The sequence below is a fragment of the Strigops habroptila genome, chromosome 8, assembly GCF_004027225.2.
Source record: "Strigops habroptila isolate Jane chromosome 8, bStrHab1.2.pri, whole genome shotgun sequence".
Lineage (NCBI taxonomy): Eukaryota > Metazoa > Chordata > Aves > Psittaciformes > Psittacidae > Strigops > Strigops habroptila.
Genome location: NC_044284.2, coordinates 17,832,154 through 17,947,963, shown reverse-complemented (window position 1 = coordinate 17,947,963; position 115,810 = coordinate 17,832,154). Strand labels below are relative to the sequence as shown.

The window sequence follows — 115,810 nt, the reverse complement described above, 5'->3', positions numbered from 1 at the left end:
AGGTGAACCCTCAGGAGCCTGCAGAGAGCAATCCATCCATCCACCCATCCATCCCTCCCTCCCTCCCTTCCTCTCTCCCTCCCAGTACTCAGCATGTGGTGACCACAGTCTTATGGCTGGTCTAACATCGTCTCTTGCACTCATGTCATGCTCCTAAGGTCTGAGGGATGAAGCCCTTACCCAACAGCAGCAATACAAACTTGAATTCCAGTCAACGCAAGCACACTTTGGTACAAACCTTTATTATCTCACACCTCCTTGCCACAGCTGTCACTGAAATAACCGACATTCATATTTCACAGGTACCATAAAAAGTTACAAAGTGAAAAATATGCTCTGTAGTTCACAAAGTAAAATTACTGAGGATTGACTGTGTGTAAACAAAATTTGGCAGAGAGATGTTCACCCTCAAAGGAACACGCAGTGTCACCTTGAGCACATTGGGGAGGCAGTGTTTGCATGGCACAGAGGCAGAGCACCTAGGTTGCTCATAGAGGACTGGCTTCCCTGGGATTGCCTGTGTCACCAGAAGGCACAAAGAGAAACAAAGGACAAAGCAGGCCCAGGTGAGCGTGGACATCCCACCAGAAATCTGAGCACTACCTGATTCTTCTCATCACAGCTGGGGAGGGGGCATCACCATTCCTACTAGCCGCTTGGTCAAGCGTGCTTTGTCGAGCATGAGCTCCAGCTGAAGGCTGTGTTGATGCTTACTCTAACAACCATGGGAAGCCTCCCTGTGGCTGCAGCAGCGGCAGGACCGATGCCTGCACTGGCCACAACAGGTCTACAGCTTGCAGGGTTCTGGCCTTTAGGCTCAGTATTGCAGGGCTGTTTCACAAATCCACATGCTAACACAGAGGTAAGTATTTTTGATGACACCATGCCCATCAGGTTGAGAGACATACTCTATTTTAAAACAGTCCTAGGTACACTAAATAATTTGTTAATAAAACGTAGTTTGGAAGGACCACCATAAGCAATGTGAAGCAGTTATTGAGCAAAAAGACACATTTAAGTAGCTTAGAGATTTTGGTTTCTTTTTTTCCTCCATCTTCCTATGTTACAAAGGAATGAAAGTATCAGTAGTCACAGTAACACAATCCCTACTTGTTTCCACCTATGCCAGTTACAGACGGTACTCAGCACCCACAGATACTTTTCTCACCGAATTCACAGGTAAGCCTGTTTGTAGGGTACCCTCTGGACCAGATGCTGCCCCAAAATCAGTATCCACATATTTCCGTAGAAGTTTTGGCTAATCTGATCAACAACAACCCATTGTTACTTCCCATCCTGAACCCAACACTAATGCTTTAAAATTTACATCCTGAGCTTCTATATCATCAAGGTAATGGGAAAAGAGCAGACTGAGAATGAGAGGAAATATCTCATTAGAGCAGATGATCTAGGAGACAACAGTGACACAGACTCCAAATTCTTCTGTCATAAATAATCAGCACTACTACTGCTGGGGCAGGCAGCACAAAAACAAACCCAAAGAACATTGCACACAGACTGGCTGAGGAAAAATGACTACTCAGGACTGTACTACAGTCCTCAGGACTCTAGAGATCTCTTCCCAGGTTTCAAACCTGCCGTGTTCGACCTCCTCAGACACATGCCTTTCCAAAAACTAAAACAACCCTGATCTTTAGCCCATGTTAAACATGCACAGTCACAGTGCAGCACAGCTTTCTACATCTATCAGTGGGGAAGAAAGAGGCATATATATCAAGTACACCTTCCTTGGTGAAGTTTTAGAACTAGACTGAACAAACTGGGCTCCCCTTCCTTCTGTCGCAGGGCCTGGGATACGATCCTTTCTAATGTGCACAAGATCTAAAGTTTATACAATTCCCCCACTAGGCTCCTCAGTCTCCACTTCTCCTGTCCTGTGCCTGACATCTCCTCTGAGGCAACTACCAAACAACGCTGCATCATCTTCCAAACCGGCAACCCAAAGCACAGCTTGTCCAAAAGTGTCACATCATTCAGGGCTTCCCACCACCCAGCATATACCTGCACACAGAAAACTCAACACACTGTTCTCCAGACAGAGGTTTGCTCTGCTCTGTAACCTGGACAAAGCACTTTTGCCTATACCCCATTCAGGGCAGAAAGCTCCTATTTATTCTTGAATTCACGTGTAAATGGCTTGTAATAGCCATCTGCTGAAAACGTACACCTTCATTTCTATGGAAGAGCGGCAGCATTTTCTGATATTCCAAGAACAACCTGATGTCACATTTGATACATGTTGGTAAAGTCTCTCAACTTCTAATCAAAGACTTGTCGGGTTTATACTTCTGTCATGCTGGGGCAATTTCCTCTGCTCAAGCAATGGTTAGGTACCATGGTGGCAATAACATCTGTGTAGAGTCTCTCACTAGCATTTCTGGTACAGACAAACCTAAAAGGACAACTCAAAACAGTACTGGGTTCAAGGCTCACACCCTAAGGATTTCCCCCCCCCCCCCAAGAGTAAGATAAAAATCAATAAATCATCTAATAATCCCTTCTTAAAATTATTCCTTACACAAGGATAATTACAGATTGCAAAATACAGATTGCAAGAAAGACATCTTTCAGCATACACTGTTTTTTCCATGGGATTTGGAATCACAAATCGTAACGTGCTACTCGAAGATGAGAGACTTATGCTCAGGGATCCCATAGGTTCTTTTGTGTTCTTCAAATAACTTTCTTAGTTTCTGTAGATACAATGCATGTAGCTGTTCAATCTCTTCAGTGGTAGGGTTCAAGTTCTGTTTTACAGGGATGGGGCTTCCCACTGTAAATCAAACACAACAGTAGCATTAGCTTCAGTGACGTCTCTTTTCAAGTAGAGCTGCTCTCTCCTGTAACAGCTCCACCACAGCTCCCACTGAGGTGGCAGAATCACAGCGTGATCCTCTTGCCCCCGGGCCTGATCCTGCCTTTCACAAACCTGAGTCCTGGGTCTGGTTCTCCACTTCTTTTTGCTCAAGTTCAGATAAAATTCATTTTAAAATCCCATCATTTCGAGTTGGCAGCAAAAGAGTAAATCAGAAGGGGGTTAATATCTAACTTGAAGGAGCAGTTTACATTTCAACATACAATCCCATGGGCTATGTGCTTGCTGTCTTGCAATCAGGGTAGTACTCCACAAGTTTAAAACAATATTTTAAAAAACGTACCTTCTCACCATCTTCTGTTCTGATCTGAATAGTAAAGGTATCCAATGTGAGGGACATACCTAAGAGGAGAGTGGTGCCCTCAACCACACAGCCACATCAACGGGACTGAAGGAAATACAGATTATCTTCCAATTTATTCAAAATGGGTATTGCTGCACCGGTGCCGGAACTGTTGTTGGCTACCTCAGCCTAGGGAGCAAGAGCACGTAAAACCCCCAAACCCTGTAAGGTGCCTCTGAACCATCCACTGCCCACAGATACAATTCCAAACAAAATGTTCTCCAGGCAGTGCACAAAGCCTATTCCTGCTCTGCTGGTGTGAGAGCAAGAGGCAGCATGGGAGGTTAATTCCGTGGAAGTCCAAAGGGCAGCCTCCTCCTTCACAAAAAGCCTGCTATATGCTAAGAGAAGCTTCCCGTGATCTCAGTGTTCCTTGTGTTGTTCAATCACTACAGATTTTGACAGCTGTTCTTGCACTGAGAGCTTAATAGACCCAACTGAGATTACAGAGGAAGTCTGCAGAAAAGCAAAGAGAGTCAAAAGCACCCTCCCCACAGGAGCTTTTACAAAGGCATCTGAAAATCCCTTTCAACAGATGTTGCCACTTCAGATTGGATGGTGTTGACTAAAGGGAAGTCTAGCCAGAACCACAAAGGGGCTGATTCTGCACTTTCCTCCTGCAGCTTCAGCTGCCAACAGCTCTCGGGCCCTACAGGGTGCTGAAATTCAGACTCTACGTGGCAAGGGGTGGGAACCCAGCCCTGGATTGAGCAATACCTTAGGGGGTGTGATATCAATATACATTCAATACAAGATTCCCAGAAGCATGACTGGAAACACCAAACCACCCCCGAGCCCTTCTGCAGCAGTCTCTTCTTCTGAGAGTGGAGATTTGTGGAATTGGAAATGACACTCATCTCTCTAATTTTCTGTGTGGCTTTAAGCAACCTGCTTGATTTGATATGCTAGAGTTAATTCTATTTCTGAAAAGCAGTAATAATTTTCTGGAAAATCAAGAATACTTCACTTGTGAAGCCCAAAACACTCAGACTTCACAAACTTTGGTTTTGCTGAATTGCATCTCCTTGTTTTAGGAACCAGGGCTTCTGAACCAGCAGGAAGCTCACTAATACCTGGCCACGTAGTCAGCATGGCTAACTGGCTTGGGTAGAGTTCAGCGTGACTCTGCAGCTTTCAGGAGCTGAGCTAACACTTTCAAAGCCATGCTGAGCCACACTGAGACCCTCCACCCCACCCCAAGGAATGCAGGGACATGGTGATAGCATTCAAACATGAGGGAACAGAAACACGAAAGGTAAGACGTTTCATGAGATCATACAACAAGTTCTGCTGCAAGACTGTGGTCTCACTGATTTGTAGCACTCCAGTGCTCTAGCCACAGGCCACCTCCTCACTGGAGGTGGAGCCCTTACAGTAAATATTACAATGATGAAGATTTGCCTCAAAAGACATTTTAAGCTTCAGAACAGCCTTAATGTCACCAGCCCAAGGAAATGTTGCAGAATATACAAACCTCTTCTAAACTGCGTGTTGACATGGCACGCATGCTCTCTATTAAATATGAATGGATCCTTCCACTGGGATAAAACCAAAAGGGAAGGAAACACCCTAGGGAGCTGCAATGCCAACGAAGCAGCAGCCTGCTGAAGGGCTGTGACAAAGCTGCTGCAAGGTGCCCTCTCCCTTCCCTCCTCTTTCTGTTCCCTTGTCCCAGTGAGCACTGGGTCGGGCTGCACCAGCTCCTTCCAGCAGGCTTGCATCAGCCGAGATACCCAACTGCTGCTTCTCTGCACGGCTAAGAAATGAAGGTGCTGGGCATCTTACAAAACCAACTGCAACACCCAGAATCTGCAGTGACAGATTCTACAGAGCTGTGGCAGCCCTCTGGTACAGACCGGACAACCCTTGGGTTTCTTCGAGGATTGCTGAGGATAGAAGCCTGTGAATGATGATTAAGATTTGGCCTGGGACAGAAAGGGGAAAGGGAGAAAAGAATCCCCCTTTTAATTGGGGAAGAGTAGGAATTAAAAAGAAAAAACTTATTTTAAACCTCACATACTTGTTTTAGATGCATAACAACCAGTTGCTTCCATTAGATTTATAAGTTTACACAGATATTAGTAGCACACTTTTGCATTTCTAAACATTTGAAAAAGCATTAGAAAAGGCACAGGAAACTTACCAACAGTATGAATAGGTTGTCTGTAAGGTATTAAGCCAAAACTGTATTGAAATATTCCCCTAGCATGAAATAGTGGTAAAGCAAATCCCATTATCTTTTGCAACTTCTCCTGTACATTTCTGAGCCATGAACCTTTGGGGTTTGCAACTTGCTTGAATAGTTCGTTTTCACCAAAGGAAAACACTGGGACCAGATGAGCCCTGTAAAACAAAGAACACACTGAAAACCTCACTTCAGCCTGCACTTGCACTGCGTTTCACGTCAGCAGCGTGGAAATGGTTTCACAATAACCAGCACAGAAAACTTCAGCAGCTCCAGATTTCATCAAGCATTCAACTGAGGATTCTGATATGCACCTGCTTTTTGGCTGCCTTGGCTGTTTTGGGGTTTAAAAAAAAAGAAGTGATTGGCATGCAACTAGCTTTTGGGCAGTATTTAGCTGGTTAGTACTCATCGCAGCTTGTTATGACTGTTCATAATCATAAAAACGAATAATTGTATATATCATAAGTATGATCTTATCCATCACTATTTCAGCAAGTCCACCCTTGTTCCACTGCATTTTCTCCCTTGGCAAGCACAGCAGCCTCACTGCTAACCTTATAATGCTCCCAGCTGGGTGGCATCAAAACCAGATCTTGGCTTTCCTCTGCCTTTTGACCAGAGCAATGAATGCACTTGATTTCAGCACAAAAACCATGATAAAACCCAGACATCCTTACAGGCATGGGTGCAATGCCAAATTCCTCTGCCGTCCAATTCCTAGTGAAATCCTGCTTCCGCCAGACTTCTTCGAAAACACCATCCATTACATCTGGTAATCCATTATTACCAGAGGTCAAATCCTACCCACAGAAATTATACTAACTCACTTTGGCTCCTGCATAGCCTAATGAAGTCTCATTCAGTTCATGAACTGGCTTGGGATGAAAGGCTCCTGGAAAAACTACTTAGGCCGATGGAATCAGTGCAGTTTTCTCCAATAGGAAAAACTACTGCTACATTTAAAAACATGACAGCAGTAGGCTTTTTGATTAATGCTTAGTTTCATTATTATTCTAGAGAGTTTAAAGAAAATAGAGCAGGGTAATCCTAAGAAATCTCTGAAATATACAGAGGTGGTTTATTTGCTTTACTCCAGTCTTAGCTCCATTCAGCCCATACTATCTTTGAGAAAAAGCTTACTGTAAAATATCAGCATTGCTATAATACTGTCAGGATGAATTACTGGAGCGCTCTGAACACCTGAGGAGGATGCACTGGCGTCAGAGCTGGCTGCAAAGTTCTGTGGACAATCAAAACTCACCTGTATGGGAAAAAAACCCCACCACTTCTACAGCTTCTCAAGCCCAAGGACTCCCATAGACTATCATTTCCACTCACTATTCTGACTCGTGGCTGCTCAAAGGTTCTTTCTCAAATAGAGCACATATCACCCAGCCACCTGTGAAGGAAATGTGGGAAAGACTGGTATCTACTATGGCTGTGTAAATGCTCCACTTTTACTACAACACTGAAGTCAAACAGCAATATCTTGTGGTGCAATAGCACCCTGAGTCTGTGGGATTTGTTTTAATCCAGTGAAGCCTTTTGCAAGATGCTAAGTAGGAGGTTGAGACAGAGAAATAAGTAACTTATGATTGTGAAACTAAAGGCAAGTTAGCTGATTCATGTTTGTTTCATGTCTTTATGATTTCTTCATATCAGATACCTATACTTCCTTGGATCAAAGTGTCTTTTCAACAAGCACAGAGGACTTTTGCTGGCATATTCAGACCACATTTGACAAGTTCCTAGCTGAGGAACCACAGCTTCTGTGTGCTGGCAGCACAGGAGCCAGGGCCAGAGCACAGGTCTCTCCACTTCCCCTTCCTCTCTTGGTATTTGATGCTGCAGATCACAAGCACCAGAAACATACGTAGGCACTGATGGCAAGTGGTTCTTCTCATCTGCATCCTGAAAACCTCCCTTACCCTTTCATTTCTGTGTGAGTTGGAAGCTTTTTTCACATTTTGTTAATTGTTAGAAACAAAATGTTAAAGCCAGAAGCAATTACTGGATGCAGAGTCTTTGGGCAAGAGCTCAGGACTGCCAAGAGTGCCGCAAATCTCTGTTAGTCATGCTGTCGCACAGCCCCACTGTATAGAAACAAAGTCAGGATTCCTACACTTCACGTAGGAGCAGTTTTTCTTGCTGGCCCTCAGACCCAGAGTGACTTGTAGCCTGGTGGTTAAGGTGACCATGTGTGAGGTGTATGTTTGAAGTCACTCAGGCAGAGACAGGTGTTATCACCCTGGTGGAGAGCTCTACACAAGCAAGCCTCTTTAAGAAAGAGAAGAGCCATCATGTGAAACAAAAAGACTTCATATAGAAAGAAGTGGGCCATTCCTGTGTTTTATAAGTCTCCTGACCTTCTTGTGTGTAGGGGATGCTTTTGAAATCAAGTCCATGAGAGGCACAGGTGTATCTAGTTTCTCAATTCCAATCAGTGTAGATGACAGATGAACACCAACCTTTGTAATCTGACACATCGGACATTTATGGGCACGCTATATAAAAAAAGGCACGTAAATATTCTTCTAAACTTTAAGGTTAAAAAATAAAAGCTATGGTAGTGTTTAGGATCCCACTGGATTAATGAGCAATTGAGCAGAAATTGAGGAAAGACTCATTTAGGCACTGAAGCCCTAATTTAAAGACACAAGTGTTATTTCTGGCTACAAATTAGACTAAAATGCTACTTTCTATCAGAGAACAGGTCCTTTATGAGACTTCTAGTGATGTGTCTAAGAAATCTTTGACACAGCAGTTTCCAGGAAAAAACGGACCTTAGCATTCTGTGTGAAAACAGAGAGCTCCTCAGTGACCACCTTTTTGCCAGTAAATAGCTTAAAAAACTCTTACCTATTTCTCAAAACTAATATTTTTTTTCTCATTGCTTCACATGTCAATATATAATCCTGGGAGCTGTTCAGAAAGCTTAGCAAGAACATGTCATCAGTTCCAATGTTTCTAGTATACAAGACATCTAGACCAGTCCAGAACAAACACAATAGCTTATACTGTGTAAATCACTCAAAAGATTCACAGTGTGTTAAGTTACACACTGATGGCTGTTTGATAGTAAAAAGTAAGCTAGTTTTTATTGAGATTTTCACCAAAAATTCCCCAGAAACTTACTTCTGCAAACAACTAACTTCAAAAGAAGGTCTTTGGAATAAAGGTGAAAACAAGTCTTCCTTGACCACAATTTTCAGTGATTTAATAAAACAGGACTTTATTTTTTTTATTCACTCAAAATGATAATAAAATTCTATCTTAACAATATAACAAATTTTCAGTTTACAAAACAGAAAACAGACTGACTGCTCCACTCAGCAATAACAGCCAAGATTTACTAATACAATTTCATAATTCTTACTCTTTGCTAGTGCAAAAACCAACTGAAACAAAACAAGATATGCTAGTAACACCTACTGCTTACAAATTATGACAGTCAAAGGGAGTTTGCAACACTCCCAGATTAGATCTAGGTGGACAGACTGGCTTCTATGCCAAACACCTGCAAGTTCTTAGACAAGTACCTTTTCAAAAATCTAATTATATGAGTCTATATAATATGAACTGTATGTAAGAATCAACCTGTATTCAAAGCATGCTTACTAAACCAGCCCAGATGGGAAAAACTTACCCATGTTTCAAGGCCATTTTAATAAAGCCCTTCCTCTTGAGGATGTTCAATGTTAAACTTCCGGGATGTGCATTCAGAGATTCCTCTGCTCCTCCGATCACAATGATGGATGCGTGGCCACCTTCCTTGTTATTCAGCACATATGAGACACTCTCCTTGGATGCAGAAACCATGCCTTCAGGAGCAAACATTGTAAGAGTGACCACTGGACCTTCATGTATAAGTACAGTGGAATTTAAGAAATATTTTTAAATATCTAAACGATATTTTGCAATTATTACAACACAGGACAGGGTTCAAAGACTTGGGTTCAACCTCCTTAATCTGCAACAGATTTGGTCTTACCCAAATCCTTTGATTTCACACTGATAAGCTAAATGCTGTTTGCCTATCACAGGAGGTTTAAGATCTTCAGGGAAAGAGCGTGCTCTTCCACCAACTTAGCTCCCCCTCAGAGAGGTTCTGTGGCCAAGAACACAGGAGTTGAATGGCAGCAGATAGTATCGAGAGGCAGCAGCTAAAGCCATGCAGCAGGTGCATATAAACACAAGCACAGAGGGTTTAACAGAATGAATAGAGGACTTGTTAACTCAAACACGGCTCTACAGTACCAAGCTGATCCCCTTCATTCTTTTCAAAGCTATAAAGCAGCAGCTCCATCTAAGGCAATGGCATGACAGTATCAGAAGCAGTAGAAAATGCTCACTTATACCATTCCCAACGACTGCACCAGCTCATTCTGTAGTAACCAGTACCTGCACTCATTAATCTATTTAGGCTATAATAGCAGAATAAGTGAAGCTTTCCTGGTACTCCTGCTGATCCTGATACTTCTCTGATCAGAGGCATACTTCCGTACAGGCCTTTAACATTGACTCAGACCTTGCTCTGAACTTGGTGCTTTGAAAGATACCCTTTCTAACAGACAGGCATTTAACTCCTCCAGAGTTCCTTTGTGCCCTAAGTTTTACTTCAAATGCTCAGAGCAGTATCATTTACCCAGAAGCCATGTTTAATTACATTGTGTTGAATTAATATACTCTAAATGACAATTTAGAGATCAAGTCTAGTTTACACTGTTGCTGTTTTTTACAGGGCTAGTATCAAAGCATGCTCTTTTGGATGCTATGCAAAGACTTCATGTCCTGTCACATGCTTGCTTTTTTTCCCTATTAGGGACATTAGTGTGGATTACGAAAATCTCACAAGAAAGGGAAGATGACTGTGATCTAGTTTTGACAGCGGGCCACCAAGAAGAACAGCTTGCTACTGGGGCAAGTTCAGACCTCAGTAAAAAGCTACTTCCACTTGCCATATATGTCTTCACAGTCACTGTGACTCTGAAACATGCAGTTGAGCTGAGAGTCACAAATAATGAGAGTCACACTCGTTCATCCATCGGTATGCATTTTCTCTGGAAGAGAAAGAAAGAGCCAGTCCTTCCCCAGGACAAATTTACCTCCCTTGCCAAAGCAGAGATGTCAGCCCACATGCTGGGCACTATTCCCCCCTCACTCAGACTGGAGCTCAGTAGTGCTGCAACAGCCTTTCCTGATCAGAACAACTGCAGCCTGACAGGCTTTGGAGACAGGGAGCAAAAGACTGGGAGAAGAAACAATGTGCTAGGAGCATGGCTTTTGCTACGTGGAAGATTTTGCAAGTGTTTTATGATTTGACCGATAACCTATGTTATACCAAAGGTCCCCTCTGGTTTATCAGCTACATACCTGTAAAGAAACGAGCTACAATGCTGACTACTTGTTAGCACGCTTTTTACTCATGTTATTTCTCATTTATCAGGTAAATATGTGTTCTTCTGGGTAGGATGTCAAACTGTAAAGCAGACTTCCAGGTTAGGCAATCCCTTAATTTCGCAAGCCTGAAAGAATCCCTTCAGAAATACATTTGCATGGGATGGCATTCTCTGGTATGTTGAAGTATAGATAGATACACAATTCTGGTATTAATCTGAACATCATCCTAGGCATGTTTCTACAAATTAAGTCATTGAATAGCTTATCTGAGATCACAGCGTCTATGCTGCAGTCAGGAGTAAGAGCTAGATCTCTGTTTCCCAGACCTAGTCTTGTGCACCACACCATATTTACTCAAATGCTCTAGTTTAATGAATTTAAGTAAAATAACTCCTGGGTTAAAAGTAACTAGGAGGGAACACTAGTCTTAATTTCATTACACATTCTTCTGTTCCCCAAATGTTATTGTTTGTTATTTTTATCTTTTATTACTGCAGTAGCAGTCATGAATATCACCCCTTTATGACAAATACTAAGAACAGAGACATAAGGTTCCTGTCTTTAGACATCTCCATTAAAATTACACAAACTTGCAATACGGGACCTCAGTCAGAAGTAGGTAATTAATATTTGTAATGAGTAGGATTTAAAACCTTCAGGTAAGAGACTATTCTCCATTTGTTTTACAAGTGTCTGTGCAATGATTAAGTAATGCTATAAATTAATATGCCATTCTCTCCTAGAATGCAGTACTGCTGTTCAAGGGAAAAACAGCAGGGGTTGGTTTTGGAGTTTTTTTCCAGAAAGAAAAAAAAAAAGCTCAGTGATACAATTTTGTTAAACTATTCATAAAGCCTTTCAAATTGTTTTGCAACAACAGTTTATCATAATGCAGATGTTTAATTTAGCACCAGTGCTGATCCTTCCGAAGTTAAATTACTTACCATTTATAGGTACAGTCATAGACCCTACATTTGAAGCAGAAGCTATAATACAGAACAACAGCTGAAACATTCTGCTTTTACCTACCAGCACTCATTACGTATTCTCTGAAGAAGGGACAGCCAAACCAGATGGGCATGATATGAAGATACGGAGTAAGCCCAGGAAATAAACTGCTGAAACTTGGACCAGTGCAAAAGTTTCCGAAGGCTCCAGCTACCAGGACTCCATGAGGGTGAAAGCCAAATAAGTAGTTGTGATTTGGATTCAGATCTGAAGTTTTTATGAGCTGAAAAATAGAGACAGTGTAGGACATAATACTTACCTCAGAAGGATTCTAAAAACCAAGTATGGAGATTGTACATTGACAGGACACAGGACTGATGACAATTCGTTTCCTTCTGAGCACTGTCTCATATTACAGGGGGACACAAGTTTAAAGAGATGTGTCTCAAGATATCATGCCTAAGATTTACTGTGCTGAGGGACTACTATCACCAAGTAGAAAATCAGCCCTTACCTCTTTTTGTCACTATGTTTTAAAAAGAAGTTAAGTTCACCCTGGAATAAGTATTAGAATTTTACCAAAGATGACTCTTAAATGTTTATCCACACTCATGGCTATTCAAGCTGTTTCTGTTACAATGCATACAGTTCTGTGAGGAACCTTTTACTCACTTGAATGGGAAAGTATTCCCTAAAATACTTCCAAACAGTCCAGCTCCTGACCCACTGCGACCGTCTGCCCCCTGTGCATGGTGTTTCCCAGTCAAGGTAGAGCCACAGCAGGTACAGAACAGCAAGAAACCAGAAGTTGCCCAGGATCAGGATCACGAAGAATCCACAGCAAAACTCTGCTACAAGAGGAAAAAACAAAAAGGAAACCACAGCAAGCATTAATCACACTGGTCTCCTTTTAAAACCTTGAATTCCCAGCCCTGGTATTTTTATTTCGAATGCTAGTCAAAATGCATACAAATTTAAGTTAGCTTATTCCACATTGTGTGAATGTTGTTGCACTGAGGGTGAAACACGTGCAAGTCTGTATTTCTCACTCTACTGCACAACTGGATAAATAAGCCTAAGATGATGGTTTACTTTAATAAAACAGAAGTACGAGCTGAGGACCAACACGGTTATCTTCTCCCCATGGTAAGAGTGAACACTATTGTTTGTTAGAGAGCATCTGCTTTACCTAAGGCAGAATAAAAGTAGACAGCAAGAGCCAACAAAGATGCAATGCTCCAGCAAGCAAGAAGGGAGGAGAGGTGAGGAAGGAAAGAGGGGAAAGCGGGACACAGCAAGTTCTCTTTTCTGAAGAGAGTGGTGTTGGACAATCATTTTCCCTTTGTGTTTCTTAACTTCTCTACCTATAAAATAGGGATGGTAGTTCCACTCCCTGTGAAAAGTGCTCTGTGAGTGGCCAAGGAGATGCACTAGACAAGGCCAAAACATTAAGATTTTCCACTTCAGCCTCTAAACACGTCACTGTAAGTGGAAGCTCACCACTGCTGTGGGATCACAACAGCAGTTTTATGAGTCCTGATACTTTCAGACTCAGGTTAATAAAGAATTACATCCTACTACAAAAACAATACATAGGAAGTGCACAATTCAAAGAGCCAGAAAAAGCTGTGGCTCAAACCCAAAACAATCACTCAGGGAAACTCCCTATGGAAACTTTATCTTTGTAGGACTTGCAGAATTCTGCATTGTTGCAGCAACTCAAGCAGCTATGGACGGAGTTGGCTGAAGCACAATAGAGCAGTACCTGCTGCTCTCCACCCTGCAGTACACCCTGCAGCAGCCTGCTCTTGCCTTGTGAACAAAACACATCAGGCTCACAGATCAGAGTAATTCAGCAGATGCCAAATTCCAGTTCTGCAAGGGAGGCAGGACTTTAGCACCATTTATTTATACAATGGCAAGCAAAACAGGACCCAGTCCTGACTGGAAGTCTCAACAGGCAGCGTTGTAAGAAACAGGCATTTTTCTGTGATATCTTACAAAGCAGTAGTACTTTGTGTGTCCCACAACTGACTGGCTTCTTTCTTGAGGGCAATATCCTGTTATGTCCTAAAAGGAGTTGCACCAGTGAAACATACCAAGCTAAATACATAAGTAAACAGAGTACACTAGAAAATCAGCAGGAGTACTTCAGGCAATAATTTGGTTAACATAATGTAAATATTACCTGAATGGAAAACTTTAAAATAAGCAGATAGACAAACAATAAAAAACACTCATCCTAGTGAAGATCAGCTTCATTTAACAGACATTACATGGGCATTGAAAACTCGCAGCAGATTTCCCATACCAAGCAGGTGTCGAGCTGCTGAAATTCAGAGCTTCACTTGGCCGTGTTTCCTCCAACCTGAATACTTATTTTTTCTGAACTCCAGCCAACTTGCCCTTGTGCCTAGTTTGACTGCGCCTTCAGAACAGGAATGGATATATTGTCATGGAGTGACTGAGAACTACTGCAGAATCCAGGAGCAGCCAGAGCAAGCAAAGCTGCTGGTTAGAGCGAGTAGGAGAGAAAGGGGTGAACATTCCTATTTCCAGCAAGAAATGAGCAGGAAAATCAGGAATTGCATTTGCTGCAAGGAAGGGAGAACCCAACAACCATAATCAGAACCAGAATTAGGATCAAATCTACTGTTTTGAAGGATACTCCATTCTTCAGTACCATCAGTACAGAACCTCATTGCTTCCTGCTTAAACAGGCAACCCTGGTCTTGCACAGAGAAGCGCATCTGTAAAGGCTTTAACAAAATACCACAGCTAACTGAGGCCCACAGACCTCCAAAGGGAGTGTGGAAAACTCCCAAAAGCTGCAACAAGTTCTGGGGAACACTGTTAATGCAGGATGAGTAGCACAGGTGAAAGATGACACTCAATTCCACTGCTCCAGAAGGAAAAGTCACTGGGAATCCCATACCAGCAACACTTCACAACAGGGCACAGAAATATTTTGAGAGAAAGTCATTACTGGTTCTTTGAAGAAGAGATGCTGAAACTATAGCAATTTCTAGGAACGTTAATCTGGACAGGATGCCAAAGTTCACAGTCCAAGTTTGAGTAAGTATAAGAAATTTTAATTGCCATAAATCAATTAATTTCAAGTTGTTATTAAAAAAAAAAAAAAGGTAAAAACTTATATTCCCTACCCTTCCTTTCAGAGGGGTTTTCAGCTCAGTGCAGAATCACATGGCTTTTTACTATCCATTTCCTAGCCAAATAGCTGAAAAATGCTTTGGATCAAAGCATCCTCACTGTGAGAGCTAATTGAAACAGCAGTGAGAAGTGCCAGATAGCAGTATTTAATATTATGCAGACAGACATACACGAGACCAACAAGCTCGCTGCTTTGCTTTAGCTAGAACACGTTCCTGCGTGCAGGTAAGGTATGGGGAAATAAGTGTGCTGCCAGCACTTCCTAAGGAGAGCTCAGCATCTTGAAGGACAAAGCTGATTTATTATTGCATTCGCAATAAGACATGCAAAGCAAATTCCTTTTACCATATCGTCTTATTATTTCAACACAATAAGAGCCTGAAAGGTGACTCAAAACCCATGAGCCTATTAAACACAAAACCAGTGTTTTCTCCTTCAGAGAATACAGTGAGTAAATAAATGGCAACTACTTTACCTAAATTCATAAGCAAATTCCAGGCAAAAGGCAAACAGCTTGGAATTCATCGCTATTATATAATTGCCTCCCTGGATGTAGTGTACAGTGTAAGCATAACTTTATTGCTTGAACTTGAATTTTCTTGAGCTTTGAAAATATTTCTATGGTGTATTGGAAGGGGATGGAGGCGAGGGAGGAAGGAAATATCAATTAAAAGACAAATCACTGCCATGGGACTTTGAACCAGTTTGCCTGCCAATATCGGCAAGCCCTTTTTCCTCCATTTTCCCATTCACAACATGCAGATACTCATCTGTTGCAAGAAATTGATGAAAAATATTATATACAGAGCTAGCTAGTAGCACTGGCAGCTATCCTGCCCAATGATGTTTGAACATCTGATACTTCACTCATTAAATAGGCCCTGAGTTCGCAGCTGTGGGCACCAAATTCAGAAAATAGTTAAATACCACAGAGATAGGAAGTAGAAAACCACCACATTGAGTGAGGAAATACAGGCGATCCTAGCAATTGGAAGCTCCAAATGCATTTGCAATTAGTAAGGAGTCATAAATGTTTGAGTAATATTTATTGTAAGGGCCACCAAATCTAAGATTGTCCACTAGAAGAAAAGCCTCCCATTACTCTCAGGGCAGGGTGCTTGTCTCAATCCAACCAGCACTACAGGCTCTCCATACCACCCCATAAAGCCATGCAAAGCACCTTGCACTAAGGCCTCCGAACTGCTCAACAGCTCATGGCAGGTCTGAACAACAAGCCAGCTCCTGCTGTTTCCCACATGCCCTTCGCAATGCTTTCTCTAAACTCATTGTGCTCTATGTCTTAAATGAGCTAGAGACTTTCAAAGTCCAGCAATGTGAACCTCATGCCACAAAGGATGTAATAAACAGGACATCCTTATCCCACTGGCATTCTAGGAAACACACAGGCGGAGATGTGATTTTTTAATGCTGTACTTCTCTGGGCTTTATGAGTACATGCCCATACCAATATACACAGCAAGGTGAAAAGCCGATTTCTTACATCCACAGCCATGGGGAAAGGGACAGGAATGAAAAATGACATATTCTACAACCACCACATTGATGTATCTACAACAGAACTGCCCTTGCATCGCCATTAGTCATCAGAGCAATGCCTCCAAGCTGGCTGCCTGAGGAATAGAACATTGGAGGGAACACATGAGGAGAACACATCTGCTCCTCTCTATTATCCATCAAGGTACCACTGATAAGTTGATTTTGGTATTAAAATATTCTTTTCCCTGCTCAGTGAATTCTTTAACCAGGGAAAATAAAGGAGGGAAAAGAAAAAAAAAATAAAATCAACCATTTCTGGAAATATTACAAATCGTAAAGAAAGGGATAGAAATATAAATGAAGTAACACATATGGCAAATAGACTCCCAACAGTCCCACCAAAGGAAGACCTGAGGCAACAGACAACCCCTGAGAGAAGGCAACCTGCCAAAACAACAGTAAGCGAGTTCATGCCTCTGCAGAGTACTCTCTGCAGCTTTTACACACAAAGGCTCTTTAAAAAGAGTCTTAGTGTTAGTACTATCCTGTTTAGAGCCAACTAGTCCATGCCATTCTGTCAATATACAGATTTCTGCCAGGACTACAGGAACTTGCTGTCACCTTTTACCCATGGCAGATATGCACTCCTCAGCAAAAAACAAGCTGAGAATTTATTTAAGCTAACTGGAAAATTGTTAAAGTCCACAGGAATTTGGTAGCCATCTCCAGGACCGATCAGGGTCGTAAGGAGGTCAGCATCTGTTGAATAAGTATCAGCCTCCTGTAGCGGAAGCCCTTTGTAAGTTTATTGGTCACAAGTGGGAGCCCCAGTCTCAAGGATATTTGAACATTCCTACCAAGGGAGATGCATTTCAACATTACCGTGATAACAAATACAAACCCTCAGATGCCACAGTTTGGAGGCTTGTTTACTATGGAATTTGGTTCCGATTCCCAAGCAAGCAGACCTTCCATTGGCAAGATACAAAGCATTAGGCACTATTGACCTGTAGATAGTGTGGTCCGGGAACAGTAAATCCCCAAGTTAGTGATTACCAAATCCCAAGACAGCATGCCAAATTTAGTCTATATATTTCCTGTTTCTTCTATTTCTCCTTAGGCATCCACCATCAGTTATGTTCACATACAGGTGGAGAAGCCAGGGCCTCTGGCTTGACACAGCACAGCTATTTTTCTGTTATTCTCAAGAGATACAAACAAACAGCGACATGGTTACATTCCGTCCCTAAGATGCAGGTAACAGAGGCAGCATTCCTAGAAATACTAGTCAGTCAAGCATCACTAAGTACCCTGTTATTCTCTGTGATCACACATCGGTCCCTACCATAGGCCAGCAATAAGCTTCAAGGATAGACGAATACGGACTGACAAAACAAGTAGCAATACCAGCCAGCTTGCTAGGAAAGGCTCATACAGCTTCACTGAGTTTTCTTGGGTATCAAGAAGGGTTTTTTTAAAAAGGAAGAATGAGACAATTTCAATTAGCCAGCCACAGCTGACGAATTGAACCTGCACCAGATAACAAAACATCATTATGTGTTTGGGGAAAAGGTTATTTTTTGCTTAGCGCATTACACTGACAACTGCTTTCTCAACACATAAGTCATTTATTATTCCAGCAGCAATATCTCATTCTGTGGCAAATGTTTCATCATTTCTATTCTGTTGGGGAAGCCAGATCCACAACTCAAAACTGTCTCCAGTCAAGTTCAATTACCAAAGTGCTTCATCCTACACACCACATACACATAAGTTTAATCACTAGGGAACAGGATATACTTTAATATACACCACTGTCTTTAGTATATTATTTTGTGGCTTCATGCATATTAAAGTACACCTTTTATTATGCACTGATTTTGTATCATTAAGTATTTTGCAAATAAACACAGGGGTGCATGCACAACAGTCACTTCTTAGGTCCCCAGTAAGGAGAAGACCAGCGCGCCACTGCTGGTCCTAGAAAGTGAGCCACAGAAGATGCACCATTCTCCCTTAACACCTTGTCTCAAAACTAAATCCTAGTACCCTTGCCAGAGAGTTAAGCTCATTCTCATTTCCATCTCTCATTGTCTGGACCAAGACGCTACCACTCTACCCAAGTTACCTAGTCCTGCATTTGATTTTGTACACACTCAAATTCCACTGTCCCTTTTCACATGACATGCACAGAAGTTAGCAGAGGAGAAGCTCACAGATTCACCTTCTAGCTTTGTTTTCTCCAAAATGCTGTCGTTTGATTTGTGTATATTAGAGAGGAAGAAAAACAAAAGGCTAAAGCACCTGCAAAGCAGCACTTAAACCAAACCTCATACCTCCTGCCGAGGTACTGTCACCTCCTGACACAAATGAACCTCACTCATGGATGTGCAGTACTGAGCTGCACAGCTCACCCCTGCAGCACGCCTACATACCAAAGAGAAATTGCTGCTCAATTACTGCAAGAGAAACAGAAATCCTACACTGGCTCCTAACAGGAGGATATCAAACATACTATTAACTGCAGCAAAATTAATTCAGTCAAAGTTCTTAAGGAAAATATTTCCAAGCTTAAACACAAAGATTTCATGCTAAACACCAGGTACATCCACTTCATTCACTGACGTTGACAACTTCTTTTATGTATACGTACCATGGAACTTAAGAGTAAAAACACGAGTGATGCAACCTCTTTGCTCTCGCCCCCAGTTGGTTCAGCAACACTTGGAGATTTCATTTCTCCAGGTGACTTTCTGCCCAGGGTTGGGCTATACAACAGCACAGATTGAGCACAAGCAGGTGTCAGCACACAGCTTCACAAGCATACATGACGTGGGTGCTGCGCTGGCTTGGAACAGGGACAAACCTGCCCTAGGACTGCCAGCCCCTGGCCAAGCTGGGGAATCTCTAGCAGCAGCAATTACAGGCACAAAACTACATCTATCAAAATGGTCTGTTTCAGCTTTTTTTCTAAAGCAGGTACTCTGAAACTGCAAAGCTTCATATATTTGCCATTTCAACAGTGAAACACTAGTGACTTGAAATTATGCTTCAGCCTGAAGCTGTTCTGTATTTCTGCTTAACATGGCAAGAAACATAATCATTTTAGCGTTTCCAATTTTTCATAGTTTTCGTTTTCTAGACTCCAAGCTGATACCAGTCATCTTTTAAAAGAGGGAACCCCACTTAAAATACTCTTCTTTTTCATGGAACTGTAACTATTTTAGCCTGCTGCACTTAGAGCACATAAGATAGAAAACCATATGGCAGTTTCAGCTGGCACACGATGGGAAACTGTTGGATGGGAATTTTCTCTCCTCTAATCCAGAAGCTCTTGGAGACAGATCACAGTATTTTGGAACTTATTTGTGCTTCTGGTGTCATGCCCCTACATAACAGAAGTGGATAACACTGCTACAATGAAAACTTGTCTTTTCTGCTTGGGGACGAATTTTGGCAGCTTGCAGTACAGAGCAGGGAAGCACAGGAACTTACACACAGAATTTTAAAGAGGTTCTTTTGTATGTAATGAAATTCTGTGCACATCTGTACAACTTTTTGGAGGCAGAGACATGTCTATTCTGCTTGTGCTCTACAGCAGAAGCAAAATATCTGTGGTGCAGACCCAACCCAAGCCAGTATGCTGTGTGAAGCAGCAGAACTTTCTTGCTTGTGCTGTGCTGCTGCAGCTGTTTGTTCAGCATTTGTTGACCAATCTGCTCTTTCTACAGGTGGTGATGAGACTCACAGCCTTCAACAAGCATTGCATATATGCATTTCAGTCCAACTTGCAAGTAGACTTTAGTCAAACAAGCAAGAGGGCATTTTCAGTCATCAATTCCATGGTCTCAGAAAACTACACAGCACTACAACACAGCAAGCCTGGAGAGCAAGGGACAAACACCAACACAATGTGGTTTTTACATCAAACTCAGCCACTCTTCAGGGTCTCAGCCAGGAAGATGAAATCAGCCCTTGATTTTCAGAGTCTTCAAGTCACACTATGGATTCTAAGTCGCAATAGACTCACATTCTCCTTACAGCTGAGTCTATGTGCCAAATCATGTTTCCACATGTCACTTCCCAGATTTAAAGGGCGTCATTAACCAATCCAGCCCTTGTCTTTCAGGGCACAAATTTTTAGAGTTATCTTATTTTATCTGTTAGTCCTATCTGTCCATTTTATTAAGCTATGTCTCCTCACCACGTACCTAGATGGACAACTTTAAGAACTAAGCCAGTACCCTATTTTTTCCACTGCTCTAAACAGAATCCTTGCATCTGTAATATGAATCATTACTTATCATATGGTGTTATCTGTGCATGTTTTCGCATGCAGATATTTTTACATAAGAAAGACTGAACCTACATAAGATCTTGCTTGGTATAAACTAGTTTCAGCCATATATCAACCCCCAAACAACACCTACCCCGCAATGAATTCACACAGGTTTTCACTTGTACTGGCGCACCACCCTGCATGATTTGAAAGTGTCGCTTTTGACTTCAAGAGCTTACAAATAAACAATGTTTCTGTATTTTGTCTATTCAGCAGACCAAAAAAAAAAAAAAAAGGCTGTAAAACAAAAACTCAATAGCAATCCAGACATCAGAAACCAACCCGTTTTCCACTTTAAGTCATTTAGGATTCAGCATCTGAATTTTCCTGGAGCTATGTGAAGCTTTCTGGCCAGACCACCCCAACTGTCCTATGACTGAAAGGGTACACCTACGAAATAACAAGGTCACCTTGGATAGCTCTGAAGATAAACATGCCCATGAAAGCACAAGCAGATGATTATTATTAGAATCAACTTGTCCACCAAAGTTCAAGCATTCTTGCAACAGACTTTTTCACGATCATGTGCACTCAACTATATCCAACATAACCAGCCATAGGACGCTTCCACATTGATTTTCCTTGACATTTACACCCAGGCAGTGCCAGCTGCAGAAGACAGCTGCCTTCTCCCTCTCAACCACAGCAAGAGTGGACTTTCTGCAGCCCAATCGCTTCTAGTAAGCACAGAAGGACACGATTTTCTGCAGCAGTGGTGTTAGCAACCAGGCCAGGACAAAAAATTATTTCCTTCCACTGCCAGTGAACTGCCACTGCATTATCATTAGACTGGAATAATGGTACATGCCAGGATGTAATTCAATAACAGAAAATTACATGCACCGGCTATTTACAATGTTGCCACAAACACGAACTCTTTAGAGTCCAAGCACATATAATTTAGAGGTAACAAAACAGCCAAGTGGTAAGGATAAATCTGTGAAGGTGCTTCATAGCCTCCATGCTTCCCTCACATACCCAAATCTTTTATGAGGCTAACGATTTAAAAATAAATATTCTGAAAGACACCAGAGCATTATCTGAATGATACTCTATTTTGCAGATATACAAGAAAGATACTCCTTTTCTCCTTTTAAGTCCTAAAGCACAAGTGATCATGAAGTGTTCCAGCATTTCCAGTAATGCACAGGTAGTCAGTTACCCTATACCTCAGAACAGTTTTGTGCACAGAGACTGTTCAATAACCACTTGCCAATTGACACAGTCTACGGATCTGGTCCCAGAGAGTTAAGGCTTAGTTTACCTTATCGCCTGACTCATTTTATCAAGTCCAAGGTACTAACTGCCCACAAATCTAGGGAAGTGGCTGCATTTTAGCTGTTGATCTTTGTGAGTTTTCATCACCTAATTAAATGAGAATTTTATTTGAACTACCGTATGTAATTTTACCATATCAGTAATGGAAACAGCATTAGTCACGTACCAGCCTTTATGCACACATTCAATAAGAAGTCGTTAGTTGTCAAAAACCTTAGTTGGAGTCCCAATGAGAAGATGTGGTCACTACCTTTTTAAGATCATATTCGAAAGAGAACGCATAGGAAGAAACAGACCCCCCCCCAAAAAGAGAAAAAGCCATCCAGAGTTTTCAGGGGGAGGAAACCCAAGTCCAGAAGTGCGATGCTCTCGCCCGCCCAGGGATAGCTCTCACGTAGGACCACAGGGTGACACAGACCGATGCCCACGGGTGGCGCTGGTTAAGGAAAAAGCCGATTCTTTCCCTTTTCTCTCTAGGGCAAGAAGGAGGAAGACTATGTTACCCAGCAGAAGGAAGGAGAAGATCCACTGCAGCACGGCGACTGTCTGGATCCTCCTCTTTAGGGGGACGTTGATGGGGGCAAACTCGACCTTCATGCTGACTGCGGGAGAGCAGCGCGGGGAGGCAGGGACCGGCCGGCTCCGGCTCCGGCTCCAGCCCGCCGCCGCGCCGCTCTGCCACCGGCAGCTACGGCCCCGGCTTGCAGCGCAGTGACGCGCCCCCTCCTACGGCCGGCGCTGCCCACGGCCGCCGCAGCGGGGCCCGGGCGCGGCCCCAGCAGGCGGGGACGAGAAGGCGGCCGCCCCAGCGCAGCCCGCCCAGAGCCCGACACGGCTTCTACAGCCGCAGCTCCAAGCCGCCGCACCTGCCCCCGGCTCAAATACACGGCACCGGGCGACAGGGGCGGAGGCTCCGCCGCTTTATTAGTGGCAGTTGTTCGGCTCAGGGCGGCCGTCGCCGCTCCTGCCTTGCCTCCCCTCGCAGCATACGTTCGCGCTTAAGGCTCTTAAGAATTAAAGCGCTTACGGAGGCTGACCAAGAGCTTACATCTCCCGCGGTGCGAGGGGTGAACCCCGCCGCTTCTAACCCACCCGGCCCGTAACCGGGGTGACAAAAACAAGCTCCACTATGATGAGAACCCAACCCAAAACGCGCCGTCCCGGCGGCGCCCATCGCCCCGGCGGCTCCCGGCCAGCGCGGGCGGACCCCACGCTGCCGACACCGGCCGCCCCACGCCAGCCGACGCCGCTGACAGGGCGCGGAGGCTCCCGGGCAACGGGATAGAGTCACCGCAGTAGCTGCCCGCCACGCTGCCGGGGCTCGGCGCGCTGCCCGCCTCCTCCCGGGGCGCGGGAGACGGGCGCACCGGCTCCACGGGAGCCCGGCCAGGCTGCCTGCTCACCGCCGCGCCGCGGAGCGAGGGGGCTGACGGGCGCGGGCCGGAGGAAGCGCGGGCGGCCTTCAGGCAGCGCGGCGGGAGGCGCGGTGCGGCGGGGGCCTGGTGGGCCGCGGCGCAGGCGCGGTGCGGGCGAGCGGCGTGCCACCATGCCCACTGTCAGCGTGAAGCGGGACCTGCTGTTCCAGGCGCTGGGCAGGACCTACAGTGAGTGGTGCGGGGCTGCGCGGGCCGCCCCACGCTGCCTCCCGGGCGGGCCGTGCCCGCGGCCCGCGGCGGCTGAAGCGTTGCGGGGATCCTCCGGTTGTGCTTCAGGAGGCGGCCACGGGCCTGCCTGGCGGCTCCCTCCGCTCACCGCGGCCGCTGGGCTGCGATCCGCTGAACAGCCTTCCGCCGGCTGCCCGCCCCGGGCCGGCCCGGACAAAGCCCTGAGGGGCGGCGAGGACGGGGCACTGCAGCCTCCCACTGACAGCACCGGTTTGCTCGGTGCTTACCCCGTGTCCACGGGGCTGAACTAACCCCCGAGGGAAGCCCGGGCTTCAGACACACAGTGGGTCTGTGTCGGGGTGCTCCCCAGCCGTCCGCTGTTGCCGAGGCCACGGCGTGCCGGGCAGAGCCGCGTGTGCTCCCTGGGCCCTTCAGCCTTTCTCCCAGGTGCGCGCTGCTGGAGGCCAGAGCACTCGGGAGAGCAGAACCGCGCGTGTCCGAATCGCGGTTTCGGGTTGGAGTTTCACTGTCTGTTTTGGGAACTGGTTAAATCAAAAAGAAGAGGGAAGAGATGGGAGCACGCAGAGCAAACAGTTAATACCATGCTTTCATTCAGTTCTTCTGCCCCAGCTCTTTAGACATGCGACTTAAGAACTATTTGGGTGAAAGACTGTCTGCGACATGCAGCAGTTTGTCTAGCCCACTCTGGAGTTGGTAGGCTCTTAAAATACATGGGTGCAAACCTCCACTTTCAGATCAGGGTTGTGTTACTCACATGCTGTAACACAGTTGATGCAACCTCTCTATGACAAGCTGACTGATTAAAAAAGTAGCTGCTGGCTGAAGGTGTCCTGTTCCTCCCTCCTGTTTTCATTATCTGTTCAGGCCAGAGTTATTCTGACAAACTTGGCTGCAGAGGTGGTAGTGAAGCTAGGTTCTAAGGTTCAGAAGCCCTTGCTGTGACTATAATGTGTTAATAAATGTAGTATGTGCTAAAGAAACTGTACTCAAATGCAAATGTAAGCAAAATTCTTCAAATTACAGTTAACTTTTTTCCCCCAAATAGCATCTGTTATCTCGTTTAAAAACATTCAAAACAAAGAAAAAAAAAAATAGTTTAGAAGTCTGAAGTCTGCTTATTCACCAAAATTCACCTTCTTTCTTCGCAGCTGACGAAGAATTTGATGAGCTTTGCTTTGAGTTTGGTTTGGAGCTTGATGAAATTGTGAGTAGCATTTTTTTTATTACTTTTTCAGTAGATGTAGTGTACTGACAGCATTTATATTTGCTAAGAGTTTGTACTGCATTATTTCCAGCATATTCCCTGGCACAGTGTTGGTGAATGCCCCCTAGCACGTACCAAAAGATGGCAGGCATATTGTTATACTTCATGGAGGTCAGCAGTTGGTGCCTCTTGGTCCTCAGTCTCTGGCCCCATTTTATTTAGCAGCATAAATATGGCCACAGACCATGTATGGAACGTATTTTACAAGATCTGTTTGGCTTTGTTTTGTATGCACTCTTCTGTGCAATATCCACAAAAATGTATTTGTCCTGGACATTGTTACCTAAGTTATAACTAGATTATATTTAAAGATTTGATTTGGATTCTGTACTTGTGAAAATTTGCTAGTCCTGTGAACTGTATCCATGTAAACCTTGTTCAAGTAGACCTGTTTGATTTTTCTTTTTAATTTTAATTAAATGATCTTTTAATGATGTTTATCAAAGGACATCTGAACATCATGTGTTATGCTTTATTTCAGAATAGGCTTGATATGACAAGTCATTTGCTGATCTATTGCCAAAAATAAGTTCTCAATTCTCTTTTGGGATCTGCTAGCCTGGAGACTGCTGCTTCTATAATCTCTTTGGTTAAAATACAAATTCTGATAGTGAATTTTTCTTTTGGTATACTGCATTACAGTCTCTGAATCTGAGAAATGTTTTGCATCATTTCTGGTATTTGGTGTGTCCATTCGCTCTATAAATCCAAATTACACTGTTAAACTTTCAATTTATGCAATTTTCCTACTATATTATCTCACTATAATACTCCTATCAATGTTAAGATATTTCATGTTAAAAACGCATTTTTGCTTAATTTCAGACATCTGAGAAAGACATTATAAGTAAAGAAAAAGGTGAAGACAAGGCAAAGGGTGCATCTGATACCGTTCTCTATAAAATTGATGTTCCTGCCAACCGTTATGATCTTCTTTGCCTCGAAGGGTTGGTCCGAGGACTGCAGGTCTTTAAAGAAAGGTAATGCAGAGTTGTGAGATCTTTGCGTGTTTTGTTATTTGTTTAAATACGATTCCATTTCTGATCAATAAACAAACTTGCCGTTTGCTTGGATTCTGAGTACGATCTCATGTAGATCAGATTTGTCAGATGTTCCTTTGGAGAAGCTCTGTTGTATATTTTTGAAAGACTAGACTAGAATGTTACTGGGATTTGGATCTGTTCTAAAAATTTTTCAACTGCTGTTCCATTTGGGACTCATCCTCTGTAAAGAACTGCAGAGGAACTTCCTTGTGATCCTCTGTAACAAATACCAAAACAAATCATTTAGTTCACTTTCCTGCTATGACTTAATCTTCTTGAGTCCCTCAAGTTCAGTAATCTGTTTACCATCCCATAGAAAACAAGGTTTAAACAGTTAGCTAATTTACATACTAGGAAATGTTATTAGGAAAGTTTCTACATAAAATTGTTGCTACATTTCTGTGAAGTTTCCTGCATTTGGGGAACATTCATTCTCTAAGTTACAGCCTTATTTCTGGTTTTATTCTAGGATAAATCTCCCTAGGTATGAAAAGATAATACCAGCTGAGGGTGAAGGTCAGAGGCTGATTATCACTGAAAAGGTAAAAGTGTTTACTGCACCCTTGTAAATTTATTGAGAGTTTCTGAACCATCAGGATAGGTATCAGTACCAGTTTAATGAGGGCAGTGAGGCTGGAAATCATATTTGCAGAGCAGAGCTGAAGAAATATAAGTGTATCTGCTCATTGGGATTTGTATTTCAGGAAGCTGAGTGGATGGAACAATAGGCAAATTATTTTTGGTGAATCTAGTAGCAGATCAAATCAAAGTTTCAGATGCTCATATTGCATCGACCTTCTGGGCCATTACACAGTATATTGGAAGCCTCCCTGAAGACCTGGAGTGGGTTGGTTGGTCTGTTTTTCCCTTTGGGATTCTAATGTCTTTCCATTAGATTTCCTTTCAATTACTGCTTTACAAAAGAGTATTTTAGATGAAAACTGCACATTTGATGATTTTTAGTTTTGTGTATTCTGTGTACTTGAAATTTATAATGTGTTGCTGTTGTAAATTGCAGACTGTCCAAGTCCGTCCTCATGCTGTAGCTGCAGTCCTTCGTAATATAACTTTTACCAAGGAACGTTATGATAGTTTCATTGACCTCCAAGAAAAACTACACCAAAATATTTGCAGGTTAGTGCTTAAAATTAGTGTATAGTGTCCATGTGTATGATTTTATCGTATGTTAAGACGACACATCCCTGTTGCAGGGAGGCGTTATGTTTATGTTTATATACATGCTAAGGAAAATATTTTATAACAGCTTTCTTGATCCTTCTTAATTTCCCTGTCTGTTTCCACCTGCTCTCAATATTTGTCAACATAAATAGCTGTTACGGCTCCTACAGCAGTTGAAAAAGAAGTGTTTTGCCACAGTCCCATTGGATTTGTCTTTGACTGTTGTGTTGTTACCGTTCACTGAAATGTTATTCATGAAAATAATTTTCAAGGCTTTTCACAATTGCCCTTCTACTTTTTCAGTAAGTTCTATGAGTGCACAGGAGTATATAGACTCATGAGATACTATCTCAAAGGAACTCCCGATATTACTAGTAAAATCATTATTTTGTCTTCTTTCTTTGTAGGAGAAGAGCATTAGTAGCAATAGGTACCCATGACTTGGACACCATCTCTGGTCCATTTACTTATACGGCTAAAGCACCTTCTGAAATTAAATTCAAGCCCTTGAATCAATCTCAGGAGTACACAGCTTCACAAATTATGGATCTCTATAGGGTAAGTGGGATTTTTTAGACTTGTTGCACTAAATGCACAAAGCTACATTTCCAAGGCTTAACGTCTCTCATATCTTTGTTATTAAGAGTTGTTCTTACAAATAAAAGTTATTTTCTGTAGCTTCATCCAGTGAACAGTCCAGATTTTGCTTATTCATGAGAAATGCATGGTAATACTTTGCTGTTCATGAAAGATACATTATGGTGTTTTGTGGCCAAGCACAATTCTTAGAATAGTGGGTTTTACATTAACCCTCTGATTTATCAACACAAAGACGCTCTGTAAAAGAGTTGTGTATTTATCTGTCTACACTGGTAAGATAGTCTACAAAGCTGACAAAAGTTTGGGGTAAATAATACCAAATTTTTTAAATGTTATGTTAATTTGGACAATTTACTTGGGGAAGATGTTAAATTATTTACGCAACTACATGTTAGGCAAGTGTAGCTATGTAAAACGCTCAAGTTAAGTCTGGCACTGCTCTTGACCTAGCATCCTGATGAAACCTGGTAAATGCTAGGAAAAGGTTTTATCAAGTCTAATTTTACAATGTTTACATGGGTCACAATGTCAGCATTTGAAAATGATGCTGTTATCACCATCGTTAAAATATACAGCCATTCTGGAGCACACGTACTGGTCATAGAGATAAATTCTTAAAAGATCTCTGACTAGGGGTGAGTAACAGAGCTAGGAAAGAAGGGTTATCAGAGAGACTAGAAGTAAACAATGCTTTTGGTACAGTATATACCTATGTCATTGGAACAGATGTAAATTTTTAATCAAATTTAAGCATAAATGTGTCAGTATTCAGCAATTTGTAATTGAAAGTTCTCTCTTTTCAAAGTTTTCTTGCTTCTGAGAGCAAACAGCTTTTGCTAGTCAAGTATCTAGCTCTGAACCCAATCCTTCCCTCTTTCAAAATTCCTGTTAATCTCTCAGCAAAGGACTGTAGCACTATGGATGTTCACAAGTGAGCTAACATGAAATTTAGGTTGTGCTTTGTTTTTCTAGACTGACAGCCACCTTCGGCACTATTTACACCTAATTGAAAACAAGCCACTTTATCCTGTCATTTATGACAGCAACGGTGTTGTTCTGTCCATGCCACCAATCATCAACGGTAAGATTACTTAAGACTAGTTTATACTGTCGCTGCTATTTTCTGTGTGAGTCAGTGTCTACCATAAACGTTGATGTGTAATAAGGATTAATCTGTTCTTTTAAAATTGTTTCACTTGTAATTTCATAGAGTCTTATTTCAGTTTAAATGCAGCCAAATTTTTTGCTCCCTCCCTAGGCTGCTGGTGTTCCTTTTTTCTCATCCTCATCAAGGGAGTGTAAAAGTCCCACTGCAAACCTCAGCATTTAGCTCTTCATACCCTTCTAGAACTCAAGAAAGGTTCCTTGTGACAGGAACCTTTGTTAAGAAAGCATTTTGTTTGCATGTGTAAACATTATTCATCAGACATTTAGCTAAAAGAAGCGTGTAAGAAATTATTTTGTAAACTGGCAACTGTAATAGACTGTACTCCATGTTATGTGGTTACAGTAGGGAACTTTTCACCTAGGTCTTAAGCCCAGTGTATTTATCCGCAGTGTGAACCAGTTCTTACGGCTTCTCCTGCTATCACAGAAGTCATTCCAGAAGACTTTAATGGCTTAAAAAGCATAAATTGGTCTATACTTTTTTACTGTTTCTAAACATAGTTTTCTTCTGAATGCAAAAGAAAATGTGGATGATTTTTGAGAACCATGGTTACTAAAGCAAATTAATAATATGGCAAGAATTACTCCTTTAACAAAGATATTTCAGTATACCTATATTTTTAAGTCAAGAATCAATAACTTTCCCTACACTGACCGATAAACTCTGCAGTGGTAATCCTTTTGGATGTATTTTTCCTAATCAACCTTATCCATATCTTAAACAGCCAACCCAAATCTTCTTAAAAGGCAGCTTAAACTCTGTGGCAGGGACTGGTAAGAACAACTGTTCTGAATGGAAGGTGATGTCAACCACTGTGTCTGATCCTTCTTTGTTAGGCTCATTCCATTGTTGGAGCGTTCCATGTATAAGGATTGCATACTTACATTTTACCAATTTAAAAGGTAGAGCTAAATTTAATACCTGTCTCTAAGTTTAAAGAACAGTATTTGAGAGAGGTTTCCAGGTTAAAGGTACTTTTTAAACAGATAATGAAATATAAACATCTCTACTGGCTTTTTGGATTATCTACAAGCACTTAAGTGAAAGGTTATATTTGTTTTGAAGTGAGTCCAGAAATGCTGAATACATTTCATCTGCAAAGAGGTACAGCACAACATCAAAGGGAAGGGCATACAAGATGTCTCAGTCTTAAGATCTTTAGTGCACTTAACTTTCAGTCTAACTGTGACCTAGTTTCTCAGGTAGGAAATGAAAACAGAAGCTGAATGACTTTGTCAGGGTCAAACAAAGGAAACAAGAATGTCCATGTGTATCCAAGAGTGTGCTTCCCTTTGCCTCCTGTGGGGTTCAGTGAAAGGTGAGAGGGACAAGGAGGTTAGATTTGGCATGATCTCATATAGTTCTAGGACTGTGTATGTCCATGCTATATGCTTACAAGCAATGAAATTCATTCAAGGTTTGCACTGCACATCTATACCTGACAGGCATTACGAAGCAGATTTCTGTATGGCTGCTCTAGATTGCTTGTGGCTTGCTAACAGAACCCCACTTCTGTAGGGAACCAAGTACCTGGGGGACTTTGCATCCAATTTGCAAGACAGATAGTTTAGGTGATGCTCCTTGCTTCTTCCACACGAGAAACAGCTTTGAGTGCATCAGTGATGTGCTTCAGTGACTCATGATTCCCATTAATCCTTATGACTCCCAATACAGACACAAAACAAATTCATGCCTAAAAGGAAGCCTTACTAGGACCTGAATCACTAATGTAGACAAACCCATAATGTATCAAGAGGCAGTGTCAAGAGATCTAGGTTATTCAGAGATGTATCTATGGATATTCATCAGTCTAAATCACTTTTTAAAAAACATTTAATTCCTATCCAAGGCTGCTTTCTTACACAAGTCACACATCAAATGCAGACGTGTTACTTAAAGCTAGGAAAGAACAGATGCTCTGGAAGTGCAGAACCAGTTTGCAACCAGCAGATGGCCACTAGTCTGCTAATTTGCTTTTTCAGCAGGATACTGAGATACCTGTAGATTTGTGTGTCTTTCAGTGTAAAGCATAACCTGGTCAGTGAGTCTGGTCTGTCTCTTTCCTCCTTTTGATTCATAAATTTAAAAATAAAAAGAGCTGCTATTCTGGTAAGAATTGTGAATGTTGGTGCAGTAGACAGTGGCTTTTTAAGCTGCAGAAGGTGACAATCGTCTTTCTGAATCACAAAAGGAGTCAGTATTAGTGTTGTTGCAAGAAAAGCAATAGCATTTTTTAACGTTTTGTTTTCTTTACATGTTTTAGGAGATCATACAAAAATAAGCGTAAACACCAAAAATGTGTTCATTGAATGTACAGGCACAGATATTACAAAGGTAAATTAATCTTTCTTGCTTTTGATATGCCATAATATTGTTGTTTTCCCTCTGGGTGGTAGGGCTCCAATACAAAGAGCTATGATAGCCAGGTGTTTACTTTATGGAGCCAGCCTCCCATTTCAAAAGGGCAGAATAAGTTGTAGGCCTGTGTGGAATTCCCTCAACACAGTTTGAGGCTTGCTCTACAGACGGTGGTGTATTTTCATTGCATTTTGGTTTTACTGTGTCTTGATATTGACGTTAAGTTTTCGGTTTGTATGAGAGAGGAACTCAAGTAAATTCAGGGCTTTTTTCACTGTTGAGCACTTTTTCTAAATCTGGAAGGCTTCAGAAAGAGTAAAATTCACTTAAGACTGTCTATTTTGCCAGAATACTCTTTGTAAAGAATCATTTTGTCTCCTACTGAAAATTTGGGCTGAGGAAAGGAAGACAACACTTTTTCTTCATAGTTATCTTTTTCAAGCAGGGATGCTGTGCAAATAATTGTCAAATGGAAGTCTTTCCATATGCAAATTCTGTAACTCAAAGCTGAAGCATGAAAGCCTAAGCAGTTATAATTGCCTGTTCTTGAATACAGGTTGTGCATTCATTGATAGTTTCCCTAAAGCATGTATCTTGACACCTAAGAGCAAAACCACTTTTAACTTACCCTACTACACAATGATATGTTAATGACACAAATAAATTAGCATGTTGGAGAGTGGCTTCTAAGCAAACTAATAAAGAACTGCTTCCTGCTACTGCTTGCCTTGATAGTAAAAATGGTGCTGTTCTGTTTACATGGAGGAAATTATACTGCGAGGCATCAAAAAAACAACCCTTGTAGATTGAGAAGTTGATTTGAATTTCATGATTATGTTCCATTACACTAAAAATCTTAAAATATTAACTGTGAAACAAAAGATAGTGCAGATGAGGTTATTTGATAATGTATTAAACAACACAGAGTCCTTCAGCCTCTACATTCTCACTTGAGCTTCAGTGAAATGTCTAATTAGACTGAAGGTTGGGAAGATGTAGTTCCATCTGGTATTAAAGACCCTGTGTATATTCATAATAGAATTTAGGAAAGATACATAAATGCTTCAGAACCTTGAAAACCAAAGATTTAAAGTTTTTGCACAACTGTCTCTGCAGCAAAATAAAAACATCTAGTATTCTAGACTGCTAGTATTTTGGTTGTTTAGTGATTAAATAGAATAGAATGAGAGAGTGTAGGACAAGACTTCCCCCCCCCCCCCATGTTTTTGTTAAGGTATTTTGTTTATTTTAACACAAGTAGATGACAGATTTCTATGTGATTATTTTGTAGGCAAAAATTGTTCTTGATATTATAGTCACGATGTTTAGTGAATATTGTGAGAAGCCTTTCAGGTGAGTATGAATTTCCAGTCAGAGAGACATTACATTTGGGCCATGTGTTAAAAACACGTTTACTTCTGTTTCTCTGTCTCTCGTAGTGTTGAAGCAGTAGAAGTCATTTATCCTAATGGGAAGACCCACATCTATCCGGTAAGCATAGGGATATGTATCTCAGTATCCTTACAGAAAGGATTTTGCTTACCCAAAGTCTGGTACTAGTGGCATTGTCTTCTTTTTCTTCAGAGGCAGTATATACTGATTCTGAGGTATAGTGTAGAAGCTCAGCTTGGCACTATCTGTATATTAGTGAGTCAGGGCCTTTTCTAGCCTCACAAAAAAACAACTCCCAACTCCAGCTTCCCCTTATCTATGAAACTCTTTCTGAAGCTCCACTAATTTATTGTAATGCTAAAAATACAGTACCACTGACATAGCCTGATACTCCAAAAAGAAGGGTAGGGTTTAAAGTTACAAGTGGCAACCACTGTTGTGGTTTAGCGTTCATGTGATAAGAACTTTTTCAGGAACAAGTAAAGATTTTAATCAAAAGTCATAATCTGTGTCTAAAGCCTTTAAAACCTATGTGTTCCAAATCAGGAGAAATGAATGCAGGAAGAGGTCCTTCAGCCTTAAGCCAGTGGACAACTGAAATCAGCCTCACCATAACTTACTTATCAGATTTGGAAGTTTTAATGCCCTTCAGTTAAAATAACCTTGTAATACTGGATTTTTCAGTCATCATATATTTGGAGTCTATACAGTGAAAGGTTTATAAGGGAAGATGTTGACTTTCAAGTGCAGGTTTGCTTGCATTCAGAGGCCCAGGCAGGCCTCTTAGCTGTAGTGGAGTCTTACTTTTTTGTTCTCTTAACAAGAATAAAGAAAACAATTCGTCCTGTTTCCTGAAAGTAGCTGAAGACAGAGTTCTGGTTGAGTTCATAAAAATCAGATGTATCAGGCAAGTACAAACTGCTTAAAGGGAAAGAAACTTATTTTTACTGAGAGTTATTCTAGTGGTATTTTAGCTTTTCTTTTAGCAATGTCAGCTTTAATCAACAGAAGGAAGATGCAGAATTCTGCCATAAACAAAGTGGCTTCCCTAGATAAAATAGAGAAAAAAAATCCCCAGAGTTTTAGATGCTGAGGTTTTTAAGGGTTTGTGTATCTAGAAGTTTAGAAACACCTAAGTAAATATATACAAAATAACTTCCTTAAATATATTGCAAACTTTCTATGTAAAATACCAGTAGATGTTTCCGTGCCCAGTACGGAAACGGAAAGTTTTCTTTCCTTTTCCTCCTAGAAGTCATTTGATCTGTAGTAGACCATGAGATCTCATGCATGACCATTCACTGCTTTAGGGCTTTGACTTAGGATCAACTGGTCACTAGAAACTTTCAACAACTCTGTTACTTGCATATATCAGAAATTAATCGGAAGTTTCAATAACAGGGATTTCATGCTGCATTCAACCTTCTAGCTTAACCAAGAACAGCTTTTGCATCGTATACTGTAATATTTTCAAGATTCCTGCCTTAAAATCAAGATATTTGCCTTAAAATATTCAGTTTAGCCTAGTATTCCACACTTGTCTGCTGTGGGTGTCATTTTATTAGCATAATTAGAAGAACCTAGATTACTAAGATGTCAAAATTGAATTCTCTTAGGTAGGAATGACAGGCATTGTGTATGCTGAAAAGCTGTGTCTTTCTTTTTAGGAACTGGCTTACAGAAAAGAGAAGGTGAAACCTGAACTCATTAACAAGAAAATAGGAATCAGGTGTGTTATTGCAAATGAAAACAGTTTTCCTTAATCATGGAAAAGGTACTAGAAAACATTGATTATTGCTTTGTTTTAAAATTATTTACACTGTGTGATTATTTATTTATTTTTATGAAAAATTCAGGGGTTATTTTGGGTAATTAGATCAACTCTGTAAGATTTGTTCCCTCTTTTTTCAAGGGAAGTGAATGATTCTTTATGGCCTTACAGAACTGTTACAAAGTAAAGAAAAATGACTGTCTCAAGAGTCAGAATCTGAGCTGGTTCTGATCAAATGCTAAGTCTGTGTACAGTCCACAAAGAACTTGGAGTTTTTCAGGCAGTGCAGCAGAAACATCGACATAGTGCAAGATCCATAAATTACTACTCTCTTGTTTTGTTTCAGTGAAACTCCATCAAGCCTTGCAAAGCTGCTGACTAGGATGTGTTTGAAGTCACACGTCATAGGGAATGGGAACAATATAGAGATTGAAATCCCTCCTACCAGAGCGGACATTATCCATGCATGTGATATCGTAGAAGATGCAGCAATAGCTTATGGTTATAACAACATTCAGATGGCTATTCCGAAAACGTACACCATAGCTAATCAAGTAAGATTGCCCCTTCAAATAAACGCTCTGTTGTCAGTAAATGACTAGTGCATGCCAGAAGGGCTTTGGGGAAAACAGAACCTAGGAATTAAATATTTTGACATGCTTTGCCTTGAGAAGTATTTACCATGGATAGGATACAAAACAGATGCCCCACTGATTTGAATAAGCCCAAGACCAGTGGTTGCTGGTACTTGAAAAAAGACAGGGTTTAAATAGGGAGCCCGTATTAAATCTCTAATTGGGAGATTCATTTCCTCAGGCAAGCCTAAAGGCAGCTGGCTGACGCTTTCATAAATTTTAAGTGCACAAGCATAGTACCTCCCTGGTGAATTCACCATAGTGTAACAGGCAAAATCACCTCGGGAAAGAATAGAAAATGTTTTTAGATGGAAGTTGAAAACTTTTTTGTTTCATTGTAGCTCCCCCTCAATAAGCTCACTGAACTTCTGAGACTGGACTTGGCAGCTGCTGGATTCACTGAAGCACTCACTTTTGCCCTGGTATATTACATTGAATTCATATTTTTCTTACTTGTATGTTGGAAGAGTGATGCAACCAAAACTTCAGAGGAATGTCTAAGGGTCTGAGGATATATTGTTGTATAGATATACCAGTATTTGTTACTATTTTGGCAGGTGATTGTTTGCTAGTCCTTTGGATTTACAGTATACTATTTTGTGAGTTTGTAGGTCAGAGAAATTGAATGCCACTGTTAATGTGGCATGTACTTCTAAGCATAGAGGCAAAATTAGCTGCTGAAGTACTGGTTTTAGTTTAACTTGATAGGATGAAGTTGTAAGACAGCAAGTCTCTCTCAAGACTTTGATCACCAGATGTGAAATGCATTATAGTTTGATAATCTGGAAAACAAACATAAAAATTTAATACTTTCTGGTGGATATTACAACAGTTTAGAGATTACCCTGTTTCTCATTGTCTCTTTTTAGTATTGTCACTTGCTAATGATTCCCTGCATTAGATACCAAGCTGATATGTAGCTACTCTAAGAGTTTATTTTAAAAATACTTGTAAAAAAGTTATATTGCACACTATGGGAACACAAATACCTCTGTAAATTTCACCAGAGGTATTTTTTTTCTGCATAGAGGAACAAATAAAAATATACTAAGTGTTGTTTGCCCTGGTTTCAGGTACTATTCATATTATTTCTTACAACCATGCCAGTAGTCTTTTACGAAGAATTAGGTAATTTACTCTGCAGCAGTATGTGCCACTCCAGTACCAACAGCTGGCATAATCTCTAATGCTGACATTTTGCAGCAAAATTGGTCAGTTGGAAACACCATCTTTGTCATGGCCACTTGTCCATACCTCTTTGCCATAGCTTTGAACTGGATCAGAGAATCTGATCTACTATTCAAAAATAATAATTAAAAAATAAAAAATAAAAGCAAGTACAGCCCTCCAAGTGTACATGGTATTAACTGTCCACACATGGAGACTGATATAGTCAGCTATTGAAAATACACCATACATTTTAGAAAATCCTTTCTGTTCAAAATCTGCTCAAAGCCTTTGCATTAAAGTGCAATTTGTGGACATTTTAGCATATGGGGAGCTACCATCACATATTGTATTAAAACCTCTCTGAAATTTCCCAACCTTTTCCTGAACTTAGAAGTTATTAGATGACCAGAAATACATGTTCCTGAAAGTACACAACCTTTTAAGAGATAGTTGTCTGATCACAGATTATTTTTTGATAACTTACTAACTAGTATCCAGTGATGCACACTCCCAAAACACTTCCACGCATTTGAAAAGTTCAGGGATTGCAACCAGAGTTGGTAATACAAATGGACTGAATGAAATGTTAACACCTCCAGATTTCATTGAGCTTCAAAAGAGAAGTTTGAACTAATTCTAACATCTGAAAAATATATTCATGTTTTAATATTTTGTTATTAACTCTTTTAAGTAACCAGGGCAATGATTGGTATTTCTTCCTGCAGTGCTAGTATTTAACAAAGATATTCAGACTACCTGCAGTAGTACAAGAGGAATGTTGGGGAAATAATATGTATAACATGGTCAAACTTTTCTATATTTTCCTTATTCATTAGTAAATATAATTAATTTTTTCAGCATTGAACAGGTGATAGGCTTGAAAACATTGAATATATCACATCTATATCATTACAACCAAGGACCTTTATGAACTGCAACAGCAGAATTCTGTAAGATCACACAGTATATCATGTTATCACATTACATATTTGCATTTGACGAAGTGAAACCCACAGTCTGCTGTATCACCAACACTTTATTAAAACACCAGTGTGAGGCCCCTGACTATGACAAATATAATTTATGCTACAACATTCTGTAGCCCAGCATTATGTGACAAACACTGCTTATGTACTTGTGCAGACAGTCTGTTTCTTGGTTTCAGCCCAAAATTATACTTGTAGTCAGCAACACTGCTTTTTGTGAGGAGCTACAATTTAGCCAAAATGCATTTAGTTAAATCACAGTAACATACTGTAGTTTAGATACACATCTGAAAACTGTTTAACAGTTTTCTCCTCCTAAGGTCAGCATTTGATTTTTTTTTTTTTTTTTTAATTCAATAATCCACTTTTTTAAAAATCATCTGCTCATTTTCCTCACATTTGGTCTATCAACCCACTTTTCGGAGTGCTGCCAGTGCAAAGGGAACACTTTTGGGAGACTGCAGTATACTAGCAAATCCTCAATTACATGCCTAGTCTGCTATTGGTTTCTTTAATACCTTAATAAAGCTATAAATTCTGGAAATCTGTAGTGTGGATCTTATCAGTAGCATCTGTTGTTTATGTGCACAGACATTGTCTGAGCCTGGCAAAGTGTGTATGTATTGGTTTACTCACCAGCTTAAAAATACACCCAAGAGAATAAGGGCTTCAAAAATACTCCAGTTCAAAAAATGGAAAACAACAATGAACTACGAGAATCCTCTACAGCTATTAAAACTGAAGGCTTGACAATAGGAACTGGTTTTTGTAGACAGTACTTTATTTTCTGTAAGTAGCCCCCAAGGGATTGTTTTCTTTGTGAGAAAGCTTGGGTAGCAGTCCCTTTACAAGTACTATTTTCAGAATAAAATACTTTAGTCACTGCAAGTCAGGAGGCGGAATTTGAGCCTCTGTTTGTAAAACAGATGACAGTGATCCATGACAGAAACTGAAGTAAACACTTGCTTTTTTCTTTTATTAAACTATCTTAATTTTGGTTAGTATTTAACGTTTGTATGTGATAAACCAGTTTGCTTACTTAGTCTTAAGACTGGGGCTTAATTTTTGTTATGAGTGGGTGTTGCACATGAAAGCATATATCATGGGGCCTCAGAGCAAGTGCTACAACTGCATTGTTCATTCTTGATATCAGGTTTCATTGCTGGCCTACTGTCTGTTTTAACTACTTGACTTTGGTGTATTTTGTCTCTTCCTCTCAGTGTTCGCAAGAAGACATTGCAGACAAACTTGGCATGGATATCTCTGCAACAAAAGCAGTGCGCATAGCAAACCCCAAAACTGCAGAATTTCAGGTGAGATAATGCAGGTTTTGAGTGCAGCGTTGTCACATATTCTGTATTTAAAGAGGAGAGAAAGAAACCAATAGGAAATAAAATTTATAAACCATAGAGCTACTTTCCATACATTAAGGAGGACATGAATATCTATGTGCTACACTTGCTAGCGTCATCTTCTGTTACTCCTTCACTAAGAAATATCTCATTTGGTGTGAAATACTATTAGCAGTAAAATATCTATGTGCTACATGGTCTCTATGACAGCATGTGGCAAAATTGAGCTATCTTACTACAGAAAATCCCAGATAATTGATCAGCTCCTGCATTTGGAAAAGTCATTCAATATAAATGGAACTATTAGACCTGGCAATCTCTAAACTTCAGGAGCTGTGAACATGAAATGTTTTTTTAAACTATTAACCATTATTATTCCTTTTTTAATTTTTAAAAGCTTAAAGAACAATACAGAATTAATACCCATTTCTAGATAATTTAATCTTTGCTAGAGCAAAGTTAGAGCTCAAGTACAGTATTGTCAACAATTCTGAAAATACCTAAAAGCATACCCGTAGTTTTTGTATTTCTTTTAGAAAGTGTTTGGGCTTTTTTTTAAAGATGCTTTCTTTAGTTTACAGGAAAGATAAATTTAGAGTCTTTTGTTTCTAACCTAAGAAATACAAAGGTAAACACTTTTTAGAAAGGTTTAGAAAAGTTTCAGCAGTCTGTGGGTATTAATGTTTTGTTGTTTGGTTTTGGTTTTTTTCCCCCCTCAAGATCTTCTTCGGGAAGTCTGATTTCTCCAAGCATCTAAGACACCTTTCTAGATCTTACCTCTAATACTAAAAGCAGTCTCCTGCTGCTTTGAGATTCAAGAACAGAATTTTGGGGTACCTTCATGTATTTTTTTGTTCTGTTTGGTACCACAAATAAGCAGTCATGCAAGACACTGTTGTAACCTTTTTAGACTGTTATCACCCGTTCACACACATCATTTTGGCATGGTGATTACAACTGAGTAACATAGAATGTACCACAAACAAACCACTGAGTGTGATAAAAAGAGAAATAGCAGCCCCTTTAGTCAGCTACAGTTTCAGATTCCTATTCTTCAAAGACCAGGCCTTTGCAGTGGCTGTGCTGCTAAGCAGTTGTATCATTGACTGAATATTACTTGTGGCAAAAACAGCCTCAATCTTTTAAAATCTGTTGGCCTCCCTGAAAATTGGGAAGGATTACTCTGTGATGCATTATAAACTTTCAGCTTTAGATGTTAACTGTAATGAGATTCTCAGGATGGCTTTTCTCCCACCCCTATCTCTGTCAGCAGCACAAGGGCAGGATGATGCCAGGGACACTCTTCCAGCTGAGTTTGCAGCTGGAACACTACATTGGTTAGGAAAAGTAGGATAAATCAACAGAAATGCTGCATGACCAATGATAAGATGTGACTGAGCATATGGTAACTTTTTACCTGCAGTCAAGCAGCAGTCACCCCCATTCCATTAAAATTTACTGAATCAGGCTCTTCGAGTTTGGAGGATGGGTCGGGCGGGAAGAGTGCACTTATAAAGAAGTGTTTGAATGGAAAATACTGGAAATACATGTGAATGGATCTGTAAGAACAGCGATATGATTGCCTCTTGCTTGGTTCTTTGCATATGTTTTCTATGTGTTTCTGGTTGTCCACATCTGCAGTCTGAATATATCTGTTTCTGTTTTATAAGTGCATATCTTATAGAATCATGGAATCAACAAGGTTGGAAAAGACCTTTAAGATCATTGAGCCCAACCATTACCCCAGGACTGTCAAGCCCACCACTAAACCATGTCACTAAGGGCAAACTGATCTCCCCTTATGGCTGCCCCTCATGATCTCCAATCACAGCCACCTCTCATCTGCCCTCTCATGGTACCCCACGCTATATAGCTGCAGCCCCTACCCCTCATGGCCGTCCCTGCGCTCCCCTCATGATCTTCCCTCATTATCTAAGTAACCTGTTACTTAGGTTTTGCCTATTTCATTGATACCCCGCAGTATCAGTATTTCAGATAGTGCTTAATATTTCAAAAATAACATATGGTATTTACCTTTTGCATAAATGAGATTAAATTTATGGGAATTTTTTGCTTTTCTTTCTGTATCTGTTTTTCTATCCTGCACTGCAGCTCAAGCATCTGTGAAATAATACTTGCACTTAAGCTCACATATATGCTCTTTCAGAAAATGCAGTATAAAGAACATGCAGACAATGTACATTTTCAGGTTTAATAATTCTAAAGCAAAGATGCTTAAACATAGGAAATAAGGGAAGTATTTGCACCTGACTACTTTTAAACTCTGACTACAAATGAGCAAAACAACAAGTTAAGAAAACTAACACTAGGTTTTTTGGAAGGTACTTCACTTGCAGCACCCATGTTTGTCCTGCAGGTGGCACGTACAACCCTCCTTCCTGGGCTACTGAAAACTATCGCTGCTAACCGAAAGATGCCCTTGCCTCTCAAGCTCTTTGAGATTTCTGACATCGTAGTGAAAGATCCTAATACAGGTAAGAGAAGTTTCCTCAAAATTTTTGATAATGGAAATATGTTTACATAACAGATGGTAATAGTAAGTAAATCTGTATTTCTTTAAAAATGTAATAAGCATTACATACTACATTGTTTGGGTTTTTCAAATTATGTGCACAGTGCAAGAGTTAAAAGATTGGCTTAACAGGCTAGATTTTAGAGTGGCTAGAGATACAGCTTCATTTTAGATGCTTTCTCAAACGTGCAAGTAGGTTAAGTTGCAAGTATTTTTAGGCATCTGAGTATCCCTTACATATCTGTTAAGAATACTGCAAGGATAAATGCAAGACAATTTTGCACCAAAAAAAGTAACTTGCTCTAAATTGCTTATGTTGATGCACCCATTTTGACTTGCTCTTAATCTTGTGCTTGTTTGTATTCTTATCAGGGATATAACTCATGAAAGAAACTATCTGCTGGTAGTGTTTTCAAGCAGCACAAATCTTGGAAAGTAGTAAATATCAAAGCCGTGCTGCTATTACAGTGCTGGAGCCTGCTTAAACTGCTGCAGTCTCAAAGGTGTGCAATGCTTTACCAATTGAAAAACAGTAGGTCTCAAGTCTAGGAATAGCAGGTTCTATCTGGAGAGCTGTAATTCAGAGGAAGATTTTGGGGTCATTGTGTCTCAACATGAATCCCTTTGCCACCATCTTTAAACAGGATTGCTTGTATTTGTTTTCCAAAATTATCTTCTGGAAAACTGACAACTTAGCACAGATACAGGATAAAGAATAGAGCGCGTCTGTATATAAAAATGTGTACATAAAAAGCTCAACAGTATTAAATTTCTCCTCTCATCTACAAAAGGTTTTCCTTATCTTTCCACTTCATCCAGCTATGCTAAGAAAGCGTGGCTGCCTTTAAATCGTTCTCTAACCTTAATTGTTTTATGTGAAACAAAGCAGCTAGTTCACTTTTCAAAAGCTTCAGTGAAATCCTTCTTGTCTTTTGGGGCCTCTTTGCACTGCTTTCACTGTACAGGAGCAATATTTCAAATTATCTTTTTTTAATCTGGAAAATGTATTGAAGTAAAATGAAAAAAATGGATTTTTAAATGTGAAAAAAGTTGTCATAATTTACTGATTAATTTCTTTCTATACAGTGTATTAAGGGAAAAGGAGTGCACAACCTACAGCTTTTGGGAGGAAGTGCTTGTACACTGAGTTACAACTCTGAATGAAGTTTTGCCTCAGTGAAAAAGGCTGACATTACTTTAAATTCAGCAGCAGGAATGGTTCTGTTGTTTCATTATCTGGTTTCAGATTTTAGTGGTTGTGTTTAAGGTATCTGGGATCTGCAAAACAAAGGTTTACATAAGGCATAAACATAGCAGCAAGTAAATTGCTTTGGTGATGAATTTAATTTGCAGATTGCTTTCTTTTTATTTATTTAAAGAAAAAAAGAGCCTTGCCAAGCAAAATAAGCAGTTTTAGCAAACCATGCAGATTAGGGGTTTTTATTAAATACAGACAGTTTGGTGGTGCAGCTTATTCCTAGTTGGGCATGCAGTTAGCTAGAATGCAAAAAAACTGGTACAGAATAGCATCAGCATTCTTCAGAACCAAAAGTTTATTTATTCTGGCTTTATAAAATTTGCAGGTTAAATTGTTACTTGTATTTCATGTGCGTTAGATGTAGCTTTTGGAAGCTTTCATTTATGTAGATGGCAGCTTAACAGTTTTATAAAGACTGATTTTGTAGTGTGCTTCATTTTGATGGGAATCATTGCAACAGATGAAAGATGAAGACTTCTGAGGCCTCAGCTTTGTACCCTGTGCTCTTGGGCAGCTCTCTCATGCATTGAGCACTTGCAGACTGTGAACAGTATCTGAAATTGTTTTTAATGCTGTGTTTAGAATAACTACTGTCTTTCCCGAATTTACTTTGAAAATTATACTTGCCTAATAAACAGTTTGAAAGGGGACGGGGGAAAGAAATAACTGGTAACTCCGCAAACCCTGAAAATTGTGGGGTTGTCCTCTCACATATGGAATGAGATTTCCTGCAGAAGGCTTATGTCATCAGACTGACTAATTTAATTTTATTGTTTCATGATTTTGGCATGCAGAATTTCCAATTAAAAATTTCAAAAGTGTAGGTCAAAAGAGTACTGACATTAACTGTATTTGAAATGGCATCCTGTAGTCATTCATGTGTGAATGAACCTAGCTCTTTTAAACACACTGGTTTTTATAAAATACCTTCTTACCCAGAGTATAACCAAGGTGAACTGAACATATTTCTTTTCAGACATATCTGGCAGAAAGGTTGGACATACTAAATCAGCAAAATGTGCACCAGATTTAATATAACTAAATGGAACCAAATCTGAGCAGAAGCTTTTCTTCTCGAGGCAGGAGGAAACGTGCTGATTTTGAGTATGTTACACAGCATTTGTGTAGTTAACTGGTAACACTAGATAGTCACTTCTAGTAGGATAGTTACACTAGTGCAGCATGTAAGTCATCGCTTTACACCACCAGTCCTAACTGAGAATACCCTTTCTCTCCCTTACAACAGCAAAAGAAATCACCTCTGACCAGTGATCTTGGAGAATCTGGCAAGCTTATGGTAGCACACATTTAGCACAACTTGCATCATTTCTGAGTACAGCTGCTGCCATATCTTGAAGCATTTTTCCAAACTGTCTGGAAGTGTTAGATACATGCAGATAACAGTTCAGGATTTTTGTGAGACTAAGACACAAGTTTAAATGAGCAGGTGCCCCCTTTCAGATCACCAAGACATTTTTTCTGAAGCATCTCTAATTTGAAAGTGGGCAGCGTACAACACAGCTTTATCTTCCTCTGTACTCTTTTGGCTCACATATTCCTAACCAGCTGTCCATCTTCTGGATTGTTTTTCAGCAGCATCCCCAGGAAGTGCTTTGAAGTCTCAGAAATACATCTGTATATATAATTTAGGTTGACATACTTGGCAGGCTCATTTAAAAAATAGAAATGCTTCATGGCATGACACAAGAGATCTCTTAAGTGAGTTATAAAGAACTGAAGCATTTCTAACATCCGCCAGCTTTTGCCTACAGTTCCTAATACTTACTTTTTGTCTTCCTATCGCCTGTAGTGCATGAACTTCTTGTGTTGTAACAGAACTCTGTAGAGGAGTAAGCTTTATAACATATCTTCTTTGAATGCTCAAAAACCCATCCTTTTCTTTACCAACGATTTTTATAGTTGACAACATGTTGTGTATATTTATTTCTGATGCTTCAGTTAAGAATAGGGATTTGAAGACACCACTGACTATCTGAATAATAATGAAATTTAAATTTAGATAGTTGTCACAAATTCTGCTACCATAACGACTCTGAGGAAAAATAAACCAAAATAAACCAAAACCAAACTTTCTACTGAATGTCTAGCCCAATTTCCCTTCCCAAAGATTTCTGCTTAGACCAGAAATCATGTGTTGTATTTATTGATATTTTCTCTGTAACCTTTACTTCTCTGTGTTGCCATTTTACCTTCAGGATTGGATTCTCCAACATTATTTAGCACTGTAATTTGTGTCTATGGCAGGGGGGTTGGAACTAGATCATCTTAAGGTCCTTTCCAACCCTAACTATTCTATGATTCTATGATTTTTATAATGACAGAAGAAAGATCCTGAGTGACAAAATGCAGACTTACTGCCACAGTAAGTTCAGCTTTCAGTGACTGATGAGAGAACTTGCAGCTGTATTGCCAAGCTGCTGCCCTAGAAGTTTTGAATTACTTTTGGCTCAAAAAGGCTGTGCTTTCATCTTTTGTGTAGGCTCTTGCTCCTGTTTTTGCAGTCCTTTTTAATCTGTATATTTCTAGTCACTTGGTAAATGTTTTCCTGTTTAGTTTTTGACAGATTTGTTGTTACTAAACGGTTGGTTGGGGCAAATAAACAAGATGTAAATTTAATTTAAATATAATCTCTAATTTCGCATATGGTAGATGTTAACAGTTCAGTAAACACTGAGTGCTAAGGTTTCTGCATGTATTTAAGCAGACACAAAGATCAGCTATGGCAGATCAGACCAAAGGCTTGTTTGGCCCAATAACCTGTCTAACACTAGTGAAAAGTGGCTGTCAAGGCAAAGACATGAGAGCAGCTACACATATACAATACTTCCAGAGCATTCCTCTGTTCTCTGGCCACAAGTAACTCAGTGACTTCCCAACTCAAACATGGCTCTTTTTCTACAGTAAGAAGTAATAGATTTATCTCCTATGAACTTCTTCTGCCTCCTCAGAGCTGTGTCAACTTCTAACATCCGCAAAATCCTGTGGGGAAGAAGTTTCATTACTTAACCCTATGCTGCCTGAAGAACGCACTTTTCCCCTTGTGTTGAGCTTGGCTCCTGTTGATTTTGATGTCCCTTATTTCTTGTGTTGAACACAGCAGCAAACAATTGATGCCTGTAGAGAAGAACTGTCTCTTGAGGTCTGAGGTGCTCAGTTCTGATGCTTATGTCCAGAACTATGTGGAAGTACAACTCAGAAGTTACTATCTGGATAGGGATCTTTAACCACACTCCTTCTATAAGTGGTATGCTGTGCACTGCTTTTTTCCTGGGAACGCTAAGTTCAGCTGTTTCATGACCAGAGGTCCAGACAGGCACAGTTGACTGTGTAAAGAACATAATACACCCTGGCATATACCAGTTTTTATGTGGCTTTCTTTTGGGTAATTTACAGAAAGAAATATGAAAGCCCTAGGCCTCCAGCCATGTCACATGGTGCTGCCCTACTCATTCATTCTTCATTTCTTCATTACTGAAGAAGTTCTTATTCCCGCTTTGCCCTCAAACATTACAAGTATTTATAGATCAGAAGGATTTTGGTGGGTTCTTTGGTGGGTTTTGTTTGTTGGGTTTTTTTTAAAGGAATGAAATTGCTGTCAGTAGAAACATTTCCACCCTATATCTAATCACTATTAAGTGGAAGAGAAAGAACATCCACCTAGACATGAGCAACTAGGAGACTACAGAAGCCAGAGGACTCTAAAGGAGAAACCTATGCAAAAAATCTGGCTGTAACTTGTTGCACTATATGTCAGTATTACAAAGCAGTGCCCTATAGAAGAAGACCGTTGACTCACAGTCCATGCTACATACATGCAAGCTATCCTAGCTCCAGCCTGATCATGTGTGCTGAATGACCTGGAGTGGTTGAAGCTATTCAGGTGCCCTTCTGGAACATCTGTCCTAGCTGAATTGCAGTTGAAAGAAGTCTGGTTTATATGCTGCGGGGTTGCTTTACAGTGTGAACAGAAGCACGGTAAGTGGGGGTGATCAGGAGATTTCCTTCAGAAGTGCAGCTCTGCTCCAAACTGAAATGCAATGTATACACTTAAGGGGCTTTCAAAGCATATGAATGTCTAGAAGACAGTCACATAAAGAGTCCTTCCGTGGTTTCAGCAAACTTTGTCCTTGTATACACCAACCTTGCTGAACACGTACTTTAACCTTGAGAAGGTAGAGACCTGAAGGCAATAAATGGCTTCACTACATTAATCATAATTTTGAATTTCACTGCTACAAATTGGCAGATGTGACAATAGATTTGTTACTCTATTCCTAGATTGTTCCTGTCAAAAAGTGAAAATGTTGAAGCCCACAATGACTAAAGCTTCGAAGTGGGGCACAGTAGTGCTAGAGAGCGTGTATTGCTAGAGAGATCGTGTAGTAGATACTAGTATAACAGCATCCTACTACGTAGTCATTTTGGAAGTTTAGAAAAGAAAAACCTATTTTGATGAAATCAATTATCTAAAAAAGCTTACACCAGGATTTTCAGCGTTTTGGCTTAAGGAATTGTCCAAAGTGGGAGTCACTTGTGTCTTGAGTTTGTGCAGTGTAGCACATTTTTCATAGTCACTTGGTTGTGGGGATGTCCAAGATGATCACAAAAAGCATCAGTTGTGATTTGAAAATCTGTGAGAATTCAGATCTTTTCATCGATCACCATGCTAACATTATTACTCATTTCAAGTTGTGGGCTAGTTGTTTTGTACTGACAGTTACTCTGCAGCTCAGTTCTATAAATATTTAGCTTTCCCACCAGCATTGCAAGTTTCTTAATGCTTACTGAGCATTTACATTTTGGCTAGTCTGTTTTTAATTTCTTTAACACTTAACTATATGCTTGGTAGCTGTCACTGTGAAGAAGACACTTGTAACAATGCTGTTTCCTATCCAAGGCATAGGATACCTTAAATCTTTATTTGCATTTCTGACTGTGAGAATCCAGTGGGTTAAAGAAATCCCACTGTTTCCTCAGATTATGAATGGTGTGTCAGAGAAGTCACTTTACATATTCATTTCTCCTTTCAGCCACACACTACAGCACAAGAAAACCGACAATGAAAAGTCATTGAAAGTGTGATAAAGATTCCCAGACAACATGATTGTTTTCTTCTTCTTCAGATGTAGGTGCAAGAAACTACAGGCATTTCTGTGCTGTTTATTACAACAAGAGCCCAGGGTTTGAAATTATCCATGGTTTGCTGGACAGGGTCATGCAGCTCCTTGAAGTTCCACCAAATGAAGAGAATGGCTACACCATCAAGGCAGCTGAAGGTAAGGAAGACAATACAGTGTACAGCAGAGGTTGTTCTGGAGATCAGATGTTCCCCTACCATCTGAGGTGAACTTTTGGTTGTTCTCAGCATCACGCTACTAAGGATTAATATTATTATATATGCTATCATACTGCAGTATGATGAAATGATAATGAAAAGGTATTAACTGCATTCATTGATTGTAAAATAGTATTGCTGTCTTTCTGTGAGCTATTCTGAGTAGTTTTATATAAATAGCGAGTTGACAGTTTAAGGAGACTTATAGTAAAGCATATGCCATGAGCTTCGTGGACTGTTTATAATGAATTAATCTCCTGACTGCAAGGGTAGGTAGGAATTCACTGAACTGATGAATATGCCAGCTACCCACTGTATTCTCTTTGGCTAACAGTGCCTGGAAAAGACAACTTCTTACACCTGATCTTTTAGTTTATAGCTTTGTCTATAGCTTTTATTCGTCCATACTTTTATTTATATATTCATATGAAGATATATACTTTATATATCTTTTTTTTTATAGACCTGCTGTCTTTGAGCCTGAACCTGCTACTTAGACAAGTAGTTGTGTAACAGCCCACTTCCTTCTCCATACAGCTACACATGAATTAAAAATGACATCCTTCAGTGCAAAATCTCCTCTGTGTATGTGCATATGCATGTAAGAGAGAAAGCAAGCAGGCTGACCCCATTACTTCATTCAGAGAGCATAGGTTGATGCAAGAGAGCAAGCATCAGCAACTAATCTATTCTATATATTCTATAACAAATGTAGTAAATACAATATAGAAAGGCAAGAAAAGCAGGGATAGCAGCTGTGATTCTGCTTACACATCATGCATTGGTGTTCAGAGATATGAGATGCTGACTGAAATTGAATCAGCTTGAAGAAGTGCCTCCATTCTGCACTTACTGGAAAAAGTGGCACTGACAGAAAGTCCCTGATGGCCTGACTGAGCCTGCCTATTCATAGAACTTTAATGAAAAATTGTTAGCTGTCTCCCTGTTTTGCAGTGCACTGCCAAGATGTCAAACATCACACTTCAACTAATTGGTCTCCTAGCACTTTAATACACATTTGTGTCATAATATTGACATACTTTTTTCCATCCCATTTTTTGACAAAGTACTGTTTTGCTCAGTGTTACTTATGTGGACTTTCAAAGGGTTTATTAGAATATTATTGACAGGATTCCCAGGTTGACCAGAAGAATGTTTAAACAATTGTACTTCTTGTTCTAATTTTGCCAAGCACAGAACAGATAATAGCAAAGCTTCTTATTTGGAAAGGGGGTGCTGTGTGAGGGTTAGAAGAGCCTCTGGGAGTTCTATACTCAGCTATTATTGAAGTCAAACCAAACTATTAGATTTCTTTTCAAAACTCATCTGTAGCTCATTTTTTAATAGCATCCTGGTTTCTGACATATGAAGAGTTTGCTTTAGTACTGAAAATATTTGCACATGTTTTATATTCTGTACTGTAGCATTTCAGTGATGTGTGGCTGGCTTTGAGAAACTGGAAAAGAGACCTCAAAAAATAATCCTAACACAGCAGAGAAGCTATTTCTAGATGCTAGTGCTGTTCAGTATTTCTGGGAATGCAGGGATTTGTAGTGCCCATTCAAAGTCCCTGCATTCCCATGACATTACTCCATGATGCATTTAGTGTAAAGGATGGATTATGCCTTGTCATATGCAATATATTACAAGCAGTTTGTGGCTTTTGGCTGTACACCAAAAAAAGAGAGAAAGAAGTGCCTGCTACTTTCTGTTTCACCAGTGATTCAGAAAACCTCCTGGGATGGCATGTAGATTTCCACTTCTACTGACATTGGAATTTAACCTTGGTAACAATGCAGATGGTTGGTACTCTGATGCCACAGTGAATGCAGCACCAACTTACGTAAAAGACCTTCACTGCAGAGATGGTTGGAAGTTGAAGTAGTTTAGGGGATTGTGTTTGGTTTTGGGTTTTTGTTGGTTTGGGGCTTTTTAAAACTTCATTTGCAATCTGCAAATTAAGCATGTGTGAGAGAGAAGATGTCAGCAGCTATTGGAGCAAGGTCAGTTGCTGAGTGGGAAAAACAAAAAAGATACCTGTAACACCTTGCAAGACTGCAGGACACTGAAATAATTCAGAAGAACAGTGCAAGTTACTTCAGAGGTTTTAAATCAGAACATTACACATGGCATGGATTTTTAGATGCATCTTTATGGAGCATGCTTTTTTATTGCCTGTGCCAAATTAAAAATTTGTACAGTGACAAATGGGTTTATTCTATGACTCTGATTGAGAAAGATCTTAGATACTTTTTCTGTATGTGATCTAAAGCAAAACTTTTGACTAGTCAGTGACACAGTGTAAAGGTAGGGTTTTAGTCCAGCTGGTTTAATTCCTTGTGTAACTGATTAACATAGTTCCAGTCATCACTGGAGAACAATATAGGCAAAAAAAAAAAGTTGTTTTAAATAAGCAACAAAGAATAAATAGAGATGTATTGGGCACATATTTACCTCTTTTCCAAATTCACTTTGAAAAATGAAATGCCTGCACTATAGTCTTGTTTGGTCCATATGTGCAAATCATGGTTACTTAAGCTCCTTCTGTTCCACTAACACCTAAGTGCCCTGTGATTTGACCTTAAGGTCAGAGTCTTTTTGCCTTTATAGCAACACCTGTGAAAAAAGTACAGATGCTAGAAAATACGGGTGAAATTGTGATGTTCCCCTGGCCTTTGCACTACACTTTGGTGTAATCTGAGCTAGCTAATAAATGAAGAAGAGCAGCCTTAAGGAAGAGAGGATTCTGACTGAATTCGCAGATTGCACTGTACATTCGGCACTCAGTGCTTTTCAGTTTCTCAAAGTCACTAATGGAACCTCTTGTTTGTTTCTTATTACCACTAAATATACAAAATGACAAAGTTTTAACAACAGAACTCTGAAATGCTACCCATTGTTTTAAAATGCACAGACTTTTTGGTACAGTGATGAATCCTACAAATACTGGCCTAGAAAAGCATTTTGTTTTTTTTTCTTTGTATTATAGCATAGGCATCCATAATCAAACATAAATTGAAGAGACTACAATTACTGCATCAATCCTCAGATTTGTATGTGCTCCATAACAAAAATTTTTGCATGAAACTCTTACGTTTTAGCTAGCTCTATACCATTAATGGAATGTAAAGATCTGTATGGATGTGTACAATTAGGAGGCAAACAAAATAAAATCAAACTTTTTAAACAATAAAAAGATGGGTAGGAAGAGCCAACAAATTTGGTCGTATTTTGTCAGGTAATTTAACGAAATTATTTATTTTTGAGTTTACTTTCATTGGTTTCAATTCCCTTGAATTGAAAACTAGAGGCATTCTGATAATTTTATTGGAAGGTATTCTTAATTTCAAGCAGGAATGGGTATGTTTTCAGCAACACCTTAATAAATGCATATTAAGTCTTGCTTCCTTCAGTAATTGACAGTTGTTGAAGAAAGAGAAACTGCACTCTCTTCTTTTTACTGCCCTTATTTAATTAAATGAAAGGTGTGGTAAAGTGTAGAAAATTTTAATTCCACAGTAAATCACAGTAATAGCTTTTCATTTAGTAAGGTTTAGCTGTGAAATTAGAGGTATAATAGTTACCTCCATAACTAAGAACATCAATAAACAATTGCTTTTATAATAATAATTAGACAACAAACAACTTTAAAAGAAGATTTAGACTGTGAACCTCAATTTGCAAGACAAGAGGAGGGAAGTCGGGGACTAATTCCGAGTTACATGTATAGAATTGACTAGCTCTGGTGATCAGTTTAAATTGGGAGACTGAGATATACTGCTGTTTAGTACCTGTGCTGAACTTGGCATTATTAATACCCATTTTATTTTAAGGAACTGTGGCTTGGTTGCTCTTAATGGCAATCCCGGCCTTTCAGTTGCCTGTCTTGGCAGCCATTACACTGTTCATAAATGTCAATAATTGTCTGTTTACTCAGAGATAACTAAAGGAGATATGCCAATTTTACTGTGAAGCCTTCAAATACTATTTGTGCCATACTAGAAGATATCAGTCAATTCTTAATCCATTTAATTGTCGTTCAGATATAGATACTTTACAGGCACTATTGCATCCTTGAAATAGTATTTACAGTCTCAAATTACAAGTTTGGCAGATAAACAGAATTGTTTGACAGCATCTGTTTTCAATTAAAAAAAAAAAACAACCAGCTAGTAATGGACTTTATTCAAGTCCTCTGAATTTAACATTTGCTAATTCCCTAATTTTTTTTCTTACTCATGATCAATCTAGGTCATCCACCTTGGAATACCGGGATGGCGATAAATTTTTCTAGTACTGCAGAATTCCCAGTACATCCTAGTCCTGGTAAATTGTTCTTGAAGATCTCCCAATCTTCCACTTCTGTTTTTCTGTTTATTTTTTAACTCTCCCTCACAGTCAGCTTCATTAATTAACATGAAAAAGTAAGGACAGGTTTGTTGATTATTAAATCTGACTGATTTTAGTACTTTTAAATGTATTACCCTAGTTCTACAAGGGGTTTCAGGAGTTCCAGCACTGATCATTACAATTGCTTAATTATAAGGCATCATACAAAATTTGATGTTTGTCACTAGTTCCTATGGCTTTTGCCCTTTTGGCCGCTACTTTGAGATCTAATGAATTTCTAATTAATTTCTCATTCTTTTCTCTTGAGCAGTTTTTCCTGCAGCATGAAGGGAGCTTAGTTTGGTGAAGAACTACAGTTCTAACAACTCAAACTATCTAATAAAACAGCTGTGGCTGCTCGCTTAATGTCCCTTTAATTGTCTGTTAACTCTGCACTTTATTTCCTTCCTGTAAATTCAGGATTTTAGATTTATAGGAACTAAATCCCTACAAACTTAGGCCAAGTTTATTTCTGTCTTACCAAGTATCTTCCCACACTAGTGCTGATGCGTCAAATTTGGTTGTAACTGGATTAACACCCAAGGAGGTACCTGGCAAAGATATGAACCAGGAAGGTTGCTTATATTATTTAATCAGCTGAAGTGGGGGTCTACAATGTTTGGAGTTTCTCCAGATAGACGTGATTTATCAAAATTTGACAGCACACTGTATCATTGGACATCTCAGAAGTGTTTTTGCTGTTGCAAGTGATGCAGTTAGGCCAAACAACACAAAGAGTTTGTTGCAAAACCCTTAGTATGGTTCTGGAAATAAGCCTAATTTCATTAGCTTTGTGTTATACAGTTGATTTTTATTATGAAAAAAAAAAAAAGAGGCTATCAAAAACAAGTTTGAGGAGGGCTTTTCCATTCCTATGGTCATTTCAGCTCCTCTTCTGAAAGTTTTTGACTGTTCCTTCCTGATACCCTTCAAGTGTAATCTGCTTGCACAACGCTTATCCCCAAAAAAGGGTGTATCAGAGGAAAAGTACACTATTTTAGCATAGCATGTGATAAAAAGGTTTGGCAGGCTTAGGCTTCTTTGTCTTTTACACATTCATCACCAAATCACATTTGATGCACTTTTTCCCCCACATAGGAAATAAAGAAGTTTAACAAGAGAACAAAGAAATTTTTCTTTTCTCAAATTTGGAAAATTTCAGAACAGAAACTCCTTTGAATTGACTCATTTAGAAGTATGCTTCCTGTAGTATATTAGTGGGAGGAAAAAATCTATGGTAACTGCACGAGTACTCTGGGGAGGGTTGTCAACTTGTAAAGAGACATAAGCTATCTTATCTTCCTCTTTTTGCACGTACTAACTAGTAAAGATTGCAATGTTTCTCTTCCCATTGCATTTTATTCTGACAATTAGGGATGCTCCAAAAAATAGCAGCATTTCTCCTGACAGTTAGACTTTTCATTTTATACCAATTTTTGTCAACTCCCAGAACCATCTAAATCATTAGCATTTGTTTTCCTGAGCTCAGCATGTTCATTTCTTCTCCCTGACATTAAGTCTTTGCTCTTCTGCTGTTCATTTATGGAGAGGCCTCTTCAGAGTTTAATTCTTCCCCGCCCCCCAAAGGCAACTATGATGTATGACTAAAAAAAGATAACAAGTAAACCGATAAAAATCTTGTTTGCATAAACAGTTTTAAATGTCTGGCAGAGCTTACATTATATAATACAGAATTGGGTAATTTCCATTTTTTTCTGCCTGTCTCCTTACATTTTGAAATAGAAAATTATTTCTTAGTCATAAACCGTATTTTCAATGTTGCAAAGCCTTCTCTAAGAAAAAAACTTATCCAAGTGAGTAGCAGAAATAGCAGCAAATGCACATCTTCTTTCTCGGTGAACAGGGGCAGTAATCTAAGTGGTGAGGGTCAGGGCACAGGTCTGGTTGCATTAGCTTCTCTAGTAAAGTGCTACACTTGACCAGCGCCACAGCTTCATCCTTCAATTCCATTTTCACCTGCACAGCCTGCTGTGGCTAGAGGCCACCTGAGTGTCTGTATGCTTTCATTTTCACTACAGTAGTGATACTAATGCTAGCAATTGTGATCACGTCAAATTTATAGATCATAGTTAAGCAGTTCTCTGATCTGGTTCAATTTTTGAACTGCGATATGGAGACAGAGGGACAGTGCTTCAAGTTTAATCTCACATGCCTTTTCTAACATTTAGTTATGCATTAAAATTTTAAACAGAAATTTGCAAGATTTTGGCTCAAACTTTTAGAATCAAGATGAATGCAAGATCCTAAGATTAGTTTCTGCTGACCATGGTGGAGGAATTGACTTTACCTTTGCTTGTGGTGTATGTATTAGAAAACAGTAGATAACGAACGAAATGCCGAGCTAGTGTAGACTCAACCCAGTACATGTGCTGGGTACAGACCCTCTTTGCTTGAGTCCAGAAACAGAATAGGATTCGTTGTAGACCCAGCCTTGCTTCTGGCCTTGAGCTGACTCACACTTAACCAGTTCAAGCATTTCTGTTCCTAGAGGTACAGCTGTATGCTTTAGCCACAAGGTGCTGGTTTGCAACAGAAATCTTAGTTGTTAAAACTAAATGATTAACAGTTCCAGTGACTGCTGAGATTAATTGTTTAATTATGTGTTATTCCATGCTAGTTTGTCAAGTCATTTTCTGAAAGGCATGAAATGTGGTAGCTGTGAAAGCATAACATCAGGTGGCTGTTATTTATCTCAGCAAGTAATGTCAAGTCGTTGGGAGGGGAGGACAGCTTGGTCTAGGACGTGAAGTGAATAAACAACGTGGAAACTAAACATGACATAGTAAAGTAGACTTTAAGAGTGACTTAGTGCTGGTTCTTGGTATTCTCTAATACTTGTATGAAAGCAGATTCTAAAAGCTAAAATCTGCTGCCTTACGGTGCATAGAGTATGTTATACCCCCTACCATAAAGAATACGGTTTATTGTTTCCCAGTTTCTGACAGATTCTGATATTTTCAAGGATGAATTATTTCTTTAGATATTTAAAGAGGGTAAAAACAGTCGTGCAAGAGAAAGAAATTAAGTTTTCTGATATTCAAAGCTTTGTGTTCTCTAACTCAAGTGAAATAGCAAGACATCTGGAAAAAAAAAGAGCACTCTATTTGGGATTAGGAATTATCTAGTTTTATAAATAGCTGTGACACAGTATCAGCTTAGATTTGCGACTTTTAGAGAGGACGAAGTATAACATTTCAGCTAAATCTGGATAAATCAGATAAAACTGGCCTAAAAGCAAAGATTAGCTGCACTGTAGAGTTACCATTACAGCGCTAACCTCCAGTGTAGAATTGCTGTTTCTCACAACTGCCACACAAATGAAAATTTATTGAGCTTTATACACAAATACTGTTTTCTATAAAAAGACATGGAATTTGATAGACTTCTTTGTAGGTTTCCTACTTATTCTGTATGCATTATTTAAGCAGCCACCCTAGTACTCCAGCACTGAATGCATGAAAACCTGTTACCAGGATCAGTGATCCAAAAAGTCTGCCACCCACATATTACCTTTCATTAGGAAAGGCAGGAACACAGTGATTTTACCCAAATAATCTTGTGTCTGACACTGTTGTAATCCCTGAATGAATAAAGAAGAGCTCCAAACCTATTAAATTCTTGAACCTGAGATTCAGCAACACCAAACATCCTCTGTTAAAGCTCTTGGGGCATTCTACAGCAAGAATGAAAAATAAATCTAGTCTAAAAGTCTGTATTGGTCTCTTTTTCTCAAGGTAAATAAAGGAAAGAGATTTGTAGCTACACCAGTCCCCAGTTCACCGTTGATATACTTCAACACACAACTGACAACTGTTGTTAGCTGCTTGTTGGACCCAAGCAGCGTTTCTATTATTTCCACACAGTTTGTATTTGTAAAACAGTATCATTGATCCCTATTAATCTTAAATATTGTCAAATACAGAATAGAAAAATATTCAGTTGTAGAGCTGCATGAGGGTTTTCATGAGGCAGAAGAATTAGGTTTTCTCACACCTTCCCTGAGATACATATTGGTAGAAATGCAGCCATCAACTTGGTTGTAACACAAGAAGATGGTTCATTGACTGACCTCTACAAATTTGTGGATGGTTCTCCATATTCCCTAGCCTCATTGTGTGTACAAGGACTCTAATACTCCACTCTATTTTTGGGTATCCAGTGTACCAGTCCGGGTAAATAATTTATTGTCCCTTTACCCTCTTCTGCTATGACCTATATGTGGAGGCTTTTAAAAAGACATAGGAAGAAACCAGAAGGAAAGCTGTCTTTTAAATAGAGGACATACTCATTCACATCATACAGATATTTCCTCTGTCAGCTTTTCATGTATTTATTATTTTCTTTGGGAAATTGAAAATAAATAAATAAATATAAGATGCTTACCTTCAATTTGATTGTACTGATTTGAATTTCCTGATGTTTCATTACAGTTAGGTGTGATCAGGAGAGTGGAGGTTGTTCTGGCACAGCTTTAGTCAGGAGTTACAAACCTGGAAGCTAAAGCTAATAAACATCCTACTGATCCCAAAGTTTGGTTTTCTGTGCATGAGGGTATATGGAGAAGAACTGCTGACAACGTGCAACTTAAAAGAGCAGTTGATCTCTCAGCATGTTCCGAAAATCATGCAAGATTTGAGATGTCTGTGATTTTACAAATAAGGTGAATGTAAATCACTCCATGACAAGATCTGATTTTGAGGTTGCTCTTGCTTTGTATGAGGTTCTGGGAGCCTGACTTCACTGCATACATGGGCAAGAAAAGGCAGTTACCTTTTAAAATATCAACTGGTCTGATAGGGTCCTGCGACTTTGCATTTGAGCCTGTCTCCCAAAAGAAGGAATTAGTTGAAAATGTGAAGAATCTGACCCTAAAGAGAAAACCAGCATCTAGCCTCAGAAAACTAAATTTGATCCAGTGTAGCACAGGTAAAGTACTTCACCAGGTGAGTCAGGATGAGGTAGTGAAAGGGCAGCTGGAGTGACTAAGGGGATGGAGAATTAAGATGAAAGACTTTGGAGGCCAGATAGAGAAGAGCTTATTACCTTCTTAAGCCTCAGCTTCCGATGTTCCTTCAAATTACAGGAATAAGCAAGTGGGTTTGAAGGCTTAGTGCAACTGTAGGCTTATAATACTACTTTAATCTATTTCTTTTTGAAAAGGAGGGAGAGTAAGGTAGAGAGAAGAAACTGTGCAAGGTGTTTGACAACAAAGAGTGCAGGGAACTCAGAGCTCTTTGAGGGTCAATTAGCCAGAAAATGTGCTAAAGACTACATGCTCTATTGGATTAGTGGCCAAAGAATTACCCCAAAGCAATCAAAGTGGCCCTGTTGCCTGAATACAGAGAGGCAATTACAGATTTTGAGGACATGCTACAGAAGCTTTAATTAAAGGTATTATTTCTACATCACTGAACATTGGAAATTAAATTCTTACTTGCAGCCACAAGAAGTAGCTTTTTTCTTTCTCTTGTATGTAGTATGTCAGCGTAAGACATGGCTGGCTTTGGCATCTCTTCTTTAGAAACACATATTGTATTTCACCCCACCCCTTCTCGTAACTACCAATTATAATGTTGACATATTAAGAGATGGATTTCCACTGCTAGACTTTCTTGCTTTTTCTGGCATTGCATAGGTCTCTATCAGCAAGGACCTTGAAATATGACTGGATTTCAAGGTGAAGTTTATGAAGTACTGTTAGTGTGCAGAGCAGAAAGGATTAACTATATCAAGAGTGGTAAATCCGTTGTCCTTAAAATAGATGGTGTAGTAAACCACAACATTTAAATGAATTTTGGTTCTCGACGTGCTTCATGGTACAACCAACCAGACCTACAAGAGCAGCCTTTCAATATAATTGCACCAGCAGCAAACACAGTCCCTTCCTAGCACACCTACTGATAATGGTGCTTCCAGGAGTGCTTTGGCAACTTTCTTCAGAAAGCTTTGGAAGCTTTCTTCAGGAAGACCATGCTGTTCACAACCATACTGTTCTTGATGATGTTACATACACAGATGCGACAAATTCTATTTGAACTCCTTTGAACTCCTGCTCAAAAGGTGCTGGGAAAGCACCCTTTGGACTCCTTCTGGCATAAAGACTTTATTGAAGCTTAAGAACACTGGGCTTCAGCTTACAGTGTGATTTATTCAAGCAATATCATAACGTGCATTTTTTTGTTCATTTCTATATGTGCAAGTAGCATAGGCACATACCTTTCAAACAGCCTTGACTCTCACTCTAAAGTTTTCTACTTTAAGAGTTGACATGATAGTCCAGTCCATAACACAAGCCTTGCTACAAGTCTAAAACACCATCACTATTTACTTAATAATACAAGAAACACACAGATCAAGAAAAAAAAAATCCTTACCTTTGTTTCCTGGTTATTTTGACGAATCCTCTGTTTTGCTATCCTGCTCTGTAGGTTGCTCAGGTCCTCCTCAACCTACATGTTGTCCTCAGCACAGGGAGATTCCTCTAGCTCAGGCCTCCTTTTCTAGTCATGGTTGGTCCCTCAGTCAGAACACTCCCCCCAGCTGCAAATGCTCGTTTCTCTTTTTCCCACTTTCTGCTCAGATTTTTCATGTTTCTTCTGAGTTTTTTTCTTCCTGTATGTGTTTCCCTTTCAATGTCTGAATTTTTTGATCTGAAATTTATATTTGCATCAAATTCTGGTGCCCTGGCAGGAATACATGGACCAACAACACCCATTCTCAGGCGAGAGCCAACGTCCTTCTCTTACATGTGTGGTCAAAGGAAAAGTTACTAAGACGAAGACGACCTTAGATCCCTATCTGCGGGATGCATTCTGGAGGCCCTTTTGGCAGGCAGGAATATACTTTGAAGCATTCTGTAATGCAGCCAATAATAATAATAATAGTAATAGTTTCATTATTAACCAGAGTTCATAAACTCTCTGTAAACCTATTCCTTAGCTCATGTTTCTTTGGTGCAAGAACCGTTAGCTGGACAGATGGGGACCCTAAAGCTTTTAACAGATTCTTTCATTTTTATTTGCCTATTGGCTGGTCTCTTCCAGTCACAGAATTATACGCTGCAAGTGCCATATCTGCAAAGCACCAGGCACACCAGTGACCACACTGTGAAGTAACCAACATTTCAGGGTTAGATTAAGTAGAAATAGAGGGGTGATTTGAAGGTCCTGCTTTCTGCATTTTGGGGAGCTAAATGTACCCCCTTGATATTCATTATGTGTTTACCTCTTCACTGCAAGGAAGCACAAAGTAAAATAACATCACAGCCCAGCATCAGTTGCTGCATATGAGACAGAAACATGGCTGAATGCCTAACCCCTAGCCTGGAGCAGTGTATTCAGAGCACACTAAATGTATGGTTTCATGGTAAAGCCTTCAGCCAAATCAGCAGCTTGTTCCACTCTCCTCCCCTCTCCAGGTGGAGAGCCACCACCTCCCTTTTAGCAGTGGTGATTCACTGATTCAGCTCACTTGTGTATGAAGCTGTGCTGTAGGCTCATAGTAAGAAGGTATCGATTTTATCGGTGTTAAGATTCTAGCTAATGTAACTGTTCACTTTATGCCATAATCATTAAGCTATTTCTTAGTTTCCAATATATTGTCATGAATTTCCATCAGTTTTCAAAAGTTTTCATAAATGCATATTATTTAGTCAAATGCAAGAGAACTTCTACTGAAGTTAACCTCCCAGGGAAGGTCAGTAGTGGTGTATGTGAGGGTCAGATGAGGCTTTAAGTCCCCCTGCTGCCTGTCCACTTTCTATCTAACTTCTGACTGAGAGACCGACAACTAGTCATGCTCAGGTAGCAGAGCATTTCATGGGCCTCAAAACATAAAATCGTTTCGCACAATGGGAAGCCGCACAGATCTTGGAAACTGCCTTTTGTAGACTAGCTGAGCGCAGTATTATTTTAGACCCTATCCAGATGTCTACAACAAGTTTAAAAACAGTTAAGTCTCATGATCTAATTGGGTCTAGATGTGCAAGAAGATAAAGTAACTTTCCCAAGGCTACATACAAGGCAGCTCAGAAGAAGAGAGAAGTCAGACTCACAGCTTTATAACTAACCATATCGTCAGAGCTCTTTTTCCCTATAATCTCATAGTGGAGTACTATGCCAGTACTTCTGCTTGGTTTTTGCTCTTGTGCCACTTTAAGCTTACAGTCAAGTTTCTAAAAGAACGTCACTGTGTGTTGCTCACATCCTTGGTACAATACCAGCTTTATTCACAAATAGGAAAGTCTTTACCACTAACTACAAGGGTACTTTATTTTTAGGTTATGTTTTCACCCACAATCTGAAGAGTGATCTCTATATGTGGCATTTGTTTCCTGTCTAAATTTGTTTCGTCAAGGTTTATTTTAACACTTGTTTTGAATAGAGCAGCTTGGCAGTGGCAAGTGTCTGTTTGGCTAAAGTCACATGCCAGAAACGTTGAGGGGCTAGATAATGTCACTTTTGTACATCCAGTGTAAGTAGCTGGTTTGCGCTTGTAGTTGAGACTGGAACTGGATGATTTAAAAGATACTGGTTCTGAATATTTTTTAAAACAGGCTTTAGGTAATGTTGCCGTCGTCATTTACTACTGCCGTCAGATTTCACAAGGCAGCCAAAATTGAAGTATGCATGTAAGTTAATTTGCGCTTGCAAGAAGTTGGACAAGAAAAAGACCTAATTGCTGTTCTTATTTTTGTAGCTGCAAGTTACGACTACACACCTCATCGGAGACACTTCTTAAGTGAATTATTTCCATTGGGAAGCTAACAAAGAATGTATCTCTGGGCTTGACCACTAGTGATCAGTGTCATGCAAACCTTCCTGAGGTTTGAGGTTAATTTGGTCCTTTATTGCCTTTTTAAATAGATCTTTGTAAAGGCAGTAAAATGTCCTGGGCAGATCCTGAACCTTAAATAGCATTTGGATCAACCAGAGAGTAAGTTGCCATTAGGAAATGCTTACGGTCCTTTTGCAGGATGCAGAAGATGCTGGAGGGCTGAGTACCGTGACAGCTGGGAGCAGGCAGGGAGCAGGACTGGAAGCATCTCCTCAGCTGTTGTCTTCATACTGGCACAGAAGCAAGTAGAGCAGGGATGTTTCTCATCCACAGCGATGCAACTGCACACATACCCAATAACTAGCTTTTCCTGTGGAAGATGCTTTTTTGGATATTGGCCTATTGAGATAAAGATGCAGAGCAAGAGCTGAGGGCAGGGAAGGTGACTGGCGCCTGATGCTGTCCCTGCCGACTTGTTTAACTTTTGAGTGGAAATCTAGTAGAAAGCCCTTCCCTGTCTGCAAGGGCAGTAGCATTAAAAACATGGTGGAGGCAGCTTTCTACATTCAGTAGTAAGGAAGATTCAGTGGCTTTGTTTCGTTCTCTCCCCTTTGCTGCTTTGAGTTCACAGCATTGTCTGCAGCACTCCGTAGAGCCTGGAGGTCCTATGCACTGTGTTTGCTTCCACACACTTGTTATGAAAGAGGTGGCTTCAGATGGGGCAAGTTGCTGGTTTGGTTTTGGCTTTTGATGGGTTATCAGGTCAAAATGCCATTCACCTCAAGACAGGGACAAAAAAAAGGGGAAGCGTAGCTCTGCTATAGGCAGGCTTGAACGTATCGCTGGTATAGCCAACACGCACAGATAAGTTCCCAGCTAGGAAAGGCTTTCCATGGAAAAATCTGTACAGCTCCTCTAAGTTCTTCATGGCCAATTCAATATTCATTTAAAGAAAACCCAACAAAACAAAACCCTCCCAAATAACATATAAAACTTGGGGCTTGGTTTGAGGTAAAAGGAAGATGATCTTTGACTTCCTTTGAGTTGTTCATTGTTCCACAGTTTTGCAGCGTATATAAAACTGCTTAAAGGCTCTTCTCCAGCTGAGGAATGTAGGTTGTTTCTAATTATGTGACATGTAATCAAGCGTGACGTGCCTACTTACCCCTTAGATGACAGCAAGCTTTATTTCTTTAAACAGACTAAGGTGGGAAACATTCAGGTGTTACATAGCCTGAAGCCTGCAAAAGTTCTTCATTTCAGTAGCCCTGTGACTCGACTCATCTGTGCTAATTTCTATTACAGGAGTAACTTAGTCAAAACAAGTGGAGTGTGAAAAAGGCCCACGCTTTGGGCTTCACATTTTATTTTTAACTCAAAGTGTTTCCTCGTCCTCTATCAATCATGACAACTGTTAATGCAAGAAAGTGATTGCCCCTTCTTAGCATCTCAGCACAGAAAACAGTTTAATCCTGAGAGCTTTGTTCTCTGTGTTAAATGCCTATTGACTTCTTTGGAGCGGAGAAATATTGATTTTTCTCTCACTTTCTTCACAGGCTCTGCTTTCTTTCCTGGTCGCTGTGCTGAGGTCTTTGCCAAAGGTCAAAGCATTGGGAAACTTGGAGTCCTACACCCCGATGTTATCACCAAGTTTGAGCTCACCATGCCTTGCTCTGCCCTAGAGATCAATATTGAGCCCTTCGTGTGAAGACGGGACTTTTATCCTCCTACAGCCATCCACGGTCACATGCAGTACCCTCTGCTCTTTTGTCTTCCTCTGTGGGGGACATCCGCTTGCGCTTTTATGTTCCAATAAACTAGAAAAACAAGAGTCTGGCTCCCTGGTTAAATATGTTCCTTACAGTGCAATTTGGCTAGCTTCTGCAGGGGAAGAATGTGGCATCTCGGACTAGATCGTGCCCTCACTGTTTTCAAAGGGCGAGGAGGGGGAGGAGGGAGAAACAAGTTGGGTAAAAGCCCGGTGTATTAAAAGAGAAATGTAATGGCAGAGCACGTGATTAGTTTTCAAAATCAGAAATGTTCCACAGACACAGCTTCATACTGTAACTGATTATGGCTGCATAACAGGAATTTCATTCTTTTCTTATTGCATGAAATAAGATAATTGATTAGAGCAAATGTTGAGTGAATGTGAGCAGAACTAAGGAGTTGAGCTTTTATTCTGTACGGTTGTCATGTGTTCATCAGTGGCTGGAGGAGGAAAACAAACTTATTTCATGAAAACCAGAGGTATTTTGTAAGCAAGATGTGTGTAATATCTGCTGCCCTAGTCCAGACATAACTGTTGATCCTTTATCATTCTAAATTCAGAAGGGGGAGGGTGTGGAATTAAATTTTTCCATGGTTGATGTAAGCCTAGCGGTTTTTGAAGCTCCAGACCAAATGGGGAAATGCATTTAAGAGCATATGCCAGTGGTCTTTTGCACGAGGAGCTGAAAAATATCAAAGCCTCTGTCAGACCGAGGCTGGCATATTGGTTCACAGAAGTTAGCATGGTCCCGCTGCACTCACATCACCCCACCAGTGGCTTTCTGGATTCCAGCTGCACAGCAGAGACCACGCAGCTTTCGGACAGTTTTACTCTTCTTGCAGTTTTGCCCCTGGTAATACATGAGAACCTCTCACAGGTCAGGCTTTTCCTTCTAGGTGGCTTTCTGGCAGCAGTTACGCTGTAGCCTGGCGCATTGTGCCTCTGCTGTTTGGGAAACTGGGAAGCTCCATCCAGCACAGCAATGCCAGATACATCCTTTCTGGTGTAAGGTCACTGAGTGGGTGGCCAGCTCAGTATGCTGAAGCAGGCTTTTTGCTGGCTTGCTAATGAAGCTGGCTATCCCTCATTTGCAATACTATAACCATTGCTAATGTTGCAGACTAATGATAGTAAGTATTTTGCATTAGGCCAGTATGCTGTGGCTCGTTTCCATTGCAAAAGCCAGATAGCCCTGATCCCAGGAGGGGACTGTCCAAGAGTGGACATCTGGGTGATGCTGGAGAAGGGTGTTACGCTGGCTGTCTCGTCAAGAAGAGAGATATGCAATGGTGAGGGTGAAGTAAGCTCATACTTTCGAGCTGCAAGTCTGCACAGACCCCTATCACTGGACCTACCATGGCTTTTCAGTGATGGCCCTGTTGGTAATCTTAACAGGTGGGAGGGCAACAGGCAAGGCTTTTTGGTGCAAGTGTTAATCCAGTATGAAAAATGCACTACAGTTACCCATCTGGAGACCCTACCATTCCCCTCAGGTGGATGTGTAGATTTTAAATTATCTCTGCATGAGAGACGTGAAATGAGAATACAGCGATGGCCATACGTTGCACGACTGACTCCAGTGCCCACAGAGAGTGAGAAAACTGCAGCTCACATTTTAACGTTCCCCAAGGGATTAGCCAGCTTGTCGATTGCAGGATGTATCTCTCCATGATGCCTACACAACTGTAACCAAGCAAGCTCACAGTGTGGGAAGCAATCTGTAACGCAGATGGTAAGTATTAAACCCCACTGTTGATTAGTGTGTCATGCATGGGGATTAGGACGACAATAAGGCAGATTTGCATTTCAGCAGAGGACAGGCATATTTACGTGCACTAAATATATTTCTCTACACAAGATTTTCTGGCTCTCTGGGTGTCCCAATTCTCCTGTGAATTTACTGTCTTTCGAGTGTGAAGTCCAGATTAGGCTGGGACTAAGGGTTTGAGCTGCAGTGGTATGTGTTGCAAGGCTTTTAGGTATCACATCTCCTTTTTCATACCATTTGCCTGTGTTCTGGTAGCTAAGTGCTCCACAAGCAGGACATTAGCTCTGTCCCAGGGAAGTTACTTGCTAAAAGTAGAGGAAGAGAATCAAGAGGAAGGTTGAAAAGGCTGTTCAGAGCCATCAACCCCTCACAGCTAGATGCAGTGCCAGCAGCTTCACAGACCCTGCTGTAGCTCTCCAGGTCAAGCTTTGCTGTAGTCCTGTGGTCAGGATTAGCTGTGAATCCTGATGAGTGAGACATTTCGTACAAGTCTAGCATGTTTATTTCAGGGCATTGTCTTTCATAGCCCAAAGCCAATTATCCGATACTTGCAGCTTGCTTGTAGCTCATCAAGGTATGTAACACACAGCTTTGTGCTACAGAGAGCCACTGTGAGCATTACAATCTTGCATTTGCCCTTTGCTGTAGCTATGGTCTCTGGCACAGGAAACATTGCCTGGTCATGGTGGTGACTTTTGAGCCATTTTTGAACTTTATTTTTGTTCTAAGGTAGAGTTGGAAGTTGAATTTTTCGCTAGTGGTCCCCAATTATGAATTACTTTTGGCCTGCTCCTGCTGGCTCTGGGTATAGATCATTGCTCAGGATCTGGACACAAGCACAAAAGGCTGGAGAGCTGGTGACAGAGAGGTCAAAGCCTGTTTTAATGTGCTGTCTGGGTGACTGCTGGGTTCCACTCAGCTGGACATGAGTACTGACTTTTGCATTTGTCCTTGATGTGCTTTGGCAGTGCGAAGGTCCTTTTCCAAACAGCCCATGTCCAGCTCCCAGCCACAGGTCTACCTGTTGCTATTGTGCCAGAGTATTTATGTAAAGGTAACTCCTGGGACCGTTTCCATCTCCGGGCTGGCAGCGTGCTTGCTTGCAATTTAAATCATTCTTGGTTTGGCAGGTGAGCGTGGAATAGATGAAGCAAAAGCAGCCGTCTGCCAGGAGGCTGTCCCTGGGATCACAGCCTCGGGCACACGCGACACCTTTGACCGCCCAGTGACCTCGAAACCGAGCTGGCATGAGGGAAGGTGAGCAGGGCGGCAGTGGGGACAGACTGATGGCCATCGCTGCCGGTTCAACAGTGAGCATGGCCCCACACAGACAGGGGGAAGTGATGTGCTCTGACACCTCTATGGCAGCAAACAAGGGTCATGCTTTACACATTGTTCAGCAAATGCGTAAGATGTGCAAGATCCCACCTGCTTCTGGGCCACGCTTCCACCCTGTCCATTGATGTGCCCACATTTCCTAACTTGCAGCACGTATTAGAAGAGTTAAAACTGAAACAGAGATCATTTTCTTTTCTTCCATCCCCTAAATTAAATCACCCGTATCCAGGAAAGCAAGGTGTAAGCTTACTTGCAGTTTCACATAGAAGCTTGGATGGATTAGGAGGCGGGGGTCATGCAAAGTTACTGTCGGAAAATTGAACCAGGCAAATTCAGTGCTTGCTGGTTTGGTTTTTAATCCCTGCCAAGGGCTGCAATAATATTTGTCTGCTGCCAGAGCAGCTGGTTCTGTGCTGGGGAACCAGCACACGGAGATGCCCTGCAACAGGAGGAAGCCTGGATTGGCACCATTAGCCCAGAAATTGGTTTGCAGAGCAAGCACATATGGAGGAGGCAGCCTCAAGGCAGGACAGAGCGGACTAAGCTAAGGGTGAGATGCCTGCTACATCCCTCTTGAAAGCACAACAAAGGAAATTGAGGAAAATATGGATTTCTACCCTCCAGCTGAGGAAGGCCATGGGATGGAGAGCTGCAGCACTGGACCAGGACGTACAGGACAGTAGTCACAAGAAATCAACAGCCTAGGCTCCAAGGCTGATGCTCCATACCTAGAGGTTATCTCCCATTCCCATCAAAGGCAGCGTTTTACTCTACAAACCGAGCATGCCTACCCAAGAGAGGATCCAGCTGATGCCTTTGTGTTACCAAGTACAGAACCTGACAAGAAAACTAGCCACAAAACCTCATTTTCTACCATCACTGGAGACGCAGAGGCACTCAAACTGCAGGGATGAAGAGGGGGGGACAGTGAAGACACACAGTTTTGCAGCGAGGACCTTGAGCTTCAGGTTAATAAAATACAAAAAGGGTGACATGTCTTACCTTGTCAGAGGACTTGCCTCTTCAGGCCACACTCTGCAGGGAGGGCTACAGTCCTGTGAGCATCCCACAAGCATAGCATCAGTACAAAGCCCAGCTGAAAGCGTTACCTGGTCCTGGCAGCCCAGTGATGGTGCAGCAATCAAGGCTCACCCCAGTCAGCTGTGGACACTTGGAGGCCCATGGGATAACACTTCCAGGCAGGACATGATGCTGAGTGGAAGACACGGCCCTACCTGGTTTCCGATACACATCCTTGACAACAAAACCTTGTTAAACTCCCCAGTGAACATGAAATATTCTGCAGGTTATGGGATATCATTTCACAATTGCATATATGAATTTCAAATCAAATTTGGCTTCCAATTAACTTTTTAGTTTGTTATAGATAGATATTGCAGGTGAAGAAGATTGCAGGTGCCCAATCATCCCCTATCACTAACAACACATCAACTCATGTGTTTCTGTTTACAAAGGATGTAACAAATATTAGTAAGTAGATTAGTAGGGGTTTTATAAGTTTAAGAAAAAGCAGGATGTTGCTGCTGAGCCCAGAGAGCCAAAGCTCACAGCTAGGCTGAGCAGGGGGCAAGGGGCCAGATTGGGAAGAGAGATGGGTGGTTGCATTTGGGAAGCTTTTTAAACTGCGACTCATTCCCCTCACATCAATCATTTGATTTACAGGTAGCAATAGAAGGTGCAAAATGAACAGAGAAACACCAGATTTTGCAAAATAAGTATATTTTAAAATTTGAACCAAATACAGTTTGCATGTATTGCATGAATCACATGCAGGTGAATACTATAAAAGATAAAAATACCTGTGCACATACTTTATAAATCCAAGCATTTATATATAATTTATAAAATCGTCATAACATAAAATAGATGTGATTAAGAACAGAGATTTTACACATAAAACTGGATTAATGTCCCCATCAATCTGTGCCTTTCTTGGGACTGATTCCACCCACAGCTTAAATGCTCAGCTTGCTGTCAAGGTTTTTCCCAGTTTGGGTCCCATCCACTGCAACATGACACTTCCCCAGTGCTTCAGCTCTGCCATGCAGCTGTACAATGTAAAGCTCTCTTAACAGAAGGTGTTCTAAAGGCTAATAGCAGTGCCTCTGTGGTGTGTGGGAGGGAGGGAGACTGAGGATGGGACGCCAAGTCCAGCACTCACCAAAGGCACATGTCCTGCTGAAAGACTCGTTGAAGCTGTTTGCATGCACATGTAAAGTCCACACAGCCCGACTTAAAACAGCCTACCCGCAGCCTGGCAAACCTAAAAATGGTTGAAGTTTCTGCCTGCATTTCTTCTGGAGACTACTGACCTGGTTTTAAACTCACAGAGCTCTTTCATGTGCACGCTTCCTGCTTCTCAGACGAAACTTCCAGCTACGTTTTGGAACTTGATTATTTTATAGCGATCAACTGATGGCAAAGCACCTCCTTTACATTCTTCAGGTTAAATTTTCTTGCAGCCAAGAAGACACGTGTGTGGTTAAAAAGCTGGTTTTCACTGTCCATTCTGCTGGAAAGGCACTGGGGCCATGCTTGAAGCTCTGCAGTCAGAGCGTGCTATATCTTAGTAGCCAAGCAGACCACATTCACTGCTGTATTTCTCAACAGCTCATTGGTCCAACAGTTGATATATATATATATATTTAAAATAAGCAGCCTGAGTTATAGCGGCAACCATCCCACAAATAGTCAACTGCTATTCTACAAGTATACACAGTATTGCAAGATGCATGGAAGACCAAAAATGCTGTGCAGCACCAGAAAATGATAGCATCATATCGCCACCACATGTTGTAGTCACCAGAGTCACCACTCAGCTCCCCCCACAATGCACTTTAAGGACATTGCTTGTCACCTCTGCATGATGGGAAGGACTTTGTCCTGTCCCCTAGACAGGGAAGCTAAATCAGAGTTAAACAGTTTGAACACAAGCCCCAACATTGTGGTAACAACTCTGCTCAGTTCTATGTAGCAAAAGGATCTTTCAGTGGAGGATTTCTTACTAATATCCAAGATAAATTTGTTACAAATCACAATGTTTTGTGTTGGAGTTTTCTTTCTTCTGTTTTACTTTCTGGGTTTTTTTCAGGATTTGAGATTGCTGTGGGTAAAACTATACACATGGAACTAGCCAGGTCTGGGAGTGCTGTCAGAAGACACTATGACAAGTGACAAGTACAGTAATCACCAGGTTTCTTTAGTGAAATGCTCAGCCGTACCCAAATGTGGGTGTCTCCAATCTGTGCCAATGATGCTTGCTGAAGAAACCTGCTGTCTTGGCCAGCAGGTAGCTCCCGCCAAAACCCGACAGCAGGAAACTGCCAGCACTTGAAGAGCCTCCATCTCCACATTACCTTCCTATCTTCAGCCACTCTTCCTTCATCCCCAGGCCCCAAGGGATAGCGTGGCACAGACAGAGCTCCGCATGCCCCGAGGACAGCACTTTGCTCTTGGCTGGTTGCCTCTTCCCCCACCCCACCAGCCGCTCGCTCTCCCATGCCCCAAATGCGAGCTCTTCCTTGGCTTGCTTTCCTATTTCAGCAGGAGCAATCCTATACCCCACAGCCCCACAGGTCCAGTCTCCCATAGACACAGCCATGCTTCCAGCACCCCCAGCCCCACAGGAAACCAGCCACTGCTGCCACTTCAGCAGGGATTTTGGCTTTGTAACCGAAGATTCTTGTCATCTTTAGTTATCTAGGCCACTGTTCTCTAACTATGAGACATGGTCAGGTCAGCTATTTTTAACCCGAAGTTAATTATGTACAGCAGTTCCCATGACAGTTCAGAATCAGGTATTTTAGGCTGATTTTAGGGTACTTCAGGCAAACCTTGGGTTTGTGTGACAAGGTTTTGGGAGCAGGGGGACCACAAGGGTGACTTCTCTGAGAAGCTTCCTCCGTGTCCCGTAGAGCCAATGCCATCCAGCTCCAATATGGACCTGCTGCTGGCCATAACATATTTAAGAAGGGGAGAAAAAAACCTGCGCAACAGCAATTGCGGATGGAGGAGAGAGTTGTGAGACCATGTGTGAGAAACAGCTCTGCAGATATCAAGATCAGTAAGAAAGAAGGGAAAGGAGGTGTTCCAGGCACTGGCGCAGAGCTTCCCCTGCAGCCCATGGAGGACCCCACATTGGAGCACGTGGGTACCCAAAAGTGGCTGTGACCCCATGGAGGAAGGAGGCCACGCTGGAGCAGGTTTGCTGCAGGACTGGTGACCCTGCAGGGACCCACATTGGAGCAGTCTCTGCCTGAAGGACTGCACCCCATGGAACGATCCACAATGGAGCAGTGGGTGAAGAACTGCAGCTCGTGGGAGGGACTCACATTGGAGAAGATGGTAGAAGACTGTCTCCATGGGAGGGACCCCACATTGGAGCAAGAGAAAAGTGTGAGAAGTCCTCCCCTGAGGAGGAGGGAGCAGCAGAAACAACATGTGATGAACTGAACACAACCCCATTCCCCACCCTCCTGCACTGCTAGGAGGGAGGAGGTAGATAATTTGGGAGTAAAGTTAAGCCCAGGAAGAAGGGAAGGGTTGGAGAAAGGTGTTTGTAAGATTTGGTTTTATTTCTCATTATCCTACTCTGATTTGATTGGTAATAAATTAAATTTTTTCCCAAGTTGAGTCTGTTTTGCCCATGATGGAAATTGCTGAGTGATGTCTCCCTGTCCTTGTTTTGGCCCACAAGCCTTTCATTATGTTTTCTCTCCCCTGTCCAGCTGAGGAGGGGAGTGATAGAGCGGTTTTGGTGGGCCAGGGTCAACCACCACCCCAGTGCAGAAAGGAACAAAACACTTTTTGGTCAAGTTACCAGCCTTGATCGACTCATTGCATCTCTGAAATGATGGTGCCATACATTACTTTGTAAGGAAGGTGCTGCACTCACATCAATCCTAACATCTTGTGCAGCAGTGGCACAATCACGGTCGCACTGAAGCCAACTGAGGAGTACGTTACAAATTTATATGGGACTTCGACTTCCAGTCGCCTCCGTGCTTCCAGGTCGCCAATGGGAAACTTGTATCGATAACCAAGCATGCCAAGGACCATGCTCTTCATGAGCTGTCGCGTCAGCAGAACAACAAAGATCCCTACGAAGAACCTGGCTAGCACTACCACCACTATTTTACTGGTGATCAGAGGAAATCCAAGCTGAAAATTTCGGCTAGTGTAGGCTGGCACAGCGTATTGGTTATTTAACCAAAATCCCACAGTTGCTCCAGCTCCCGCTCCTAAGATAGTAGTGGTGTCTCCCCTGGTAGGGCTGTAATAGTCTAGTTTGGGGTAGTTGTAACATAAGACGAGAGGCACAACTATGCAAAGCAGTGGGCAGAAGGGACTAGTTAGCAGCAAGTGATCTATCATGTCCCACGCAGGGTACAAGAGCACGAGCAGCACAGCCGAAATCAGCGCTCCACCAATCACGTCCTGCAAAGAGATCACGTTTAAAAGCTTTGTAAGACCTGGAAGGTAAAACAGATACTCTCTGGTGATTGTAAAAGACCACTATCTGCATTCATGGGTGCATAGCAGTGGAGGAATGCCCTGAATTCACAGCAATGGCACTGTCCACACACGGTGACAAGCCAAAGCCTGTGCTAAGCAAAATGCAACAATCCATAAACCCAACCTTAGCCCTGTCCATGCGAATGTATCTGTTGACCTATACTTTTCCCCTAAACATGTGAGAATCTTCCCCTCATCTGCTTTCATGCTTTAAGGGTACTCTCCACCTATGACCTCAGTGGAAAAGGCAGGTGCACAACTCCATCTCAGGTAAGCTGCCTTCATACAAACCCCTCCCATAGTCCTACAAGTAATTTCATCTTAACGGTAAGATTATCCCTTGCTTGCTTTGCATAAATAGGAAGATGCCGTCCTTTGTCAGAGACAAGCACTCAGTCTGAGAACACAGGCTGCAGGGGAGAAAAGTGCAGCGCTGTGGGACGTGATGAATGTGCCATGATTTCTGCCAGCCGTGGCGAGAGGTAAGCACCACCAGGCAAGAATACATCAGGAAGAAATTGGTTGCCCAAGCCTCTGAAATCCGGCTTACAGTAAAGTGCCCGAGGCAAGCGCATAGTTAAAACCTGATTTATTAACAGAGGCAAATAAGGTGTTTTGAGAACTTGATTGTTTTCAACTACACAGCTGGGAAAGGAGACAAGCAGGTAACCCCTAACAAAATCCCTCTGTATTAGAGCAGTCAGACAAAAAGCACTATAATTTCCCTGTGCTGCTCTCGTTGCATCACACAGGAGGCAGCAGAGTTTGCACTCTGACCATGAAATGCACTGCAAAATCACGGACAGAAACATCCTCTTCTCAAGATTCTGTCTTTTTCACCGAGTCATGACAGTTGACTCCTACCATGCTTGGTCACAGGCTAAAGTGAATTATTTATAAGAACTTCACTTACAATTAGGCAGAAATGAGGGGACTTTTCCACAACAGAAATATTTAATGACTTTGTGTTAAATGCATTACACCAGTATGGTTGAAATTTGGCTGTTTATAGCTTCCAGGCAATAGATTCACAGTACATTTGGTTTTAAGCAACTTCCAGAGCCATTTTGCATATTCCTAATATAGATTTCTGCTCACATTTATTCCCTCATCCATGACATGGGGATAGCCATGGAAATACACAAAGTTGTTCACAGATGCCTGATACATAAAATACCATTAGGTGTCAATATTTCACAATAATCCATCTTTTGATACCAATTTTCGGATGATAACTTTACACCAGAAGGCATGCATTTGGCCCAACACCAAGTAAGTGCATCAACATGAAAGAGCTGGGGGTTGCTCCCAGCACTGATGCTCAGAAATCCCATCACCACTCTGTACCTCTGTCTCCCACCCTGCTTTGTCCGCCTCATATTAAAAGTCCTGGCATCTCAATGCCCCCTCCACGTGCAATTAAGGAGTGAAACTGAAAAGCCATTCATTTGCTTTTCAGTTTCAATTACAGACATTTAACCAAACATTAACATTCCCCTAACAAAGGCTTTGCTGAGATTTACGCAGCTGGCTCCGGCAGTTCCCAGCCAGGGCACAGACAGCCTCTATTTATGGACCTGATTAAAGTTGTCTGAATTTTGTTATCCTTCTGGTCAGCCCAGACCATACGGTGGTAACACAGCTCCTGTAGTTTTCAAGAAGGACCCAGATAACCAGCTCTTCTCCCAGCCAGTGGTCTCCAAACTGGGTGCACAAGGAAACCCATCAGGCTGTGGGAAGAAAATACTTTTTGCACCACTACTAAGTAACAAAAAAATAAAAAATATTTTAAAAGTAGTGCTTATTTCATCCTTTTTAATTTATATTTTTGTATGTATCAGTACATGTATACAATTTATAAGTAAATAAACATATATTAGGGTGCATGCTCAAAATTTTTTTACTGATCAAAATGTTGGGAGACCAGTGGTTTATTCTGTTCCCTGCTGCCTCATCCACTAAAACACGGGCTTCTCATTTTGGAGACTCCTTACTAAAAGCTTCTGGTTTATTCTGTTCCCTGCTCCTTCATCCACTAATACACGGGCTTCTCATTTTGGAGACTCTTTACTAAAAGCTCCTAGAGAGCGTGGGACATACCCAGCCACAGACATCAGTAGTGACTCTGTTTGGCTCTGCTACGCATGGACAGAGGTTTGATTTCCTGAACACCCAGAAGAGGCAGGTGACTTCAAGACCAGCACTTGACAAAGACATTTAGCAGTGCAGAATTAATTATTAACCCCCCTCACCTGTTAAACTAAGGAGAAAGTGGGAAGAGGAGGGATGGATCTGATTTCTGTGAGAAAAACTGGTTTTCTGGACTCTCCCCACCGCGCACCCAGGAGCAGGACCTTAGCTTTTCCCAGCTGCTGTTAGCACTCCCAGGAAGCACATTCTTGCCTGTCTGCCTGTGTAAACACATTAGCCTCTCACCAAACCCACAATTATAAAGGAATTTTTAAATGAGGGCAGGCATGAATTTTGCTCAAGGTGCTGCACTACCGGCAAAGCCTAAACCCTCCGGTTTCCTTGCTGGGACGGTCCAGCTCCCTCAGCACAGTCTAGTCCTCCCACAGGCTCCATCCCCCCCTGCCGTGCATCTCAGCCCTGCTCCCATACAGCACCCCCTGCCTCCTCTACAGTGACGAGCATTTGCCTGGGTTTGACACAAGGGCGGCCTTGCTCCTATTGATTTTAACTAGAGCTGTCATTTTGCTTTGCTGCCTACAGAACAGGCCACTATCGGGTTTCTCACGTTGCAAGTCATTGAAGATATTTTCCTGTGCTACAGGTACATTAAAAAAAAAAATGCATAAATAATAAAAATGAGGTAAACATTCAGCTGCATGTGATGCCTGGGATGCAGAACTGCCCATCACTGAGGGAGCATGGTAGCAGCACGGTCCATGGGTACCAGCACCACTGCTGCTCTTCTTGTGCTGGGCTGGTTTTTTTGTTTCATAAGGTCTTAGAGCACAGTTTGGTTTAGGATTGCAAAACCTTTCTGAAGGCAAGACCCTTCTACGCTCTTCCCAGTGCAACTAAGGTGGGAATTGCAAACACTCACAAAATGCACACCAAACACAGTGGTACTCAAGCATCTTCCACGATACTGCCAGCCAAAGCAAAGATAACACTTTTTCTATTCTATCATGTACATGGTCACTTTTTGCCTGAACTCCCTTCATGCTTTCATTTAGTGTGAGATGCTACTCACTCTCCTAAACAAAAATCTTATTTGCTTTCCACTCCTAGAGGTTACCGTTTCATCCTACAAGGACTGTACTGCCACAGTGTGTGAGGTGATGCCAGCTTGTTATTTGTTTACCAGCTTTAAAATATTTAAGGTAATTTCAGGATTAATGGTGGTGGTAAAAAAAACCAACAGATACAGCAAAGGAGCAAAGGGTGTGGGCTACAGCTACTCTCCCAAGGGTGTGATCACCAATACATGCACTAACACTGAGTCAGTGTACCTCAGGGAAAAAAGAAATAATTTATTTTGCCTAGAGAAACAACTTCCAGGTTTCTTTTTGGTCATAAAAAGTGACCTTTTCACTTCTCCCTGTATCCTACCCATGCTGGACATTATTGCTTTTAACTCACGGCTGCGAGAGGGGCAGCTGCAGTACGAGTCAGGTTGTCACAACATCAGCAGTAGCTCTGGAGTGAGTGGCTGCCCTCCCAAGTCCCCACTGCTGGCTAGAGACAGGGCAGTGTGCATTGCAGCCAGGAGGAGACCCAGCTCTGCCACCACAGCAAACATCAAACCCATATGCTTGGTGCATTAAGAAACGCCTACTTCTGACCCTGAAGGGTTAAAAGGTGGCTAAAAGCCTCCCTTCTTCCCCTTGCTTTGGGGGCTGCCCTCAAAGTTCTTCCTAATAGGATTTGAAGTAACCTTGCTCACATCAACCCTGGCAGGGGGGTTGGAACTAGATGATTTTTAAAGGTCCCTTCCAACTCAAACCATTCTATGATCTTCTTGGAATACTACGCACTCACATGAACACCATCACCCATCATTTCAAACACAAGATGACTCAAATATGCTCCAGCAGTGGTGAGACAGGAAAACTTGTTCACCTCACTGAGGCACAAATCAAAAATAGGGCCAAAGTTTAAGAGGGAGAGTAAATGGGTATTTTCTAAAATATGACTCTCCAGGGGAAAAAAACCAAACACCACCAAAACAGTCCTATTGTCTCAAATTGCTTTTTGTTCCTTAAAAATACCCTGTAAAAAAGTACAGATTTGCTGTTTCAAAATGTGTCCAAATTTTTACTTTGCCCTTCTCAGGTAATTCCATATTCCTTTTTTGCCAGCTCCTCAGACTCCATCATTTAAGACCTAAAAGTAAGGACCCTGCCTTTCCCCTGCTTCTCCATGCACGTGGGATATTCTCGTGTTGAGGTGGTGCAGGTGGGTTGTTGTAATTATATTATCTCTTAGCAGTGCAAGTGCACTGCTTCTACCCCAGCCTCTGTCTGGGTGATGCTCTCCTGGTAACACAGCCCAAGCAACGGGTGTTTCTTCCCTTTTCCCTAAGCATAGTATTCATTTCAATAAGGCTCTAATGATGCAGATAGCTCGCATACCAGCTTAATGCCTCTCCAAAAGGTCTTTAATGGTAACATCTTTTGTACTGACGTGACTGTGCTTTTTGAGGCTGCTCCTGATCCAAAAGCAACACCAGCAATGCTGAAATACAGGCTGATTTATAGAGCCAAGACTACAGAAGATGAGCCTGCGTGGCGGAGCTTCAGCTACAGCTGTAGCAAAGCATGATGCAACCTCCTTGCCACTCCTTCTCTGGTTCCTCAAACAGGAAAAATTCAGTTACACTAAGTCAGTGAGTATGTTACCCATTCATTTGCTTTACTAAAACATTATGATCACTTAATACATAATTATATCCTGTCAGCATTCATTTTCTATTAATAACTCAGTTAAGAATCCATTAGACAGATGTTGTTTCAGCTGCTGGCTTGGCTGAGCAGCTCCTGCGCCTTGGCCCAGTGGTGTGTTGGGCAGCTCAGGGTGGGAGCCATCCCTCCAAGTGTGGAAAATGTCTCTGAACTGCACTTCTTTCCCGGAAGAACTTGTCATTGCAGGTGGGATGCCACCACAGCGAGATGGATTGCATTTGGGCAGCTGTGATCACCAGGCATTTTCCCAGCTCTGTCCTCTCCATGTCATGCAAAGCAAAGTACATTCATCCTTTTGAAAGGCAGCGCTGCTCACACTTCAAGGAGCTGCTTTTTATTTTAAAGCCCTTTTTTATCATGTCAAAGGCATAAAGGACTTCTTCTTTACCCTGAAATCCATCTAAATTTAGAGAAGCCTCATTATGATGGACCAGCAAGGGAAGTATGCAAAGAATTTTTACTGATCGACTTAAGGTCACTAGCCAAGAAAGGGTGTCTCCAGCTTCGATTTTATATATAGTTTTGATCCACAAGGCCTGAAAGGGAAGGTCAAGCTCTATTTTATAGATAACCTTAATCTCATAAGGGCTCTCTTTTTTATAGTCATTGAGTCCTTATTACAAACGTACTTGGTAAAAAAATACAACTATTTATGCACACGTAACCAACCAACAATGCATATCATACTCCTGCAGGGCAGTAGCTAGGAGTTTTTATCTGTACTTAGAAAGCTAGATGACCCCTCTGACCACTACATAACAGATCAATAATGTTTCCTCTTATCAAGAACAAAGCAGCTACTGCATAATCAAAGTTGCACTGAAATCTGTTCTTAAAATAGGACTGACACCTCTAAACAACTTGTGCCCAACAAGTCTGTCATATAAAGTCATGGATATTTTATGATTTTTTTACTTTGGATGAAGTATTTGTGCATCTCAGTCCTTTAAGAATGGATTTCCTTCCAGCTGAAAATGAGAAGCTTGATATAGTATTAAATGCCATGGCCCTATGTGTTAACAGGAGACATGCTGTCCCCCAGTCCTTCAAGGGCAGCTCACTCGTCCTATATTAGCCTCTCCTCTGCTCCCTGCTGGTCACCGGCATGACTCGCCAACCTGTTATTCCTCCCCTGACACTCCCAGGCTAAACCAGCCCAGAATACTTGCTGACAACAGTGATACTATTGCACAAAAGGCTTAGCTCAAGAGCAGCTCCAGTTGCCCAAGTGCATTCCATACAATTAAAACTTCAAAACAGAGAAGTACAATTCAGATGCCACACCATCCTCACCCAGCTCCTCAACCCACACACACCGCTGCTTCCCTCATGGGATAAAAAGTACCCCTGGAGACACAAATAGCAATAGCCTGGGGGTTTCCTCACAGCTGCCTTTGAACAGACGGCCTGAGCTTTACTGGCGTGACTCCTATATTCCTCAGTGACATGGACTAGGCAGGATGCATACTGCTTGAAGAGTGGGAGATGGGAATCACTGAAGATAAGCAGAGCTGGAGGCACAACCAGGACAGGGCAGCGCAGGGCATCCTTACCAGGACTGTGTGCATCCCTGTGTAGAGCCTGCTGAGACACACCAGCGTCGAAAACACGAATGCTGCTACCAGACCTAGTTCAAATGGATACTGTGAAAAGGGAAAAATAAATAAATACACTCATTACACCATTATTTCACTTTAACAAATAAAACATCCAAACAGCCAGACTGACATAAGGATCTCAAACTGGGAAGTGGCTCCTGAGCTGTACTTTCCTAAAGAGATTAACATGACCCGAGGGGAGACCTCGCATTGGCCAACATGCAATCCTGCTGGAAGGTCATTTCACTTTCTGTGGTGCCTACTTTTGTGAAGGTCTTAGTGGGGGAAAGCCTGGGAAATTTGCAATTTTTTCCCCACAATATCTACCTGCAAAATCCATGTTAGCGCTAAAGGCCTTAAGAAAAAAAGGCACAGCATGTTATGCAACCTGTGCCTGAGGCTGAACTGCAGCCTCAGATCACCCAAAGGGAACGCGATAGCTTAAGGGCCTGGCCAAAAGGTGTGTGATCAATAGTCCTCAAGCAGTGGGCTGGGAGGGGAAAATCAGTGACTGGGCTCAAACTGCAATCCAGCTATTAAGGCAGTCAGGACCGCTCTTGCCTGTGACACTTAAGTTTTATTCATCTTCTTATAAAGCTGGATTTGCTTAATTCTCTCTCTGAGTTGCTCATAAGCATGGGAAGAAGTGTTGAAATAAATCAACATTTAAACAGGAAAAACAGGAAAAAAATCAAAACACATTTGCTAAAGAATAAGCTTAACACATTAGCCCTTAATCCACTCATTCAAATTCTGCAGCTGAGTGGACTGGTGGGCTCCTTTCAGTCTCTAAAGGAGATTTTTATGAAAAAATAAACCAACCCAAAATATAAATAAATGAAATCAATTCACCCGATCTGACATCAAGCCTGTGCTGCCGAGAGGCTGCTGATTGACATGGGTAGCCACAGGTCAGTGAAAAAATGTGGAAATTCTAAGCATAACAATTCACTTCTGACCCTTTCCTCCCTGGCGTACTCCAGCCCTCGGGACAGAGAGCTCAGACCCAGCTGAAGATGTCACTCCCAGTTCATAAAACGCTATTTTTACCTCAATTCTCTAAGCCTTGGGAGGGTTTAGGCCCACTTTATTCCCCCCTCAGCAGGCCACCTGGGAGCTGCTCCAGATTGGCAATTGATGACCTAGGCAGCTTGAGAGGATAGCTGTGTAATGGACTCGTAGATTTTTCCTTCTTAATAGAGGCAATCAAACCATTTGATTATTTTACAGCAGCTTTATTGTTTCATGGCAGGTTCCAAGAAGTACAAGACAGCCTGTGAAGAACTGCGTGTCCCACTGGTAGCTTATCAATTGAGGAGGAGGAGAAAGTGCTGCTGACCGGGCCTTTCTGGCATCTCTGACACATGGGATGGATCTGGCTTTCCAGGGCTGACAAATATCCCATCTTATGGCTCCTCCTGCCCATCCTCATCCCACTGCCAAGCTGCTCTGACCAGTTACCATAGAAGCAGAGAGCTGGCAGTGCAGCTTTAGGCGCCACTGACCTGCTCACTTACCCTTGCACTGGGGGCAGGAGCAAAGCTCACTGCTTCAAGGCTGGAACTGGAGGGGTCTGGAAGTTAAATTAATTCAGAGATATTGGTGTAATTCAGAGATCTCCATTCTTACGAGTTACAGCCCTAGGAACAGCACCTTGCATCAAACAGATGGCCACCTTTTGTCCCTGCACACATGCCAGCACTGAAGGAAGGACACCCAGGGACACTGTGACAGCAAGACCCCCTGGCCATACTGTGGGGCCTCTTGGTTACATGGGTCTATCTTTGAAATACACTTCAGAGGACGGAGAAACATGCTTAAATATGATGCAGCCTGGAAGTTATTATTGCTAGAGTACAGGAAATATATGTTTAGATTCACAAAATGAAACAAAAATAATCATTGTGGAGAAAAGAGAAATAAACCTTTTAGAAGGATTAAAGGCTGAAGGTCTGGGGAAAATAATTGAGAGATCTCATCAAGCAGCCTACTGCCAGTGCAGTGAAACTGCTGTTACTTCTTTGACAAACAGGCTCTCAATCATGTTGTAAGCTATTAGCCTAAAACAATTTTGAGCTGGGGGATTTCCAAGGATGCTTTTTCTGCATCATACAAAATCCAGGCAACATAGAGCTACTTTGGTTTCCCTGGGAGCCAGCATTTCCCAATGTGCAGCATTGGCTTGGCAGGCACAGGGTGGGCACAAAATGCTGACACTGAGCACCTTCCACAGCAGCATCGTGGCTCCCTGCATGGTCACCCCATGCACAAAACACAGTAAACTCCCCAAACCTCTGCAGCGCAGGGCAGTGCAGCCCATCCGCAGCGCTGAGTGGGGTTCGTGCTAAAGAAAGGAGATTTCCGTGAAATTTCTTCTTGTGTCTATTATCGGCCAGCTATGGGTAACCACAGGGAAAAACACATGTCTGTGAGAATAAATACACAGCTGCTCTGGAAGAGGCAACAGCTTTGGCTTGGCTAGTTTTCTGCAGCTTGCTGGAAACAGACACATGCTTTTCTTGTCTAACTTTTTTTCTTTCCTCTTTTTCTTTTTGTACCCCTTACCTTGTACTGGTTCACAGTTGCAATGAGAAAGGAGAAGGAAATGGCGGTAGCTGCCATGGCATGGGTGGAAGGCATCCCATACTCTGCATCCGTCCTCATTTCCAGCTTGACAACAGGTGGCGAGAGGGGCCGAGGCCACTTCAGGATGTCCTTGGAGACTTGGCCTATGTACATCACTATCTGGGGAGAGGAAAGGCCACATGCCTGTCAGTCAACACGGGCAATGCCCACTCAGCCTACCTCTATTTATGCATTTTTTCCTGCAAAATCCACCACCCCAAGTGCAGAATTTATCCCCTGAATTATTAAAGGGGTTTCCATTATTCCAGTCAGTGAAGGAAGTGGTACAACTGCACCATGTTGTAACCTGATCAGAAGTGGGACCAAAGGAGGGCTCACTGACGAGATGCAGCAGTACAGGCATGAGACGGACAGCTGAGTCCCATTCCCCCCATCCCTTACAACTCCTCTCCTGCAAAACAAACAGCTATAAGAAGTTTTTCTGCCACCACCTTCAAATCACTGCCTTGCCCAGCTCCACGCAGCAGGTCTCCGAGGGCAGCACCAGCTCTCCTGTTCCCAGCAGCTCCCACTTCACCCACCGCACCAGTTGCTGCCGGAATCCAGCCGGGATGCACCACCACGGTGCGTATTAAATACTAACCTTGGCGTCCTCGGGGAGGCAGCAGAGAGAAAACTGGACGGGCAACATGAAAGTACCAGTTCTCCCGCCTAACTTTCCAAAAACAAAGGGCTTTTGTGCACTGCTTGGGACACCGGAGGTTTAAGCAAGGACTTCATTAATTAGCTACCAGTTAACAGCTAATTAATTAATAACTCAAAAAGCACTGCAACACGGTGATTTTGGGGAGGAAATGCTGCATTTTCAGGTCACTGCAAGCAATAACAATGGGAAGCAGGGGCAAAATGCAAAGCTGGGCAGCATGTCCAAGAGGTGCAGCCCATCCAGCACTGCCCAGGGCACCTGCCATGCTGACAGCCTCTGTTCTTCAGCACCTTCTTCTCAAATGCAATGGGCTCTCAGCATCTACAGTGAGAAGGATGTGAACAAAAGTCACCCAGGGTGTTTCCAGAGGACGTATTTATTCCTACCCTCCTCCCTTTGAATAGTGCAGCCAAACGTATGCAAAACAGGCTCTTCAAAACAAAGCAAACCTTTTTCTTAATACAAAAATCAGGTTAACTGATGTCTGCCATGAAAGCTCAGCTGCTGCTGTGCGAGACAGCTCGCTGTTCTGCTTCTCACACTTCCACCAGCAAAGAAGGGGTCTTAAAATAACATTCTTCCTATGCTGGTGTTAGCCATATGCCAGAACAGCAACATGATCATCCGCTGCCACGTTTGTCACCAGCCACATGGCATCCCTCTCTCTCCCACCAGCCATTTAAAAAAATAGTTTCAAATTAAAATAAAGATGTCAGGATTCACAAATCAGGACCAGGAAAAAGCCAAAACATCACGTTCCTCCACCCCCCTCTACAGCAAAGCATTTGCCACAGGAAGTGCTAGGCTTACAGCCAGCACCAGAGCCTGGAAAAATGACTGCTGCAGCCTTTGCATCCTTTATCCCTCACCACATGAATCACATTACCACCTTATTATCAGCAGTGACACACCTGGCAGGTCCTACTTCACCCTGATACATGGGGCATAGGGCAGTCAGCAAATACCCTGCCCCAGACTGCTCACAGTGAACAAAGGCTCAAGCACAAGTCTCTTAAAGAAAGACCTTTGGGGATTTATTTGGGTAATGCCACTGGTTTCCAAATGGATGCAAGCACATCTTTGGAAGTTACTTAAATTCCAGGGTTGTAAACAAGATTACTCTAACAGAACATGAGACATGGAGGCTGCCATTTGTGATTCCATCTGAGAGGCAAAGTAGGATGAGCCAGTTTATCAGCAGTCCTTTGTAATAATGACTTCCACCTGTAGAAGTATTATTAGCACTAATACATAAGAGTGTTACAGAAAAGGAAATGAGTCATCTTTGAAGTGAAGGCTATGCTAGGACTTCTCTGATGCTGAAAAACAGGCTGGATGCTGGAGGAGGTATGGATAAGCAAAAATACCAGGTATCCCCACAACACCTTTCTTCCTGGTATTCCAGATTAAATTCTGACCCTTCTATTAAAAAACCAACCAAACAAAAAAACACATATCGTATGTCACATACTGTTATGGGAGACGAGACAAGCACCATAAAATATGAAGAGGAGTCCCGAATACGTCCAGACTAAGCACTGATCTCTTTGCCTTTAGTTCCTCTGGGTGCTGTGCACATGTTTTTACACACAATGTCCTGGATTATTTGGCAGGAGCAGCAGTTGTGTGTATGGTAAAACATCCCCCACCAGCTGAACTGGCAGGCTTCCCAGGAAGGCAAAAGATGGCAAGTGCACCATTGCTAGAAGCCACCCAGCAAAGGTGCTGGTCACAGGTGGCTGGAGGAGCACAGGGCTGCCCATGTTCTACAGCTCACAGGACAGCAAAGCAACCAGCCCAGAGCCTCTGCCACATCTGCTAGTGGTGGGCAGAGGGATGTCCTCCCTGGGGAGATGGCCCCATGGCATGGAACAGGGCAGGCAGAGCACCAGCTGGGACCTATACACCCGTGCCCAGCCCAGTCCTGCCAGGGACTATCACAGGGCTGGCAACTGAGGGCAATATCCCCGTAAGAGTGCCAGGCACGAACATCCAGAGCTCAGCCACAAACAGTGGAAACAACCACCCAAAACCAACAACAACAACGACGACGACAAAAAAGAAAGAAGCAGGAGGCCACCAAAGATAGACTCATTACATGATAAGTGTTTTGCAGAAACACACTTGCAGCATTTTATTTCATTGTAGGATTGATCTGAATTGCACTCTACTGTGGCTTTCATCTTTTCATCTTATGAAGATGGTAGGTATCTGCCTTGGTTAAGTGGCACATTCTCTCCTAAGCCACATTTCATTATTTCCTGACCTTATTTCTCTGTCATTTTGGATTTACTCTCTAACAGTCCTGGGAAAGAAAGCAAGCTGCTTCAAAGTTTTAGCCTGTTACAAGTTTTTTTCAACCTAGTAGATGAGAAAAACCCTGTAATAACCATTGCAAACCATAACCACTGAAGCACTGGAAGGAAGGAGAAGGGTGATGGAGAGCTGAGCATGGGCAACAGGCTAAAGATCAACACAGAGCTAAGCCTCCCATACACTTGACTTGAATTGCCTATTCATGCACTGCCAAAAATCTTTGATGGCCCTGGAATTAATTTAGCACAGGCAGAAATTACCCCAAGTCCCAACCAGCAGGTAACTTGGGATTGCTTAGGTCCAGAGGACTGGCTAGTTTTGCTGTGATTTCCAGCCTGCCCTAGGTGAGCCAAACAGTGCATTTCCAATGGCTTTGGACAAATGGGAGAAGGGTAAGGCCTGACCCAGGATCATGTCACCTTGTAGCAGCTATCTGCAGCAAGTTTGTGTGTTTCAACGTCTAAGGCAGGGTGATCCCTCAAGCCTGCAGTGCTGGGCTTCACCCAGCTCCCCTTTCTTCACAAGGACTGGAAGATTTAGGGAAAGAGGAGCCAGGCTCAAAACAGGCTCACCTAAGATTTAAATAAAACTCATCCCTAAAGTCTTTACGTGCCCATGTACGTTTCCACCCAGGGGGTCTCCAAGCCCAAAGCTGAACATTGGAGAGAGGGAACAGGGCCTCGAACATGGAGTGAGCAGACACTATTTGCTGTCTTGTAGGCATGGCAAAGAAGAGAAACTTTGAGCAAATTAATTCTTCACTGCTTCTTCCTTATGCTGCAAACATTTTTTGCCTACCTAGAATGCTGTATTACAGCTCTCAATGTTTTCTCCTGTGTTTATTTCTAACAAGGCTGTCTTCCACTCTGAGTGACTCAAGATCAACCAACTTTTCTGCAGTTCTGGTAGAAAATGGTTTGCATAAATAATTTTAATTTTCACATTAATAAGTACCTCTGTCTCTATATGGAGAATTTGTCTGGACCTGGAGACTTTTCCATTACTGAAGCAACAAAGAAAAAGCTGTGAAGGACTGTGTAGGACACAATTAGCTGGAGAAGATAACCACACAGAAATGCATGGAAATTTAGTTGAGATTTCACCAAAGTTGATGGGATGGGCATGGCTAATTCCCTTTACTCTGAAAGCTGACAGCAGTAGCTCTAATTACCCTGTAGCTCAGACTGGTCAAACTTTCCAAAATGAAACTTAACCATTTCCCACCTGAATTACAAAGATGTGCTACTGAACAAGGGGTGCTGCCTGGGAGGGAGGGGAGCTGGGTTCAAGGATGGGAAAGGGAAATCATATACTCATAGAATGGTTTGGGTTGGAAGGGTTGTTAAAGATCACCCAGTTCCAACCCTCCTGCCACAGGCAGGGACACCTTCCACTAGCCCAAGTTGCTCCAAGCCCCATCCAACAGGTTGCCTGGACAAGTTGTGGCTGCCCCATCCCTGGAAGCGTTCTGGGGTGATGAGCTGTTCCCCTCTCTGTGAGCATCAGAGTCCCATCAAGTGACCTGGCTCCTTGACATTTGTTTAACTCTGGTATTGCTTCAATGATCTAAGAATTGGGTTTGCTCACCTGCAGGTGTAGCCTGGCATTTTTCAGTGGCTTCCCCTCACTACTCTTGCAACCACTGTAAGCAGCACTTCTGCAGCAGGAAGCAAGAGCACTGCATGCAGATGTACCGCCATGGTGTAGACATGTATGAAGGCGGATGCATAAACAAAGCCAAGCCAGTTCCATATGCAGAGGCACAGGACTGGTGCATCAGGGCACAATTTCCCCTATGGAACATTTCCATGACAGCTGTCCAAACCCCAAGTCTGACAGGATTTAGGAAACAGGCCCAGTGCTGCAGATGCACTGTGTGTGGCACATCCCACATCATCCCTCCTCTGCCACAACCTCCACACAGGGACAGACACATCTGACCATCCCACAGGAATATGAAGGTCAGCAAAAGCAATTCTTTTTGTGCTTTGTAATATTTCGGTTAACAAAGGTGAACCAGAACATCTTTATTTTCAACTTCTGATTTTGCAGCTCTCCTATCTGAGCTATTGATCTACTAAAAGGACACGATGAAATTCTAGAGAAGACACAGGGTCAGATAGCATTGGTGACATCTTCCCTGAGACACGGCATGGCAGCCTGACTTTGAATCTGCTGGTTTGGCTCGAAAATAGAAACTCTATAACCTGGCTTTAGAAAGCCTGACCTGCAATCGTATTTGTCATCTTCTCACAGAGGAAATTTACAGTTTAAAAATGATGTTGCTTTTGTTTTTATCATAACCACTATGTGCTGATAGGAGTGACGAAGAATACGGGGAACACTGGAAAGAGGGGGAAAAAAGTAAAGATGCAGTATTAATAAACTGGCATTTGCAGGAGATTAGGCCAGCAGAAGCTAACACTGCATTCATGGTTGCCAAGGCAGGTGTGACTGATTCACCATACAGAAATTAAACCAAGCATCCAGTCAGCACTCTTCAGAGCTTCTATTCTCAGCATCCCCCAACTAAAGCTTAAGTCAGTAGGTAAGCACTGCAACAGATAATAGCTGTGTCTGTCCCCCTCGAGCATCATTTGGTTCACAGTGAAAGAGTAGCAGGGCAAGGAAGAGAATGTTCTCATGGAGATATTCCTTCTACCCCCAAGTCAATGCCAAGAACTAAGGTTTGGCTTCAGGAAAAAACACCATGAAAAACACTTAACAGCACTGCAGGCCTGGTGGAGGAAGCCCCACAGAGCAGCAGAGCCCCAGCTGATCACATCCTGCTCCACATCCCCTCCCTGCATACAGAGGTGCCAATGGCAGCCATGAGGCTGGGCACCTCCTTGAGGCACACAGGCCTTATGGGAGAGGGTGGCTGGCTAGGAGGGCTCGGGGATCTGCCATCTCCAGTGCAGCTATTGTTTTCCAGAAAATACAGCAATCTTGTGCTAGCTGTTCAGGATCTGTACACAGTGTTTGCCAAGGATTTGGGCAGATGCTATGGGACTTTTAAGGTCACGTGTAGGTGGTGGGATGCTCAAACACTTGGATTTTCCCAGCCATGATGCAAGCAGCACACCCACAAGGCAGGTCTCCAGCCCACCACAAGCAGTATCATGGCAAGGGGCAGCAGGAGGGAAGTGGCAGCTTCTTTAAATATATATATAGGAGGGAGGTGGTGTGGTTTAATCCCAGCCAGCAACTAAGCACAATGCAGCTGCTTGCTCACTCCCCTCAAAGTGGGATGGGGGAAAAGCTCCTGGGTTGAGATAAAGACAGTTTAATAAATAAAGCAAAAGCCATGCACATAAGATAAGCAAAGCAAGGAATTCATTCACCACTTCCCATTGGCAGGCAGATGTTCAGCCATTTCCAGGAAGACAGGGCTCTGTCACACATAACGGTGACTTGGGAAGACAAATGCCATCACTCCAAACGTCCCCCCTTTGTCTTTCTTCCCCCAGCTTTATATACCAAGCACAACATCATATGGTATGGAATACCGCTTTGGTCAGTTGGGGTCAGCTGTCCCAGTTGTGTCCCCTCCCAACTCCTTGTGCACCCCAGCCTGGTCACTGGAGGGGTGGTGTGAGCAGCAGAAAAGGCCTTTACTTCATGTAAGTGCTGCTCAGCAATAACTAAAACATCCCTGTATTATCAACACTGTTTCCAGCACAAATCCAAACCATAGTCCTGTACTAACTACTATGAAGAAAATAAATTCCACCCCAACCAAAACCAGCACAGATGACTTTGGTTCTCTCGAGTCAGACTTCAGAAACACAAAACTAGAACAAGATCAAGAGAGCCGCTAGAAATATAGCCAACCAATATCTTAGGACATTCACTCTATCTGTAAAAGAAGCCTTCGAACAAAAACTGTATAGTTGTCTGTCTTATGATGGCTTTAAATAAGAGAAATTTGGGCCCAGTCTCCTGGTAGCAGGAAAAACTACCATCACATTGATCTCATTTATCACAGAATAGTTTGGGTTGGAAGGGACCTTCAAAGGTCATCTAGTCCAACCCCCTGTAACAAGCAAGGACATCTTCAACTAGATCAGGTTGCCCAGAACCACATCCAGCCTATACATCTGACACCTAAAACTGGGAAACTGTTACACCTAGTGGTTCTAGTGAAACACAAGAGATTTCCAAACAAAACTCCACCCAAAATTATTCCCAGCTGCTCTCAGTTATGAAAGCCTCACTGGCACTTTTTCTTCAAGGGCAGAATACAGCCACCAGCACACACAAAATCCTCTTTCAACCAACACTTTATCATCTTGCGCACAGCATTTTCTTTTATGGACTAATTATTTTTGTATTCTGACATTTTATAGTTACTTATATGCCTCAATATAGTCTTACCTGTTCTTATGCAGTGCAATACATGGCACTTTAAAGAGTTTGACTTTTGAGTGACTGTTTATCAGCTGTTCCAAGTTTGTTTTGGTAAAATGTTGCAAAAGCACAAAAACATTTTGGTGAATGCTGCAAAAGCACAAAAACATTTTGGTGAATGTTGCAAAAGCACAAAAACATTTTGGTGAATGTTTGGCAAAAGCACAAAACCTAACAAACACAGGAGAATTAACAAACACATAAGAATCACTAAACCCAAAGTTTGCTGTAGATGTGAGCTTTTCAAAGCAGCATCCAGGGATTCAATCACCGCACAGTAATGTCAGTGGCATCATAATTACAGATAAATTCCTGCTGGTTAAATCCGTTATTCTGAAAGCAATAGTTCAGAGCTGATCATTCCCAAATAATTAAATGCCAACAGCCTTTGGAAAACTGTTCCTCTGAAAGGCATGAAGGGGAACCCTATAGCCATGGATTCAGATCCAGGACTTGATGAAGATGTCTGCACCCAGCGCCGCTGGAGGAGCCCGGAGGGGCACACATAGCCTGGCACCACCAGCAACCCAACCTCTGCCTCCCTTCAGAGATGCCACCTTCATCCAAGTCAGCAGCTTACTGTAGTCAAACACTGACAGCTTCCACACCTGCCCCGACAAAGTCCACGCTGGCCAGCTCTCATTTATGTTGTGTAAATTAAAGTTTTATAGGCTCAAAAGAGGCGTGGATACATTTTACATCCACACGCCCTGAAAAATACAATCAGAAAAAAAAATTTCCAAGCATACTGAAAAGCAAGCAGAAACTGAGACTGTTTATTCCCGGGTTTCTATACAACCTCTGAAATTACACATCAAAATAAAGCTTTCAACCCTAAAGAATCAAAAAAACAAATGGAGCTTTCACTTCTCAAGCTGAGATGTGCAGCAAGTTTAAAGTATATTTGGGGGCTGGTTCATGTGAAGTTATTTTCATCTCTGTACTTCCTGGTTGAAGTAACAAGAGTCACAGGCACCAAAGCCTCGCCTGAACAGATTCACGAGTGTTTACTTCAAATTGCCGGAGAAGGGAAGCAAAGAGAGCAGGGTACCTTCAGCACTGACCCAGCATCTTGCTCAGAGGTTTCAGGCAGTTATTTCCCTCATCTACCGATAAAAGGAAAGTAAAGCCTACATATATACTGTGAATCCTCAGAGGAAAGGCACTGTGGAAGCACAGTATGATGGTGCTTTAAACTTCGAAAGCATCTGGATGTGACCACAGCCAGCATTTGCCAGAACCATCCAGCTAAACAGAAATGCATGAGCAGCTGGTTTTGGAGATCTGGGTCTGGATAAGACATCCCAGGGCATCAAGTCCACCCTTCTGCTGCTGCCACTGAAACAAACTCTTTTCATAATCTTTCTTGTTGCCTTTCACCCTGCTAGAGCTATTTCACAGCCTTTGGCTTCAACTGAGCTTATTTATGACTGCCTTATGCATGTTCCTTCTTGTGACTGTATTTTTATTTTAAGAAGCTCTTTCCTTCCCATGGTGTTTACAGCCAGCCCCATTCTCTCTCCAACTTCATTTTGTCAGGGACTTACCTAAGCTTTCAGTCTCTGCTCAGAAAATAACCTGTTCCCTAATGCCTGGCCCTGCTCCAGTTCAAATTAATCTTTCTCAAATGTGGGTGACTGGCTCTGCATAAACTATTACAGATAAGATGGCAGGATGTAAACAGCATTCATATTGCTTCAATTTTTAAGGGAAGAAACTCTCCTGATTCATCCTGGAACACCGACTCTTTCATTTCCAACTTGCAGCAGAAACTCACAGGTTTAAGACCCCAGTGGCACAAATAAGGTACCACACTCAGTACTGCTTCTATTTCTCCGCCACTCAAGGCTAAGCCCACTTCTCCTGTGGTCTAACCCCCTCTGTTACAACCATCCCTGCCAACCGTGTTTTACCAGCACGTGTTCCTAATATACCTGTGTGCTTTGTGCCATGCTCACAAAAAGGTCATTGCTCGTCCACCATCTCTCTCCCTGTCGAAGAGCTTCACTAACCTCTCCTCATCCCAAACAGCGTTAAAAGGGAACTACTACTACCTTCTCCTTCAGGTCTTCTGTTTGATACCAACTCCTTTCCCCAGCTGGGCAAGAGCCTTCTGCAGACTGGTCTTAGGCACTGCACTTGCCCCTTTGTGCTCTTCCCAGCTTTCTACTGGCAACTTTTTGTTGGAGACTATCAGGCTACCTGGATTTTTGCTTGTAGCTAACACAGCTGTTCTCAGCCCCACATCATCATCCATTCAGAAGCAGAAGCATTTCTTCTCTGAATTGCAGATAACCTGCAGATCTGTACCCTTGCTCACCACCATGTCACCAGACAGGCATCCTTCCAGTGCTATTGCTAAAAACTTTCCAGTAAGATAAAAGTACATTTTTGCCACATTGAATTGCTGGCATTTCCCATGCAGCTAAGCTGATTCCACTGTTGCATACATGACCAAGGTGTCTAGGACAGACCAACACCACTTACAACACCATGAAGGCTGATTCCTGTTCACAGCCTTCTCACCAGCAAATAAGCCACCCAGATGAGCTTGCCATAACATTAACACATAGCCTGCATAGACATTTTAAGCCATTTTACAATTATGTATAATTAAAATGTTTTTAAAACTACAGATTGTCACAAGTCTGTGTATTTAAATCAGCATCTCCTTTCCTCCTTTTCAGCGTAAAATGCAACTCCACAACTCCCTCAGTAATTGGAAAATTAATATTAATAATCGTCATATCACATACTTGAATACTCTAATTAAACCAGACTATATCTAGCCAGAACTCGGATGGACTCATTGCAAGGTAAAGGCAAGACAAGTCTGAAGAAAGGCATGGCAAGGAGCTCTAAAGAGTCAGGTTTTGAGCAATATGCAAATCCAGAAGGCAGTGACTACCAATTATCATCTTCTGTGGCACATTTCCAGAAGCAGTAGGTGTAGTCCTGGCCAAAACCCAGCTCTAATTATACAGTGTCCACCCACTTCAGAATTTCAACTGCAAGTTATTTTTTATGTTCTCTTTATAAGATGTACTGACTAGGGTTACTGGCACAGAACAACTGATGCCTTCCGTCCAAGACTGGGTGCATTTGAAGTGTATGACCCAATTCAAATTGCTTTTATCATTTCTCATCATATTATTTGGACAAAAGACAGTATATTATTAACCGGAATTGACTAAGTCAAGGAGAAGCTTCACTCTAAAGAAACAAAGCTATGTATCACATCCAAGTTTTTACCAAGCTTCAATTTCTTAAATCAATGCAGATTGACAGCTAAACCTCCAGGGTCTGCCATCTGCCAGAGATGCTCCCTACATCCCTCCTTTGTTCCAAAACTGCCTTACTTGGGCAGCAAAGATTTGATCAATATCAAGATGAGCAATGGCAGCGACAAAACAACACCCATTCCCAGGCTGAAGTGCCTGGTTATCTACTGGTTTTCAGTGCCAGAATGGAAATACATTATTCTTGATACCCCAAACCACATTTGTGAAGGCTGAAGCAATGCCAAAGCCAGTTAATTTGAGAATGCTCTCATAGTAACTAAAATCAATACTTTTAAGTCTTTGCCTTCAACAGAGAATCTGATACTTTTCTTCCCCTCAAACGACTGCAGCCTATGCATCCCCTTATTCCGCTGCAGCCTGCCTATTAGGTTTATACTAATTTCAATGAAGCCAGAACTATATGAAGAGGTTATGCAGAAGGAATTCGGGTGAGAGAAAGATTTCCTGAAGTGATGAAACATGTTTCTTAAAACACCATGACACATTGGGAAGGAGGTGTTTTCCCAAGTGTTCTGTGCAAACCTTATCAAAAGCACCTCAATCAGTTATTGGGCTGAAAAAAAAAAGTCAGTTCAAGATGTAACAGAGATAAACAGACACCCTCAGCCAGCTTAATGCCTCTCACCTCCTCTCTGTGTTGTAATGCCTCCACTTCCTGGACATGCGAGTCACACATATAAATAGTGTTGGGCTCTGTTTTTTGTTGTTTAAAGAGCTTTTATTCTTACATATTCATTTGCTACTGTTACAGAACTAACACCTATACATTTAAATAAGCCATAGAAATACTTACCGACCAAATAATTATCATCCTTCTAGACACAGAGTGATCTATGTTCCAGTAAGTAAATGGAAGGAAAGTGATATAAAAAATCTCTTCACCCAAAGCAGCTGAAAACTTGAACAGGTAGTAGTAGAAGTAGTTCTTCACAACATACTTTTGTACGCAACCCTGGAAATGAGAAGATTTTAGAAAGTCTTAGTGAATTAGCAAATCATAGGAAACATTTCAGATATTTTAACTGTTACAGTACTCAGCCTTTAAACCAAATAATTTGTTGGAACAAGTATCAAGAAATGAAGTTTAATTTTTTTACTAAAATGAAAGCTATAATGATAGCTCAACTACATTTGCTGCAGATCAGAAATCTATTCAAACTAAGTAAGGGTAGCAGTCGCACTGACAAAGATTTTCAAGAGATCGAAGCAGTGTTTCCTCCAGGGAAATCAAGTATATTTCATTAAAGGGTACCAATGCATTAATTTTGATTTTTCTACATCTGTAGTTAAAGAAAGAGAGCCACCATTGCTTTCACTGGAAATTAGTTTTGAGATGAAAAAAGTGAACTGTGGTTACTGAACCATTTAATTTAAAATTTGCCTCATTACAGCAGGCAAATTTGCCCTGCTAGTCCCTGAAATTCACTGTCAGGTGCTGCTGGCAACAGTATCCCCTGCACAGCCCTCAACACCGGCCTCTTCCACATGGTCCTTACCCCATGCTTCCCCACAGTGGGATGCTCATGGGATCACCCTGCAAAGAGATACCTTAGCTGCAAGCTACAGCCCTTACATGTGAGGTGGTTCAGCAATTGCAGCTCACAAGCAGATCTGAGTATAAGCAAGGCTGCCAGCAGGCAGAGAGAAGAGCTGCCCCCATCACCACCAAATTTTCACTTTAAGTAACCACCACCAGGTTGTGTCTCTAAACATTACCAGCAGATATATTGCAAGTGCTATCAGGTGGCACTGTTTAGGACTTTATTAAGCTAGAGATTTCACTTTTCTCTGCATTTGGCAGCTAGATGATTTCATTAGATGTACCCCACCTAACACACTCATTTTCTCTCTTTTAAAAGGCTGCAATCAGCCCATCAGAGCTGGGAAGCCACACAGCAGCTTATACTATTAGGGCCATGAGCTTGGTCACTTGTGGAAAGGTTTGTTGTTGTTAGTACACCACTAAGAAATCTTCCACCCTGTCAGCAGGAGCGACACGCAAGTGAATCACATTTTATATAAATATCTATACACTTCAGAAAAAAAGGAGAGAGATATATATAGGAGTAAGATTTTTGATTTGGGGGGTAGAAGCAAGGAAGCTAATCTAGTCTCTCTCCATACCCCCCACAATAAAGTAAAAAATAAATATGAAAGTTGGCTATGTAAATATGAGATGAAAGAACTTCCTAAAGATGGGACTGGAGAAGGGATCATGAAGGTTTCGGTACAAGCACTCTAAGTTAAGATATAGCTTTAACATAAGCTCCTAAAACTCTTCTAAGAGGAAAACTATTATGCTTGGATTGACTGTGTAACTAATCTACCAGAGAGAAACTCATCCTAGATGCTAGTGAGAAAATGTAAAAACTGTCTAAGGAGTCTAGACATGCAATTATGACTCATTGTAAAAGCCATTAGAAGTTCCAGTCTCTTAATCTGCTTTCAATATGGAGATGAGGCAAACTGCATGAAGACAACAAAAGCAAGATGGAAAGAAGTTGCATCCATTCACCTATCATAGGAAAACCACCACAACTTAAATTGATTTTTGCATCAACAAACAGAAAAGATGAGTCAACACTTCTGAAACACTGAGGTCACAGGAGTGTTCCCCCATGTATTAATAATAAAGGTCACCAGTGAGTTACTGGCATCCCTCTAAGATAATGCAAAAGTTTGCTATGGCTGGCTGAATGACAGAGCAATCAGCCTAAGTGTCTCAAGTCTTATACGCCACTTAGAAAACACCCCCAATTCAATTAGCAACTCTGATGCTTCTGTCTGAGATCCTGACACTGTATTTGGTCACACTTAACATGGCCTCAGAGAAAGCCCCCTTCTGGCATCACTAATTCTGCAATTAAGCATCAGTCTCCAATGTATTAGGAATTATGTGCTCTGGTGCTTTTGATCAAAGATGGTCACACGTATCCCTATGGTAACGCTTTTATACTTGGAACCTCATGGAATGAGGGATAAAACTTTCTAATTCCCGTAAGCTCTTTTGTGGGGAAAAAATAATTTTTCAGGTTTTAAAAAAAACGTGGAGTTAAGAAATATTCTGCCAGCAGAAGGCAGAGCCAAGTCCTTCCACACCATTCTTAAAACCTTTGTCTTTCTGTGAGAAATCACCTCTCACTTTTTTGGTTTTGGGGGTTTTTTGGTTGATTGTTTTGTTTTTAAAACTTTTTTTTTTTTAGCACTATACCAGCAGCTGTGGACAGCCCAGCATGTGAGGCAGGGGACAGCGAGATCATACCTGTGACACACGATGATGACAGCCACATGTTAGGCACGCAAGGTATCACACAGTCTCCCCGCTTGATTTTAGGTAGTGTCCAGTAATAAAAATCCAATGTTTTCAATCATTGTGATACTAAAGCATTGTAAAACACAAATAGAGCAGGCTTTCTGTATATGTTTAGCATCTTCTAACAGAAATTTATTCAATCTCTGCTTTTAAACAACTCTGATCTTCAGTTTTGGTTAGTCTTAATGTACTGAAGCAACCTGATGCCTTCCACAATCTCTGAAGCACTTCAGTGGGAGTTAGCATCTCCATCGCTACTCAGTCTGGATCAGAGAGGTTTTAATGGTTGGTAATTAGGGCTGTAGAGAAAATTAGAATTTTCAGAACATTTCAGAAGCAAGGCGCAATAAGCCACGTCATTCGCAGACACAGAAGACAGGTAATTTCACAAAAACTACCCTTCTCATCAAATATAAAATAGTTACTTTGAAAAACTTTGGCTACCCAAATTACAAGAGACTCATATGAACATATGACTCTCCCTAAATTAACTACTTGCCTGAAGTACTGGCACAGTAAATGACTGTTGTAGGTCATCCTAATTTTGCAGTTTCTGCACACTGGTCCTGGGTGGGTCACTCATAGCAGGTGCTGTGGGAGCATCCCCAAAGCCTCCCTATGGAGCAGCAATGACAGGGCCAGCAACGCAGATGAAACTGCCACCACAATGACTCTTGGGACACACTAACACACAATGACACAGCAGAGCAGGAATCCATAATCTTAGGAAGTACCTACATGAAGAATATTCTGCAGCTGAAGGAAGAGCAACTGGACTACTAATAGAATGGATTCAACATACATTTTTAGGCAGAGGTATACCCCCTAAAAGACAGGGGTGGGGGAGAAGCCGTGTAAAGATACCACTCCTTCCAATTCTGAAGAATCTCTCTTGTCAGAGCTAAACAGGCACCAGCTTTCTCTGCTCTGTCTCTTGAGACAAGCTTTGCAGCATTAGACTTCTAAGGCTCAGAGCCTGACCCAGAGATACCATTAACTAATGTTTTGTTCTCAGCTTTCAATTGCTTCAGATCTTTCAGAAGATGTACATGTTTAATTAAAGTTCTTTAAGTCCCTTGTTTCCTTTCCAACATAACTGCCTTGCAGAAGATCAGGAATTTCCCTCCCATAGCCACTGGTTAATGAATTGCAATACTTCTCCTGTAAGGAATTTTTAATACTGAAAAAAGGCACAAAATTTACAGAAGCCACCAAAGACCAGACACCTGGAAAAAAGCCAAACTTCCCATCTAGATGCTGCTATACACAGAGACAATATAAATCACACAACTGAGTCCTGCAGGGCAGTACTGTGTGGAGTATAACTGGTGGGGAAATAACCTTCCGTACTGCAGTATTCTGAATAAGCAATCAGTTTTATGCCACCTTCTATATTTATTAACTGTACCCAGTTGATAAAAGAACTTATTAGGTCACAACAAAAAATCAGATATTGGCGATCAGATTTTGGAAAATAAGAAAACGCAAAAAACATGATATCAAAGGCTTCAGCTCTTTCATCTGCACGGCTGAATGTCAAACAATTGCAGAGGTTTCTGAAGATCCAACAGGCAGCTGAGAGCAGCCAGTAACATCTCCAGCCCCTGTGTATCACCTTCCCAGAAGGAAGCAACACTGGAAACTCATCACTCCAAGATGAAAGAACAGGGTGGCCAGTAAAAAGGGGCTGTGCCCAAGTGGTGGATTCTGGTGTGGTCATGAACTGCTCACAGAGCGGAGTAGGGGGCACAGGGCTGGTGGTAAGGTGATGGAGAAGGTGGAAAAGGAGGGATACAGGCACATGGGAGAAATTGCAGAGATATCAAAGACAGCAGAGGGGAGGGCAGCAGCACACAGAACCCACAAAATGCACACAAGGAACCCCAAGGCATGGAGAACTCACCTAATCAAACTCACATATACGTGCATCTTCCCACTCTGTTCAAGCACTTTTAGTATCAATTAATTCTTTTTCACCCTCTCCAGAATGTGATGCAGCCACTTAACAATGGTTGTCCATGTTACATAATGCCCTTGTTTGTTGGAGATATCTCGAGCTAACTGAAAACCTGAGAAATATGGGGATGGAGACAAACAAACCACAAGAAAACCCTCCTGAAAACACTATAAAGTTTCTCATCAGCTCTGCTATTAGCAGAAAGTGCTTGTTGACTAGCATACAAATCGGCAACTCACAGCTGTTGTACAAGAATTTATAGTGGCATGCACTAATGGCATAATGAGTAGGGACATGGCTTTGAATCATCATTTGATGCAGAAGCAAGACAATTGCTGTGTGAAAAGTAACATGTGAGCTTCAAGCCAGACAACCATAGTACTTTCAATTGTCTGAAGGCAAAGCATAAGTGGGGAGTATAGAAACCAGGCAGACTTCTAGCAGCATTTCAGCAGTTTCTCAATTAATTCAAAGCACCAAAACCAGGCCATTACATAAAGCTCTCAGCAAGGTACTCTAGCAAAGCAGTGCCACACAACCAGCAGCACTAGGATGGCTGGAGGCTAAAGGGGTCCATGCTGCAGTACCAAAGGCTGATACCACTCAAGTAGGAAACAGGAGAAGTATGGCCCAGGACTCCTACCAGCAGTGCCCACTGTGCGCAATACTCACCCAGTCAACCTCTCTCACACCATTCATCCCATCTTCATCCAAACTTTCCCTTTAGTCTATAAACGATGGTCAGCCGAGACAGATATACACACCTGCACAGTCACCACACACCCAGCAGGCCACAAGCTAAGCAAGTCCAGGACTCAGGTAAGACACCTCAGTTTTTTTCCTGAAGATTTCATTTTTTAACCTTCAGATTATTTTCCCTTCGCTCTGATTAGCACTTGGAAGCAGACTATTATAGGTTGTATTTCTGTGTATGCTCTTGAAATAACACAATTAGCCCTCCTTCCTTCTTTGAAAGAACACAGGTAGATGTAACAGAATCTATCAAGTCGTTCAAATATACAGTGGGATAAAATAAGACAGAGCACTTGTTTAGGCAATTAATAGGAAGAATCAATGAAGAAAAAAATTGATTATGTCATCTTTCCTAAATAAAAAGGCTTCTTAAATTAAAAAAAAAAGGGGGGGGGAAGGAAAGAAAAGCCCATACGTATCTTTCAGAGACATATGGAACAGCTGCTAAGAGAAAGATTGAGATTGCTTTGAAACAATATGCCTGCAGCCAGCAGGGGACAGCCTTGTATTTCGAAGACAGCTTAGATGCCTAGTCCGCTTGTCTACCAAGGGCAGATGGTTTTAACAGTCGCATCACTCTGAAGAAGTTTGCCTAACCTGTCTTGCTGACACCACAGGTGGAGGCTCACTGCTTGCTCCTGGCAATCTCCAAGTGCTTCTCTTTCCTGCCACCTAGCCTGAAAACTTACTTAGTGAAATTTAACCTTGACTATTTTCTTATCTACTGTAGACAGGGAACAAATTGCTTCCTTCCTTCTGAAGGCTGACACGGGAGAAGCTTGTTACAAGAATCAAAAGACATAACTGTCCTCTCTTCCAGTGCTTAACTGCCTGCTATTTTCTACAGAAGATATTTAGCATTTTTCCAGATACAGCACTTAACATGCCTGTCTTGAATTATGGTATCCAAAGATCAGACACAATACAGTAATGCTGAAGGAATAGCCCTGCACAATTTATTTGTTTTGCAGGCTGTTTTTAGATAGCATGCCACCATTGAACCATGCTCACTCTGTGATCTCCTCTAACCTTCATGGAAGCACGACCAAGTCTATTGTTTCTCATTCTGCAGTTGAGTATTTATTACAACCTGCTTGTCCAATAGGTACCTGTACCTATCAAGGAGAAGTCAATTTTCAACCATACCTTCAGCTTGACAAATTTTGATTTCTGTTCTCATCCTCCAGGCTACCTGCAGCTCCTCCTATTCAATCTATCTAGGCAGCATGCCTCTCGCCTGCATTTGCCGCTAGTTACTTCCACATGGCTATGAGACGTATTCTGAAGAACGTCTGTACTCATCGCTTTCCATCAGAAGGTGTTCTTCATGGCACTCAAACTTGCACATCGTTCAACTTCATATATTCCTTTCTTAGCAGATGCCTGGAATCTATCCACAATTCAGACAATCAAAATAGTCTGGGTTGGAAGGGACCTTTAAAGGTCGTTTAGTCCAACTCCCAAAACTACCAGCTTACATGCTTTGAGGCTTTTGCTAGTTGCTAATAAAAATGTAAGTCTAATCTTCTCCACACAGTAGTCTCATGGTATCACAATAATGTTTGAGCCCTTTTTTTCCCCAATATAATTTGGAGGAACACAAAGAGGTTTACCTGCCACTATGGTCTTCAGACTTTTTAGCAAAAATCTATACACACATCCCTGACAGAGGGTAATGTCCTCATCTTTATTTCCTTGCATGCTCTTTAGGGAAAGTTGTCCCTCTCATGGCCATTCCAGTTGCCTGAGTAACTCCTCAAATGTCCAGTTCTTACACTTTTGTTTTTAAACCACTGATGTGTGTCAACAGCAGTTTCCTGCCAAGAAAGCCACACAACACCAGCATAAGTAGAGCTGCATGCATCTCCTTGATGAGCACTGTGAAAGCAGCTCACCTCTTTCACCCTCTCAGCCCTGTTTTGCCAGCTAGAAGTTAGGTAGGTTGGACGCTGCTGTTTCAGGTACTCTGACAGAAGCGATGGTTGAGCTTCCCATGCGCTTCAGCATCCTCCTACATTCCAGGAAGGACTGGCCAATTTGTGCAATAAGGAAACAACAGGGCAAGAGAGAGGCAGGAGAGGGAAGGGCTTCCCTGTTTTACAGTGGAAGAACAGGTTTGTTTAATTGCATTTTAATTTGAGAGAATTAGATTGCAATTTTGTGAGATGCACCATGGAGCCTACACCTGAAAGTGCCTGAGGAAGTCACTTTGAGGGTTAAGTAGCTGCAATGTCTGTGGACAGAGGGATTCAAAAACACGAGTTAAGAACCAGAAATTATAGACTGTTCAGAAGGACGGGGACTCCAGCTTCGAAACAGAGATCAAATTTATCTGAAACTCAACATATCCCCAAAGGTTAAGTGTTACTGAAAGTGTTTTTTGATAGAAGAAGGATGCGTCACACAACAACAGTTTTCAAACTGCGCAGCAGTAGACAGCCACCCTGCCCACACACCAGCTCCCTGCAAGCACCACCACCTCTTATCCTTGACTTTCTGCCAAAACACATGAGTCAGAGCGTTACTAGGACCTGCATGGCTGATAGATACCCAGGTTGCTCTCCAGAGGAGGAGGAGTGGGAAGCCCCTCAACTCATTTTTCTCCCCTGCACCAAGTTTGAACAGCTCCCAGCTGTTGGGAGCTCCTCAACAGAAGCACGCAGGAACGGCCAAATGACCATGGAGAACCAGGACCTCACAGTTATGTTTCTCTTCCAAGCAAAAAGCTTATTCTCACCTTAAGACTTGGTTTTAGAAATTAACTATAGCCTGAAAATTTGACACCACAGATTAGTCACATATTTCTACCCAGCAGCAGCATCATGAATCCAGTCAGCTTGCTTTTGCACAAAGATCGGTTCCACCATAGAGGTCTATTCTGAAAGGCACAGAGCAGCAAGGCTTCTGGAAAATAAGTGGGCAGAGTAACACCACACCATTTTCGGACAACTTAATTATTAATCTGTTCTAATCAGGCACTAGCACAGGGGGAAAGTGACTGTTTCCCTAGCAAATAGTTCCAGGATTCAAATCAAACGGCAGTTTTCCAAGTTAGTGCTGAATAAGGCTTCAAGTTAAGTATCATTGCAAATACACAAGTCCCAGATAGATACACAAAGACCACCGTAAACAGGAAGGGACCTGGCTTTTAAATTGCAGCCATAACTGTAGAGAGGCATGCTGGAGAACACCTCAGCAGCCAGCCTGCCCCTGGGGACAAGAGCTGTAGATAAGATGCTCTCAGTTCACTTGCTGCCTCATTAATAGTTGCGATTAGCACATGCCACCCTGCCATACATACCCTCTTCTCCTCCCTAGACCCCTCTTACAGCCTTTTGCTTATTCTGTCCTCTGCTTCATACCATACATACCAGTTCATGGGCCTTATATTGGTCAGGGGACAGGTTTCTCGCTACTAACACCTCTGAGCCCTTTCCCATGCAAATATTTGGTCTTTGGTCTTGCGGCATGACCGTGTCTGACACAGTCTTCTCCTGCAAAGTGAACTACCTCATCGCCCTCCCTTTGCACAGAGAAATGGCAATGGAGAACACTGAAGGCAATACACTTGATTAAACTGGTTAGCATAAGTAAGCAGCTATAATTACACGAAGTCAATCTGGCTGCAAAGGGAATAATATTGACCTGGTCTGATGTGACAGAATGACCACTCAGCTTCATCCATACCAGAACCAGCCGGCTCAGAGAACTCTATTAGCAGTAGCTTGCAACAACCAGTTGCCTTCAAAAGGAAGGACTAAACATGCTTTCTATTTTTACATCTAATAATAAATATTCACAAATACAGCAGTACAATAAAATAGTAATAAATTAGCAATGTAACTATATATTAAAGCATTCACATACCTCTAAATCTAGACCAATGGCAGTTTACTTTGGAAAAAATAAGTTACAGGTGTTAACTCTACTGAGCTGATATGAAGCCCTATAAAGCAGAAACTTGAATAGCCATTTTAAATAAAAATCTTATGGTTTAGACAACACTACCTGTACATTCTAGACCTTAGATTTACTTGCCATAGCAGTCAATAGTCACCTTATGTTGCCCAGATGGCCCATAAATACTCCCTGCAGAGCATACACACAAGGTAAAGTAAAAGAACTGGCTGTTCAAGGAAATTTCCCAGGGAGAACAGATATTCTCCGGCTCCTCACTCACTAAACCTACCCCTGTTCTCCAGAGACAAAAAGGAGAAAAATGACCACAGACAAGCTTTTATTCTTCTGGTTGATATCTGAACTAATGGCCTAAGACATTCAGCAGAATTATAAGACAGTAAGTGGCTCCCCTCCAAGTACTGGAATTAATCCTAGGATCCTGATAGCCTCTCATTACGAGGTCCAGCAGCTTCAAAAGATGACTCGGGCCGTGAGCTGGGAAGCGCTGAGTCACAAAGCACCTCATCATCAGCATAACCCCACGTGGGCTCCCAGTGCAGCCCCTCACATGCTCCCCACACCATCACCCACCTCACCAGCAGGCACCACACAGGATACCCCTTACAATCAGTGACTGAAGTTTCACAAACTTCTATTAGCATCAGGTGTTTCTGCAGCAAGATCTAGAAGATGACTAGTCACTGGTAACAGGCAGCACGTGCCTGGCTTTGCTGCTGCTTGTTCTCCAGAGGGGACACTGGTCTTGCTGAGGAGCAGCAAATCAAGTGCTAACAGGTCTAAACACGGTTGCCACATACTGCTTGAATCTTGGATGCAACTACACTGACATTTTCCAAAGGACTATCAGTCACAAGGCTGGCCAAATCCATCTGATGGAAGTCTCATTCATATATCCCTTACCAGTTACTTTCCATGGGAACCTTGAAACAAAACTCAGACACGTGCAAGGCAGGCAAGCTCCCTCAGCAGCCGCACTGAGTACGAGAGAAAGGAACACAAAGTACCAGAGCAGCAGGAGTGATGCCGAGGGATCTGAATCTTGTGCTCAGCCCATCAAAATAAGAAACTGGATCTCACGTCTCTCCAGCTGCAGCCCAAACCGAGGAACTTCTAAAAGTTCAACTATATTCTATAGGAAGAGACAGCAGTAGCTCTTGAGGCAGAAATGCCTTGCTGCCAGCTATGCTAATGGTGCTCATGGACTTTCTTCACAAGAGTTTGTCTTGCCTGCTGAACCTACCTCAGCTACTGCCAACTTAGTGCTGCATGGAAAGGGAAACACCATGAAACTGAGTAAGTCAGTAGTATGATTAAAAAACGAAAATCAAGACTCTGGGGATGATGCAAGAATCTATTGCAAGGGAGCAATAGAAAAGAGACTTTGACTCAAGCTCCAGAGCAAGTCTACTTCAAATTTTCAGACATCCTATCGCAGCAAAAGTAGTGCTGTCATCTATGTCTTGCCAGTAATCAACTACGTTTTGGGGGATTGCAACATCTGAGATGGATGTGCAGTTTTTATCTTTTTCATTTATTTTTGTTACCATCACCTTGCTGTTATCCCCATTATTAGCTTCCTCACCAAAGGCACAAGCAAGAACTATACAATCACTAGACGTGATCAGGCAGTTTGTAAACACTGCACCAGTTCGGACCAGTTCTAACAGTTAAGGTATAACTACAAAGTAAATATGAACTATACTCTCTCCAAGGCAGAAAGATAGATCTCCAGAGATGATAAAGCATCTGGGGAAAGGAAGTGAAGAAAAACAAAGCTCTACGGAGAACTTTGTATGAGATTTTTTTTTTTTGTTTTATCTTTGCTCTTTTTAATTCACGCTATCAATTTCAGGAGCAAAAGCCCATCAGGAGGTTAGAGATAAGCAGAGCTCCACTTCTTAAATATATGTAACATTTACCTGGCCACTCACTAAAACACCAGAAAAGTCTTCAGAAAGTTAGGCACTAAGTGCACAACTCAAGGACTGCATACAGAGCTCCAGGAAAAGATATCTTTCAAGCAGCTCCAGAAATAAATTCCCTGTAAATCAAACCAATACCAGAAAGAAGCACAGAAAACAACTAAGTATCAGCTAGAGACAGGATAATTACAAAAAGTTACTGTCTTGTCTTCTGTAGTAATAAAACCCAACAGTTCCTTCTCTAAAAGCTCACGGGTTCCATTTTAAGTCAAAGCCGGGGCATAAATCCAGCTAGCACATTGGACTAGCACCATTCTGCACCATCCTCAGATACCTGAGTTTTCACTTGAGGTATTAAAAGTGTTCTTAACTGATCTAGTAACCAAAGGAACATCAAGAACACAGGCTAGGTAATTGATTCAATATTTAAGAAACACATGCAGCCCTTGCTGTCACATTTAAGCATTTCAGTCCTTGTCTCGTCATCTCGGGGCAGTTCCTGTGGGGCAGACAGGACTGAATTACAAAGATTCAGGAATACAGCCACCATTGCACTGCCGACCACTGTAAAAATGAGGCCTTGCTGATGATTCATTTTTTTTTTAAACACATATAATCTGCAGGTTATACAGGGAAAAACGACACTGATGCATCACAAGCAGTACTGCTGACAACTGCGCAACAAATGTATGCAGGAATTAAAGCGTTCCTTCTCTCAGATGAAGAGCTGTCCTATCCATTACCTCCTGAGGGTTTCTACCCCCTCTCCGTGCAGTTTGGCATCCATCCTACTAGGTGTTTCATCCCCTCCCAACCACCATCAGCTGCTAGCCGTCAAAGCCCTTTCCCCAGAGCCTCTCCACCCTGGCTCACAATCTAGCCCATGTCAGATATAGGGCCTGAGGACTGGCACAGAACAAAAGGTATAGGTCTGGAGAGATGGAGCTGTGGCAGCCCCAGCATCTTGCCAACCATTCACCACTTCTTCACTCAAGCATGCAATACACTCTGTTTCCAAGGGATAACCTACTGATTGTCCAAGAACTTATATAGGAACCTGAAAACCTTGAAGACTATTGCACTGTGGTAGTAAAGACAAACTAATATTAGTTACTACCTCACAGAAAACTTCTGTCCTGATAATACAGACCTTGAAACTCCAAAGCTTCAGGAGGGGATGTTCAAGCTGAGCACAGAGCTGCCCAAGGTCACCAGGAGTGAGATGCAGGGGCAATGCTTAGGCCCCTTTCTGCAAACACCTGTAGCTAAGAGCAAAATACCACTGTTCTTAGAGAGTTTATGGCTGAGGACTTTGCTATGTGTATCAGACTCCTAAACCCACTTCTCTGCAGATACATCAGGGCAACCCTGGTTCACTTAGCAACTTAGAAGAGTATGGTTTTTGGCATAAGGATGATCCCAATTCACTTTTTGCATCTCCTGGCAGGTTACAGAAAATCCTCTTTGTAAAAACGGATTGTAAAAACGGATTTCACAGGAGCAGAGAGAATCTGTCTTTACAATTCCAGCATACCACTGAAACACTGTTCAAGCCATTACTCCCACCTCCATCTTCTTTGGGTTTAAACCCAACTTTCACATGTTTCAGAAGTGAGCATCCCTATCATGTGGAAACAAACTCTTCTGCTTCTATCTCCAGGTCTCAGGAGTCTTACCCAGGACATACTCACCCTTCACATGTGAATCACAAAACAACAGCTTTGTTCATGGAGCATTAGCTTCGACAGTATTTTAGTATCAACCCTGTTATATTAACTACATCACTGTCCAAAAGCAAGTAGTGAAAATAAATCTTTTACGTGAATTATCTGCACAATTTACCAAAAATAGTTTACTGTAGTTAAGTAAACACTGAACGACTACCCCAATTTCCCTTATCTGCTAATTGAGAAAGAGTCAAGCAGCGACTGATGAAGAATTTTAGATGCTCAAAACGAGAATCCAAGCAGAGATACAGAACAAGGAAGGGTAAAATAGTACAAAGGGGATGACTGGTAGAGTTGCAGTGTTTGAGGCTGGCCCGTGTTTATTCTGCAGGTTGAGTTTGGAAGACCATTATCACACTTCCTTTCCAAAAGGCACCACAATGTGATCTGCTAATGAATTCAAGTCATTACAGTAAGAGAAAAAGCAGGTCATCCAACCCGCACGCATGGGTTGCGTCATGCCCTTCCCTGCTCCCTTCCGATACGCAACCGAACTACAGACCGTGGGGGAACGCCGTGCCCTGCCCGGGCAGAGGGAACCGCAGGAAGCTCAGCCCGTCTGCAGCAGGACGCCAGCCACAGTGAACGCGCAAACATGACCCACCGCAGGCGCGGACAGGGCTGCGGGCTGCGCTCCTCGCCTGCGCCGAGCCCCTTTCGGTGCGAGGCAGCGCGGAGCCGTGGCCCGGGGACGCACCACAGCAGGTGCACCCCGCTGCAGAGGGACCCACGGTGAATAGAACCGGCTCCGCAGCCCTGCCCACGGGAAAACTTGCACTCCAGGATGAGGCTGCGCTGCTGCCGAGCTGCCCCGGGTACCTCTGCAAACAAACCCCACTCGCACCGGGTATCTCATGTCGGGGGAGTAAACGGAGAACCTCGGAAATGCCTCCCCAGCGGGGCCGGGATGAAGCCCGACTGCGGCACCGCAGAGCGCTGTCACTCACAGCCCGGCGCTTCCATCCCGGCTCCCGCCCGGGCAGGCTCCGGGATGCGTGGGAACCCCCTGGGGAGCCCCGGCGCGCACAGCCGCGGGAGGCGGCTCTGCTGAGTCACGGCCGAGCCCGGCCGCCCCCCGCGGCACTCACCTGCGGGCCGCGGCCGCTCCGCACCCCGCTGGGGGGGCCGCGGCCAGCAGCTGCCGGGCGGCGCAGCGCACCCGCGCCGTTGCAGACGCCGCGGTCCCGGGCCCCCTCCGCGGGGTCGCCACTGCCGCCCTCCTCGGCGGCGGGGAAGAGCCCGCAGCAGCGCTGGAAGCGCGCCACGGGCTGTGAGCTGCGCAAGGTGCGCAGAAGGCGGGCCATGCTGCCGCAGCCCCAACCCGCACCACGCACACCGCGCTGTGCCCCGGCGGCCGCGGGGCCGCCGCAGGTGCGCTGCGCTCCGCCCCGCCCGCCCCGCCCCGCAGGTGCGGTGCCCCGCCCGGGAGCGCCCCCTGCCGGCCGGGCCGTGCGCCCCCCCCCGGCTGCGGGAGCCCCCGACGCCGCGTGTGCGATCCCCCCACCCCGAGAAATTCAGCCACTTGTCTGGTTTTGTGGGGTTTCCTACCCTGGTAAAAAAACTGGATGTAACCTGCCTCGAGGTAAATGCCACCTGCTTTCTTAAGATAAACTGCCCTGGATCTCACCAAGATCCCTGGAAAACCCTCAAACAAAGAACAGGCAGGTGAGGAGGGCTGCATCGGGGAGTCTCTTCCCCTCCCTGGGCTGCCACTTGTCACCGTTCCACTCGTCACAGCTCCAGGGTGGAAGGACTGTACAGGCTTCTCTCCCATCAGCTCCCTCTCCGACATCAGACGTATCCTGGGCTGGCCCCAGTTTCAGTTTGTCCCATCTTGGAGCTAGCATTTATTTTTTCTCCTGAATATTTACATGTATGTCTTGTATACATACAGAAGTATGGATACACATGCATCTAAGTATTTTCTCCCTTAAACACAGCTATGGACTTTCCCAAATAAGAGAGATGTTATCACTTGGAAGATACCCCTCAAGCTCTTGGGCTGCAAAACTTGCCACAGATGGTGATTACTGATTCCTGCTCTTGAAACATTAAGGACCTTAGTTTTGTTGGTGCATTTGGGGTTTTTTTAGAACAGCCCACTTCTATCCCCAGAAGGTATTTTTGTGCAAGGATTGCAAGAGTCCATCATTTGCTTCAATGTAGGCTCATTGCAAATTGTTATATTTTTTAATCTAAATACCCAAATTTCCAGATTGCATCAAAGCTTTTCTTTCCAGAGCTCTTGAAAACCAAAGCCATGCTCCCTTACTTTTCAGTGTGTCTCTGTGCTGTTGCTTGGGCTGACTGCAGGAGATGCTCACTCAGCCCCTCTCGAGATGGCAGGGTCATCTCATCACCTGGCCGCAGCTCAGGCTGGGCCAGCTCTGTAGCCTCTGCAAGGTGCTGAAGGGATGGATCTTCTTCACGCATAGAATCATACCATAGAATGGTTTGGGTTGGAAAGGATCTTAAAGAGCTAGTTCCAACCCCCTGCCATGGGCAGGGACACCTTCCACTAGACCAGGTTGCTCTAAGCCCCATCCACCCTGGCCTTGAACACTGCCAGGGATGAGGCAGCCACAGCTTCTCTGGGCAACCTATCGCAGTGTCTCACCGCCCTCACAGTAAAGAACTTCTTCCTCATATCTAATCTAAATCTACTCTATTTCAGTTTAGAGCCTTTCCCCCTTTTCCTGTCCCTACATATTCTTGTAAAATGTCCCTCTCCATATTTCTTGTAGGACCCTTTCAGGTGTTGGAAGACTGTTATAAGGCCTCCCTGTAGTCTTCTCTTGTCCAGGCTGAACAAGCCCAACTCTGTCAGCCTGTCTTCACAGGAGAGGTGCTCCAGCCCTCTTATCATCTTTGTGGCCTCCTCTGGACTCGCTCAAGCAGGACTATGTCCCTCGTGTTGGGGGCTCCAGAGCTGGACACAGTACTGCAGGTGGGGTCTCACAAGAGCAGAGTAGAGGGGTAGAATCCCCTCCCCTGACCTGCTGGTCACACTCCTTTTGATGCAGGCCAGGATACGGTTAGCTTTCTCACTTTCTTTTCACTCCTGTCCAGACTCTAGGGCAGACTCCGTATATCTCATCTAATTGTTATGTGTGATTCATTTATTTTATCTTCTCAAAATGCAATCTTCTACCACCTGAGGTTTGCCCAACCACAACTCCAGGTGACATCTTGTTTCAAGTGCTTCCCACATTGCTTGTGTGCACACACACTCATCAGTGGCTGTGATGATAGGGTTACAGCTCACTCGTTGGCAGAACCAGTTCACATGGGCTGAGGAGGGAGGCTCCCCATCCCAGCTTGGTTGTATGTTTATGTTGTTTACCTGAAGGAATTATGCATTGTTTCCTTCTGGGTTTGTTTTTTAATGGCTGTATAATTTATTATGTGCACTCATAAGTATCTGGGAAGCTTTTCTGTTCTTTTTTCTCTTTCTCAGATAAGTGAATGTTGTGGTTTAACCCCAACCAGCAACCAAGTACCACGCAACTGCTCACTCAATCCTTCCCTCTGGTGGGATGGAGAAGTGGAAAAAAGGTAAAGCCTGTGGGTTGAGATAAGAACATATTATTCAATTTTAATAATTGAAATATAAGGAAAATATAAGAATAATAATAGTAGTAACAGTAATATTAACAGAGAAAAAAGAGAGAGAGGCATAAAACCCCAGAAAGACAAGCGGTGCACAATACAATTGCTCACCACCCGCTGACCGATGCCCAGCCCCGTCCCTGAGCAGTGACTGGCTGCTCCCAGCCAACTCCCCCCAGTTTATATACTGGGCATGACGTGCTGTGGTATGGAACACCCCTTTGGCTGGTTTGAGTCCTGTCTCTGCTTCCTCACAGCTTCTCATGTCCCTCCTCACTGGCAGAGCATGAGAGACTGAAAAGTCCTTGATCAGGATAAGTGCTACTGAGCAACAACTAAAACATCGGTGTATTACCAGCATTGTTCTCAGACTAAATCCAAAACACAGCACTGCACCAGCTACTGGGAAGAAAATTAACTCTATCCCAGCTGAAACCAGGACAGTGAAACATCCACAAGGGTGGAATTTCAATTAAAAATTGCATTTATATTGCTTAATTGCTTCTACATAGAGTGACTTCAGTAGTGCACCTGGATGAATTTGGTCCATACTTTTTTCAGGGTTATTTTCATTGTACGACAGAAAGAACCTTCAAAATAATTTCATTCTTATTTTGCTCACCTATATGACGATGAGTACAAGAGTTTTTAACACATTACTTTGAAAAGTAAAATTCCAGCCCTGCCGGTGCAGCTGGGCTGGGAGTTTTGCCATTGATGCCAGTGAGACAGGATCTCACCCAGAGACACAGCATAAAGCAGGAAAACAGGAATGAAAGTGCACAGCCAGGGCCAGTGCTCTGTAGGTATTTTTAAACATCTCTTTGCCAACCACAAGTCAATATTTATCTGATCTGCCCACATACATGTGTCTCCCCATTGTCTTTATACTACTTCCCGAACATTAAAATAGAACTAATAATTTGTAGCCAACTTCTACCTAAATCTTCTTCAGGAAAACACTTTGGTTAGTGTGACTGGGCCTTGACGAGGATGTCAGCATCCAGCTGGTGAGAATTCAGTGTGACTGAGAGGTGTGGGGGCATTTTACAGGTGCTTGGGGACCCAGGGGTGCAAATACTCAGCAAAAGGGATTTGTGGGAACACTTGGAGAGGCAAGATGCCTAACACTCCTTGAATCAACATGAGCAGGTATAAGTGGTACATAAGCTGATGATGAAAGTCTGTGACCCCTTTTTTGTTAAGCAAAGTGAAGAGATTTGTGAAAGTTATATTTCCAATAAAAACTGATTTCTGGAATGAAAAACATTTTAGGTTCAGTTTAGGACACAAAGAAAACTCATCGTTGGCTTTTGGGCATTTTCTTACGAAGATAAAGATCAATCTGCATCTACCACCTCCCCTCAACCAGTTTTTGAACCATCGGGCAAATTCAAGTCACATTCACCGTGGGAGCAGAGGTTTCACCAGACTTATAGTCCTGTGTTTTCAGGGAGAAACGGCAGTAGGATAGGAGACAGAGACACAATTTGGGCTGCCTGATGGCTCCACTCTGGACACACGTATTTCCAGGTGTGCTGCTGGCAATTCTACCTCTTATCTATCCAGTACCTAACAGATAACAGGCATGGCTGCAGGACACAGCAGTGTAGTAATGGGGAATCGGGAAGAGGGAAAAAGAGATGCTTCCAGGATGGAATAGAGGATCATAGGAAGGACCATGACACACCAGTGGGAGGTGTTTGGGCCACAAAGAGGATGGAGGGTTTCAGGACAGAACTGGCCAGAAGACTAACTTCTGCGGTGGAAAGTGCCTAGTGACATGGAATAACAATCTACAGGAAGCTTGTTTTATCATTTGCACTGCTCATGGAACAACTTGTTTATTCTTGCTCAAAGCAAGAGTATGAATCATTTCTCTTCTATTCCTCCTTTAGAACAATACCCTAATCACCTTTTCCTGAAAGCTACCTCATATTACCTCTGGTGGCCAAGAAAAATACTCTGGGTTTGGCTCCTGGAAAGATTTGCTTTACTAAAAAAAATAAAAAATAATAATAAAATATAAACAAATGAAAAAGTCAGGAAATGTCCCACACTTTATGTAGCTGTTGTGGTGTAAGAAGAAAATTCACTCTATCCCAGCCGAAACCAGGACAGTGGCCCATACAGATTTTCTGACATTTAGAAAGCCAGTTTTCTGTAAAACCAGTGGAAGCAACATCACTGCAAAGGACTAGATGAGCAGCTTTCTGAGAGTGTCTAGACAAAGCTATTTATTAACTGTCCAGCTGCAAAAAAGAGTTTTTAAAGCTTTAACTGGTGAAACCACCTCATCTAGGGCCAAAATACCTCACTAATACCTGGTCAGCATTCAGCTACATTTTCACAAGGGAGGAAAATCACCTTTGGGCTCATGTGAAAGATGAGCATACAAAGGATAACTTTTGAGAAAGATGAAAATAGTGCCTTGCACTGAAAGCATTTCGTTAACAATGGGTGTCACTGTCACGACTGTGGATGATTTTGCTTCCAGCATCAACAAAGATAAAAGCGAACAACAAAGTCCATGACTGGGTGATAACACAGCTCAGTTTTTTGGATGCCAGCATGAGTTTGCAATCCTGACAGCCAGACAAGTCTTGTTTTGGGCTCGTAAGCTGAGGGAACGGGTCTCCAGGAGCAAACACAAGCACAGCTTTCACCGTCGCTCTACAGGCAGCACCACATTTCACTGCAGAAGATTGTACAAGAGTTACTTCAGCTGATGGCTTTTGAGGCAGCAGCAGTTAATTAGCTTACACAAAAATGTCAGACCTGCAATATTCTAGACTGAGATGACATGAACAAGGACAACTGAAGCCTCCAATGAAGCTGAGTAGACACAGAGCCACTGCATTATGTACCAGCGGAACACGACTTCCTAATAGCTGGAGGGGCGATGTCGATTTGTCAGGGTAGAGCTACAAACACCAGCACGCTGTGACCTGGGACCACAGAGTTTGATGATGGGATGTGGGGCTGTTCCAGAGGGAGGGTTGGGCACTCAATTTTTTGCTGCAATCCCTCTTCTTCACTGTTTGAAGACTCTTATGGCTAGACGCAGAAACCCTTTGCCCATGCAGTGAAGACAGAAATCCTACCACTCATCAGTATCATGGCACATTGTATTTAAATAGGTTTTAAACAGATTTTCTTTCCCAGCTTCATCTCCTAGTGTTTTCATTATCCTCAGTAATTTTATCAATATGCCTTACCGCCCAACTCTTACTTTCATCTTCCTTCAATCAATTTTCTTTTTTTGGCAATTTGTGGTTTTCAACTGTTTATAGCGCAAAAGAAACATTACAATTATATGTTTTAATGCCCAAAAAGTTCCAAGTACTCTTTTTATAATAATCTTACATTTTGCTTTATTTAGTTGACACGTTAGCTTGAACACATTATTTTGGATCTGAGCTTTTTATACTGAATGTCAGACCCAACCACCCACTAACCTCGACGAGCAAACAAAATGGAGCTTTTCTCGACTAGCAAAGAACTGAAGGATTTGAAGTATGGGTGAAAGAGATGGCAAAGTTCTGCCAGAAGGTGCCCTTCGAAACCCAGTGCACGACAGACTATGGGTTTCACAAGCACTTGAATATTTTGCTTTTTGATTTAATGCATATCAAAACTCCAAATAAAATTCATTTTGAAGAAAATCTCTTAGGAAAAAAAATTGTTTGTAACATAGATCAATAAAGAAAGAATCACCAAAGTTTTGTCACAACAGTCTTGGGTCTCCAGTGTAAGGCCATGAATAGGTACAATTCTCATTGACTCTCTCCCAGATTTGATCTCCATTTGAGATGTAACGACATAAAACCAGGTTGTTTGGCACAACAGGAGTCCACACAGCTGTAATGGGTCTCAAGCCACATGTTTCTTATGCCTTTTTGGACAATTGAGAAAAATGTTTTCTATGCAAATGTCTTTGTTAGTTTAACTGAGCAGTATAGCAAGATCAGAACATGTTTCTCTAATACCTCCACAGCCTTCAACACACTGAACACATCACTGATTGTCTTTGCACAGATGGTCTTAAAAATACAAAGCTCCAGCAAACAGTATGTGCTAAATATATCAGTCCTTTACAGTCCAAACTCCCATAACTTTAGGCATAGGAAGAAAATTTAATTGTAGACCCATATTTTTATAATTCTCACATAATTTTATCATAAAATTCTTAATTTTTTTATATATATGGTCATATTTTCAGTTTTAGAGAATATAAATACAAAGGCTAAGTGAATTTTAGAACTTGGAAAGATGAAAGCATCTCCAAAAACTGCAAGAGAATGTGCTGAAGCTGCGGCTGCTGTCTCGGGTAGGAATAATTAACTTTTCTGTTTGCAGTGTAAGTAACCAGATAATGCTATGTAATTGCTTATGATTTGCATTGCTTGAAATGGGATTGCTAATTTCCAGCAATGATTAGCATGTCATTTAAATAATTATTCTGCACCATATCACTTGGACAGTTCAATTGCACATGCATCTACCGTGAAATTCCTAGAGGTGTTCTCAACATTTCTGGTTATTTGTAGGCTATATGATACTTCGGCTGTTTCAGTGTTATGGGAAATGACAGCAGAAGAGAAATTAATAATGTTGTGTTTAAATGTCAGACTTAACCCCTCAGAATCTTTAAGTGCTTGACTATCGTTAGAGTTGACTAGAGGGTCTGATTTTATTTACAATACCATCTACTAGCCCACTGGGGAAAAAAAATCTGATTGTCTCAACGGCAGTCTAGGATTAAAATGGTGAAAACTCTTTCCTTTGAGTTGAGTTTTGCCTTGATGTACTTGAAACCATGGAAAGGGTTTCTAGCTTTTTTTTACAGTGGCTCCCATGCTGCTGTCTGGTGCATTTCTGCTTATAGCAGTCAGTGCCTGGGCTGAAGAGATGACAAAAAGCAAGGGAATTGGGCAGTCTTTGTAAATCACCCCTGTAAGAGCATCTGGGAGGGTCTTTGCTAGCAGTGAACAGATCATAGATTGTTATAACCAGCTTTCCTGGAAATGGCCAGTCTGATAGCACACCTTTGCTACAGATACACAGGCACTGGAAGAGCTCAGCTGAACTTTCTTTCTCTTTGCTTGTTTTATTCTGAGACAACTCCTAGCATGCCCTCTTGAACAAACTCTCATTCAGCATGTGAAAAACCAGTGACAACATGACAGTTCTCAGTTATTACTGAATACCACATAATACCCCACTTTTTACAATTTCCTTGCCTTTCAAGCAAGGTATTATTCTAGAAGGGTTGGTTTTGCTCTGAGCCCCTGTGCACAGAAGAAAGAAGAAGGGTGTGTTGTCTTTCAGCAGTCAGATGCTAATGGGCCACTCACACCCAGCACACACAACTAAGCAAAAACTATTGGAAAGGAGCAGCTGATTTTAACCACATACCTTTTCTGGAGGAAAAGTAATTAATACTCATTAATGCTGGAGAGCAGCAGTTTGTCTTGCCCTGGCAGAGACCACTTTCAAATGCTTTCTGTGTGATGCATGTTTTTCCGTGGTTCCTCATCTTGTTCAGAGCAGAGGATGAATTTTAAAGCCATGTACTTCTCCACCCTGTCCCTTGATAGCTTCTCCTTAGTGACACCTTCCATGTAGGAAATCTCCTGCCATCATTTTTGAATCTGCAGCGTTGTTTTCTAAATGTTTATCACTGCTTTATGCCAGCATGAGTCACTGCTGCCAAACACTGGTTAGGAATGCAGCAGACTGAGGGTATTTTTCTTTCCTCTAAACTCTGTTTACCCGCAGTATGGAGCTGGGCATTGCCAGTGCCAGTTAACCTGGCCATGAGGATTGTTCAAACCCCACAGAGACTTGGCCAACAAAAAACATCCGGAGAAGGGCAACAGTGGCTTTTGCTGAGAGCTGATGACTTGTTAAATCCTTCTTTCCCCAGGTAATTTATGAGTTTCTACAAAAGGTCTGTTTGGGAGTTAACAATCCAGAGAAGGAAGGATGGGAGTGGAAAATGAGCAATTAAATGGATTGAGGCTAGTGCAGCCAGTGTATAGCTTTATCTTATCTTTAGTTCATAGATTTATTTAGTTTGGATGCATGAACTTTGGGTAACTAACACTTTTTAAGCCACTAAAACATACATGCTCAGTCAATTCATTCAACTATGAAGAGCTTTGAAATTCTCTACTTTTCATTCTATTGCCACCCACATTACAGATGTCATCCTAAAACCATAAATAGCTCTTGGTTTTTTTTGCTTTATTTCTACTATTAACATGACAAACCTTAATGTCATTGATCCTATTTTAAAGACAGCAAAGAATCCCACACCCATATGTCAATGTTTTAACATTGATTGACTAGAAGTAAACCAAGAAGGATACATAAGTACATTTTTTATGGTATAGTAGATAGAAACAGTCATTAGAAGGTCTGACAGCATTTGCCTCGTTTCATTAGAAATAATAAGTCATCCACTTCAAACACTGGAAGCTATGGAATGAATGTACAGGGCAGTAAGAAAAAAACTTTTATATTCTGGGAATTTGCCCTGGTTCTAGCAATTAATACTCAGCTACTGATGAAGCAAGGGTACTGCTGTTCTTACATTTGGGTAAGTGAAATTGAGATTATTATTTCTTTCAGGTGTGACCAGCATCAGACTGTCCTGTCCTGGCTTTCTGAACAGTTTGCAAGCCCTTAAAAATGTGAACATCTTCGGATGGACGGAAGGAAGGAAGGAAGGAAGGAAGGAAGGAAGGAAGGAAGGAAGGAAGGAAGGAAGGAAAAGGGATCCGTATGGAAGACACAAATAAAGGGCTACCCTGCACTTACAGACCTCTTTGTGGAGACATCGCTGAATTCAGATGCAGGCAGCCTGAGGAGATGGCTCGCCTGGGCGGCTCCCTCATGCCTCTTCGGAACAGAGTCATAATTGATCCTTCACCTCTAACAACTCATAGTAGGAGTCATTTTCTACTATGCCTCACTCTGAGAGCAAACATTTTGCTGTTGAAATGTATTTAAATGGCACCAAATGGCAAGCATTTTCAATAGTTTTTGCAGGAGGGAAACATGTCCGTGCTTTGTCATCTCCCTTCAAAGCAAACTGTATCAACTGTCTGTACGACTACTTTAATAATCCTTATTTTTAACTATTTTAGTAAAAATACTTTTAACTATTTTAGTAAAAATAGTATCAAGTTGAATATCAGACGTCATCCAAGACCTGACTGATCACACCTGACAGGAGCTGCTGCACCCTTTCTGACTGGGAGGGTGGATGGTACAGCAGCAACATCCTGACCTGTGGCCCTTGCACAGGCACTGTGCAAGTCAACAAGACTTGAGACATCCATTGATTGTTTTAAAGAAGACATCCATGCCCACCCTGTTATCTCGATTTATTTCTGCTCATTTGG

General features: G+C 42.1%; 3 protein-coding genes across 3 annotated transcripts; 1 reads left to right on the top strand and 2 right to left on the bottom strand.

Annotated features, from left to right (window-relative positions):
• Positions 1-222: 222 nt before the first annotated feature.
• Positions 223-23,046, bottom strand: MOGAT1 (monoacylglycerol O-acyltransferase 1). Its single transcript, XM_030495352.1, has 6 exons — positions 22,564-23,046; positions 12,448-12,626; positions 11,857-12,058; positions 9,074-9,248; positions 5,383-5,582; positions 223-2,794 (listed from the first exon to the last, which is right to left on the bottom strand). The coding sequence occupies exons 1-6, from the start codon at positions 22,655-22,657 to the stop codon at positions 2,640-2,642; spliced, it is 1,005 nt and encodes a 334-aa protein (XP_030351212.1). The 5' UTR covers positions 22,658-23,046; the 3' UTR covers positions 223-2,639.
• A 514-nt stretch (positions 23,047-23,560) lies between these two features.
• Positions 23,561-62,766, top strand: FARSB (phenylalanyl-tRNA synthetase subunit beta). Its single transcript, XM_030494543.1, has 17 exons — positions 23,561-23,664; positions 24,834-24,889; positions 25,775-25,929; positions 26,462-26,534; positions 27,011-27,126; positions 27,579-27,729; positions 28,744-28,852; positions 31,203-31,273; positions 32,589-32,650; positions 32,737-32,788; positions 34,357-34,418; positions 34,807-35,014; positions 35,437-35,517; positions 38,472-38,564; positions 40,981-41,098; positions 47,539-47,691; positions 62,492-62,766. Exons 1-17 carry the CDS (start codon positions 23,607-23,609, stop codon positions 62,641-62,643), a joined length of 1,770 nt encoding a protein of 589 aa, XP_030350403.1. The 5' UTR covers positions 23,561-23,606; the 3' UTR covers positions 62,644-62,766.
• Positions 62,767-70,429: 7,663 nt separating this feature from the next.
• Positions 70,430-106,093, bottom strand: SGPP2 (sphingosine-1-phosphate phosphatase 2). The gene is made up of 5 exons (XM_030495871.1): positions 105,878-106,093; positions 91,990-92,148; positions 80,442-80,621; positions 77,832-77,921; positions 70,430-71,269 (listed from the first exon to the last, which is right to left on the bottom strand). Exons 1-5 carry the CDS (start codon positions 106,091-106,093, stop codon positions 70,724-70,726), a joined length of 1,191 nt encoding a protein of 396 aa, XP_030351731.1. The 3' UTR covers positions 70,430-70,723.
• Positions 106,094-115,810: the final 9,717 nt, after the last annotated feature.

Bases quoted from the DNA above. Each gene is read 5' to 3' on its own strand.
- MOGAT1 (XM_030495352.1), bottom strand. From the start codon at position 22,657: ATGAAGGTCGAGTTTGCCCCCATCAACGTCCCCCTAAAGAGGAGGATC. The intron at 12,627-22,563 runs GTAACATAGTCT...TTCCTCTTGTAG, and splicing joins CTTCTCCTTCCTTCTGCTGG to CAGAGTTTTGCTGTGGATTC. The intron at 12,059-12,447 runs GTGAGTAAAAGG...TCTATTTTTCAG, and splicing joins GGGAATACTTTCCCATTCAA to CTCATAAAAACTTCAGATCT.
- FARSB (XM_030494543.1), top strand. From the start codon at position 23,607: ATGCCCACTGTCAGCGTGAAGCGGGACCTGCTGTTCCAGGCGCTGGGC. The intron at 24,890-25,774 runs GTGAGTAGCATT...GCTTAATTTCAG, and splicing joins GTTTGGAGCTTGATGAAATT to ACATCTGAGAAAGACATTAT. The intron at 35,015-35,436 runs GTAAGATTGCCC...GTTTCATTGTAG, and splicing joins CGTACACCATAGCTAATCAA to CTCCCCCTCAATAAGCTCAC.
- SGPP2 (XM_030495871.1), bottom strand. From the start codon at position 106,093: ATGGCCCGCCTTCTGCGCACCTTGCGCAGCTCACAGCCCGTGGCGCGC. The intron at 92,149-105,877 runs GTGAGTGCCGCG...TCTCATTTCCAG, and splicing joins GGAGCGGCCGCGGCCCGCAG to GGTTGCGTACAAAAGTATGT. The intron at 80,622-91,989 runs GTAAGTATTTCT...TCCTCTCCCCAG, and splicing joins GGATGATAATTATTTGGTCG to ATAGTGATGTACATAGGCCA.